General features: G+C 45.8%; 1 protein-coding gene across 5 annotated transcripts; it reads left to right on the top strand.

Moving 5' to 3' along the window:
• The first annotated feature begins 80,466 nt into the window (after window positions 1-80,466).
• On the top strand, window positions 80,467-125,906 carry DISP3 (dispatched RND transporter family member 3). 5 transcript variants are annotated; one of them, XM_033007610.2, is made up of 22 exons: window positions 80,467-80,527; window positions 80,602-80,677; window positions 103,173-104,109; window positions 105,367-105,586; window positions 107,143-107,279; window positions 107,713-107,847; window positions 108,072-108,232; window positions 108,620-108,759; window positions 109,543-109,688; window positions 111,307-111,468; window positions 111,855-112,016; window positions 112,449-112,571; window positions 113,176-113,312; window positions 113,998-114,179; window positions 114,631-114,761; window positions 114,869-115,044; window positions 116,094-116,220; window positions 117,375-117,520; window positions 117,882-118,041; window positions 118,422-118,535; window positions 119,536-119,702; window positions 120,410-125,906. In XM_033007610.2, exons 3-22 carry the CDS (start codon window positions 103,182-103,184, stop codon window positions 120,770-120,772), a joined length of 4,017 nt encoding a protein of 1,338 aa, XP_032863501.1. In that variant the 5' UTR covers window positions 80,467-80,527; window positions 80,602-80,677; window positions 103,173-103,181; the 3' UTR covers window positions 120,773-125,906. The 5 variants fall into 5 exon arrangements, with proteins under 5 accessions (XP_032863501.1, XP_032863503.1, XP_032863502.1 ...); XM_033007612.2 differs by lacking the exons at window positions 80,467-80,527; window positions 80,602-80,677 and adding an exon at window positions 82,883-83,170; XM_033007611.2 differs by lacking the exons at window positions 80,467-80,527; window positions 80,602-80,677 and adding an exon at window positions 95,518-95,679.
• Window positions 125,907-143,525: the final 17,619 nt, after the last annotated feature.

Here is a 143,525-nt window from a genome sequence, read left to right as displayed (position 1 = left end):
CCATTCTGCAACACCAGGAGTCCAGCCCATTCAGTGTGTGACTACTGAAAAGGCACTGCTAAAAAAAGGATTAGCTACTGAGAGCTGTAGTAGGAAACTGGGGTGGGAGATCTGTCCCATTGCAGAGAATTGCCAGGACCTGTCTGATAAATATAAAGGCAGTCTTCTTTGAAGCTACTGGGCTATGTTTCACCCCATTTTCCTCTAGCTTTCTACCTAGCTCCCCAGCTGACTGCACTGCCTGTGCTGCACAGCAACTCTTAGATGTTGATACACTGTAGTTACTGATGTCTTCAGAGAAATTCCAACAGGCAGAAAGGCTTTTTGTCCCAGTGCTGTTGAATCCCTGATCCCTTGTGTCAAGCACAAAATACCTTTTATGCAGTATCGAGATTGGCTGGACATAAGGCTTCAGTTACATCACTAGATGGAGCTCACAACGTAAGAAAGACTTGACTTAGAAGAGCCAAATGCCGTGTGTTGACTAAGCTGGCTGTTTTAGAAGAAGCTGGTGTGGGAGAGGTGGAAAACTAGGATGTGGGGGAAAGATGTAAGGTGAAGAGATTTAAATGGAGCATGTGCTAAAGGAAGAGGTGTACTAGAGAATGTGGAAGCATGAAGTTGAGAGCTGTTGCTTTGGGTTAAAGATTCAAGCTGCAGTTCAGTGAGACACATTAGTGTTTGAGGATCTGCTGCATCCCATATTTGTGGATAGTTTGTGCACCTGTCCTTAAGAGCGTTACTACAGGATGATGACATCTTATCAAGCACAGGTGCACGTGGGCACATTGTCTCTACAGACACATGCACATCACAGAATAAAAGGACAAATAGTCATCTGTTTGCATTAATTTGTTTCAGCCTTTCTCATACCGCAGGAGAGTTTTCTCACTGACGTCACTGGGAGGAACATACTTTCTGTATGAGCGAGGTGTCCAGATTGATTCCTTTCTGTTTACTTTCTATAACATTCATACCATCCAATCATACTAGGCAGGAGGGAAGGAAATTTGAAATTCCATTTCTGTCAACATCAGAATCAATCAAGGAACTCATCGTTTGTCGAGTCATGGAGCAAAAATAATTTGAAATTACAGCTGTAACTAAGCAACCTAGCCTGACTAGTGAGCGGTACAGAAAATGAAATTAGTGAAACATTTTGGTAACTGATTTCAAGTAACAAATCTGTTAGGTAAAAAAAAATCTCCCTCCAGAGACATTTTGCAAAAGAAGGAAGAAAAACTTTTTGAGAAAGTTATTTGTTGTGATTTACCTGGCTAGTAGGCAATTTGGGGCAAGTTCATCAGGGGTCTTTTTGTTCTGTGCTTATATAGCACCTAGCATACGGGGTACCCTCTACCACTTGTGGCCTATGCAAATAACTAAATTCAAACAAATAAATCTGGTAGACTACAACCAGATGAAAGTGCTGCATAAATAGGTCGTAAAGGCTCAACATGTGTCTAGTGTCTGATTTTTACATGTTAGGTGTTGCTATAAGGCACTTGCATCATGATAATTGTTTATCAAAATCTGCCAATCATTTATTAATGGATAGTTCTTTAGTGTTTGGTAACCACGTTATTAATGCAGTTCCAGTACACATGGTGATGAAATGTTGATAAGAGCAACACCAGGGCAGTTGTGCCAAAGCTCAGCATACTGATGGGACTCCTCATACAATCCAGCCCTTCCTTGGGGATACATGACTAGAGTTGTTTTCACACTTAAATGATATTGGCTTTCCTAGGTATAAATCAAGAGGGAAAACTTGTGGGCCAAAATAATTTCTGCCATGCTTGAACTGGCTCAAGCAGAATCGTACTAAGGATGAATTCTTTCTCTTCTGTTATCTCACAGAATCCCTGGAGCTTTAAAGCCAGCATGGGAGAGATGGTATCTCTTGCTGCCCTTATATTCCTTTGAAGTTGGAGCCCTTCTTAAGCCTTGGGCATTAACATACTCCTCCGCAGCCAACCAGTGACAGCAGCAGCATGTAGTGGCTGTAGTATCATTCTTTAGTTTCTTAATAGCACAGTATAATGACTAGCTCTGTTACCATATCACTGACACAGAGCATTACTAATTATGATGATTAATGGGTTTAATTTACTTAGAAAGAATAATGTGCAATAATTCCATTGTCAAAGCTGAAAATCTGGAGTTCTAGCTTTAGATCCTGTCAGCACTGTTGTTACAAACCCTTTTGTGTTGGAGAAAAGTCATTGAGAGATATTATTTCCCACATGTTTTAGAATACAAGCTGCCTTGGGAATTTTCCAATCCACTGATAAGGCTGCTTTGCCACCAAAAAAGCTATTAGGAGAAATTCTGCCTTATTTTTTCTTTCCTGTGCTTAAAATTTTCTTTAATGATGCTTTTATAAACAATAAGAAATATTTATTACCCATTCTGTGAAGGGTAAAGGGCTTTACGGTCTTTTTGTAGTGGTAGATGGGAGATAGCTCTTAGTGGTAAAGAGTATGAATGATATTATTTCATTTGTGACTGCTGGCTGGACAGGCCCTGTAGTGCTGTTTTCTAGCTCCCAGGCTAACTATCAGGTCTGCCTGTCTCCTGAGCTGAAAGGAGCAGTATTGGAAGGGATTGCCTAAATCAGGGTACTTTCATGCCTCAAAATGTGTAGTCTGAAAAAATCATTACAATTTTTTTGTAGTGTCAAAGACTCCAAAGATGACTGGGGCCTCGGTTGAGCTGACACAAAGGTGCTATAGTCCCTGCACACTCCATACCTCTCTAGGACAGCCTGGCTGCTTTTCTGATTTCTTCCCACTACCCAGGTTTGTCTGGCGATGACTTCCATTCACCAGACAGTTAAGTTTCCTAGATCAACAAGATCATTTCTGCACTCTATAAGCAAGGCAGAAAGAGGTCAGATACAGTACACCATTGTCTGTGATTCACAAATCTTTACTACTTTAATTGTTGATTTAATTATCTCTTCCTGTGAGCAAGAAATGTTCCCCAGAGGTAAAAAAGTAAAAAAAAATCCACATTTCCTCTCCCAGCTGTCCTTCTAGTTCTAGCAACTCTGTGTTCACAGCAGCTATAAATAAACTGTGCTTAAGCCCTAGTGACTATTCTGATTCTAGTGAGTCACCCAATTGACACAGCTTTAATCTGTGTATATCTGCCTCTTCCCATTACTTATCCAGTATCACATTTTGTTGTGATCTATGCTCATCTTAGTAATTTGCATCAGGGTCTGTGTCTGGCAAAGAAATAGCTCACATGCCGATAACACTGTCTGTTAAGCCTTAATGCTGCAGAACAAATTAATTGCTCTGTGACTGAGGGGAAACTGAGGCAGGGAAAGGTCACCGAAGGCTTCCCAACTGATTATTGACAGACAGGAATAGCAGGATGTAGCTATAGCCCCTTAGGCATTGGATGCTGCTTTCTAACTGAAATCTTGTATCATCTGTGCTGCACGTGGCATAGGTGTTCAACCTTTCTTCCAAAATCTCCTCTAAAGCTGCTGGACAGAGCAGTTGCCCTTTATTATTGATGCTCGTGAAGGTCACAGTTGCTTATTCATGATCCTTGATAGGAAGATGATATTTTTCCGGTACACTAGAGGAAGGAAATCTGAGTTATTTATAATATTTAGCAAGGAGTTGTCAGAAATCTGTGATTTTTCCAGCCAAACCCAAGTCTCATTGAAGTCTGTACTTAGATTTTTTCTGGTTCTGCCAGCCACTGGTTTGGCAAGGTGCTTCCTGCCCCTGTCAGTGGACCAGTATCAGAGGCTTATTGAGGTGAAGGCTGCATATCAGTAATGAGCAAGAAGGTGTCTGATGTACTCTGCAAGGCACCTGGAGAGTCAGTGCTTTTGGAGAAAAGCCCTTGTAGAAAGAAAGGATATTGCTTCAGTAGTGACTATACTAAGCATCATGACCTAGGCAGCTTGACTTGTCCTCGCTGAGCTGTTCAGAGCCAGCGCGTTGTGCTGCTGGGGCACCCCAGGAAGAGTGCTCCTTCTCTGCAGAGCCTTTGCGGCATGCTTCTAAACCAGCCTGCATTGCATGCTGCTGGGCTTACATACCCAGTGAACTGCCAGCTTGCCAGAAAGCTTGTTTAATTCTTCAGCTGCTTCTTAGGCTGCTGGCTTTAACCATAAAAAAAGGGAATCTGAAACCACCCACAGGCCATTGCAACAGGGAACTCTAGCAGTCTGTCTCTCACCTTATGCACTTTCCCTCTTTTCCTCTATTTTCTATCCTTGCTTTTGAGTGGGCTCTGCTACTAGTGTGTGCAGTGGAGGAGACAGTGCAAGATCCTCCCTGAACCTTCTGCTTAGCCCACAGATTTAGACTGTTTATTCCATCACTGCCCTTTCTCTCCCTCATAACTCTAAGTCAGATAAATCTGATAGGCAGCAAAGCCTGCCACCAACTACTGTTGTCTGCTTTCTGTCCATGAGTTTATCTGTCACAGTGCTCAGATGTGGCCTCCACTCCACCCTTGAGCTGGCAGAGCGTTGGATTAGACATTAGGAGAGTAGGGTTCTGTGCCCTTCAGGAAGTGACTGGTGAAACAGAGGGAAACTCTTGTGTCTCCACTTGTCATCTGCAAAATAGGACAAACCTCCTTTCCTCCCCATTTTTTCTCTGTTTTTAGAGAAAATCTCAGAGGTGTTGATATAGAACAAACACAGCGCAGAGGGGCCCTAATTTCATTTGAGATCTTTAAGAATGCTGTAATATCCAAGAGGATATATTGTGGCAGAAAAGAGGATGATGTTGAACTGTATGTGATTCCTTACTGGGTCAGCTTTTGTTCAAGTAACCATTAAATCTGTCTTCCTTCAAATGAAGCAGAATCTTCAGTATCCATTCCCTCTTGCTCCACTGAAACAGTTAATGGATAATGTTCTTGTTTGTAGTCCTGCCAGAAGTTTTTTAATTACCTGTATGGTTTTATTACATAATGGCAATGTTTGCTCCATTAAGCTATTGGCATCTTTGCAGGAAGCAAACAAACCTACTGGCATCCATCAAGTTGAGTAATTACAGAGAGTTTGTTTACTTTTTTTCAGTTTTCCTGATCAATACTGGCACTAGCTCTGCAGCTTGGGCTCTGAGCCTGGCTGCTCACACAGCCAGTGCTTATCCTGCTGCCTTAGCACTCACCTAGTTGGGAGATGATGAAGGCTTGATAGTCCTGACAGAACAGGAGAGTGACAGGGAAATACTATAGTATCATTCCCAAGAGCGTAGGCACAGGCAGTGGCCAGATTGTACCCTGATCTCTTCCTCTAGTATTTTACAGCTAATGGAATCTAGACTTTTGTACCATGGGCGGTTTTGAACAGGGAGGTGGGAAGTGCCTTTGCTGTCTGTATTTAGGCAGGCTGGGTATCTATTCTTTAGAACCTTTTGGGTTAAACATCTGTTCTATGTGCATTCTCCATTGTGGGAGGCTGGGTCCAATGACCCAGCTCCTGCCTTTCAGGCCTATGTTTAGAAGAAAAAAATAAAAAATAAGGGCCCAAGTGTATTCCCCTTCATATCCTCACCCTTATGTGCTCATCTATACTTGTCCAAATAAGGTATGAAATGCTACCTAGCAGAAGGGAATCTTTTTCCATTGTAGCTAGCAATAAGACAAGGTAGAAAGTGGGAACAGCCTAACCCAAGGCATAGATACATGTCACTCTCTCTATCTTTCAATCATTGCAGTGTACTGCTGGGGAATTGTGCCAACCAGCCATCTTAGCAGTGAAATACTTCAGTGACAGACCAAACACACCCTTAGTAGTGGAAGAGGTAGTTATCATCATGGTAGAAGTGACATCTCGTGTGTAAGCCCTCCTTTCATGGCTAGTTTATACAAATGCTCTGGAGTGGGTCACTGTTAGCTTGTGGAGACCAGGAAAGTCAGAAGACCCTATTCAGCAGAAAAGGGAAGAAGTTAAGGGACAGCGGGAGGTTCTGACTCCTCTTCTGGTGAGGGCAGAAGGGGGAAGAAAGGACCAGACATTGAACTAAGTGGTTTCCATCCTGAACAGGAACAACTTTTGTGTGCAGAGACAAAACCTGTTCTGTCTGTGTTAGAATTTAACTGTCAGGGCTTGGTAATGTGTAAGGATTGTGTGGCCTGACCCTCATCAAGTGCAATATCATTACTACTTGACCAGTGACATGTGGTATAGCCTAGTGCAAGGATTTCCTGAAGAGAAAGGAAGGTGCCACGAGCTCTGAGAGGAGGTGGGGAGACTGAGCAAGGATGGCAAAGGAGCAGGGTAATTCACATAAATGGCAGTGCTTTAACTCTTCTCTCCAAGGCATGATGAGTCTGAATGCCCTGGTACAGGGACATGTCTGTAGAGGTAACTACAAATGGGGCAGCCATAAAAGAGTAGAGGAAAAGCCACGTATTCCCTCACCAGTGTCTGTCACCGTTCCTCCCTACAATGAGAACCTATGGGAAGTAGAACAGGGCCTTATGCACTGGCATACTGTTGATCTGAAAATTGCTGTGTCTTGGAAAGTCAGAGCAAAGGTTCATAATTGAATCCAGCAGGCGCAGGAACCCGGCTTGGGGGATGATTGGTATTCAGCTCTGGTGCAAAGTGCTTAAGAAAAAACTTATTAATTTCCCCTTCCACAAAGAGCAGGAGTGCGACAGTAATCACAGTATCAAGTCATAGTAATAAAAAAAACTCCATTGAAAATAGCTGTTAAGACTCTGGAGGGTTCAGCAGGGGGAGATTGTATTAAGATAAAGTAGATTATAACACTGGTGGACATTAAAGGTTGTCATTGTATGGTAAATCACATCAGGAAGTCACAAAAGCTGCTCTTTACACAGTCAGGGATAGAATACTCTGATGTAGCACCTGATTTATTTTCTGCCCCTGTTACACCATCCCTGACAAACATGTAGGTAGAAAGAGGAGAGGAGGAAGGGGAAGACTTGCCTGGATTTCTGAGCTGTGGTTTTGGGGAAGATGGGTGGGACTGGGGTGGGGCCAGACACATTCATCCCTTCTCCTCTGCAGGGTGCTGGGGCTCTGCATACTTACTGCAATGCAGAGGCATGGATTGAAGCTTCTCCCCCAAACTCCTCTCTCTTGTGGAATAGCAGCAGTGATCTGAATAGGACGTGCATGGTTCTAGTGCTGTATGTCCCACAGAGAGCATCCTCCACTCCCCTTGATGATGGAGGTTACCAGCTGGGCCCCCCCACTATTCAGACTGTCTCATTGCCACCACAAAGGCAGCAGCCCACCAGCAGTCCTCAGTCCCCAATATGTGCATATCCAGCCTGGAACACATCCTCAACCCAATCCTTAGCATCCCAAAAGTGTCCAAAGCATACCTACCTACCTTTCAGCTGTCCAAACCTGTTGAAACCTGACCTCTCCCTTCTCTGCGCAAGCTAAATTGCCAAAATCTCTTTACTCCTTGCTTAACTGTTACAATCCAAGAACAATGCAAGAACACATTTAAACCCGCCAGACATTTCCTGATGAGACTTTACACATTACATAGCTTGAGCAAAGCCCCTTCACTGTTGGAAGTATGTATGCTGCTATGTGGGCAAGACAAAGTCTACCGGCTCCCTCCTCCCCAGCCAGTGCTGTGTGTGCACCTTCCCAGGAGTCTGACCCAATTCTGTCTCTGATATGGATTAAATCAGTGCCTAAAATCACCCCTTTCCCATTTTGCAGCTGAGTGCTTTCAAACTCCTGCCTATCGTAGTTCTGTGTCCTTGACAGATAGGCAGTTGAAAGTCACTTTGTATTCTGCCTCAGATCTAAAGGTAATGTTTCACCAGATAGCCATACCAGCAAGGGCTGTGAAATAAACCTGAATGGACAGGGCTCTGTGAAGTTCCCGTGATTTTCTTCTGTACGGATACTACTGACACCTGCAAAAGAGTTTTTTGTTAGTGCAGCTTGTGTTGATTTTGCAGGTGGTTTAACTGTATCTCAGCACTGAATTCCTTCCAGTGGTCGAGGCAAGTATTGTACCCTCAAGGATCCTTGGCAAAGGTTGGAGCGCTGTCATCTTCCTTGCACACTGAAGATGACCTGCTCTGTCACCATCAGAAGTGTCCTGGAGACCCAAGGTGTTGCTCTGTTAAACTCTGTGACTGACAGCAAGGTCTGTTAAAGTCTCCAGACTGGTCCTTGGGTACGGCCCAGCATGACAGACTTCACTTTTTTGGGGTGTAGTTATATTCAAAACTTTCCCCAAACCACCATTTTTTTCAACTTGCATTTTCAGATCAATTCATATTGTTTTCACAGTTCTCCCTGCAAACATTGTTTGGTGTAGAAAGCTATATGGAAATGTTCTCTCCACCTTTTCCTAGGGAAATGCGATAGTGCTGTCCGAGCCATTGAGAAGAGGGTGTACATAGAGGTCTTGCTAAACTTGCACAAATGTCTCTTGCGCAAATGTGCTTCTACAAATAAAATGTATGGTTTTTTCCTGTCTTTGACACCATTGTCTCTCTAGTTCCGGGTAGAGAGTCAGTATGCTGGTTTCGTTAATGCTTCTGAGTTTTATGATCCCAAGAGTTGAAGGAGAAGGCATATTAAGTATAATAGGCTTTTGCTGAGATGAATGTTAGCTTGCATATATTAACTTAGTAAGTTGTTTCACCACCTAATATGCACATTTAGGAGCAATTTTAGAGTGTGAAAACATTTAAAAGGAATGCTAATTTCAAGCTGAGGGAAGTATGTTTGTGTAGAGAATAAGAAACCCATGACTGGCCAGGCAAGAACCAAACTGAGTTAATTCTGATTCTTCTGGTTCAGCTGCATTGCTATGTTTGTTAATGTATTTCAGATCTTTTGCCCGTCATGCTGCTTTATGAGCTCTCATGAGGTGGAGTGAGAAATCGCCACATACCTAAAGGATATCAAGGAGAAAACATGTGAATAATAAAATGAAAGCTGTGGCAACAGCCAAAGAGCAGAAATGAGAATGGAATAGCAGGCTACATATTGCAAACAAGCACTATGATTAAACTGCATGATTTCAGCTAACTTGCTAATGCATGGTTTTCCAAAGAGCAGCCTGGATTCACCCAGGTGCTGAGCTCTGTTGAAAATAGGAAGCCTGTTGTGGGCACTGAGCCTGTTTGCTTGTTCTGCCAAAATCATTTTGCCCTTCCTGTTGGAAGCAGAAGGACGTTAGGGAAGCCTGACTCTTGGTTTGCCTCTGATACTTCTTTTCCCAAATATTTGAGTGGTACATTTTGCTGGTACAGAGTGTTTTAGAAGTAATTTGAATCTGCATGCACAGGCACTCAGAGGAGCCAACGTGAACATTTACACTTATGTGCTCTTCAATTGAAACTGTGCTATCTGACTTACCTGACCAACAGCAAAGGAAATGATGTTCAAGCCAGTGAATTTTTATCAAAATTTTATATCCAGTGCAGATAAACTCAGTGAACAGCTCTAAACAATGACTGTACTTCTGGAAATTCTGTTTTCCATCATGGTAGAATCACAACTTGTGTATATTTATCCTTATACAATTCTGTGAAGTGTGACAGTGCCAAGAAGTTGCATATGGTTTGTACAAACGAAGCTAAAGAGGTGACTTGATCAAAGTACAAGGAAAAGATTTCTGATAATAGAAGGTTCATTAATCTAGCAGACAGTGGCCATAGCGAGATCCAGTGCCTGGAAGCTGAATAGCTGTGTGTCTAGTCTGACTCACTTAGGCTGGAAATAAAATCTAAACAATGCAATAATTAGGTATTGGAACAGCTTGCCCAGAATTGTGGTGGATTGTCTGTTCGTAAAAGTCTTTGAATCGGACTGGGTGTCCTTAAAAAAGGTATACAATATCTTAGGTTGCAAGGCTTGTTGCAGAAATGAGATGGTCTGTTTTCTAGCTTGCACTAGGTAAGAGACTGAGTTATGCAGGTTAATGATCAAAATGTTTTATTTTGGCTAGAACAGCTAGGAGTCTTGCTCTTCCTTACACATTACATTGACCTTCTTATAGCATTATAGAGGGTGTACAGAGAGGCTGTGGATAAAGTCTCACAGCTCATTAAAATCAGTGGTGAGTTGGTCACCAACTTCAAAGGATACAGGATTTACTCCTTGTTGTTTTATTAGTGGCTTTGGTTCTTCCAGCTTTGTGTATGGCACGATGGTCCCACCAGGAGAGCTGTACCTTGTAGAACTTGTTCTGTTCTGCTGGCTGGTGCAGGGACTGGTCTTTCCCCATGTGAAAACCACCTCTAAGCTTGCAGCTAGTGAGACTCTTTCAGTGCTGCTGCAGAGTGTCCCTAACTGGACTCTGGCTGTCCTTTATGGCCCAGTTTCTCACTGGATGTTAGTATCTGAAGCAACAGAGAAGCCTAGGGCCAAGATCCTAGGGCAAGGAGAGAGAAGTTGTAATCTAGAATAGACCAGCCAGAAGTGGTTGTTCTGGAGTTTCCCTAACAAAACTGAGCTCTGTCTGCTTTCTTGACATTGGGGAGCCAAAGAAACTGTCTCATCTAGATCATCTCTGCCTGTTTCATGTAAACTATTTTCCAAGCACTTTTCTGAGCTCTCTCAAGGGGATTCCTACATGATTTTCCCAGGTTATTTCCCCTCTGGATCTTCTGCCAGACATGCATTCCTCACATGCTGGGAAGTATAACATACCCACCCTGAAACTGCACATACAAATAGACTTATGAGGCTGTATGTCTGAGGCCTTAGTTCCATCATCTCCTGTTGTCAGAAGCCTAATGAGCTGTGTTATTAAATGGCTTTACATTGTTACCCTGTGCTGCTGACGAACATGGCCAGTGGGCAAGGAGTTGCTAAGCTTCCCAATTGTATTGATTTCTCTAGTGCTCACAAATTCTGGATTGCATTGCTGACAGGGAGTTGGTTTAGCACTTCAGTGGCAGCCCAGAGCCTCATCCCACCTAGGGAAGGCAAATGTGACCCACAGAAGTTGCTACAAATGAAGCAAAGGAGGGAGCTCAGCAGAACCTCTGTCTCAGGATCCAATATACCTTGTGTAATTTGAATCCAGCCTAAGAACTCCCTAAGGTGGGGAGTTTCCCTGAAGATGGTTCCTTTGCTCTTGTTCTGCTAGGATTTGAGGCAGGGTTATCGCTATGATTTCTACTGTAACAGTACATGGAATCCCAAAGGGCAGGTTCCTGCTCTGTTAGATATTGAGAGACACTGTTCCTTCCCCAGAGAGCTTGTGGATGAGGCAGGTAAGATGCAGTGGACAAGTGGAGAAACAGAGGCATACACTGACTTATTTGTCCATTTTATCTCATATTTTGGTTGGCTAGAGGGTGGTTATTCCAGCTCAGTTGTTGCATTTTATATTGTTAAGCCCCAGTTCATTACTTGCTCATGTGTCTGAATGCCAGACTTGCCGTGAGGGACTGACTGGGAACCTGAGGCTGGTGATATGGTCATAGTAATACTCAAACATGTCTCTGTTTATTGCAGTCCTCCTGAGAAATAGCCATTGTCCCATGAAAAAGGTATGTCAGATCCTGTTCAGAGGGCAGAAGGTATGAGTCAGAACTTGGAAACAGAAAAACAAACTAGGAGAAAGTTTGCCTCATTACTGAGTAGCAAGTTGTTGATAACTCCCATTCCTGCTGGCTCAGGGAAGGAGGTAGTGTCCAAGTGTTTCTCTTTCCTAAGGGCAGTTTTGATTTAGGAGAAAGGAACAGAAAATAACAGTGGTGTGAGACACAGGTAGTGCAATTATGATGATATAGAACTAACAACAGGCACATCCTGAGTGACAGAACGAGGCTGAACTGTGTCTGGAGTATGGCAAAGCAGTGCCTAACTTTCCATCTGCCTCCCTTACCTCGTAGTGGGGTGTGCTGTAGGGAGCTGGAGCACCAGCAAGGGGGTGACAGGGCTGTGAAGGAAATAAATGTACCTGTACAGAGTGCTGCCCCCGGGAATGGCTTGCTATTAATAACAGTAATAACATATGCCAGGATGTGGAAGAAGCATCTTTTATAAAGTGCTGATCACTGCCACTATCCAGGGTAGAAACAAATTGAAAAAAATTGTTTCATTATTTTATAATGCACAGTAATGCCACTTTTGTATTTTTTATTATTTCTTTGTGTTTAATTTTTTTCTGTAGGAGAGCTGTTTGTTTTTAGTAGGCCATGCTGAAGACTGGCAGGTAAATTAGGGAGCTATATGAGGGAGGGTGCTCGGCAGCCCTGGACAGTCATAACTAGAGTAGCCAGAACCGAAAGGTCCCAGAAGCTAGCTGCTCTGGAGTCTTATCCACTGACACATGTTACGGTCAGTTTGTCCTCCCTCTGCCCCAGATCCATTGAAAATGGAACAATTTGGAATGCAGCCCAAATCCCACTGGAGCAATTGGGATGCAGATGGTGAGGAAAGCTGAAGGTGATTTCCTCCTCCCCTTCTGCCATACTAAATAGTGAAGGTACAAAGAGAAAAACCTTCCATATACAAAGGGAGAAAGGGCAGGGGAAGAGAGATTCATGGAATTCAGACAGTTCTTAGACCAAAGTCCCTGCTGAAAGTGAGCTGCCTTCAAGATCAAGGGATATCCTTTCATGGGATTAAAGCAAGTGTGGGTGAAGTACAGAGAATGTAAGCCTGTGCAGCAGTCAGGTAAGGAGAAAGAGATGACCCTGAGTAGAGATCGGAAGTTGTTCTGAAGGAGTTAACCTGGACAATATCTAAGTACTATAGCTTCAACAGCTTTTCTTTTATTAAGGAAAACATTTTTGTTATTCTCATAAAACAGGCTCAGCAAAGCCTCCTTATACTGAATCAGTCATTTTTGCACAGGGAAAGATGGCAGTGAGTGTAGGCTCATTATGGAGAGAGTTGCAATGTGCTTGCTTGCATTGATTGAACAACAGTGTTTCCTGCTGTTCCCTGATGCAGTGAGTTTCTCTAAAGGTGAGTAATCTCCAGTCCCTGAGGATGCTTCCTTCGGGCAGACAGTGCAGGATTCAGTCTGGCTTCCAGGGCCCCAGCCTCAGTGCACACTGGGCCAGAACTTCAGGCGGATGGTCAGAGCTGCAAGGATGCTTGTGCAGCTCTACTCATGCCATAGCTTACAAGAAATGTCAGTGCCTGGGCTTAGAAAAGTCACAGTACGATGCCAAAGTCATTTGTACTCGAGTTTCTGTGAATAGGGGGCTTCTGATCAGCCTGGGTATATAGAACAGTCCCCAGACAGAGAGCAGGCAGGGAGAGCAGCTGCCACATCAGCACAGCTAGCTGGTGAATTGCCTAATAATACTAAACATGTCACAGTGCCCTTTAGTGTGGCACTTTGGCTCTACTATGTGTGAATAGTGCCCCTAATAGCATATTACAAGTATGAGATGTCAAAGAAAATGCCTAGCAACTTCTTAAGGTTTCATCTCTCTGCTCTTTTCCCAGGCAGCAACTGAAGTAGTTCTGCTTTTTCCTACTGTGTTGGGCACCCAGGCAGAACTGAAAGGGTCTCCTTACCTGTGTTACCCATGTGGTCAGATGGAAGTAGCAGCAAAAGACAAATAAGAGGGATTTTTTCCTTTTTGCTGGGACTGAGACACAAGGTTCTGTGTGTGCTTTTCTCTTTTTTTACTCTCTTCTTTTTTTTTTTTTTTTTTTTTTTTTTTTAAATGAGATGCACAATGAAATGAGGAAAAGGAAATTTAATTATAAAGCTGTGTTTTCTTCCCCTCTCTGTCTTTCCGGACTGGGAAGTGCAATCATCTCCCCTTTGATGCAAGAATGAATTCAGCAGCATGCATTGTTAAATTATTATTTATTTAAAATAAAAGGAAATTACTTTCAGTTCAGTGCCAGTTTCTAGCCCAGTGAGAACGGCAAGGGGAGAAAATAAAGCAGCAGCACTTTAGGAGGCAACACCACACACAGGTATATGTGTATGTGCATAGCTGGTAAAGAAGATGGGGCAGCTACACTGAAGGGTTGCATGCTTCCCTGGACTTGTATTCCGTCTTGCTAGCACACAGCTGTTACAAAAGCAGAGAAAGCAGTGCCTTTTTTAACCCTCTAGAGCCCCCTTTACATGCTGAGTTGTACCATTATGGCACTTAGACCCTTTTAAATGATCCACTATACTGAACTGTAAGACTCCAATTTGCAAATGAGGAAAGAGAAGCAAAGACAAGTGAAGAAATATGCTCAAGGCCAGACTGTGGATCAGTGAAAGAGTCAGGAACAGAATTCAGTAGCCACAGCCCACCATAGTAATAGACTGCATGTGCCTCACATCTTTCAAACAAGCTGAGAACATTGGATCTGTTCTATGGGATGAGGGCAATCTTCTTGGTATATCTTTGCACTTCGTGTAGCACAGAGGAGTCTTGGATCACTGGCTAATGCTCCTGCCGCTACCACAGTGTGAATAGCAGTATTTCACCAAACCAGAATCATTCTTGTTTGTCAGAACCTCATATTTCAGAGCAAGCATGGGTCTGAGGGAAGGGTAAGTGTCAATGCTGCACTTCTCTTTACCCATCATTTAATTTTTTTTTGGTTATGAGCTATATGGATATTATCCCCTTGTCCTTGCAGTGTACTGTTAAGAGGAAGGACAAGGCCATCCAGATTTCAGTGCCTCTGTCTCATTCTATTTCTCCAAGCTGTGAGCAGCCTGGGACTTTGTGTAAGGCCTTAATAAGGCTCAAGCAAAGGTTGACTTAAAAAATAAAAAATTCTTTTATGATCTGTGCTGCAGATGGAGCAACAAATGGATAATAAAAGGACTGGAGACTGGAGGCAAATCCTCCCCTTAGATTAAGAGAAATTAAGTCCTTTGGGGGATGTGTAATGTATGAGGCTTCATTATTCTTCTTGGGAGAAGCAGCGTATGATCCCTTGGTCAGAGAGATAAAAGGATCATAAACTCAAATGGCTCCACATAGTCCGTGTGACTCAGACGGCACCAGAGAATCTGCTGGAGGTAAGCTAGATACAACTCAGCCTGCCTTGTACTGTAAAAGCAGTTCCTATGACACTGGAAATCATATTGTCCCCATACTTTCATGTCTTCTCAGGGCAGGTGGATACATACTGTCTGCATGGCTGTCTTAGCTGGGGAGAGGGTCTTCTGGAGGCAAGTAAAGGACCCCAGAAGAGACATGTATCAGGAATAAACCCAGGTCAGGAGGTCTCTAACCCCTTCACAGTCCTAGGTAGTCACTCTTCTCCTGTGCAGGCCTTCTGGCTGCTCCAGCTCATGCCCACCTCTGCTTTCTTCCCACGGAGGCTCTCCCAGAGCCCCACCACTATCTCTCTTGCACGTACCGAGTCTTATCCACCTTGTGATGACCAAATACATTTGTTGCCCAAACTCCCAGCTTCTGAATCCTTTTGTTCATTTGATTATTTTTTTCCAAATTTTCAGCTGCTTTATACTGTTCTGAGAGGTCCCAACACATCCTCCATCTTTCCTGACCTTTGGGAGCACATGCTTAACCTGTAATCTGCATGACTCAAAGCATCAGTGTCTGTCCCTGGAGCAAAAAGAAATAAGGTCTTTGTTCAGCTTCTCCCTATTCAAAGGTAAATTGCTTTTCTTTCCTCCAAGAGCAAATGCTAACTTCTTTTCTTTACATGTTTCCCTGGTGTTGAACACAGATTTAGGAGAAATCACGTTCTCTGGTTTTTTTATGGAGTTTGGGGATGGAGAGAAGTTGTGTTACTGGGGAACTTGACACATCTCTTATTATTGAGTTGTAGATCAAAGACAGACAATGTACGCTCTTGTGCTCATTGTGGAACTGCACCCGGGAATGTGTGTCTCTGTGCGTCTTTTGAGCTTGTCTTCTATATTCCTGCCATACTTGTAGATTCCAGACACACTTATACCTGTGTGTGTGTGCCCCTTTTCTTTGTGTTTACTAAGATGCTGTACATGTATTTTTCTGGACTTAGGTGTATATACAAGCCTTGGGTAAGTATCATGTGTGTTCCTGTGATTTGGTACATGCCTGTGTCCTTGTTGATCTGACGTGTATCTGTGTGCCTGCACTTTTCAGAGGAGCAGGTTGGCTCCTGCAGAGAAGTCAGCATTAGGTTAGAGTACAAACTCTAGTGCCATAGAGCAAAATGATGCAGCTTGCTTTGTATTTCTTCAAGTACAGGGCATCACCTTTCTCCTCTGTAGTGGAGTTGGGGTTGATTCCTTCTGCCAGTGGCAGCTCCCTAACAATAAAATGCATTTGCCATAAAAGACATCCAGTCATCATACCTAGAAGTGATTAATACCTACTACAAAGCTCTGTAGCTAACAAACGGGAAAACAATTTCTGATTGCTGCTGGTATGGCTGACACTAGAAAGCCCTGCTCAGCTCTGTGAAGCATTGTAATTTGTGGCTTTAAAGCAGGACAACCTGAATCACTACAAACACAAAAAAATATTTTTCCTGCCTGTCATCCTGTTTTACTTCTGTAGCTCTGAAGTTCTGAGAAATCCTGGGTGGATTTTCCACCTTTGGCTCACTCTCTCTGTCTCCATCTTTTTTCTTTGTTTCTCTTTCTTCATCTGCAAAGATGTCACCATGATGAAGCTCTTGATAGATTCCTGGGTGACTCTCACCCGGTGGTGATGGATTGCTGCTCTTTGCTGCACGCTCCAGCTGTCTCTGCAGTTCAGTCTGCTGGATTGACAGGGCCCATAAATCACTCTTGGAATGCGAAGGTGCTCTGAGAGCTCTGGCCCCATTTGTGATGTGCTGATGTGACATAGCCTCACATACACCATTTGCACATGGACAGTGGCAGATTGGGGGTAGATGTGGATCTCAGATCTGACTGCCAGGCTCTCATATGCCCTTCTCTGGGTTTGAGGAGGCTGGGCTGGGAGGGCTGGGAACATGCTGTTTCCTTTCTGTGCATACAGTGCTTCACAGAATTGCAAAAGGAAGGAGCTGTGATACGAAGAAATTGTAGAGAATTGGGGCAGTGGATGGTAAGGAGGCTGGGGTGATGCACCATATAGGCAGCTGCAGAGCCTTCTCACAGAAGATATGGATAGAAAGTAGGGGAAGGGAACAGTTTGGATAGTGCTGCTATCTTTTGGTTAGTCCTCCTTTTTTTTTTTTTTGGTGTAGAATAGAAGGAGCTGAAGGGTACAGTGAAGAAAGTACCTTGGGAGAAAAAAACAGGGAATCCCAGCAAGGCAAGGAGGCAAAGCTGCATGTTCGACTATCCCAGGATGCAAGAGACACTTGATCATTGCATGTGTCCAGGAATTTGACAAAGTTGTCCTTGGGAGCCTCTGCAGCAGTAGTACTTCATCCTCTTGAGGCACATGCCCCCTGTGCACCATGGATATAGCGCAGACACCATCAATCATTCCTGTAAAGCATCTGAACATCTTCCTTGCAAATCCTGCAATTCTTTAATGGAAATTCCCCAGTTTCTTTACCCCTTGATCTCATCAGGGTAATGACAGCCTCACAAATCTCTTTAGCCACGATACCAGTTGTAGCAGTGTGAACCTCGAGAGTGGTCCCCAACAGTTGGGGGTCACCATTTTCCACAGGGTGGCAGCAACATGCTTCCATTTTCCATGCTGAGTGATCCCACTTGGGTGCTTCTCTGTCAAGGTTCTGGCTAGGATTAAACCTGAAAACAGAAATGTTTCTAGGAGGGAGAGAGGGAATTTGCATGTACTCCATGCAGACAGCATATATCCCCAGATGAAGCCTCCTGACAATGTTAAGAGACAGCAGACAAAGCTATATGCAGGATGTTCCTGCGTCTTTCCAACGCAGCATGAACCTGCCTTTCAGATTAACCCTACTGTTTTGTTCTCCCACACACAGAAGGCCCTCAGGGTGGGAGGGAGATTCAGTTTCTGAGAGGTTGAAACTGTAAAATGACAGATGAAACTTTTATTACGATTATTTTTATTTTTGTGTCTGGGCTTGAAATGATGGTGAAAATTCTCAACAAAAATACCTCATGAATATTCAGTTGTAGTGCCAGCAACACTTTGCAGTCATGGATTATTTATATATGAAATAACCAAAGCTTCATAAATAATAAAATAGCAGCAATCTCTGTTGTGTTTTATGTTTCCCATAGCCAGCACGGGGGTGGGGAGCATGTGTCTTTGTAGCACATTTACATGTTATATCAGCCCCTTGCAGACTGGGAGTGGTGGGGAGGACAGAGGCAGCAGAGCAAAGTGTGCAGGTGAAGGCACTGAAGGTGCAGATGTGCACAGCACAATACGTGCACATGGAAATATTTCATTCGCACCAGTGCTTGTGGGTGCTTCTGGCTGTAGAGGACTTCTGGTGTAGCGTGAGGCATATGTGGTTTTGAGGGCAGAGGTGGGAGTAAATGCAGGGGGATTGCAGCAAGGGGAAAAAACTTTCAGCCAGGACATTTTGCTTGTGGGCAAGATGAAGCACTTGTCTGCCTTTGGCTTGATGTAGCTTGACAGCAGCTTCTATATGGCCATAAATATATAGGATATCCCCATAACTGACTGCAGTAATAGAAGAGCATTGAGTTGTTCAAGGAAAGGAAGGCCTCACTTCTCAGACTTGGTCCTAATTGATCCATGCTTGGTGGTTTCAGGTCATCCAAAAAGCCCCATGTTGGCAGAGCTAATGATCCCCTCTTGAGAAAGGCTCAGGTTTGCCTAAGTGGGCATACATAAAGGACAGGGCAGTGGGCTTTCCCTCTAGCCAGAGCAACACCCACTTGCAGTCCCTACTCCATTAAATAAACCTGTGCTTTAATTCCTAAGACAAATCTCTCACTCCCATTTCCCAGCTGAACAACTGGCATGTGCTATGCAGCTTGTTATACAAGAAAGAAGCATGATTCTGGGGAGTGTGTAACGGAGTTCCTCTCCTCCAACCTAACCCCACTGTTCAGTCAATAATAAAGCAGAATAAGACTTAATAGCTGCTTTCCTTATCACCAGACAGAAATGTGAGTACCTGGTCTTTGCAGACTCTAATGCTTTCAAGAGGACAGCTCTTCTACCCAGATGCTTTTGCTGGGTTTGCAGCAAGGAGTAATCCTATGGGGATGAACAGAGAGAACTAAGCCCCCCATTGCCCATGGTCTTCCCTCCTTTCCTGAAGGCTTATGCCGATGTCCCGCTTCCTACCACTCCCACTGGGAAGCACTAAATGCCAAAATAGTAAAAGTGTCATTGGTTGCTCTGAGGTATGATTCATCACTCCAGTTTGGTGGCAGCATATTTATCCCCCCACCAGCCCACCTGGCAAGAGAAAAGAGATAAATTGCTGTCGTCTCTTTTTATGGAACATGTAATCAGGTGGTAACATGGAGAGTCGCCTTGACTCAAAGTCATTCAGGATGAATTATTCATTCACTTAAAACGTCTTAAAAAGAAAGGAAAATTGTCTCCCTGATACAGTATCTCTTCCTGTCATTGCTGCAGTTGGGCATTGCTTGAAGAGTCCTGTTTTGATGCGTAGCATGAAGTATGGACAGTTCCCCACCAGGGTCCCAGGACCTTCTGCACCTCTCCGATGGCTGACATAGCACTTCTGCACCACTCCCAGGGAAGAAGAAGAATCTCCCTGTTCAAGGTTTGGGAACAGGCTCAAATGTTTCTCAGCATCCTACTGAGGGCTTCTCAAGGATACTCTGAGTACACCTAGGCCTTTCTGGGCTGGATCTTTGCGCTTGGGAGAATTTGAACTCCTCTCTAGTGTCCTCACTGAAGGCTTATTATTTTTATCCGCCTAGGAAGATCTGTCCCATGAAAGTTGTTCCCTCCACAAAGAAAACCTCCTCACACTGATTTTGAGAAGGCCATGGTTCTCAGAGAAAAAAGACTGAGGTGACCTCTTTTGAAAGAGCTTCAGAAGCAATCATCTAACCATGACTGTACCTCTGTCCTGCAGGAGCAGGGAATCCAGCTTTTTAGAGATTGACTTCTTGCTGCTTCCTAGTCTCTATATGAGGACAAGCTATAGTTTCTGATAGCTTAAATTCTAATGCCCTTGTTTTGTATTCCTCAGCTGGAACTGACGGAAGCTTTGACTGTTTTTTTCTTAAACCCTCTTATATAGTAAAAGGTTTCTTGAAGAAGGAAAAGTATATATAATAGTCCAGGAAGAACATCTAGCAGCTTAGAAGCATATCTGAGGCTGCTGAGTCACTGGAGTGAAATTAGACATCTTCCATGGAATAGTCTTTCTACTGAGGTTTACTCATCTTGCCAAAAGTCTCACCCAAGACTCTTTCTCGGTATTTTTACACACTGGAAAATGGCCTTTCATTAAAACTTTGCTGAAAACAGATGGTAATTGACAAATATGGACTTTTCATAATTCTGTAGTATTCTCCATTTGGTTATTTCGAATAATAATCAGCTTTTTCTATTTATCAAAACAGACCTTTTCAGGTTAAAACATGTTTTCGTGTATTGAAAAATATTGATCATGATTCTGTAAAAAGTTTTGAAAGAGCTGCAAGTCAGCTCTTCTATTTCTCATCTCAGCTAACAAGGAAGAAGAAATATCTCTTGATACAGAGAAAATTCCTCTATATCCACTTTCTCCACGTAACCAAATCGATGCTAATTTTTTTCCAGAGGAATAATATTGGGAAGAAGTTGCTGAGAAGGAGAAAGATTCTGTACCCATTACACTGGAGAAGGATGTGGAAAAGAACCTCTGTATATTCCAGACCAGAGGCTTTTAGGTAGGAGATACAACACATAGTACGTGGTTCTGGCTGGTTTGTTTTGTGCTATGCCATGCAGAAAATGTCAGTTGATTCCTTACTGCATCCTAATCTGTCTGTACAAAACCATTAGAAACACCCTTAAAACACTTAGAGCTACGGTTGCCTACCTGCCTTTCAAATCTGTCTCCTTAAGGCTCCTCTTACCATGTCCATTAATATGCACGCACAAAACCATGACAGAGGAGACTGTCAGAATTCAGAACTATGAGTGTATGTCCATACAATAATGATACTTGCAGGATTTCTAAAGGGTCCTTGGCATAGTCAGCTGACATGTTTAGTTCTGAGCAGTAAACTACTTAAACTTGGATCCATCAGGAAAACTTAGAAAGGTCTCCCATCTTTCTTGATGCTCTCTTTGGTCATTGTCAGAAAGCCATAATTGCTTGATGTATTTTATGTCACCTGTCAGAACAGTTGCAAGTGGTGTTTCTTAGCACAGAGAGAGCATATCTTTCAATAATGAGTACTTTCTGTTGCATGATCTCAATGTGTGTGAAGTAAATAAATCCTCTGTTGTGAGGGAATGATATGTTCTATCCCCGGTTTATGAATGGGGAAATGAAGGCAAGAAAAGCTACACAAGATACGTGTGAGAAATCCATGTACAGTTCCCTGACATCATAAATACTAAAGTCATCCTTCCCTGTCCACATTCTGGAGATCAAGGAATCAGTTATTAATGAAAACTCTTTGTTTTAATGGCCATTTCCTCTCTATTGCACTTTTGAGAAATGGGTCTTTTTTGTTTTCCACGCATTTATCCTCACTTTAAATCCAATAACAGAAAAAAATTAAATTACTTTCTGCTAAGAACAAGACCATGTGTCTGAGCTCCATTCTGTCCTGGAGAACTACAGCAGTTCCTCTTTGCCATATAGGTAATTCAATTTACAGGGAGTTTGTAAGATAATGCTGAATGAAGCATGAGCTTGTTATGTCCATGGAGAAATTAGTTCTCAAAAGAACACTGCTGAAAGAAGTAGGGAAGGAAAAATGAGCAAAACAAAATGAGAAAGGTTATAAACACATTAAGCTGGGCTTCCCTACTTCATTGTTTGGAGCTCTCTCTGCTATAAGTTGTATTGATTAAGAAACTTATTGGAGCTACCTGCTGCTATCAATTACTTTCCACTTATTGCTTTCTTTACCTGCTGGGCAGTCGATAGTCTGACAGAACTGAAGCCCCAGGTCTCCTTAACCTAGAGCACATGAGAGCTGGAAAATAAAAAACTAATTTCCACTGCTGCTGTTTCCTACTGGAAAGGGAATCAACCCACATTACTCATATGGGTGGGCTTTTTCTGGTGTCTGGAATTGGAATAGGAGAAGTCCATGACCCTGAGAAATGTGAGAAATCCCACAAAATGCTGTGAACTTATGTGAGAGGTAGTTCTCAGCATGTAGTGCCATGGTGGAGCTGCCAGTCCTGTCCTGTGCAGTGTGTCTGAAGCTGGATGCTGCCTCCAGAGCCTCACACTGCAGGGCAGACAAAGGTGTTGTCAGGTAATGAAATAATGATGTGAAAGGCATGGGATAGAAGATTCTTAGGACAGCATAATCCTCTGTTTCTTCCACCCAATGCTGCAGTGACTCTGGTAAGTAAGGGGAAATCTGTTCTAACCCTATTCATTTTATGGTAAAAAAGAGGGGAAAACAATAGAGCCACAAGGCCATGAATGTCAGGAGCTCTTCTGCTGTTCTGGAGTCTCTTTGTAACTCCCTTTTATACCCTGCAATGATTCCCTTGTAGCCTGCAATTCTTGACACTTCAGGCTTTCTGATAGTGAAGGAAATGATTGGCTGGTTTTGCCAATTCTTTATATAGATCTATATATATAAAAAAGATAAAAAAATAAAGCAACGTCTAGCTCCTCTTTTCCGAATTCAGACTTCCAAAATCAGAGCAGCCCACGGGATTTTCTTGGCAACAATCCAATAAAATAAATGGAAATGAACATCCAAGTTGTTGAAAAGGCTTTGAAAATCTCAGCCTAAGTCCTTAAAAGTCCATTTACTTTCCCACTGCTGTGACTTCAGGTCAGCTTGGGCTCTTGACTTCACTAACTGCTTTAAAACTACCTTGAAATTCTCATCTCTTTTATCCTATGGGATTTTTCTTTCCTTGACTTTTTTCTCTGACCCTTCATAAATCCTTTTTTTTCCGCTTCTTGCACAAAACCAGCCAGCCAGAGATGCGGGTCAGGGGCAATGTGAGGGCGTGCCTGGTTCAGAAATATGCCCCTGGCGTGCCCTGCAGCCAGATCACCTCAGGCTCTTGTCAATTCTTGCATGCGAAGCAAAATTGGTATGGATGACAGATGCTGAAAGAAACCTGGATTTTATAGGAGACAGTGTTGGGAACCTGTTGGCTTTGTCTGCATAAGGCCCTTCAGTGTGACACTGATTGGTTTAGTCCTAATGTTGCTATGTGGTATTGGGAATCAGTTGAACAACCATTTTGCTCAAATGTTACCCATTTCCATGGTATTTGCTGTGAACTTAGCATTATTTCATCTTTTTTCAACCCTGGAGATCCTAGAGGAACAACATGCTGCAAGATATTTTGTTGTGTTCAGAAGTCAATTCCAGTCTTTCACAGTTGCAGTGAAAAACTTGAGCGTTTGACCCAGGTGAGACCTAGAGATTCGGAAGCCAGAAAGCAAAAAAGAGTACTTATTTTTAAAAGTATCCCATTTGATAAGCCAATCTGATGAGTTATAAAGTGTCTGATTTAGATTTGAATTAAAGGGACTTAAAGAAGTTCTAAAAAATGCTGGCTGCCAGCAGCCCCCTTGCCCATGTGTATCTAGTGATCTTGGGTGCCCAGACACTGATACCATAAAGAGGAAGGGAGATCTGAGTACTTTATAGAATTGAATCCCTTGAAGGCATTTTTCGGTAGGATCCTGAATTGGTAGTCATGTTTGAAAAATCAGGCTTTATCCTGACTGTATGAATGCTAGCGCCAGTGGGATTTTGGAGGATGGTGTGTGGGCTAATACAAACTGAACTGGAAAATGTAGTGAAAATGAACTGAAGCAGTGCCCTAGCAGGCATCTGGAGCATACTGTTAGCAGGGCTGTGCAACTGCATTCTTGACCTGGAAGACAAGATACCTCAGAGCATTTTTACTTTTAGGGCACTGTTTATAATTTCTTGTGTTGTGACCATGGTTCAGTATGGTGCAGAGGCACTGTCTTCTACTGAAGAGACGGCTGCATTTTATTTATATGGACAAAAAGAGACTTTTAAGTGTACAAAGCTGAACATGACTATGTATTGCAAAGAGGTATTATTTAGCATGCAAAAAAAAGGCAGTCCCATTTTGGGGTGGCAGGAATTTGTTTTCACTTGCTATGTATGAACTCATTAACTTGATAGTGTATATATAAGTGCTATCTTTCTATTTAAAATTGTAACAAATTCACCCCCAGACATCTCACAGTTACTGCTCAGCTTCACATCTTTGCATCTTGAAAAGTCATTGCGACAAAGACTATTGAACTCAGATTTGCCTGGTCCAAAATTAATCACTCTTCATACATGTGCGAAAGGAATTTGCTGAGGTCCTTTATGAACAAGACACAGGTATTCGGCATCTCTGAATCTGCCCATCAGAGGGCAATGAAACACTCATGTGAGGAATACACTGGCACAGGGACATGTCTTCTGCCAGTTCATTTGCCTAGGGTGTGTATCTCTCAACAGCCACATTAAAATTGTAACATCTGTAACAGGTCCTGAAGTTACAGTCACAAGCCATATTCCTTTGACCTTCTCTGTATTCTGTTTGGATTCCCTCCTCTGCCGATTTAACCAGGCAGCCAGAAAGTAAATAAATGCTCCCCACCTGGCAGGTGCAGAAAGGTTAGATTTGCATAAAGTGGCCAGTGTAAATTTCTCCTGTTTGTTGTCACCTCTTCTGTCCAACTGGGAATTCCAAGGCAGAGATAAATGTCAGCTGGAAATAGCATTTCAGTGTCAGCAGTTAATCTCTTCCTGCTATTTTCCTGTAGCCACTTTGTGCTGATCTTTACCACATAGATCAGCCAATCACCTCTCATGTGAGCCTCTCATTACTGGGCTCTTCTGTTATTGCTTTGCTTAGTCTTGACTTTCCTTTTATGTTTTCTGTTTGTAAATTAAATTCTTCTCAACTGGTAAGTCACTGTGCTGAAATGGTTGTGTCAAACAACCTGTTACCAGTTTCATTCCCTGAATGGTTCAGTGTGTCTCTACCCCTCTGTTCCTGAGCCTAGAAGGATTAAGAATCACATAGATTCTCTTCTGCGTGTTCATCATATAGCAAGCAGATCATATGAGTCACTGTAAGTCTGTAAGGCTGAGAATTCAGTTCTGCAAAGCCTAAGATGTCCCTGAAGTTGCTGAATGCTGCTTGCTTGATGATGTTACTGAGAGTCCAAGAGAGTCAATTGGAGTTCTGCATCTTGGGCACTAAAATCTCAGCAGTGCTTCTCTGTAAATGCCTGTCTCTTACTCAGGAACTGTTGGCTAATGGGGATGCCACTGCTGAAAAGAAGAATGAGAGCCTCATGAGTGGGTCCAGTTTTTCAGGTCTTTGATTTGGACACTCATTCAAGGGCCTGCTGCTGGTGCACTGTGCTACATGTTACACTATAATGGTTGAAAAGACTTCACTCAATGAGAGCAGGGACTCCCTGCTCCTGCTTCCCCACTTACTCTGCTTTTAACTCTCTCTGGCTATTAGTGCCACTTAGGAGGCAGAGGACTCTTTAATCACCCTTTTCTCCAGTATCATCTTTTTCTGATTTTTTCATGTTTCCCTTGCTTATTCTGACTGTTCTGGGTGATCTGCTCCATCTCTGTTTTTTTTTTTTTTTTTCTTCTTCATCTTCTTCTCCTTCCTCTTTTTCTTTCACACACACACAAATGCACCTTCAGCCATTAGTCTACAGTAAAGTTCACAGCTCTGTGTTGCAGCTCAACTCAGATCAACCCTTGTCCTTGTTTTGAGTGGTAACCTCCATTGCTTCAGTTTGTACCAGAGATGTGTAAGTGTTCTTTGATGTAGCCTGAATCACAGACAGCTGCTCTTCTCACTGGTTCCAATGAGATTTAACCTAGCTCATAACAAGGAGGTCCATATTGCCATCTCCCTTCTGCTTTGCCCATGTGCCAGAGTGATCCTGTCTTCCAGGCAGCCACCTGCCCCCTGTTTTTTCCAGCTGTCTCTGTCTGTGCTCAGTAGAGTCCCCAGTTCCTTAAGAGCTGTTTCCTGGCTGATCCAAACAAGACTCATCTGTACCCTAGAAATACATTGTACTATTGTTTTGGCATTTCTTCAAGAACAGTTTGGCCCCTTCATGTTGGACTGTGGTGGAAGATGGCTTTCTGCTCTGTCTCCCCTTCTGTAATGTGTTCAAAATTGCACTGTTTTAGACAGCCTCTCCAGTGCTGCTATTGCTGCCTTCACTGAGAGGGAGGAGGTGCAAGAAGTAGATCAGTAATTTGATTCTAAATCACTTCCCTAACAAAGCCAGTGCTGAAGGTCACTTGTAATGAAACTGTCATATGGGTGAGGCCTCACAATCAGGGAGAAAAAGAGGAAGAGGAAAATGAGGCTAGAGATGAGTTCATGGTAATCTTGAAGCAATTTCATGGATATGCAGGTGCTTGTGTTGGAGTCTGGGATGCTAACAGGAAGGTCACGCGAGAGAAACTACTTGTGTGGGGTTTCTATGTTGTGGTAGGAGAGATTACATAGTCCTTTAGGGTTGCTTAGCCATAACTGTTTGAAAACCTATGAGCAGAGTCCCATGCTCCAAGATCCTTGGGGAAAGAAAATTATGAAATTAAACCATTGTGACCCTGCCTGCATGCCTCCAAAGTGACTAGGCATAGATTCACATCCTCTGAGAATTGCAGGAGGATTTGCATGGAGGTTCAAAGCCCTAGTTTGAAGACCCCAAATCGCTTCCCATAGCAGAGTGATAGTGTAGTGAAAAGTCCTGATTTGCAGAAAAAGGAGGAATTAGAATTTCTTAATCAAAAACTTTTATAAAATGTTGAAAATCCTTTTTTTTTTACATTTAAAATTTATGCTTTCAAACAATAAATTAATTTACTAAAAAAGTAAATGCATGCTTTAAAGGTTGACATAAAATGAATTCATTTAAAATTATTGCAAAGAAACCTATTGATTGACCCAATTTGAATTTTTTTTTAGACCGGGAGTTTAGGTTCAGGAAGATTTTTGTGGCATTTGATTTTCCATCTGTGTTCAGGAAGGAAATTATTGTTTGTCAGGACTGACATTCTCTGACTTCCATCTCAGGCTAGCACTGTGTCTGGTGTGGGGGTGTGGGCTGCCTGGGGCTTTGATGTCCTGTATGAATCCACTCCCTCTGCCGCAGTTCAGCTCAGACCAAAAGTCTTTGTTGGCACAAAAAACTTCCAAAGCTTGGGAGCTCAATTCACCCACCCAACAGCAGGCCCAGGACATTTAGAAAAATGCTGTGTGCACAGGGCTGAGATTTGCATGTGAATCCTAAGCGCTCCCCTTATCACTGCTTGTCCCTCAGCTCAGTGCCTCTGTTCTCATCTGCCCAAGTCTCATCCTGGCTCTCAGTGAAACAAACTGTTTATTGATGCACCTTTTGATTAAAATTCCTGCCTTTTTTCCAGAATTATTTGCCCTGGGATTTCCTAGAAAAGCACTGTAGCAGAGAGGAGTGAGGGTGAGGAAAGGAAGAGCAAGCAAGGCTCTCCCCAGTATACAGCCTTGAGAGCTACAGAGATGTTCCAGGGAGTGGGATGGGGTGATCTGTCTTTATGGTGACCCTGTAGGGTGCATCATAATAACCATTCATTGAAATCCGTGGGAGGGAGTGTGAAATTTAGTGTGAAAATATTTCCTGTTGATGTCTCTGGATCTAACTCCCTCCCTCTATCCTCCTCACCCACCATCACACATTTCTTGTGATCTCTGGAGAACTCAGATCCCCAGCCCAAAGAGAACATTATTTTAACTTGACACTTAGCCCCTAGAACTCAGGGTGATATTTATACTGGCAATGGTGGGAAGAGGAAAATAAATAGTGCACTCACTGGGTTTTACAGTGCCTGTCATGTTTATCATCATTGAAGTTCACTGGAAAAAGACTTCAGGAAAGACAAGCAGGAAGTAAATCTCTTTCTTCTCTGGGGAGACTGTTTGGATTGTGAGAGATTTCCATGGCTAGGTTCAGAAGAAACTTTATGAACTGCTAGGCAGGGGAATTTTATATCATAAACCATGGATTTCAGGGGGTATCCTCAACAAATAGTGGTGTATCTCTTGGGTGCAGTGCTTTTTGCTGAGAGCTTTAGGCCACTGATGATGAAAAGGTATCAGTCATCCTTTACATCAGTGTTTGACAGTTGCTTAATTATGGTGTAAGAAATTGCATGAGAAACCAGGCATGTTGAACTAGACTTCTAAGTGTCTTTCAGGGCTTCTGGAATGAAGCCTAAAAGGAAAAATCTTGAGGGTGTTTTGTCATGGGCTTTTGTTGGGGGAGGATCTCAAGTGTCTATGCTTTGGACATCACAAAGCCAGCATCCTTAGAGAGCTTATTTTTACAACACCTTGAACAACTGGCCACTCCCACAGGGCCTGCATGTACAATAATGGAATGAAGAACTGTTCAGTCTCAGGCTAGAGCTCTTTCACATCACACCCCCTGCCTCTTTGTACAGCTCTGGATGTGTGGCCTTCGTTTGGCTAATGAAGCTGTCTGGAGCTTTGAAACCCAAGCATGCTCCTAGTGCTCATTACCTGGCTGCTACAGCAGGAGCCTCCACCAGTAGCAGCCTTACCTGTTATTTCATAAGAACCAAGAGGATCAATGTAATTGGGAAAGTAAACTTGGAAATGCAGTCATTTCATGGGGAAAACAGTGCAGGTAAATAGAGTTGACAAAACTTTTTGGTAAGTGACAACACCTTGAAGGGAATGTAATCTCCTTTCATGAGCATCGTGCCTATACCCTGAGTAGTACCACATGTGCATATATAGACACAATGTCAGGCATACATGCATGTTTGTCTATGAGCACATGCCAGTGTATATGCAGTATAGACAGCTGATCCACAATATCATGAACTTGTGTATGTAAAGAAATATTCTTGGTCATAATACTGCATAATACTGCCCATATGTATCCAAGTGGTGATATGCACACATGACAGAAGCTTGGAAATGATAGAGAAATAGTTAATAACTTCCATGCTCTGCTTGCATTTTCTGCAGTTACAAAATGTGCTGTAGCCAAAAATGTGGGTTTGTTTGCTGGAATTTTCCATCAGCACTCCTCTGTCCTAGTGTTTGGTTTTATTGTAATTATTTATTTGCATGCCACACATATGACAACACTTTTGTCAACATCCAAAAAAAGCCTATCAAAGTAGTGGACAAATAAACAAGCCACCAAGACTAATTTATGCACGTTCAGATAAGCAGATCTCCCTAAATCATACTTTTGAGTGGTGTCACCTGGTATTGCCCTGTGGCATAGCAGTGAAAATGGATCTCTTCCAATATTTTTTTAAAAATCTGAAATTTCCCTGCAGAGTTTTTGTACTAGAAAATCGTGTCCTTAGTTGCAGGCTCATCTGTTAGACAATGTACCTTGACGTCATACATCCTGAGCCAAGCTGTGGTCCATCCTTTTCTGCTAGAACACATAATTGGGCTGGGTAGCAAAGAGCCATTGTGGGATACAAAACCAACTCTCCATGGGACTCTTTACAAAGATTTTTCACAGTGGGAGCTGGCCACATTCCCCTGAGCTGCACAGATGCTTGAAAAGGAGGCTTGAATTTCCATGGCAACAGTCTGCATTCTGCTGACTCTGGTAGTCTGTCACTCTCCGGATATGTCTGTCACCCCTGGTGCTCTGAGTTTCAAGGCCAACAATGTGTGATGGACAAAGATTGAAGTGGGGTTGTGCAAGGGGTCAGACATCCTGGTCAAGGGATTGTACTGCAAAAACACTGAGAGAGAGCCACTATGAAGTTAAGATGATACAGGCGAATCCTCCGGTCTGGCTCAGACATCAGTTACAACAGGATCTTGCGAGTTAAGCCATTGTCTGGTTACTAGGAAGCTCAAAGGCATCATGTCACAATATCATTGTGTGCTTGTCTAGCTCCTTTCATCTAAAGAGCTCAGTTTTTTATATATGTTAGATTACTAGGTCTCACAGTGTTTCTGTGAGGCAGTCACAGTGGGGAAACTGAGGCAGCCCTAGGCAGTAGCTAGATACACAGAAATTGCTAGTGCCAGAGCTAGGAGCAGGATCAAGAAGTTCTCATTTCCTCTCTTCCCCCACCTCACTGAGAAGTTATCACCTCTCATGGAACCTGTAAAGTAGGAGGATATTCCTGGTTATTTCTTGAATCACTCCTAAGAAGAAAAAACATGTAACATGCACATACTCAAAATAGTATGTGAAAATGTTATAAGGGAAGAGAGGACAGTAGCTATGGACAAATCTGCGGAAAGGAAATTGTGTGCTAAGGGGAGCATGGTGATGTAGTTTAACCCCAGCCAGCAAATAAGTACTGTGCAGCTGCTCGCTCTCTCCTCCCCGCCCCCCTGCCCCAGTGGGACTAGAAGGAGAACTGAAAACAAGTAAAACTCTTGGGCTGAGATAAGAACAATTTAATAATTGAAATAAAAATATAATAACAACAACAACAGTAATACTAGTAATGAAAAGGAAGATAACAAAAAGAGAGAAAAATAAAACCCAAGACAAGTGATACAATTGCTCACCACCTGCTGACAGATGCTCAGCCAGTCCTGGAGCAGCGATCTGCCCCTCCTGGCCAACTTCTCCCATTTTATATACTGGGTATGACATCATATGATATGCAATATTCCTTCGGCTAGTTTAGGTCGACTGTCCTGGCTGTGTCCCCTCCTAACTTCTTGTGTCCCTCCAGCCTTCTTGCTGACAGGACATGAGAAGCTGAAAAATCCTTGACTTAGTATAAACACAATTTAGCAACAACTGAAAACATCAGTGTATTATCAACATTATTCTCTAAATCCAAAACACAGCACTATACCAGCTACTAGGAAGAAAATTAACTCTATTCCAACCAAAACCAGGACAGATGGGCTGAGGTTTTATATTTCTGGGTGAGATTGAAGAGGAGGAGGGCAAGGTATATTAACAGCAGTGTGAGGCTGAGTGCAAACTCGGGGATAGGAAAGGTTCTGTCTGTCTTGAGTTCATCCTCAGTTCAGTGCAAGCTCAACAGCTGGCACAAATTTTGTTTCCCATGATCCATATATTTCCCGTGAGCTGCAGGAAAAATATGTGTTACAGCTTACAAGAGTGTTTACTGAAGGGGCTGTGCATTACTGGAACCAGAACATTGGACCTGGGGGAGAGGGCAGAGAGGCTCATAAAGGAGGTTGCTGTGATGATCTTTGAGATCTTTGCCAAGCTGCCTGGAAATGTCTTATTTTAGACATGTATATGAGGATCCTGGTTTTCTGTTGTCACAGGAAGCCACTCCAGCACAGAGGGACTACATGTGACATGCTGGGCTGAGAGGAGGAGCTGAGGGAGAGGGATGATGTGGTGTCCTATTCCATCATGTGGGAATGTACTGGTGTGGCTGTGCTACAAAATGGAGGTGGCTGGCAGGCAGAGCACTAGCCTCAACTAGCTATGCTAAGGGGAAAAAAACGTATCTTGGCCCCCTCCAGACACCACTCATATTGTGAAAGAGATATCCAATGAAGATATCATTTCTGTGTGCAAATGGGAGAGGAGTGGGATGAAGAGAGCTGCATTCCCTTTGAGAATTAGTTATCCTTAAGGAACTGGCATGCAGGGGAGGCTGAACATCTGTAGGGTGGCAGGCAGAATTTGCCTCCACTGAGCAAGTGTGTTTGTCTCTAGAGCTCTCAGAAGTGTTTATGGCTGAGGAAGGGTGTAAATCTCATTAGATTCAAGTCCTTGGTGGATAATTATTCTCTCCTTCTTCCACCCCCAGTCCCCATGCCTTCCTGCCCCAGATACAAGACACCGTTCACAGACTATAAATGGATGCAATGCTATGCTTAATGTGGAGAGACACCTTATGATCAGGTGAGGCACAGAGTGGGAGGTGAGGCACAGGGTGGGAGGCAGCTTGCCAATTCCTGCTCCTTCTCACATGTAGTCAGTCCCTGAGCCTTTCCCATGTGGGAAGCTCATTTCTTCCATTTCCCTTAAAATGACTTGTAGCCTATAAAGCCTGGAGCAGGGCAGATGTGTGCTTAGAATCCTAAGGTGCTGTCCCTAACAGGAGAAGGTGTCAGGGTGCAGGAAGAGAGGCCATGCCACTCTAATTCCACATCAAGACTGTGGTTTGGCTCTTGCAGCTTATGAGGATATCAGCGCATTTCACTTAATTACAGCCATAGCAATCAATCTTTCTTCCTGTTCACTATGCTTCCAGCCAGGGTTAGCAGTATTTTTATTCTTGAGGCCTCAAGAGAATTTTCAGCCATAAGAAATCACAGCCAGCCATAGTGACTGGCATAGGTTGTGTCTGTAGGAATGCATTCCTGCCCCATGGCTGGAGAAAAAGTGTGGGGCAGTAGAGCTTGGGACATCTGGCACTGCAAGATTTGGTTCTGTTTTGCACAATGAAGGTCCATTGAATGGTCCCTGTGCCTAGAGAGGCATACAGGACTTTGCATTAACTGGACACGACCAGCTGAGTTGCTAGAGCCTTTGCACAGTGGCGGTTAGTTGTTCCAAGGCATTATGACTGGGCTGAGCGTAACATATCAAGTCATTATGGCATTATCTCTTCATTACACACAAAGTGCTGTTGGAGCTCAGGGAGAAGCACAGGGACAAAGATGGAGAGGAGGGAAGTGGCTCATTAGCTGCCCAGAGGAATCAAGCTGAACATCTTTTTTTCTCAGGCAGAGGCTCTGTCATGACCTGCAAAGGACAACTCTATTAGACATTAGGGCTTGGGTCAAGGACATCTGTGTAAATTAGTATGTACATGTGCTAATACACAAGTAGAGCATGTCATCTACATCCACTCCTACCCCTGGACCAACAAACACACATACAATGCACATCTTGGATACTCCCATAATACAAGAACAAGCATCTTCCCTTCTATCACTGTCTGCTCAATTTAGAAACACATGTTCCAAAACATGCTCTTGCATCTACAGATGTGTTCATCTGCTTTATAGGGACTGCTTACAACCATGTCCAACGCAGTTACATCTAACAATCTCACATGAGCTTACCCTCCTACCAGAGAACATGTACAGCAACCGCACCAAGCCTGCTCCCTGTGGACAGGGAGTTGTGTCTCCCCTGTATTCATTCCTCTGTGCTCACTCTGTGCACTCCCATGCATTCTGTCCCTTTGTCACTGAAATCGGGAATGAAAACTCCTTAACGCCAGGTTTATCATTAACAAGCAGGCATTATTTTATTTGGCCAGGGACATGAAGAAATCATTCCACCTAACATGTCCACCGTATGTTACAACAATAGCCAAAGTTTCTATGACTCTGTTACATACATATTCATCAAATTTCCTTGAACTTATTATCATATATACATAGTTATTACACATGCAGCTTAGGTCTCTGGGCAGCTTCCATGGGGGTCATTGGTGGTCTCTAGCAGTCTCTGGTGGTCTTTGGAGAGAAGTCTTTCTTGAACTTTGTCTGCACTTTTGAATTGGTCTTTCTTTGGTTTATGTCTGCACTTTCTTATCTCCTGCCTAGCTTCAGGTAGTTCATTATTTTTCAGAGGGCCTTAATCTTCAAGGATAGGGGCTTCTGATTAGGAGTCTCTCTCAATTTACGCATTTTCCAGGTGGTGGTTATCACACTTGCCTAGCTCAAGGACCTTTGTGCAACAGACAACATGTTGCAGGTGCTCAACGGATTGCTTAATTTCTTATGCTACCCTAAACAATTTTTTTTTCCTTCACCCATTTTCCAACACCTTCAGTTGTGAAATCTGCTCCTATGCAGATGCATTCACCAGCACAAGTATGTTCTTGCTTTTCCCTTCCATCCAATTTTCTTTTATCCTTGTTTCCATGACTTCTGCTGGCATGCACTGGTGCTCCCGCAGCTTTCCCCACAATCTGCCCTGTCAGAACCAGCCAGAGCTCTTGCAGCAAACACAAGGACTGGCAGAGTGAGGCGGCACCATGGCCAGGTGAGCTGTCTGGTGTACGGCACCCTTTCATGGGGACCGGGAAGCATTGCAACTTGCGTGTTATTCTGGATGAAGTATGGGAAACAAACTCCCGGTGGTCTCTTAGCTCACCCACCAGCTGCTGGACGTTGTCTGCAGTAACTTTGCAGCACTCCTTATCCCTGCTGCTTTCCCTCTTCAGACATGGATCAGGAGGCCATTAACTTGTTTACTCCATGCTGGCCCCAGCCTCACAGACTTCTCGCTGGACAATATATCAACAAAAAGCATTTGGCAAGATTTATGGGGCTGTTGCTGCCAACTGTGGACTGTGGAAAGTAAAAAATGTCCTTTCTGAGGCAATAAAATATAAAACGGGACCCAATTTCTCTCCAGGGTAGGAATCATTATGTTTGACAATGCTGTAAAACACATGGTGCTACAGCACGGGGGTGAGAGCCAGAGTAAATGCTGTCTTCGGAAACCTCATTGCAAAGCTGAGATATGTGATTCATTGTGAAACAAGACAGGAAGGGTCTTGGGTGGAGACAGTCCCCTTCAGCCTTTCTCTTCTCTGAAAGAACCGGAAATCCCTCTGCAAGCATTGCACATTTTTTGAAACTGATTTTAAATTCATTCAGTTAAATGGGAGGGAGTACTCTGGGTATCTACAGCAAGACAGGTTTGCTCCTTTATTAAATCAGTTTAGCTTAACTGGCTCACAGAATGATGAAACTGATGGAGTTATATGAAGGAGTTTTCACTAGTTAAACTGTACCAATTAGGAATCAGGCCTGATAGACCTGAATCCTTCTCTTTGTGCCAGACACCCTGGGCTTTGTACAAAGACTTTGTACAAAGACTTTGTCTAGGAGAGAAAATAAGTAACAGCTCTCAGCTGATTCATTTCCACTTGTGTGTCTGCCTGTTTATCCTTCATTTTGTCTATACATATTATTGTGCTGGACTATATAGTGTGCATCTCTGGCAATGTTACTGTAGTGAAATGCTAGCTACACCATTTTGATTTAAGTTACACTATGCTAGGGAAGACCTATATTTCTAAAATCTATCTGAGGCGAGAGAAAGAGGAGGTGTTATGTCAGGCAGGAATAGAAAATGAAGAAGAGATGAGAGAGATGTAGCTGAAGGGCTCAGTTGTTCCCCTGGGTGTGGATGGGAAAGAGATGTTCACGCCAGAAATATAGTGCGAACTGCATTGTCTCATCCCCTATGCACCGTGCTCTGCAGAGCATGTGTGCTCAGCAAAGTTATGTCAGCCTAGTGGGAGAAGCATCTTCTCTGGGTCCTTTTAACTTCATGTCAACATTTCCAATTCTTAATAAAATCAGATTGCCTCAGGACTGAAAACTTGTGATGTTCAGTTCTAGGAGGGCAATAATGAAAAGAGAGCCCTTTGAGAGGACAAAAAAGTATACTGGGCAAGTCTGAGATTTCTGTCCTTTTCTCTAGGCTGACTTCTGGAAATACACCCTGTTCTTGCTTTGTGAGCACTAACCACTGGGCTCTGCACTAGTAGTGGTGTCCCAACAGTCTTGTGTTTGGCTGAGCTTGATGCTGGATGTCCTTTGGTAGACAGGCAATTATGTTATAAAGGGGGTTGGAGAAAACATAAGGTGATAATGAAGGACCTGCCCTTCATTCTATGTATCTCAGGAAATTCAGTGTAAATTCAAAAGGTAGTAAGACCACCTTAAGTCAAGACAGAGGGGGGTTTTGGTTTACCAAGAGCATACCTTGTAGGAGCAGGAGACAGAGTACTCCAATAAATGGATACTTTGACTGCATTTGTGGATGAAGACGTTTATCCGAGTTGGGGCACTGTAATCACTGACAGCTCCCAATAGCGCAGTAATAAAATTTTGAACAAATGCTGTTCTGGATTAATGACTTTAGTTACCACTGCTATCAGGCCAAGATTCCTTTGATCCTCTGCAGTGCACATTATTGTTTGCTTTTTCTTTCTCCAGTGGGTTCCTTCTTTGATGAATAAGTTTCTTTTCTGAAATATTCTTAGATTCTATTTATCTGGTGTCAAATGCTTTGTACCCAACTAGGGCATAATATAGTCCAGTACTGAACATACCATATAGCCTATAGTATGTGTCCCATTATATCCTAATAAATCTCTAGAATATGAACTATATGGGCTAAATTTTCACATTGTCACAAGCTAATGCCAGACTGTTTGAAAGAGATAAGCATTCCCTTGATGTCTCAAATGCTGAACTATTTGGGAATTCTGATCCACGTGGTGACAAACTACATCTCCCTGGGACAGCCTCCCCTTACTTCTCCCCAGCTCCTTCCACAGTCTGTCTTTTGTACCTAACAGCCACTTTGGTCAACATGCAAAAAGACCCGTCCCCACAGGCTCTAAAACACAGTAACATTTTCATGTAGCAACTGTTGCAGAACAGGTAAGTGTATTATAGAAGGCATTCTTAATGTGAGGCAAAGGCTGTGTGATTATGATATATGGAAGACAGAGCAAAGAATCCTTAAAAATAAAGGAAAAACAGGTGAAAAAAACACTGAGGGCAACAGTTTTTGTTTGGACAAAAACTGGTTTTAGTCAAGAACCCCTTTTGTATTTCCCCTGGTTCTCCTTATCATCTTCCAACACCGTATCTCCCTCTTCTATCAGGAACCTGCTTTGGGGTTTATTCTTTACTATGCAAGCTTGTCATGTCTGTGTTTAATGAAGTTTAATTATCTTCTGAGATTCAATGAATAATTATAAATCTCTTCAAGATGCAATCACAAGCACTTCATGGTTCATTAACAGTGGAAAATCAATTGTAATTCACGTAATCTCTCTCTCCTGACCAGCCATACGCTTGTCCCCGCTGTGCACCTTGTTGTTCCTCCCTCATTTCAGGACTGGGGAATACATTAATCTATTTTCCAATGAAACAAGTTAGAGTTTAGATTAGGGGCAAAGAATTGGAGAATGCAGTAAGTGGGAAATGGGACCCTAGATGGCGAAGTTAGATAAGCCTACAAGAGAAGTCTGTCTCATGCTGTGGGGTCATGACCTCCAGGCTGCCAGCTTCCTTGACTTGGAGACACTCACCTCCAAGAGTGCAGTGGTCTCCCTTTGGGAATTGACTTTGGCTGTATACATTTTGTCTTCTTGATCTGGACTTCAGTTTGAGCTCAAGTTACAATTTTGCCTGTCAAAAATCTCCTGAGATCTGTGAGTCTTTGCACTATTTGAAAAGTAAGGACTGAAAATTTATTTTTGTTGGGACTGAAAAAGCCGGAGGTGTCATCCCTGGTGCAGAAAGCTATTCAGTACTGTATTTAACTTTCTAAACGGCAGGCACCATGTGAATCCAGCTGCACAATGGTCCTGGAGTGACCTTTCTAATTGAAACTCTTTAACCTTTCTGCACAATTATAGCTACAAAATTTTACTAAATGCAAAAAAGATGGTTGTTTTTTATTTTTTTTTATAAAGGTTAAAAGATTGAAAAATAAAAGAGAAAGGGAGATAGAGAAAGAGGGATGGAAATTAATGCAGTTGAGTTGCAGTTTCCAGAAGCCCCAGGAGAGCTCTGCAATGAAGATGACATTTCCATACAATTGACATTTCCCGGCTGGAGCAGTCCCCTGATTTGCAGCTGCTTGTGTGTGAAGACCATAATGAAGAGGATCATTTAGTTTCTCATATTCATCAAATGGGATTTAATTTTCCCCCATCCCCACATACCCCATATCTCCTCTCCAGAACTGGCACAAGCTGCAAACTCTGCCTTTCCTTCACCTTTTGTAGGGGTGACCTTTGCCAGACCTCCTGCTTTTCCAGCTCTCTGTGGAGTCTTGCGGAAATGAGAACTTGCTTTTTACTGGAAATATGGACAGTATGGGAACAATGGCTCTCATGATTTCAGCTTCCGCTTTTGGAAGTGAGTTTCTGTGTATTTTTCCATTTGTTTGTATGTTTGCATGTTTGTTCGTACATCTCTTCTTGTCCAAACTTGCTGTAGGGCAGTCCAAGGACTCCTTGCAGAGCATAGCTTTGTGGCTTTCAGAGTCTGCAGGCTCATACGTAGACTTCCAGCATCTTACACACAAGTCTTTCATGGGTGCTGTGGGACAGAACAGCTTTTCTTCCAGATCATAGAAATTTTTCCAAAGTGCATGTATCAAACTGGAGATGTATGCTCCATGACACTACATCATTTTGAATCTGCTTAACTCAATTTAGATGAGGAGGATATGCATCTTCAGCTGAATTATTCCTCTTCAATAAATATGTTGCTACAGTAATCAATTGGCACATCATTAACAAACAATAACTATCTTATTAAATCTAAATGAAATGCAAATGCATTTCAGATTCAGTGATGAGTTCTTTTGCTTCCCCTTCAGCCATTGCTTCTCTTGAACAAGAGCTGCTGCCGTGGTTGTCACTAAATACAATAATTCGCACGCTGCCTTGTAGGGCAGTGTTGAACCAATGTTTCATGCATGCCTCGTGCTTGCACAGCAAGTCACCATGGGCAAAGCTGGATCAATTCAGGCAGCAGCTGTAGGCCACAAGGCACAGGGCTTTTATTAACCCTCTAATCCTGATGCTTTCCTGTAGGGGAATTTCAGACAGCACAGATATCAAGGCCAGCCTTTTCTTTTCACTCCTTGCCACCAGCGCTGTAGCTTCTGTCTTTGCCCCAAACCCTGGCTATTCTCAGCTTCTCCCACCGTCCCTCTAATCGGTGCTTTGCTACCTCTCAGCGCCTCGCTGGCATGCAGCTGCAGCACTTGCCAAGGCTGGAGCCGCAGCTGCTCTGTGTGCTCACTGAGTGCACTGTCGGTCCGCTGTCCCATACTGCATCTGCTCCCCTGCTGACCTCCCCAAACTGGGCTTTCTGAACATTGCTGCTCACTGAGCACAAGGGTGGATTAATGCAGGTCCTGGCTGGGAGCTGTTGAGTTGCTGGGAGCCCTGATGGATGGATGAGAGTAAACTAGAAACCCCAGCAACTTGGTAAAACAGGCTTTGTTAGCAATCAGATGATGTTATTGTCCTGATCAACTCTGAATTCAGGGGTTTACCAACTGTGTACCATGGGATAGGATTTTGAATTGGATGACACAAATTAGAGACAACATCTAAGTCACAGTTGTCCTAAATCGCCATGTAACATTGGTATGCAGTGCTCATAACACACAGTTTCAGCCGAGAAGTGGTTGTGTTCAATGGTGAATGAGCTAATCTTTACCTGGTGTCACCCAGGGCACTGAAGCAACACTTGAGGCACTTGAGTTTGTTTCTGGTTTGGCCAGTAATCTGCTCTAATACCTTAAGCAGGTCATTTAATCTCTCTGTGCTTTCATTTTCCTGTTTATAAAATTGCTATAATGATACACACTTTCTGCATAAAAAGCTTCAATATCTTTTGCTGAAAAGAGCTGTGCAAGACTAGATGTTTTCTTTAATATCCTCTAGTTTGATGTTTTGCTAAAATAAAAAACACTACAGATGAGATGATTAGATACAAGTTTGATAAGTGTTGACAGATTGTTATTAGCAGAAAGCCACTGGAAAGCATTCCTTGCAGATTTTGACCATCACAGGCAAATTCTTTCCTACAAATGTCCCTCCCAATCTTACTTGAGCGCAGGTTACCTTTTGACCCTGCTTACACCGAGAGAATTGATGACTGACAAAGAGCTTAATTATTTAGGAGAAGCTGAAGATAGGAATGGTATGCTGGTAGATAATTGTGCTTCAGTTACACAGAGTTACAGAAAGAGTTTGATGAGTGGTATTCCTGTTGTTTTAAATGTGTCTCCAAAGAAGGCTACTCGTGTAAAATTAAATTGCCTCTGAAATTCTTTCAGGGCAAAGATATAATGACAGAAATACTTCAGCATCTTTTAGAGAAGAAGTGCCAAGCAAAATGGAAACTTCTGCCTTAAAATTCCAGACTAGGATCTCTAGGCCATATTCACACAGCTTTTAATTAATTGATGGTTCAATTCCTGGCATCTTGCAGGTGCAAGGTAAGGTAGTCCAAGAGCGCATCTCAGATATTTCCCAATTCTTCATACTGATTTAGGCCTGATTCTCAACCCAGAGGAGCTGAATAGGAGTTTATTATTGGCTTTAATGGAGCAGGGGCAAGCCCTTTAGAGAAGGAGGCTTTGATTACTGTGCAGTGGTGGAAAGGGACACTTACAGGGCCAGAATGTTTCAATGGTGATGTCTCAGAAACTACTTTGTGTATGCTTCCGATGCAGAATACACAGAGCCTAGCACCTAGGATCTACCAGATCCATTGTACATAGGCTATGGGGGATATAAACTGGCAACGGGCCATTAATGTGCAGACTTACAGTTGCTGAGGATCTGGTCTAGGGTGATAAATTGAAAAAATACATACTTTTGTCCCTTATGAGATGGTCTATATTTGTAGAACATCTAGCAACTGCCTAAATTGAACTGTGGCTTTTAGGAGCTTCTATACAAAGTTGAAGGAGTGATTTCATACTCCGTCATAGTGTTCCAGGCTCATTACTGAGCAGAGGATCATCTACTGCATGCCAAGAATCTTGTTTACATATTTTTTTTAAGAAATTTTAATCTCAACAGTTTCATGCACTTGTAAGTCATATGTGAGATGAAACTAGGAGGAAGTCACAGGGGACTCTGATGGGAAAAGAACTCCTTATGCATTTCGAAATAGAATATTACTGCCAATGTAAAATGCAAGGGGCCAAATGCAGCATCTCCCCAAAAGCATTAGAACAATCCAGGGTTGTAAAAAGGTTATAAAACACATATCTGTTTTCCCCAGTCCTGCAGCTGTCTGACATGCTACTGAGTGGGAAACTGCTGAGGACATCTGTAATATGTGCTGGTTGCCATTTGAAGGTCTGTGTCCTTGCTTCTGGCCATGCCAAAAGTGGGTGTATTTTTGATGTATGTGAGTAGAAAGAGAGAGATCACCTTCCTTCCTCCCTTCCCTGTAATTTTGATGCTGACACTCTGAAATATATCCCGCCAAGGAGAGCAGCCCCTGGACCCGTTTCTTTATTGCTTTTTACCCACTTTCAGTATTTTTAGCATGGTGAGATAATGTGCAACACAGTCTCACTACCAGTGGTGACAGTTTGCAGCTGCTTTGCACTGATATAAACTGGGATACAAGAACAGGGTGAAGAACAGACAAGGCCAGTATCTGGTAGGATTTTGCCCTACATTCTGGCAGTTCCCTGTACTGCAGGCTCTTGCCCTGCTTTTCTTCAAGACGTCGGGGTGAGGGATCACTTGTGTTAAGTGAGGGAGGTGCTGTTTGGGAATCATCTCTACTACAGACCCATTAGATAGATGTTCCTGAAATAGCAGCAGATCAATTGATTCATAAGTAATTAATGCATTCCCCTCCCCTTGGGCAACTCAGAATCTATAGCTCAGGAATTAGATAACACAGCTCATCTCCGTTCAGCTGAGAAAACATTGGCAATTGTGTTCCTCACAGCCCTGCACATACTAGTGTGAGCACCATCTCTTCTACTGCATAGACCTTTCCTTCTTTTGTTAGGAGCCCTGGCAATTACCTTCTGTGTGAAATGGAGCATCTCCTTCTGTAGTTGCTGGAGAATTCTGGTTTTAGTTGTTTAAATGGATGAATCACCTGCATGCCCCCCAGTGCCGCAGCTGTCTCACCTTTTCCCCATTTGTCTGGTAATATCACTCAGAATTGTTGCCTGCAGCAGTCTGCAGAGTGAAGGGGCAAGAGATGCTTCTGATCAACACCAGTATCACTGAGATCAGAGCGAAATCTTTTGTGAAATCTTCAGCAACAGCTTTGCAGAAATTTAGAAAGGGAACAAAGTCTGGTGCATCCATCTGTGGAGACTGGTGCACAGTATCGGAGATGCACTTCAGTTCTGCATAGGGTTTTGTCTGTCCCTTAGTGGAGCACCAGGGCTCTGCAGCTGTGTACCCAGGAACAACTTTTCCTAGGCTATATCACTTCTGACTCCAGAGTAAGAAAAACAGGGCTTTCTTTTGATTCCTGATCAAAACCAACCTGTTCATGGCAGTGGTCCTTGTATGAGAACAGATGAGCAGCAAAAACCAGAGAACCTGCAGTGTGGCCAGCTGGGTGGCGTAGTTCTTGGGAATTCCAGTGGTGTTCTCTCTGCTGTTAGGAACAGTTAGATTAAATGGAAACAAAGACCTTCAAAAACTTAGGCTGAGTTACTATGGCTTTCTAATGTTCTAATATCCTGCAGATGCTCTGATTCAAACAGTCTGGGCATGCAGTAGGGAAGGAGCAGTGGGCATGCATTGGACAGAAAGGAACCAAGCTCCTAATATTTTTAGGGTTTACAGGAATATTATTATTTTTATTTATTATTTTCAGTCACTACAAACACTAATTAGCAGCCTCCCAGGGGAATCTGCTAGCTGTGCATCCTGCCAGGCTTGAAAGCTACTGAATTCATTTTGTGTTTAAGTTGATGTTTTAATTAAACTGCCCCCTAATTATATTAACTAGCTTTTAAATAATAACTTTGCACTGAACCATTCACATCAGCTGCTAATCGACTCCCTTCTGTTTACATAGATCTGTCTGGCTCAGACAAATGTGGCAATGGAGTGGCAGGTAGGTTTGGGAAGGGGCTACGCTCCCTGTCATACTCTGTGCTTCTGCTGTGTTTGCCTTCACGCTAATGAATCAGATCCCAGAGTGAAATGGAGATGGCTATGCTGGCAAGTGCTTCACCATTTATTCATGTGGTGTGTACGATGAGAGTATTATGTGCTCATGTTTCTGTAAGTTACTCCATCTTCAGGGCATCTGATCACTGGCCCAGTGGCAAATTATTCTGTTTCTGTATTCACCCAGTTTGGACTGATTCACAGTGCATAATTAATGGACCTTGACCCTGGCTAGGAGCAGGGTCAGTTCTTGGCACAGACAGTGGCATTAATAATGTATGCAGTGGCTGCTGCAAATTGTAGAGATCACGACACAAGCTCAATAGTTCATGGGCTTGCTGTGTCTTGTACTTTATAGGACTGGAAGGAGAAGCAGCCTATCCAGGACGCCAGGCACCCCTCAGCATGCTGATGTTCTGCCTCCCATGGGGCAGTATTTCCTGTGCTGGGAGAAGGCTACTCCTGCCCGACTCTCTCCCATTGCAGCCTTTCCCCTGCAACCCACTACAACCTTCTGAGTGATGCTCTGTGGTGACGGTCACACTCCTCCCCACCACTGACTCACACAACTGTGTTGGGAAGAGCCAGAAGCATGGACGTGACATCTGGTGCAGTGTTATAGCAAATGTGTCTTTGGTTGGTGGTGTGTGCTGGGGTCTGGGGGTGTCTGTGTGTTACTGGATTACTGCATGCAGGACTAGGTGCATATATGTGGGTTCACACACAGGAGTGTGCAGTGCCTTTACGTGCACTGCAGGCTAGACCTGTGTGCACATTTGCAAATGGCTGCATGTTTCTGCAGACTGTGGACATGCAGCCATACTGGTGAGCAAGTACACGACTGCACACTTGTTAGCCCATGAGGATCAGATTTAATTCAGAGCTCTGTAGTCAAGTATTATTTAAATGTTCTCTGCTGGATTGCATTCCCAAGGTTCTGATCTATATATTATATCTTGTGCAATTTGTCAGCCTGCTTCTTCCTTCTTGTTCTCCTGTGTTTGTTTAAAACCTCTACCACAAAACTAACAAAACATGGCGTGAAGAGAAGTGCCCCGGAGGTAGCAGGTGAATACATGTAATCCTTCACTACTTGTGTCACCAGTGCAGAACCATCCTATGTGCCATCAGCTCCCATATGGAGATGTGTGCTAATTAGACTTTTATTACAATGTGTATTTGAAAACAATTAGAATTACATTGCCAGCATGTGGCTAATTCAACCTCATGATGTTGATTCGGTTAAATCAGCAATTGGTGACTTAGTTTGATTGCCAGAGAGCATGTGTGTGTGCATAGCCTTTGATCAGGTGCCACTGCAGCCACCTGCTATCAGAGAGGGACACACATACTCTTCAGTGCTCCTTAGCATCATACAGGGTCCTGTCTAGCTTTTTGGGGTATAAATGTCCCAGGGACCTTGAACATTTATGTTGGGCCAGCAGAAGAAAGTATGCATGGTGAGTGACATGCCAGAATTGGGGGGGCTGGATACAGTCTATCTTTTACCTTACCATCAGTCAATATTTTCTTCTGAGAACAGTGGAGTTGCTATGTCAGTGTTTGCACCCATGTGCTCCAGTGCCAGGCTGTTGTAATGCAGAGATTATTCAGCTCAGATTGGAGCAGCACCGATCTGTTACATTTCTTTTGAGTCAAACTCCAGAAGTGGTTTTAGAAGGAACAGCCCTGGAATTACTGATGTGCACTTGTTTCTGTGGTTTTCTGTAGCTTTATGGAATGAGACAGGACCGAGACTACCAATTTAATGTGTCTGACCTGAGACCGTCAGCAAACCTGGGGGCAGTGATCACTGCTGGCCGATTAGAACCATTACCTGAAAGAGAAAGGCTTTCCCTTCATTGCTATTCCCCTGATTCGTCTGGCATTGCTCCAAAGATCTCTGTTGCCAGAGGATGCTGAGCAGAACATATTCTTGGAGATAAGTGATTCTTCCCCCTTGAGGAATTTGCATTCAGCAATACTCATCTTACTAATTTCCATGTCACAAGGCAAAATAAAGGCCTTCATCTTCTAAATTTCCAAACAGCAGAATTTTGCCTGCCTTATAAGAGAAGCCTCCTTTTGCCATCATCACCATCTGTTTCCAAATAGACTGTGAGGAAATCAGGTTTGGTTTAACAGAGAAGACTTGCTGTTTGTCAGTAAATCCTTTTCTCTTTGTAAAGGCAGCACTGTTCACACCATAATTGTGACAGGTTTAACCTCTGCAGCTGCACTTTCATGCTTTACATCCTGTATGTGGCTTTTCTAACCTGTGGCTGTTAAATCTGGAGCTCTGGAAAGTGGGGAGCAGGAAGAAAAAAGCCACATGTTTTGCAGGGAATGGCTACAACTTACGTGCATGGTCTCCCAAGCCTCCTTCTTTGAATGCATTGACAGGTGCCTTCTCTGGCAGCCTTTGTCTAGCTTTCAGTCTGCTCCTGGATTAATGCAGTGGTAACACAGGTTTTAAGCACCTTGCATGCACGTCAGTGGCTGTAATTGTCAGTTAAAATTGCTGCTATAATAAAATAAAGACCCTTGAAGGTATAAAAAACTAAAGCTGGAGATAAGGAGCTGTTTTATATTGACTTTCATTCCAGACGCTGGAAGAAGAACATAGGTTTTTGTCATCTGAGCAAAACCTTTATGCACCAAAAAGGACAGAGAAGCAGAGATACAGAGATTGATGGATGAACAGGAGGAGAGTGGGGAGGATACATAGAAGATAGAGTGGTGAAAGGGATGCTTTCCTGTGATTTCAGTTCTGTATTAACAGACATTAAGTTGCTTCCTCTAAGGGCACCTTCACAATTCCAGAGCTGTGGAGTTGTGAGCACAATGGCCCTTCAGCATTTTGCTGGCACCTAAGGGGAGCTTGTGGGGCTTATTTAACAACACACACAGATGTCTGATGAGAGAACCACCAATTTTTGCATGCAGGCAAGAAAATTAATGGGATGAGCTTTGTTTCCCCTTTGTGCATCTTCAACAGCATGGTGAGGCAGGTCTTTTTTGATGGGGTCTTTTTGTCAAGAATATTGGGAAACCTGAAGCTTTGATCTGCCCAGTGCTCACCTTGATGAGCTGTCTTTACTAATCTCAATACACAGAATATAGCCCAGAGTTAGCAGAGTCAAGAACTAGGGTAAATTCTTTTACTTTGAGTTAGTAAAGCAAGACTCAAGTAGATGTTTTCCACTGAAATTGCTGAACATTTTGGCACTAGATTCAATAGAATCAGGGTTTCACCTTAGCAGTCTCTCTGAAAGGCACACTTCAAGCTAACCACAGGCTCTTGGACTCTGTGCAGCAGTGTCTGGCTGAAATGCTACACGCTGTCCTATGCAGACTAGATTACTGCAGGACTTTTAGAGCTGATAGCATCTCAGAGTAGTCCAGAAGACCATACCCTCTTTCTTTTTATCAAAATGCAACCTCATTCTTTTCAGGTATTTGTGCCCGTGGATTTGAAAGTGCAATGTGAGTTACATTGCACCAGCAGTTGAGCCCCATGATTTATTTCCTTCCCTAAACTCACTGTACCTGTCTATTTTAACTCTTGTTATGGCTGGAAGCCACAACATGCTGAGCCTCATTCTTCTTAACTAAAACCTCCCATTTTCCCTCCTTTTTCAGGGAGGCCAAGAGAACTGAATTATATTGTTCGACTTCCTTACCTTTATTTAAGACAAACTGTGCGCATTTTCTTTGTTACTCAGTTCGAGATATTAACACCACAATACAGAAACAATGAGACTTTGTGCCTGGTCAGGAGTCAGATTAATAAGGACGCTGGAGCTATAACACAAATGAACTTTGCTGTGAACACATATGTGAGACCTCATATGAGTACCAGGTGTTATCTAGTGCTTTGCTATCCTGGAATGATGGAGGTACAGAAGGCTCGTTGGATTTTGCTGTAATGGAGATGGGTCTTTGGAGATAGTTTGATCCCTTTACACCTTTAATGTTAGCAGAATTTACCCATTTAGGCCTGTTACACCATTGTAAAACTGAGCTTCATTGTTAAAATGTTGTAACTGAAAAAAAAAAAGTGGAGAAAGGAAAAGATTAGATTTTCATGGTTACATAATTTTCTTTTAAAACAAACAGACCATTTTCCAGCTGACAGGATTTATGTGGGTACTTAATCTGGAGCCAATCATAATCTCTAAAAATGCAGCTTCCTAGTAGCTGGCTTGCTGTAATACCTAAAGTTTATAGAATTGATGCAGTCAATCTGAGACACTCAGAGAGTCATATCACCCCAGTTCCTTCTGCTGAGAGAAGCAGCTTGCTTCTTTTTATGATGTTCTCCCACCCTTTCAGCTTCCCTTGATTACTGTTTTCTTGAAATTAGCTCCTTAAAATTCTTATAGCCAATCTCCTAGACCTCCCAGCTGACATATATATCTTATGCTGCTGCTCTTCTCCTTCATAAGAATTCACACAGAGCATGTGAAGTACTTCACATTTTGTTTGCTAATAAAGACCATGGAGGGATGTTAAATGAATAGAAACCACCTTACAGGAAGATGAGTTGAAAAAGATTATGCTACCATATCCTTTCTTTGATTCATAAATTCAACTCAGTCTGGCAATGGTTTAAAGTTTGATGTTCCCAAGAAAAACAAGAAATAGAGGTGGAAATAAAAGGCACTGTGGTTTACTGGTGAATGTACTGGCTGCCAACACTGCTACCAGCTCAATTCTGTGTCTTCAAACCATGCAATGTCTTTAGGTGTTTTTATTTCCCTGTGTGTGAAAAAACAATGTCATACTGCTTTTTCCTTCCCTCTCTTGTGGTAATCTCCCCTCCATGATATTTGTGGTATTTTATTCAGTGCATTTTAGTAAATCTGCAGCAGGCAGGCCTGCTTTAAAACTTGAACTACTGTGGAGATGATTGGGTAATGCTTTGCAATTTGTTTATCTTTTATGTACGACTCCAGGGTGAAGCATCTGTATACCATTCCCTCTGTCATGCTCTTGTCTCTTCATTTGGTTTATTAATTAAATATTTCTTTCTTCATTATTTCAGATTTTTAGTTGCCTCTCACATCTAGAGGAACTGAGAGAAATATTTAATTCACTGACTCCTGCATATGCTGTTTCCTGGGGAATTCCTCCTGAAAGTGCTGGGCTGCTTTGGTGCTTTGTTGAGGTGCCATTTCCAAGGAGTTTTATATTTACTCAATTAGCCAAAGGTGATTATTTATTCAACCGGAAGAAAAAAAATCATAAGCAGCTGGGAAGCTTTATTTGTACTTGTGTTTTTCTTCCCAAATCTGCAGTTTGTTTAAACCCACTGTATGAGTGTTTAACAATCATTTTTTCCCTTATGCATGCCTATTTATGAGAGGAAAAATAGACACTGATTGCATGGTATAGCTGATTAGTTAAACAAATGCTCTGCAAGCCTCAGCCATACTGGAGCTTTCTGTATTGACCCCTTATACTATTTCTCTGCACATAACAAATACCAGAGTGGTCTATATTCACACTTGGCATAAATTGGCATAGAAAGAGCTGCTGATTTATGCCACCTAAAGACGTATTTACCCTTCTAGTAATGATGGATTTCATCAAAACTCCTGATGCCACTAGCAGAGTAGATTGTAATGAGAACAGGATGGGCTGGGATCAATAGCATTTTGATTTCCTTAGGTCTGCAGTCCTGTAGCAAGCACATTTTTTTCATTATGATTCTTTCAGAACCATGGCCGGCAGCCAGAATGGTTGCATACACTGCACTGAGCTCTCTGAGGTATTAAGTTGTGTCTCTTGGTTACTGACAACAGCATGCGAGTCTCTGGCAGGACTGTATAAATTCACTGCAGGTCTGAAAAATGGAGAAATGACTCCCCAAATACATTTTCCTAATCCAGAAATGCAGCAGAGACCGAAGCAACAAAAGAAAGCAGATTCTGCCTTATTCTAACAATGTTTTGCCTTCCACATATCTCTGGGGATCTAGTATTCTCGTTATCACTAACATGATGGTAGCAGTCACAGGTACAAAGTGACTGAATGCATAGGAGATACTCATTTATTCTTACAGATGAGACAAATATGGAGAGAGCAGGCAGGGGGGAGTTGTCAGGAAGATGCAACACTGCCATCCGCAACTGCTGCAGCTTGAAGACACATCTTCAGAAGATGTTTGCAAGGCATAATTAGGGAGGTAATTAGATAATCCTGTGAAAAAGTATATTGTAGACAAGGAGCTGAAGAAGTAGTATACTTCTGTCCATGGCAGGGAGTAGGCATAAAAACTATCTCTTCTCCTTTCTACCATTGCAACAATTTGTAAAGTCTAGTTTCCAATTCTGTAGAAGTCCAAACAGAACTAAACTAATGAGAAGTGTGTTGATCAAAGTGCAGTTCATCCTAAGGACTTTGGGCAGGATAGTGGGTTTGCCTAAACTGCAGTCTTGGATTGACATTATAACACAGTGAACCTAGCATTTTCATCTTTCATTTAGCATTTCTAGATAACAATAGCAGATGGGATGCAGTGGGGATGCAGTCACAGAAAGATGCAATGGGGTGGATGTGAGCGTAGGTGAGTCATACACACCCAGGACACCTGGAAAGCATGTGCAGCCCATACAGAAATTTATACTTCTGTTGCTACTACGTGCTTGTTTGAAGCTGGCTGAGATACACTGCAGGCAGACTCCAGTTGCTTGGCAGGTGAAGGTAACAGGATAAATCAGTTGCCAGAACTCTTTTTTACGGGATAAGGGAATGCAGAATTCCACAACAATCACATCCAATTGGAATAATGTCAAGGCATAGGCAGGACTGTTTAAATTTTCTGGGTTGCTTTTTCATCAGGGGACCTGAACACTCTGAATTGTGTAGCAATTACGGATGTAATAACTTGACAATGTTAAATATCATTAATGACTGATCTAAGGGAACTTGCAAATGACCATGTAGTTACACAGTGTTTGCAGCATAAAAACCAATTAACGTTGTAGCTGTAGCTGTTTGTACTTAGTAGATTATATCAGGGAATCCCACAGAGTGGGAAGGAGTGTCAAATGATGTAACATAGGAGAAAAGGGTGATAATATGAAACTAATAATTAAGGAAAATCTCGGTCTTCCCTATGATACATCTGCTAAAGCAATAAAGATGCGCAGGAGTCATATGCAGAAACCTGAAAAGCAGTATTTATGCGTCTATATATCCAACCATCTGTCCCTATCAAATTAGGCAAGGTAAATGAATTACTATGGCAGTTAGCTCCAAGAATTTTGCTTTAGGTTAAACAGCAGAGGCTGTATTCTTGGAGTAAAAGGCTTGGGACCCTGGATTTTGCTCTTAGTGATTTATACAGTAATTGTCTGCAGTATGCAGCACATACATTTATTTCAACAGAAAGCTGGAACGTGCTCCAGTGCAAAGATACTTCTGCACTCCCTCCAGAGCCCACGCTGAAGGCCAGTGAGTGTCTGTCACAGTCAGAAGCTGCAGTGCTCTGGGAGCAGCAGAATGATGTACCAGCTCATCATTTTCAGCAGGGTTTGTATCTCTGACTCATGCATCTACTAGAATGTTTGTCACTCTCATGAAAATGGGAGGAAGCTGCCAGTTAGCCAGGGTTTGCTTCACAAGGAAGCTTGGGAAGAAGAGTTTGTATTTCACTGTAGACAGAAATTGCTGATGCTGTTTCTTTCCCCTTCCCTTGGCTATAAATGAGACCTGGCAAGAGGGACAGAGAGAACAAGGAAAAAGAATTGATGAAATGATGTACTCATCTTTGGTCAATAAACCTATTTCTGATTAGGAACAACAACAGCAGGTATACAGTGTATGTTTTGCTGCATTACTCATCCTAATGGTAAAAACCAAATTTGAATAACATTTGCATCAGCATGAATGTGAAGTAATCCCAGTGAAATCATGGTGTTTATCCTGGATTTGCACCAGTTTCAAAGAAAGCAAAATCTATTCGATTTATATCAAGGGCCTTCTTTACTGTAATGACTAAACCAGCCCTGCATTGCAGCTTCCCTTTCTGCAGACTTAAGGATGCCCCTCTTTTCTTTAATACAGGGTTTGGGGATTTTATTTCTTGGCCCCGTGGTAAACACTTCTTCCCTTCAGAGACAGTGGCCACTTTCCTGATTGGAAAACTTGATTTTATGTTCGGACCTAGTATATGTAGGAGTAACTCCATCACAAGTGTTGGTGGCAACATCTTTTATGCCTAGCTTGGTATCCTTATTACCTGCTAAGGACAGTAGTAATCAGGCATTTATATTTGAAAGAAAGAAGTTGTAATAGGAATAAACAAGTGTAAATGTGGAGAGGGGGTTGCAACTTGTATGAAAGAGGCAGGAAGAAGAAGAGAGGAAAGATGCAGTGAAAAATTGAAGTGACAGGGATGAGGCATTAGGTGATGCAGATGGGCATCTGGAGTTCTTCCAAATCACATCAGAAGAGGCCTTGTCCCAGAACTCCCACCTCGATGACTGTTGCATTAAAAATCTGTCTAGCAAATCAATCTCAAGTGAAAACTGACAGCAAAAGGCATTTTGCAAGGTGAAGACCTGGATGGATAGATGTGAATATAAAATGCACATAAGAGTTGGCAAAAGGCTTCAAATGTGTTGACTAGGACATGAGCATGGGAGAGCAGTACAAGGGAGAGCAGCACAGGAAACACTGTACTCTCTAAATGTGTCAGTCTCTGAGAGGTGACAGCTGTCAAGGCAGATGACAGCCTGATGGATTGTCACCTGCACTGACAGACAAGTGAGCTCTGGTTATTATGGAAGATTTTGTTTTAATGTGCTTTTTTTTTCTCCTGTTTTCCAGAATCAGAGAGTTGGTCTAAATTCTGATCACTATTAGATGTTGTTAGTGGTTTCCACTGAAGTCAAAAAGCCTTTTACATCTCATCAGAAGCATGATTTGGCTCTAGCTCCATTGGTCTCACTGGAGTTGGTCTTCTCTGAGTAGTATCAGAAGGATTCTATAGGCACAAATGCATGCAAGACCAGGGGATGCTCACATAACCTGGAGACAGCACTCTTATGTGGCCTCAAGTTAGTGTAACCTAGCAGTTTGGAGAATCCAATAATTTTTTTGCCTCTCTTCTCCTTTCTCTTCCATGGAGTTGAGGAGAGGTTGAACTGCTATGCTAACCACTAATTCAGAAGACATTATCTACAACTCTGCTTCATTAAACCATTCAGTTCTGCACAAGGATTAAAAACTCTCCCTGCCAAAACATGCCTGTTCCACTCAGTGTGTTGGCTGACAGGCAAGAGCAAGCAGCCTTGGAAAAGCACTGTTCATCGTCAGGCAGGCCAGGCAGTGAGACACCTCCTATCCAAAGCAATTTCTGGAGCAGATTGTTGGGACATCAGCGTTTTGTTGTTGCTGTTGTGTCTTTTTCCCTGCCAGAGAAGTGATTGCAAGGAAGAGCCTGGTAATTGTTTAGTTCTTTCATAGCTAGGAAGGGAGCGGGGCCACATTTCATTCTTGTTTTATCATTATAAGCTCACTCAGTTTGTTCTTCCTGTATGTTTGTTTTGTGTGTGAAGTTAGCCCTCTAGAAGTATCCGCAAACATTTCTGCACACCTGCAGAGTCAGTTCACTGTGGATAGCTCCTTAACTAGGTCTTGGCTCTTGCCCTGGAAAGATGTTCTATAGCAGGAAGGACTCAAGGTTTATACCTGACCTGACATTCCGTATTCAGCCCCTGCCTTCTCTGCAAGCATCTCCAGATGCTCTCTGCAGCTGTGATTCCACAATCATTGTACAAGATCAATACCATCCCGATTCTTCTGGCAGGACAAATTTGATTTTTGCACTGTTACACATGGCTGCATTTCTGTTGGATTAGCCCATGCACGTAGCTCAGACCTTAAGCCAATTTCACTTTTATGTCAGCTTACCCACTGCCTGTGTGAGGAGAAGCAACACCTGATCCAGCATAAAGTTAGAGCAGGGCAGACAGATCATGTACACATTGCTTGGCAATGTAATGCTTTGTCCAGGACTGTCCTCCCAGCTGGGGAGACTACAGAGTTTGAACAGAAGGGACATGGTGGAAGATACCTGGAAAGGGAGAGGGAGACTGGCTAAATTGAGAAAAGAATGACAGAAGGAACTAGAGACAGAAAAGCAAACAGGACCGAATCCTGTATTGTACTGAGTTCCCTTCAAGAAGCATAAACTGCCCTCAACTCCCAGTGACTGCACCAAAGGTGGCTTTTACTGAGTATTTATATCACTTTTTTATTATTCTTACTTCACAGTTACAGACAGGATTAGGATGGAGGCAGGAAATGCTTAGGACCGTGCTGGATCTGACCCATGGTGAAAGATGGCAATAAGGGCACAGCTCAGGGATTGTGAAAGAGACAGGGACTGGAGACAGGCAGGAAATCTACTCTACCGTTTATCATTCCTGCTCCATGGCCCCTTACCAAACATCAGCAAAGATCCCTTTCACTCTCCAAAGAGCAGGAAGCCATTTTACAGGAAGGCAAACAGAAGCAGGGAGAGAGGAAGGCTCTGTTTTCCAAACGAGGCTATCCGTTTTGGATTACTCTGTTTCCTCCTAAAACATGCACCAGGTTTGTGTGAGATCCTGCATGTTGCCAGAAGAGAGACAGAAACAGAACCCAGGAGACCAGATTGTCTGAACAGGGTGTGCTGTGTCACATCCCAAAGCAGCTGAAGGTACAATCCCTCCATCAAAGACAGAGCGGAATCTGCAGCTGGGGTGCAAACTGAAATAGTTAATGGAAGAAAATATTCACCTAACACTTAATTATTTACAACCAGAGTTAATTTTGCAGTTCCTCTGGCAGGTTTCTCTGGTCATTAGGGCACTGGCAATGAGTCTTTCCCAGCAATCCCACTATCAATCAATCTCTCTGAAGGCTAATGTGTCAGAGATGGCTGTGTCTCAGGACAGAAGAGCAAGGCAGAATTTATCCATGCTCTTAAACTTTACTTTTCCTTCTTTCATCCCCCTCCTCTCAGAGAGATGATAAAAATAAAGACACATAAACTCAAAAAGAAAGAATAATGGCTTCATCCTGCTGAGGGACTGTATTTTGAGATTTTGGCTACCTTTCATCATAAATGATGCTGACTTGAAGAAATTCTTTTGATCATCTAAACCTTGGCTGGAGCAAATTGCCAAATCCCATTAGATTCCTTGGGATTTACAACAGATGCTGAATGAAAGATTTATCTGTAGCCCACCAGGCCTGCATGGCCATTCAGAGCTCTGCTGTCCCCAGAGGCATAGGGCAGCATTGGAGGAATCATCTTTAACCCCTCATCTATTGTGTAAAGGTCTGAAAAGGTGTAGGGATTACCTGATCCTACCCAGAGCAACAAGGAGAATTTCTAATGGAAGGAGGTCCTGAACAAAGACACTGCAGCTTCCCTGGGAGAGGGGATATCTTTTTGTGCGAACCTGGCCCTGGAGGGACAGAGTAGCAGCGTATAGGAAAAATAAATTAATTCTGGGCAACACTCTGCATGATTTGTTTGCATTAGCTCCCTACTTTCTTTCTTTCTTCTCCTGTCCACACTTTTAACATCACACAAAGGTTTGGGAGTAGTGGGAATAGCTTGTATGTTATTAATGCTTGTAACCAGTGGCCAGGCTAACTGAGCCATTACAAAGTCAGCTCCACTTCATGGCCTCTTACCACTTTCTCTGGCTTGACTTTTCTGTTCTATTTGTCTGAAGCGAACAAAGATGAAGTTAAATGACTTACAGCTTCTCCCTGTTTCATGCTCAAAACCTAGAGGGAGAATAGAGTGTTACTGTGCCTGGCTCACAATTAGTGGCTCTGCTGCATCACAGCCTTTCCCTACCAAGTGCTAGCATGCGCAGAATCCTTCTCTCCCATTCAAATCCTAATTTGCATGCACCACCCCCTACCTTTCTGCTCTTACTATCTCTATGCTTTGTACACTTTTCTTCCACGGGCTCAAATTTGCCAGATGTTGAATGTTCCCTAAGAATTTCAGCAGTGCACAAGACTACACAGGGGGTCCAGATGTGATAAGTGAACTAATACTTATGTGCTTCCTCACTCAAACCCAGTGGGATCTTGGGGACTCAACAGAATCCTTGCACAGACTCCAGGGAATAAGCGAAGAGGCTACAAGGAGAAAACGACTGTGGCATTCAATCTGATGAGGCTTTTTCCTCTGGGACCCAGCTGTAGCTTGCATTGCAATTGTAAGGTAGACACACAACATCCATGACCCCCACTGGGATGAGATTTTGCTGCTGTTGAGGCTTCTGCATTGCCATGCTGTGTGAAGAAGTTGCCTGGAGTCAGCCAGCAGTGGGAAGCCACCGCACACTGGGGTTGCATGAAGAACACCCACCAAGCATGTCTCCTTGTGCTCTTTGCTGGTTGAGAAATTGTTCTGGCTCTAAGTTTTAATCCTTTCCATATAGAAGTTTCCAACTGGTACAGCTCACTCTTCCTGCTTAGCTAAATGTGTTTTCAAACACTAGCCTGAAACTTAGCGGATGGTAATTACACTTTGACATTAATATTTAAACCACAAACACAGTTAGAACTCTAATACCATCCCCAAAGGCTACTGCTCATTTAAGTTTCATCCTTATGAGACTTAATTATTGTCAGGGATGAATCCTAAAAGGCAAGAAATATTACAGCTCAAAGAATAAACATTCCCTTGATTATTAGAGCTACAGGATTTGGGCATGGAGTATGGAAAGGACCTTGGCTATGGTGGTAACACTTATACTGCTACTAAAATCCCATGAGTTTTTAAATCCTAAAGCCTGATTTTAAATGGCTGCTGAGATTTCTTTGTACTTACAGTTATACAGAGATCACAGTGTTCAGTTAGTTTAGCCAAAGAATAGCTTTGCAAAACTTAGATGTCATTACCTGTTGTACAGATGGAGAAACAGCAGTGTTTTGAGGGCCTTACCCAAGGCAGCATCAGGACTCTGTAGTCTTAGTCTTCCCCTCTCTGGAATAAGTAGCTGAGGTGGTGAGAGTAGCAAGTGTCTGATGTCTCAAGCCTGCTGCTTAACTATTCTTCAAGCTATTTTTCCAATGTAACCTCTTTATAGACCTTGTATAAGAAAGAACCCTGGGATCACACATTTTCAAATCAGTTTGTGCAGCTGCAGTTAAGTTCCCAGGATATGAAGAGCTAGCCAGCCATTTTGGATGCTTTTCGGCATTGTGAAACACACTTTATTGTTTGCAATACAATAGGGCAATCTGTTACAGAAACACCAGTAAAAAGTCAGATTTTCTGCTGGTGTAACTCCAGAAGCATCAAGAGACTGTGCCGTGAAGGGAGTTTGGCTAATCACCACTGACGTGATCCTCAGTCAAAACTGAGTCTGTTGGGTGTCTCATGTCTCTGAGATGACAGCTGCACGCTGGGTAGGAGGAGAACAGTGAGCTGGAGCAGGGAGGAAGAATTCCTCATGTGTCCCTACATCAACAGGCATCCCCAATAGATACCACCCAGAAATAGGATGCCAGCTGTTCTTGAGGAAACAAGCTGCTGTTGATAAAAGCTCAAGCTCCAAGGTTGTCATGGGGGATGTATGAACTCAACCAAGTTCTGCTCTGAAAATCAGATCATGCCAGAGGATTTTCTCAATCAACAGTCTTAAGATTTGTTGTCCTTAGCAGGCTTCAGATGAAGGCTTGAATCAGAGCCAAATCAGGTGCAGGTTATGGATTTATAACATATTATAATAACAATTTTGCAGTTGTTAATAACCGTTTGCTGTTGTGCTGCATTAAAGGAGGAGCCAGTGTGGTTAGACCAGTTCATGGCTGGAGTGTATCAGGTTCAGGGCACATTTACAGAGGTGATTCTCCTTCAATCCTCCTCCAGCTGCACTTTGCTGAGGATCTCCCAATTTTTGAGTGCCAACAGATAATTAGCTGAAATCACCAGTTCCACCTGGCTTAGCAACAGCAGTTGTAAAATGGCTTGTTTCCAGTCTTCTGAAGGAAAATCATGAATTCCCAGAGGTCTGATCAGAACTGAAGCCAGGTTTAAATTTGCCATCTTCTGTTTGGAATTGGATCTTGGATGATGTTGCACTGAACCCAAGCTTACTCCAAAATTTTGCAACTCTTGGCAAGCCTCTGGCTCAGCCTGGGATGAATTTCAAACCTGAGGCTGTACCTCAAAGTATGTGAGCTTTCCTATTTTGAGATGTCATCATTTACATTTTGCATGGTTCTAATAAAAAACATAACCAGGAAGCTGAATTTTGTTTTTCCTCCTGCCTCCCTCCTTCTTTCTCTCAGCTTCTATGCTGTGCCGGCTGCTTAGTGATATTGTATGTAGTGGGAAATCCAGACCTCATTGAAGGAAAGAAACCTTTTGACATGTATCTGTAGATTAATTACTATTTTTTCAACAGTCTCAAAGCTTTTAATGAAGGGTGGTGCAGACTCAACCACCTGTGTCCAAGGAAAGGCAAGTCTGCTGCCATCTGCTCCCTGAGCCTGAAACTAATGAGTGCATTAACTTCCAGAGATAGATTCATAAACTTCCACTGCCTGAGGATGCTCTGAGTTGCTGGTGTTTAAAGAGTAGCCTCCAAAGATGGCTTAGCCAACTGTGCTCCATTTTAGAGAAATCCCTCAGAAGGCTCCCATTAGTCACAAAAAGGTGTGTGATTTTTCTGGGGGTGATAGCTGTGTTATAGAAGATTAAACCCATCATTTACATTGCTCAGGAAGCAGGGCTAGTAAACTCACTCCTACCACTCTGGGAGATGATTTAAAAAATAACAAATACAGGCACAGTGGATCTGAAGTCTGTGTCCCCCTGCACAAAGGCATGATGTGTGTAGGATGCTGGAGCACCAGGGTGGCTATTTGTATACTGATGTAAATGACGACCCAAGGAGCAGTGAAACCAGGAGGGTGTAAAGGACTCATACAAGGAAGCGAGCATCAGGAGCGGTAACAGAAGTCACAGGTCCTATTCTGCTTCCACTTTAACCAGTGTGAAAGGCTTTTTTCCACACTGCCACAGCACTGCATTAATTTTCTCCATATCCTTCTAGTCAAATTAGATTTGTCCTCCCTTTGAGTGTCTAATTAGTCTCTATTTAACATGCAAGCACAATGTTTTAAATGAGAAGCCTTGATTTGTGGAAAGAGGCATTGACGTTCAATCTATATTTAAATTCATGGGCAAACAGCCTGTGGACTGAGATACAAGCTGACAGAGTCATTGAAGTCCCAATGGAGGCTGACACTGAGAGCCTGAATCACTGGTGTGTTTACCCCCATAAATTGATGGTATAAATGCAGATTAATACAGGGGTGACTCACATACTTTGACTTTAACCCATCTTGTTTGTCTGGCATAGAGGTGGGGTGCACACTAATGTGCCTGCTTTGAAATGCCGACCTGACCCATTTCATGTACATTTTTCTCATTTTTAAATACCAAGCCTCAAAATTTTCCAAGTAGCTCTTTGGGGCTTTAGCCATGTGACTCCCATTAAAGACAACAGCAGTCACGTACTACATTCTCATGTGCAAATTTATCCGGAAGCATCCTGGGATGCAGCTATCGGGAACCATTCTGCTTTTTGGCAGCTGCCAATCAGGGAAGGGTGGTGAATGTCCCTGTTGTGTTGTCTGGTGAAATGTTATGCTGTGTGAAGTTGTTGAGCACCTGCTTCTTCACAAAGGGAGAAGGTTGAAACTGCTCCCTGATGCCCTGTAAACGTTGCTAAAAAGATAAGGAGGGAGTTGGGGTCAGATGGGTAATTGCTAAAATGAGCCATGTGCTAAGTGCTCATGCTTTTTAGCATTGGAGCTTTGTGGACAGTGAATTTAATGAAATTTAAAACTGAGAGAAAGCAAGTTTTTGTTGTTGCCATTGCTGGAGCTGACATTCTCCAAGAGGGTGTAATGTTAAGCCCTAATGCAAAAAACGCACAGCAGAGGCCATTTGCTCTACACAGTCTTTATTGTGTGTAATACACAACTTTCCGAGTACAGTCTACTGGTCCCTTATTTGTTATCCAGCTGCATGTAAGCAGATGTCTGGGTAGCATTTTGGTAATATTTGAGATGCTAGTGACCCAGTGGTGACTGGTACAGGAGTTTGGACAGTGACACAGCCTATAAAAATGAAAATGATACAGCGCAGTTTTAAATCTCATTTTGTAAGAGACATGCCACCATTTCTGAGGTGCAAAGGTTACTTTTTTACCTCGGATGAATGTGCCTAGTGCTTTAAAGAGAATATTGAAAATTTTCAAAGACCCACTTCTTCTATACATGGGTGAGAGGTGCCCTGGGAATACTGATGATCAGACCAACTCAATGAAGGGCCCGATTCTCTCTTAGCACCTGACTCTATTTAAGCAGTTGGATTTGTTGTGACATAAAATGCTATTGATGACTCTGAGAGAGACTTGCCAAGAGATAATAAAGAATAAAAGTGGAAGAGTGTTCATCTGCAATTACCTTAGCTGCTTTTAGTAACAAAAGAATGAACAATTTTGCATGCAAGTGAAGCTACACAGAGATTAATTTGGCCTACAGCTTTATTTTTTTGTGAGTTCTCTGTACATTTTTCTTTTCAAAGTCTATTTTTCTGCCCACTGTTTGCAAAGAGACATTGGCTATGACTCAGAATGAGCACATGGTAGTTTTAGGAGTAGCCTGACATGGCCTGTTTATCCTTTGATTTCAAAGGCACACCAAATAGAACTATCTGTCTAGTCCTCCCTCTAAATTCCCTCATTTTCTTGCTTTTTTTCCCCTTCGTGAAAATTATAATAGTAGAATTTCACGAGGGCTGAGGTCCGCTTGGCCAAATTGTAGCACAGGAGTAAGCTTTCTGTGCCAAGACATGAAAAAGAAAACCTCATAGAAAAGGATATAGGGAGTTAAGATGGAAGTGCTGATACGACCTTAACTGTAGTGTCATCCACAGCAATGCTTTAATTTATTCAATCAATTCCAGGGCCCTTAGGCTGGGAAAGGATAACGCTAGGATATTAAATCTGTCCCTCTCTCCAATCTGTCACTGGTGTGTCAGAACACATTGATTCTTCTAGTCCTGCTTTTATTAACTGTCTCCTCAATGTGGCCTCTCAGTCTATCACACACTAACCCGCAATTGCCTGCTGAGTGCAAGGCCCCTGGAAAACCTCTGGATTCTCTGCTGACCCCATTTTTTAGCACTGTCAGTGCAGATGTGATGACCTGCTATTACTGTATGCCATTCATCCCCATATACCTGGGAATTGCCATGGAAGACTAGACTGAAAGTCTATTTTATCTTCTACTTTCTCACAGACTAGTGATAGGTGCATCCAAAAAGATGTACTGTACCTAACTAACTGTGTTGTAAATCCCACGACATGAGGAAGGGTGGCCTGAGGGATGTTCCTCCCAGATCCCTGTTGATGATGGTGTGTAGCCTGAAGAGTGGGAGCTGATCATCCTTGTATTTTGTCTGCAGCTTGGTTGGTTTAATTGCACATGCCATTCCTGCAGATGGCATTTCCAGCTCAGAGCTGTATTGGGCCCTGGGGCAATCTCTGTCAGGCAAATGGCTGCCTGGGGCAGTAAAAGGTTTAGTAGTTGCTCACTGTGCAAATCCCTCAGAGCTGAAGGGAAGGCATTTGCCAGTTTGACTAAAGTGTCAAAGCACCTAAGGTTGGCCTGACTGTCCCTAAATTAAGAGTACTTAAGAGTACTACAAAAAGGGCTAAACTCATCCCTACTATAGCTTGCTTAGTATGGATTCAAGTTGTTTTTAAAGGCTAAGTCTACTTGTAAGCATCCTGTGGATTAGCTTCCAAATGTACTAGTGGTTGGTGTCACTAGTTTTTTGGATGCCCACCTTAGCGGCCAAAGCTGGTATACATTTATTCCTCTGCACAGCTTTGCCTCAGTGATTACTGATGCCCAATAGCACAGTGAAGCTCACAGTCCTGAACACTAAAGCTGGAAGCAACATTTTGATCACCCAATGTGGCCTTCTGCCTGATGAAAGCTAAGGACTCCTACGCAGGCTGCCTGTCTCCTCAGTTTGGACTGACTCTTATTAATTTTGGGTTTATAAACTGTCAGAGCTGGAAAATCTTCAAGGCGTCTTTTGTACAAGTTGAAACGGATCAGATTAATCAGAGAAGTAAATTGCCCAGGGAGCTCAGCAGAGTAAGGGAGCCACATGTGCAGCATAACCCATCATGAGTGAGAGCCTGAAAAAGTCCTACCTAACAAACATTGTCACAATGGCTTCATCTAGCCCTGTTACTCCTGAAAAATTTGGAAGGAGGTTGTTTAAGGTTTTGCATAATTACCTCCCAGCTGCAGCATCCAAATCCACTTGCAGTTTTGAAAATGTCAGCCTTTTGGCTATTTCCTGATTACATTATCCACAGCCCCAGAGTGCTTTAGAGATGGTCCCAGTATTTTAAACACTGCAAAACTGGGCACTGGCAGTGGGCTGCTTTGAAAAGCTACGAATTTTTACCAGTACTGAAAAATCTCTGCTGTAAAGAGAGGTATTTTTCCCCTCTGTAGTCTATGTAATTGAGACACCTCTCTTTCTTGATTTATTTGCCCATAAAATTCCAGGTGTTTTTGGCACTGTTTCTTCCCCCTGCAGCATGAGCAAATATTTAGCAGCAAATCCTCACCTTAATTTCATTAATTATCTGCTAGGGCTGGAAGCCTCTGAAATAATGTTGGATTTTGAGAGATCTCACAAGCAAAATAAGCTCCCAGTGCTTCCACTTCTTTCAAATGTCTTTTTCTCCTTTTACTTTGAATCTGGTTTTAATTCCCTCTCCTTCACCATCCAAGGACTTTCAGGTTTCTTTGGTATCATCTGAGATGGAGAAGAATAGGTAATTGTGTTTCGTTACCGTGTGCAATACAGTCTGATCCAGGGTAAGTTTCACACTCCCACAAAAAAATAAATAAAGTCCCTAATTTATCCAAGAAGTGATTTTTCTTTTTAGGGTATGCATGCATAACTATTCACTGTGCCTGTCTGTGAAGATCAGGTTGGAAAGAAAGAAGCCATCTTGCTTTACTGTACACATCCTAGCATGAATAATATACAGAGTGAGGAAAAGAAGTGGAGGAAAAACAGCTGACTAAAGTCTTCCCGGAATGATCCTATTCAAGATGCAGACTCTTATTAGCTGAAGTTCTGGCCAGAGACCCTAAAGCAGCTGAGAAATCAAGATTTTTTTCCTAGACAAGTCCCTGCTGCCTGGGATTCTTATGAAGTTGAATCTCACTTTGATAATCTGTGATAGTCCTGATGTATTCTGCTGCCCATTACTTCCCTCCTGCTGCTGCAGCAGCACTGGGACTGAGAGGAAATTAGCAAAATAAAGAGACTCCCAATTGTTTAATTAAAAAATAAATATTCGTGGTGATAGAGGATGGTGCTGAGTGTCCAAATCCCCACTAGTGTACTGACAGAAATACCTGTGTAATCACTTTGAAAGCAGAGTTGCCTAGGAAAAATACCAGAACAGCCAAATAGATGAAGGCCGGCTTAGGGCAGTCTCTGCTGGTTGACAGTGCCTTGAGGGAAACCATCGCAGGCTATGGATTTCTCTCATTATTTTGTAGTTGGTAGGGGAGAATTCCAGATCACTGAAAAGGCCATTTCTCTTCTGATAGAATTAGACCATCACCTTTCCCTTCTCAGTCCTCCCTTCTGCAGTCATTCAGCCAGGGCCTACAGTGATGGGCTTTGGGAATAATCTTGGTCTGCGAAAACAACCATGTCTTTGTCCTGGGGTCTGTCCAGGCCTAAAGTTGGCCAACTTGCATTCCAAGTATTGTACTGTGTGCTTTGGGGGACCCAAAGACCTCCACATTTCTCACAGAGTAAGGAGCATCCACAGTTTTACACTGGCACCACTGCCTCTTAATTTAGAGATTGCATTCTCTGGGTATGCTGGTTGCAGCCTCTTGCAGCCAAGAAGCAAGACTGAAGTCTGATTGTCCTTTTGGTTGCAGGCAGGCTATCCTGAACAGTGATCACATCAGCCTTCAAAAGCTAAGCAGGGTCACTTGTTAGATGAAAGCTCTCCATGGCATCTCATGGAAATAATGTATTTATTTTAATAGATCAAAGGCTGATCCATAGCTCCAGGCATGGAGGCGACTCAGTAGTACTCCTCCATCCAAGCAATTTGAAATTAAAGCCCAGCATGACATTTGGAGAATGCACATGTGCAGGATACGCACCCTCTCTATCATGACCAGCTGTTGAAAAGTTGTAGTATTGTTTTTCATCAGTTGCAGAGATTTGTCCAACTGCAGTGTATGTAATTACATCCTGCCTGTCCATGCTTTCCTGTTCTTTCCATTGCATTCCTGGATATTACAGTCGGGGGCCTGGCAGAGCTCCTCTCTTCTCAGTGGCAAAACTTTGTCTCGCTTCAGCAGAGCAGGGACAGACACACACAGTCCAGACGTCATTGCGTGTCACATCGTTATGCGCAGTGTAAGCAGCAGCTGTGTTCCTCCCCAGACGTGCCTGTACTGCAGGGAGCGGAGCACTTCTATTGGCACGCACAGAACAACACTCGCAGAAGTCAGGGGAAACCTCCACTCTCCACAGTGATGCTTTTCAGGCAGCCCGGTACTGCCTTGCTCCAGCAGCATCGCTGACAACCCCTGTGTGATTCCCTCACTCTGGGCAGATTCAAGACTTGTAGCATCTTAAAGTAGCAAGAATCTTCATTTTTCAAAACTTGACTTGCAGTTTTTAGAAAGCAGGAACGGGTTACTGTTACTCTATTTGTGCCTCTCCTCTTGTCCATCCTTGTCCCTTTTGAGAAACATCCAGTCCCTCAGCATTTAGCCCAGAGGAAAACCCTGTCCTGCTCTACCCAACTAACAGGCACAGAGGTGAGCTGGGTTTTCTGCTGGTTTACTCCCCAGGGTGAGGAATAGTGCTCCGTATTTACGGGCATCTTTTAGGTAGGAATCGGTGACTGTTCAGGGCACTGCTGAGTTTCCAGATAGGGAAGTTTGTGGCTATCATAGCAAATCAATCTCTTGCACATAAAATATCACTATAAACAGGGAACACATTTCTCATCTAGTCACTCTTTCTCCTGGGACAAATCGGCAGATCTGAAGTTCCAGGAAAATGAAATACATCTTGCAGAGGATAGATCGATGTGCTCGTTTATGGGGAAGAGCAGCGAGCAGACTGTATGCAGGTGTAAAGGGGTGACAGCTGCTATCAGGTGCTTTCCAAATCCTATTAAAAATGTTGCATGGAAGAGTTTGTGGGGGAGAAGGCTCTGTGAGAAGAGGGATGAGGGAGCCAGAGAAAGGGAGGAATGTAGGTTTCATTGAGCAAGTTTTCTTATTATCACTCCTGAGAGCAGTGTCTGATATGTATGAAGATGTGGTAGATTGGTGTGTTAGTGAATTTTAAGTGGGAAAAATCACTTCTGTAGGAAATGCTTTAAGACAGGATTACAATCACTGTGAGCATGGAGAGCACAGTCATTTGCAGAGTGCTTGTAACTAGTTAAATATGCGGAGGAAGGACAGTTGATCAGTCAGGACAGTAATACCAGAACTGGGAGAACTCACTTCAAAAGTACCATGGTAAAATAATTTAGAAAATCCCCCAGAATAATTAGGTGCTGTCTCTTACCTTCACTCCTAAATATATTTGTTGATTTGTCTCTTTTTTTTAATCAAGATCTCATCTTCCCATACATGTAATAGGGAATATTATCAGAGAGCCTTTGGGGACTAAATACACCAGCCATTAACAGAGTACACAAACATCCTGGCAGGAAGGACTGACAGCAGTGGGTGGACAAATAGATAAGTAGGTAGTGGTTGGTAGATAGGTAGATAGAGACAAGCAGACAGGCAAACAACTTGCTATGTGCTGTATGGTTTGCTTCTACAGTTTATCTAAGACTCAATGTTGCAAGTCACTTCCTGAATTTCTGCTCTCATCAGGATCATTTCCTGATGTGGTTTGGGGCCCAGTGGTGGGCACACTGACATTTAAAGGCTTCAGTGAAACCAGGTATTTGTCTGGTTTTGTGCCTGTGCAAATTCCTTCCTAACTTGGTGACTCCATCAAGTTAAGTGGAGAATTGCAGCAGTTGTTGCAATCAACTAATAGTAACATAGGTTTCTGAAAGAGTACCTTTACCTGGGGGAATAGCACACCTCAGGTGGAAAAATAAGGGCTGACATCTGTTTCCAGGCCATGATGCAAGATCAAAATATATGGGATGGAAGAGAAGGGTATAATTCCCATAAATAACTTTGCAGGCACTGACTAGCATACATGCACAGTCTAGAACATGTTCTTCCTAATTGTCCCTCATCTGAACAGTTGCAGCCTCAAATAGAATTGCCTAGTTAGGTCATCTCTGCGTCTCCTAATCATGTGTGACATTAAACACTTATTCAATGAAACTCTTTTCTCCAGCACTAATTATTAAGCTTGAAAAGTTGATATTGAGCGAGGCCATTGAGCCAAGACAATTCAATAACTAGCAGGGTGGAGAGATTATTTCAATAAAATAAGTTTGCTTGAGCCAGATGGAGTTCCCAGGATGCACTGGGACAGTATAACACATGAAATTGTCCTCTGGCTTGTGTTGACAACTCTAACTGTGCTATTAAAAAGTCATCAAAGAACCGGAGTGAGGAGTTGCAAGAAAGGACACAATGAGGGAGAAATTGAAGTCATTTTAGACAAAATATAGGTAAGTGGTGAATATAAAATGCAGCAAGACATGGCTGGGAGACTCCAAATTCCTCTGTGATCCTCAGTGACATCAATCAAAGAAAACTGCTGTATTTCTACAGGATTAACAGGCAGCCGTTATGTGACCTGCCCCTGCACAATGCAACAGACTTGTCTACCCAGTGAATTTCTAGCTAAAAGACCTCTGCAGCCCACCCTCCAATTTAAGAAGGATATGCTTTGTGTTTGTGCTGGGAAAAACCTCCAAATAAATCAGTCCCCCTTTTAGATGTGGAGGCTGTTCCCCAAAGCTGTAGTTGGAAAACCAGTGCCAGTATCCACCATGTGAGACCTACACACAAGTCCCATTGGGTCTGTAGAGAGACACTTGGAGATGTTTGTGCACTGAAAGACACTTTCAGAAAAACAGAAAGGACATTTTGAAACCAAGTTCCTTCTGCTGCCTTCTCCTTCTCCTTTTCTCTCCTTTTTTAGATTTGCTACCTTCCCTTTCATTTTCTTCATCTCTTTCTTGTTCCATACACTTTGCCTTGTCCTGTTTTTCACCCTTTCCATTACTAATGTGATCCTGAGAGGTCCAGTTTGTAGCCAGGACTGCTCAGAGCCAACACCTCTGTGTCCTTATTTTTTTCTCCATACTTCATGGGACCTATGCCTTGTGTTCTCTGTCCTGGGATGCTGCTAACAGCCTCTTTAGGGAAGGAAATGCCATCCTATAACAAGTCGGGTGGTATATGACATCCAATTATCCAAACAGAATATAATGTAATTTCACCCATGGGCAGCGCTGAAAGGAATGAATTTCCTCTGAGTGTGATGTATGAAGCCGCCTCTGCTATCTCTGTTTGCTGAGCCTCTTGCTTCATTCCTAGCTCCCCGGCAAATCTCTAAAGCTCAGAAGACGCTGGAGCACAGCACGTTTCACAGCTGAGGAACCAAGATAAACCAGAGACATAGCAGCTTGTTGTTTAAATCCCAGAGCAAACAGAGGCAAATTAATGGGTCTATCTATATCCCTCCCTTTCACTCTTCTGTTTGTCTTTTCCTTTCTTGTTTTCTCTCCTCTTTCCTTTTTCCTTTGTTCTCTTCCCTCTTTGTTTCTTGTTATGATAAACATGATTCATGCCACAGTGGCATTCAGCCTTAGAGGCTTTGCTTTACTTCAGGGGAATGGCTAGGACAAGACAGGACAGTTCAGGGGATTTAGCAACTTGTACTTACCCTGCCTTTCTCAGGGATGAGGTGCTGGTCGGGAAGGAGAATGCAGGTGAGCTGAGATGGGTTAGTTTAATCCTGAAGGGAAGGGCCAGCAAAGGTGCTGGGCTTTTTCCAGTCTTATGTCTCACAGACACAATACTCTTAAATAACTTAATACCTACCCTCCAGTGAGGAAGTCTATAGCATTCCTGACTGACTGGTTTGGGACAAAAGTTCAAAGGTATGGAGGCATCTACAGAAAGAGAAACACATCTAGCAAAATGTTCAAAGCACCTCATCAGTTTGGGTGTCTGTGAATAGAAAGGGGTCACTCAAGCTCTTTAGATGTTTATTGGGCTCTTGCTGCATGAGTGCATAGGTGCCAACAGCCCACGGTAACTCCAGCCTTGTCTTTTATCTCTCACTGGTGAATGCCGGAGCCTATTGTGCCACCTCTGAGGACTTGCACCATGTGCCTGCCTGCACTAAGCACCACATTGCTGCTCCTGAGTTAGAAACACAGAGCAAACCATATTCCTGAATGTACAGTGCCTCAGGTAGCTTTGGGAGGGGTAAACAGAGACCTGGATGTTATTAATGTTCTACCCTGAGCACTTAAAAGTTCCTCTTAGCAGAAAACTGTTCAGGTGTGAATGACAGATTATGCCATGATTAATGAATCACAGATGTAAGAAAAGAGAAGGAAGAATGGAGAGAGGAGTTGCTGTGAAGGAACCTGTTGGGTGTTTGTCTGATCCCTGCTCCCAGCTCTGCTCCCTGACCAGCTAGATGCTGCCCCAAGGGCTGCTGTGTGATTCCTCAGGCCAAAATTGGGCCCGGAGCTTCTGCGCTTCTTGATGCAATGTCTTGTTGCATAATGGAACTAATGGGGCTAAGGGCTGATTTTAGTCCTTTTGATGCCCTGTGCTCTAGGTTAGGCTTTAGATGACTTCTTTCTGGGCTGTCACCACCTCTGTGAGCTGGAGGTGATGTCATTCATGCCACTACGAAGTTAGAGCCACTCAAATCCAAGCAGAGGAGTTGCTTCAAATGTGTATTAGTCTAGCTGAGATTAGCTGTGGGATTACCAGAACGTAAGAGAGTGATGGTTTGTCTAATCCAGGACTATGTCACTGGAAAAGGACAATAATTCATACTTCAGAGGAAAACATAAAATGTGTACACTGCACAGCATTCATCGTATACAGGCATGCAAGTGGAACACTGAGGACGGTTTGCAGGACACTCTCAATGTGAAATTGCTTTGGCTAACGCATCATGCCTGTGTCTCCTCTCAGGCATTCCCTTGATTGGCACTGGCTCTGTGCATGCCACTAACTAGTGGATAAAGAGGCCAGGGTACCTCTCTGCCCTGCAGCAGGTTATTGGTCGATTCTTCCCTTCTCAAGGTTTGGAAGGGGGTGAGAGGAGAGTCACTTCTTTGCAGCACTGGTGGGAGATTTAGGAAAGGCTGTGCAGGAGTGAAAGGAGCAGCCTGGCACTGCCCAGCACAGTCAGGAAACATGAAAGCAAAAATTGTGTTAATCCTTCTGGGCTGCACTGTGATGCAGCCTTTAATTGTAGGATCACACACAATCTCCTGCATCTTGCAACACATCAAACGGCATGCTCTGCAAACTCCAGCTGTATTCTCCTAAGATGCTGCCTTCATGTTTATTTAAAAGAGCTGACTGTGAAGCTTGTTTAAAAGTACATCCAATGGAAAATGACAGCAAATGGTGCTGAGAGCAATTGTGCAGATCCCAAAGGGCTGAATGTGAGGGAAAACCCTTTCCTATGGGAACAGCACAGGGAGAATTCAGGAAAGCCAGTCCTGCCAGCCCTTTTTATGTTTCTCTTCTACCCTCCCTCTGCCTTTCTCCTTGCTGTTTAAGGTAAATACCAACCAGTTGCTTGAGGCATCTTTAGCCCTCTGAAGTGGTGGTGCCTATTTGATCTGCCATTTGAAAGGACGTTGTAGCGGTTTGGCATGTGTACATCTTTTCTGCTTCCTTGCTGTGTCTTTGTCAGGGGTATAATGTAGGACTAATTAGTTCTCAGCTCTCAGGCCTCACAAAGGAGCATCAGCACCTGGTGGACTCTATTTGCTAAAGCCTTTATGAAACGGGAACATATTGCTCTTTCATCTTATTGTACAAATAATTAGAATAACTTAGCCAAAGTCCCCTGGGATGCAGTTTGTGCTTAAAACACTTCCCTTCAGTGACTGGCTACTTTGGCAGCCAGAGTACAGAAGAGCTGGAGGGGCCGAGACCTCTTTCCTGTAGATGCTGCCAGCCTTTCGTCTGTATCCCCGTGGTCTCCACTCCTTTCTAAGAAGCTCTATTTCAGACTTGTGCCTCTCCTAGAGAGCAGCTGAAAAGGCTTGGAAGAGACGGGATGGATGACTGATTGTGTATGTGAATGCAGTAGATCTTCTAATGACTCTTCTAGCTTTGTGGTCAGATACACAGTGCGTGCCCTGTTCTGGGGGGGAGTAGGGGCCTGTTGCCTTTCTGTCGAACCCTTCAATGCTGTGTGGTTCTGGGTCACCCCATCAGCTCTGTGCAACAGAGAAGCGCATGCATATATGCTCAGTGGCACTATCTTTGGCTCTGGAGTGCCTTAGCATCTTTGAGGCCAGTGGAGTTCAACAATAAAGGTAACACCACCTCAGTCAAGTGGTTCTGCATGTTGCAAGGCTGAATCCCATTTATGTCCATAAAGATCAAGATCTCCAAAATCTTCTTTTTTTTTGGTGTGACATCTTGTCACAGACAGACCTGAAATGTTTCACATTTCTGGGATTTCAACCTTTCACAGTCCTTCCACTGTCAGTAACATAATCCCCTCACACATATTCAATTGCTGCCTTGGGTGATAATTTCCCTGCTTTTAATGTATGTGCACATTGAGGTTGAGTTACAGTTGCTGTGGGAACCATAACTTTGAGGTTTATGATTCAAAAAGAAGAAAAAGAGTGTATTTATATACTTTCTTTATTTTGCTTATGAATCAACATGTTAATATTGATGCAGTGGAAGAAGGAAGAGAAACAAACTTCTAAACAGAAAGCACAACATCAAATACTGATCTGTTTAGTTTTCCTTCTGCAAATTCCCCTAACAGGCAGGTTATCCCCACAATAAAAAGGGAAAAATTATGAACTAGAAAGCAGACAGAGAGGAAGAAAGAAAGCAGCAGATAGCTGAGAGGCTAAATTAAGTTGTTGAGAGATAAAATGTTTGCATTTACCAGTCACAGATAGCAACATGCTAGGAACTTTTGTATAAAACCAGCCAATAGCTTGAGAAACTGAGATCGTCAGAGTCCAGAACTTATTGTGGGCAATTTGAATCATACTGCTGTTGTCGTTCAGCAGAGTATGTAGGGAAACAAAACAGACACTGAAAAGCACATGGGGGAGAGCTAAAATCTGTTTATGTTGTCTCTCCCACTGCCCTGGGGGAGCTCACAGGTTTGTGAATTTAAAGCAGAAAGGTTTGTTCCTCACAAACTCAGAGGAAAGGGAAAATATTTGTAGGAGGCTTGAGCAGAAAACTGCATTACACTCTCTTTTTCTGTTTCTCAAAATGAGGAATCTAGTTTTGATCTCATACTGGTGTATGAAGGAACTTTCTTCAAGTTAATAGTGTTAGATGGCATAAATCAGGAGTAATGGGGGAGAACCAGGCTGTGCAGTGTACTACACAGGTGTTTCACTTCTCAGCAGCGGCCAATACTGTGTCCTAGTCACAAGCTAATATGATGTAGGATGCTAAAGTACATTCTGTGTATACCAGTACCTTTCTAAAATGGCTACTTCTGATGAAGCCACAAAGCTATCTTTTTTCAATTTCTCTCTAATTTAAAAAAATACAAACCCTTTCCTTCTCACAGTCCACAGCCACTCTTTCACTGGTGACACTGCCTACTGTGATTTAATTTGTTATTGATTTTTACTGAAGTGGTGTCCGTAACGGAAGTGAAGCAGCCCAAATCACAAGTCACTTCTATAAATTGTGACCAGCCCCTTACCAGCCTCCAAAGAGGATGATTAAAAATGACTGGAAAGGCAAAATCAATCAGGCCCCTTCAGAAAGTTGTTTGGGTGCACAAAACCAAAAAGCAAATATTAGCAATATTAAAATCAGATTCTTTCAAAAGCTTCAGCTGGTCTCCTATGTGACAGAAATAGCTTTGTTTCGTAAACACAGAGTAGGGATTTATTTCCACGGCAAACAGTGATGGCTGAGGAGGAGTCACTCTAGTGTGTCAGATAAATAACGTGTGTTTCTAACATGATTTTGCACTCCAAAGATCACAGAAGTCGTAACAGCCTTCAGGACGATAAATCTAGAGAGTGGGCTATGGATTTAACGTTTTAGCTCCTGGATAGCTGCTGTGAGAGAGATATTAAATGGGCATTGTGGTGGATCAATGGATTCTCGAGACACATGTGTCCCTGCCTGCTTAGGCTCTGACCCCACTGTGGTGAAGGCACTCAGAAGACTCCCGTGGAGCTCACTTGCAGCCCCATGCATTCATCCCAGGACCAGCTCCAACTCCTACTGGGGTCAAGCATAGTTGCAGTGATGTATTCACAGGGTTGCTATTTTCCTAGGAGCACAGCACGTGGATATTTATAGATGTAACCTCAGAGAAACCTTGGGAAGAAGTGAAGCATTAGCACACCTATGGGAATCAGCCACATGCAGGCGTGAAGTGACTTTCCTGGTGTAGCCCAATGTCTCACTCAGCACTTACTGTCAAGGTCCTCAGTGCGTATAAACTGGTCTAAATCTATCAGATTCACTGGCAATACAGTGACCACACTGATCTACACCGTGAGAGCTGGTGATTGTGGTCTCAGATGGAGTTGAGGTGGTTGCTGACTATGAGAAACACCTCTCATCAAGCTTGGCTGGATGATGTACTGTGGTATGTTGATAAAGCGGGTGCCTGCAGGAAGATCTCTGCATCTCCTCTTGTAAGGCGCGAGCAAGGTTTGGCCAGGCCATTTCTGTTCTTGCCTGTCAAATGTGCTAGCTCTGCACTTCCATTACATCAGTTATGGCCACAGCAAATATTTGATTTCAGTGAAACGTGAAAGGAAAGGAAACTACTTCTCTTTCCTGGCTCATGGTGGGCTGGATGTGAGTTGGAGTAAAGGAGATGGGGAGAAGTCTGGGGAAGCAGCTCTCACAGTTTGTGGATAAAATGACATGAATATATACGAGACTGTAATTGACTCACACACGTAGCCAAGGTGCCTGAAGGCCCAGGCATCCTGGCTAATTGTTGTAGACAATTAATAACTTAGATTCTACTAATTCCATATCATGCTGTGCAACTCATTACAGGAGCAGAGAGTGAGATTCTCTGCAAAAGCTGCTTGGAGATAGGGAGTGTTTGGGGATCCAGGCTCAGGGGCAGAGAAGGTCACAACTGGGCTGGCACCATTCTTGGCTTAAACAACATTGAAGAGTCATTGTAAATCACAGCCACAGCAGGAGATAGTGACACTCAGTCTGTTCATCAGCCTTTGCCTGAGTTCTGGAGTCCCAGTGCTCTCACCCTCTTGCTCCTCCCTGGAAATAGGAGCTGGATAATGAGTCTGTGGATTTAGCAAAGCACAGAGCAGATCAAGCCACATCCTTGTCCTGTGACCTGGTTTACACATAGACCTTTCCTGTGATGATCTGAACCCATAAGTCAACAACATAATTAGACTCCATTGTGTCCCACTCACAGGGATCTCCTGCAAACTGGATGACTAGCGGTGGTATGTGACTTCCTGAAGCCCACCTGAGGCTTTTATGATAACCTCCCACTAAAACCAAGTCTCCTTGATAGGAATCAGCAGCAATTGTAAGAAGAGGATGTGGCAGCTCCCCAGTTTGCTCTCTGTTGCAGGGCCTGGAATAGATGCGGATGGTGTATGTGGGAGGATTCATGCTGGCATAAGCAATGCCTCCCTGCATGCCCTGGGGAAAGCTGGTATCACTCTCAAGCCAGACTGTTTTATAAGTAGTCTGAGCAGTGATGGACCCTGGTTTTCAGAATCTAATAAAGCTTACTTTTCCTGAGTTTAATGCACTTGTCACAGCAGCATTCATCAAAAACAAACAGCACCTGAGAGAGTGCAGCTCCCTGGTGCTTGAGCACCCAGGAAATGGATGGTGCTCTGAGCTGAGATTTTGCAGGCAGCATAGAGCATAATACATCTGGAAGCAACTGATTTTTTTTATGGTGTTCCAACAAGCTCCTCCATTAGCTACCTCTCTTTTCTCCTCTCTCCAGCATTCATGTACTTAGGCTTGCTGGGGTTTTAACTGCACAGCTTCAGTGACTTCCTGTCTCCAATTTCTATTTTAACTGTCTCCTTTTTATTAAAATTTTTCCTGGAGTTTCATGCTAGACATAAGCAAGTTTCTCCTCTGCAACTTTTCTATCCATCTCACACAAAGTGTGTGGCAGTGATTATAGGTACCAGTCCTATGCTGTACTTTTCCTCTCCTGTTGTACCATTTTTAATCCCTTCATCTGTCTCCATCACTCTTTTTCTCTTTTGTCGATTCTCCTTCCTGTGCCCACATATTCCCCTGATGTTTTGCTTTCCTTCCTGCTCTTTTGGACTCCTTGACCATAGCAGAGAAGGTTCTGCAAGGCCACAGTCCTATTTCTGTGGACTGAAAGGGGCTCAGCGTCCCACAGATTGATGCCTGAGTTTGGATTACAAGGGGGGATCCTGGGAGGGATCCTGGATGCCCTGTTTTGGGGGCATCATCATTTGAGAGCTACATTAGATAGTTATAGAGATCCAAATAACTACAATTCTGAGATGTAACTGCAGGGAAAAATGGGAAATAATTATAAATGAATGAATGCAACAGACTGCTGATGGGCACTGGTGGAACTTTAATCTCTGGGCCTTATTAAAGTAAACACATCCATGCCACCCACCAGCTCTGGCCATTCTCACTGCTTTGCCATCTGTTGCAGGATGGCTGGATGGACAAAATTACCATAATTTGCAGAATGTCCTCATGCGAAGCACAGTAGGAAGGCTGCTGATAGTTTCAGGTCTTCTGGCTCTGTGGAGACAAAGCTGGGCTTTCACTGTAGGGAGGAGATCCAGACTACTTTACATGTAACTCTTTCTCTTTTGAGTTTCAGAACTTGCAGAACTTTTTCAGAATTTTATGAAACTCTCCTCATTTTTCCCCAGGGACAATGAATTTCCAAAACATGCCATGGACTGCAAATTCAACAAAACAATTCACTGCCAGCACCTGAGGCAGTCAAAGAAGCAAAATAAACAAGTAAAACCCAAGCCACACACAGCACTTGAGCTTAATGCAAATAAATCACAGAAGTATTAAGTTCAGTTCTAAATCTCTCTCTCCATCTTCCTGTCTTTCATGCTGTCTGTTTCTTGCCTAAGAATATTTTATCACTCTGCCAATCTGGGTTTATGTACAGTTTAGCTTTTCCAATGACTATGTTTTGTCTGTCTGCTTCCCTGTTTATACTTCTCACTTTACCTTTACACTAATAACATTGTGTTGGTAAATAAGGGCATGCCACAAAAGCAACCAAAAGCAAAAGATATTTTGCCAGCCCCTCTTCCCAAGGGACACTTTTCTCCATTTTGAGTCCAGGGGCTCTTTTATAGCGGTGGTTCTATAGCTACAGCCTCTGCTGGAGGTCACCACTTCCACACTGGAGGCAGCACAGCTGGATCTGGCAGCACAGCTGGATCTGTCCCCACACTGCCATGGCTGCAGTTCACAGCCTTCCATATGGACACAAACCCACTGCCAGTGGGATGAAGGGCTCTGGTGAATGATGTGGAGCCACCACAACAGGCAGAGCTGGCCTGGAACAGCCTGAAGCCACCTTCTTTGGAAAAAGGCAATCCACATCTCCTGCCTGCTTGGGCTACAGTGCTCAAACATACACGCGACCCCTTTTCTTGCTCTCTCAGAGAGAACCAGGCCAGTTGTTAGCTTCCTCACCCACGGAGTAGAACAGCCTTTCTCCCACATCAGCAGTTTAAGCAGGCTGATGTTCAGATGGAAATGTCTGCACAAAGCAAAATACAAAGCTTCACTGAGAATAGGTGGAGGGTTTCAATTGCACTCCCTGTTTGCTCGGGGTATGAAAAGAGCACAAGCTTTTATTCTGTTTCATCATCTAAAGCAGGATGCTTTTCTTGGCTAGGTGGAAGGACCCAGAGATGAAAGGAACACTTAGCTGCTTAGCTTCCTAATATATAAATAGCTGTTGCTGAGATAACTCTGTGTGCACTATTTTAGAGGGGGGACAAAAGATTTATTTGCCAAGCGGATACCATATATCACTCCCTACTACTGGGTGTTTGAATAGACAGGTAATGAGTCATATGCTCCATTGCTAGGAACTGGTCTACCGTTCTGAGATCAAAATGGAATGGATTTATAGCAGCTATGAATTCGGTCTGTGTTGCCCCCCCACAGTTAATTTTGTTCCACAGTGGTAACATGAACATTAACAGGAAAAATACCTGATACAGATGTGTGGAATTTGAATGACATCTTCTCTTCTATTAATCATTAGGCTAGAATGTGCCCTGCGTTTGTTACGTGCACACCAGAACATTTCCCACATATTTTTCATGGCAATTTACACCAGGAGAGGGAGGTTTGATTTTGAGCAATCCTTTTGCTTGCTAGGAATTTCTGACCTGGAATCTTCCTAGGAATTCTCTGATTTACAGGAATTTTCTGCTTTCTGGTAATTTTCTGACCCATAATCACTTCTGCAATCTCTCCTGGTTCTCCAGTAGCTGAAGAGATTGGTAACATTTCCTGGTGTTTCCAATGCAGTAGTGAGTATGCACCCTTGCTTCAGAATGTGAATGGGTTAGTTTGATTGCTTGTCTTCCTCCTTTTTTTCTGATTTTTATTCTGTTCTGGATTCCTGGAGCAGGCATTTTTTCCCACCTTATTCTCAGAAGCACTTTTCTACTGCCACTGCCAATTTGCAAAACCTTCTGATTGTTCCCACTGCATAGCTGGTGGGGTAGGAGTAAGAAAGGATGCTTTGCTTAAGAATATTTTATTTTTATTACTTCTAAAAGGAAGATCTGAAACCCCAAATATTTCAACTTAAACTAATATATTTTGGTTCCAGACAGTGCCTCTTAAAGATTTGTGTTTCCAGTGAGGAGCTGAAATTTTCTGCTGATACAATAGGGCATTTTGGTAGAAGCTCTTTATTCCTGTTTATGTGTTTGGAAACAAACGGCCAGGTTTGAAAAGCTTTGAGCACTCACAAATTCTGTTACAGTTAGGGAAGCTTCAGGTCTGATGATTAGGGGTTTAAATACAGATTTGACTGTCTTTTGGCATCTAAATTTGAACATCTTGGCTTTTTATTATTGAAATGCCCTGACTTTTCCCCTGTGTGACTGCTTCTCCTTGTGGTGTATTACTCCTTTGGGATCTTGCCTTCATCAGAGAGATAATTTCTGAAATGCATCAGGACACAGAAGGCTCAGAGTGATTCCTGTCTGTGACACACAGCAGCTGAGAGGACCTGAGACTTCTGCTACATGAAGGTCAGGCAGCTGGTAGGGCATTTCTGTCAGTGAAAATGCAGTTGAAGAGCTCAGTTAACAGCTCTCCCTCCATGGTGTCGGGGGGGCTCAGGGGACTGGTAATGGAATATGGCACTCTTTGCCTCTGCTTTACCAGTTAATACTCTCTCTGGTGAGTAATAAGTGAAGGCTAGTGCCAGCTGACTGTGATTTTTGGCCTCTTCGATGTGACCTTGTGGAGTGAACTTAGTTTCTAAATGCCAGATTTAGCAGCCTTCCTTCAGTGCTGTAAATGGGAGAGAGCAATGCTGGATGCGGTGGGAGGAGGTATGTGCAGGCTGCGGGTGGCAGAGTACAGCTTTGAAGGGGCAAGCTTAGATATCACCAATTTACCCTTCTGAGTTCATTAACACTGGGGTCTGAGTGTGGTGAAGGCAGCTGATAAGAAGAGGCAACAATGGACAAATAAGTGGCACCCCAAACCCCTCCCTCCACCAGGTTGTACAGAAGGGAACAGGAGGAGAGGATAACCAGAGTGACTTATTCAAGATTCCAGAGTGGATCCTGGGGGTCCTGGCATAGAGGGGTCATCTGGACTGTGATGTGCCTCAGACCATTCCCCTTCTTTATAGATTGTTATTGTCTATACTATTAATAATTTGAAGCTATCTATAGTAAAAGTTCACTTATTATGTCGCCCCTTCTGTGTTCAACTCCTACTGCGATCTGTATGGTAGAGTCTCTTTAGGGACAGCCTTTAACTAGAGGGCAGGTAAAATGGTATTAGGTGCTCTACAGGTAGACATGAAAAAGAAGAGTTGAACAGTTGCAGCAGGGTTTCTACAGACTTTGGGACTCAAGGAGAGGAGCAGCTCCATAGAAAAACACAAGGGAGACACAAGGCCAAAGATGAACTATGGAATAGGAATAGAAATAGCAACAGAATAGGAATAGGAAAAGGGGTAGGAAAGGTTGAGCAGCATCTGCCAGAGGAAGGCCATTAAGAACAGGGCAACATTATCCCAGTTCATTGGTCCCTGCGGGGAGACAGCTGCTACATTTGCTCTGCTGACTTCCACCTCAGAGTGGCCTGTAATGTATAACTTCACCAGGAGGCACAGAAATGGCCTCATCTCTCTCCTCTCCCCTATGTCCTCTGATAAGAACACTGAAATACAAGAAAGGATGTCTTGTTCAAGGTCACATAGTGAGTCAGTGGCAGAGCTAGCCGGGGACAAGCCTCAGGGCTCCTTCAGTCCCTGGCCTGCATCATCCACTGTGCATTCACTGGCTCGAAGCAGCTCTGCAAATCCCGCATTCATTACAATACAATAAAGCTTTCCTGTATGGGTCTTTTTTTTTTTTTTTTTTTTTTACAATGTCTCTCAAAAACCCGAGACTGATTTGCATTTTAAAACCACCAGTTACAGCTCAGGAAAATGCTATTCAGTAGTTCCCGGAGCTCAGGAGTAAAGATTCTCTCTCAGTTGTTCTCTCCCTGTTCTTTTGCCTAAAATATATTTTTGTCCAAATTGCACAATACTTATTGCTAGTGTTTACATCATGAATATTCATGACATCCTGGGGCTTCAAGACTCCAGTGGAAAGGCAAGCAGAGGAGGCACGGCAGCCCTGATACTCCTACACTCCATACATATAGGGTAGAGACGGCAGGGCAAGAAGGCTTGTTTGGTTAGGATGTGAGCTGTGGGATACTAATGCAGCCTGGAAGCCTTTGGGGACTGCTGGTGGAACTCAATTAAACAGTGCAGTGAAGGCCTTTTGAACAAACAACTTCCATAAAAACATTACCTTCACTTAATTGCAAGGGAAAGGCCCCACATGCAGCAGGGGTTTAAAATACACTCTTGTCTCTCTTTACATCTCTTTCTTTTTCTCAGGCAATCTGCAGATGGGCCTCCCTCTCCCAGAGAGCTTGAGCACTGACGAAACTCTTCCCGCCCTCAAAAGTGTAGGATTGTACCTGTCAGCAGTGGTGATTTAGGTTTCCACATGCAAATTTACGCTCTTGCTTGAGTGCAAAAAAGCCGTGCCGTGCCGTGCCGTGCCGCGCACCGGTGCCCGCGCAGAGGCAGCTGCGTGCGGGCAGCGTGGGCTGGCAGCTGCACGCTGCCTGCGCCAGAGCGGGCTCCAGCGCCGAGCTGCTGTGTGCCCGCGGCTGGGTCACGCTTCCCTTTCGCTGATGTGGCTCAAGGCTTTCAGGCTCACTGCTGTTCAGATGGTGCCATCTGGCTCTCGTGAAATATATGAGAAATGTTATCCAATAAAAGAGGGGCTGGCTGGCTGTGTGCCTTCACCTCTGTGCTCTTTGAGGAAGGGATTGTTTCCGCATCTGGGAAATGTTTAACATAATTTTTGAGTACCAGTGTTGCCTGAGTAAGAAGTAATAGGCTGGCAGTTTGAATTCAGGCCTGACTCAGTGGTAACTAGAAGCAATTTTGTTTGATCAGGTCAGGGCTGAGGTTTATAAATACACAGCACAGAAATAGCTTGTGATGTGGTTTTGTTAGTTTTGTGGACAGATGGGAAATATCCTTTTCCTTGATGTTCCGTCAAGCAGGATGTTTGAGTTAGGAAAGACGAGGAGAAAAGGTCTGAGTTCTCTGACAGAAAGACACTAGGAAACAAAGAGCATTTCAGAAAGGCTGAGGGATGTTTCTAAACAGAGCATTTTGTCCCTCTCTCCTCTTTCTTTTCCTCTGAAAATATGCTTTGTCTGCGGCTCAGCATCCTTTAGGGGTTGCCCCCAGAAGCTGAGGAGTGTTGGATGTACCTGCACATCCTCCAGGGACACTTAGCTGGCAGCTGATGAAACAGAACTTCTCTGACTTTGGGGGTTATTGCCCTTCCTGTGTTTCTCTGATATTTTCTCTCCACTTCATCAAGCTTCGTGGTGTATTCAAAGCCTTCCTTTGAGCCCTGGCTAACAGCAAGCACTTGGAGCAAGCCGCTCAACTACGAAAAGTCTGAACTCCCGGGATCTCATTCTGTTCTCAGCTGTGTCACCATAAACCCCACTGACTCCTAAGCACTTTCTCTGCAGTGACATTCGTGTAGCTGAGATCAGGCACAGCGACAGGAGCGCACTCCTTTTCCGTGCACCCACAATCCTGCACTCACTCATGCACAGCATCACCCTTCGATCCAGACGTTTCTCTCTAACAGCCAAGCACACACATTCATTTACGCAAACACTGGGAGCCTCGTGTGTACTCCAGGGACATGCTGGCAGACTCTGCATGCAGTCATGCATACGTGCTCACACATATGCATTTCACCTTCCCCAGCCTGGCTCCCCAGCCAGCCATGGTGTTTAACAGAAGTTCAGTGCTCAGTTGTTACCCAGCCCTCGCTGCTGTATGGCTTGCTGTCTGGTACAAACTTGAAAGCCTTTCAGGCAATCAGGCAGTAATAGACCTTGCGGAAGCTGAAAGTCCCCCAGATAAAATTTACAAGGCCTAAGAGAGCCTGCCTGGCATTATTTAATGCTGTAGTAATGAGCACCTGAACAGGAAAGATTGCTTGGGTAGTTTTATTCTGCATAGATGAGCAGTCAGAATTTCAAAGAGGGGCCATAAATATAAGCAAGCGGAATGGCCGATGATGCCTGATTTGGGTGTGGAAAGCAGTTGTGCTGAGGATGTGAGAAGGTTAGAGAGCATGAATAGAGAGGAAGATGTCTTCCTTCAGCTTCCCAACTTCAAAAGGCATCCTTTAGCCAGGAATGGCTTTAGGTGCAGTAGCAATCATTTTCCTGCCTGCTTGAGACTGTGTGCCTCTGTGCATGTAGCCAGGCATCTGTGAATAACACCGCTTGCTAACGAAGACTGCAGTACAGCACTAGTGTCTCTTGGTGTCACGCGTGTGTTTGTATACCTGTGTGGGTAATGAGGACAACAGCAGTGTGCACCACCTCACTCTGTGTGCTGTTTGCCTGTGCACATGTGGGGTTAATAAAATCCACAAATAATGCTAATTCTTTGTAGATGCATTTGTATTAGTAGTGGAGTCTGAATAAAGCACTGAAACGTTTGTGTATGGGTATGTGCAAGTAATGTAGGTACAGTTTGATGTGGTTTATCTGCATGGATAATGCTGTTTATGTACACAGTTCTAACCTGTGTCTGAGTAAAACATGTTCAGTGTTGCTTATTTAAACTAGTAATGAACTATTTATTCATTTTGACAACAGATGATGTTTTGTTGAACACTTCTGTGAGGCCTGAAGGAGGGAAATGATACTCAGAGACTGATGCTTTCTGCACAGAGGGGTATGGAAGGAAAGCCAGGTTAAGCCAGGTATGAAGATTTTCACTGTGCACCATCCTGACCTTCCCATCCCCAAATATTTGAATTATTTCCTTCCAACACAGAATGAAAAGAGACTGAAATCACAGAAGTTGCCACAGAGCAGGACTGTCAGCCCCCCAGTCACCCCTTCCCATCCAGGTGAGTATTCTATTATGGGGCTTTCTGAGTGTTGTGCAGACCCCTGTGTGTTCATGGCGTGACATTTAAGAGATGAGAGTGGCAGTCTGAGTGTCTCTGTACTGACAACAAAAGGCATGTTCTTCATGTATACACAGTAGGTACTAACATAGCAGGAGAAACTTCTAGCTCAGCTAAGGGCTAGCGTAGCTCTGTGGCATGTGTGTGGCAAAGGAAGGAGCCATGTGTTTATGCTGTCGAAAACCCATGTACAAGTGTTGAAAGCTAAAGCTGACAAGTTGATGTACTGTGTGTGGAGAGGAGAAGGGTACAGTTCATCCCTGAGCAGGTGTGGCAGCATCACTGTGTGACTCTTTGCCCGCGTGTGCGTCTCAGGACCTGGTGCACTGCCTGCTTGTGTGGAGGGGAGCAGAGGGCTGACGATGGGCTCACACGTGTGTGCCTGTCTGTGCCCGGAGGGCTGTCGGAAACGCTGCCGAGAATTGTGCTACTGCCTGAGCGCTCGTACGCAGCGCTGACTGATAACTCCCTGCAGTTTGCTGGGCTCTGCTGTGTGATTGATTGAGCGCTGTCCCTCACGTCAGCGTGGGCTCCTCTCGCACCACCAGCAAAGTTCGAAAAAGCAATTTTTCTCTTTGCTGTACACTTGCAGTTTTCAACAAAATTTCTAACCCCCTCACCATCACCTTCTCTTCAGAAACCTCCATCACTGGCAGAAATGTGCAAAGCTGGTAAAATGCAATTTTACTTCAGGATCCTCATTAAATTTGCATTCCTTGGAGCCCCACAAGGAAGATGATGGTCTGGCTTTGTCTGCCTGGCTTCCTATTCGCTTTGGGTGATGCGTCGGGAAGAGTGCAATGCCTCTGATACAGCCGCCTGCCTGGAGACAGACTCAGGTGATGGGTCTATTTTACTGTGCTGCTCTCTGTTATTGACTTGACAATTCTATCTAAAAATTGGAGTGAGGGATATTTTTCCTAGGCACCATCAATGCTCAAATAAGCGAGAATATTGGGCAAAACGTGCTTAGGTTGCCTCTGTAATGCAGCCTGATTAAAAGCCATTCCCATCAGGTAGTCAGCAATTTACTGACATAATCCTGCTCTCGCAGGAGTCCACATTGTAGTAACAGGTCACACCAGTAAACAGGCCAAGGATGAGGGGAACGTTGTTCTCTCCCTGCCTCCAAAACCAGAGTGAGTCGCAGAAGAGCATACAATGAATAAATCCAAGACTGCTGTATCCAGCAGAGTCATTAGAGACCTTCTGTCAACACTAAGCAAAGCCCCTGTACTCAGGGATGTCTTTATCATAAACAGAACTCCAGAAAGCCAAAGCAAGGGTCTGTGGTCAGGTTAGATGACCAGCTGCACAGGATGCTTATCTGCATAAAGGGCAAGCATGAATATAAAAAAGATTTTCTCCAGCACCCGAGTTAATAAGCCTTGCCACCTCCCATTTCATGACTTCAGCTTAATTCAGGGACTGTTACTGCATACCTCTGCCACTGAATGCATATAGATGTCTCCTATATGGAGCATTTATCTAGCAGTGAGAGTGCCAGCAAGGAAACCGGGTGAGTCCGTCCCAGAGCCCTGGCTCCCAACACGGGGCAGACCTGCAGCACTGCCTAGTTGCTGCAAAAGTTTCTGGCAGTTCCTGTTCCAAGAGCCGCCTGGCACCAGGGTGATGGTCGTGCCCACCCCGGCAGGGCCGGATGACCACCTACCTACAACCCTTACAACCCCTTCGGTCTTCAGCCGGTACCCGGCTCCCTCTGAGGGTGCGCAGGGCAATCGCGGGCTGGGCCCGTATCCCCGGAGGAGTCCCAGGGCACCCTAAACTCTCCTCTTACCTCCCCTTCTCCGACGAGTTGCACGGGGAGGGCGCGCCCGGGGGGGGGGGGGGGGGAGACCCTTCCCCAGCGCCGCTCCCCCCCGCCCAGCACAGGCGGCTGCGCTTCCACTCGGGGCCGGGCCCCGCGGCGGGGCTGCCTTCCCGGGGGGGAGGGACGACGCTGCTTTTTCCCGGGGTGGGGGGCTGCTTTTTCCCGGGGGGGACACGCTGCTTTTTCCCGGCGGAGCTGCCTTCCCGGCGCCGCCGCCCCGGGGGCCGGCGCGGGCGGGGGCCGCGCACCGGGCAGGGTTTATAGCGCGGCCGCAGCGCTGCCCGCAGCCCGGCGGGGCGGTGGCGGCGGGCAGCGGCCGCGCCCGGAGCTCCGCACCCGCTCCGCGGCGGGGGGCTGCCGGCTGCCCGCCCCCTCCGCCCCCCGGGGGCCGGCGGGCCGGGCTAGGAGTCGGCCGCGGTGCACGGCGGAGCGGCATTAAAAGGCGGAGGCGGCGGGGCCGGGCTGCGGGGAGCGGGGCCGGTACACACACATATACACACACAGACGACGCGGAGCTGCGGGGTGAGCACCCCAAAACCGCGGTATCCGGCTCTGCTGCGAGCCCACGGCGGCTGCTGCTGCTGCCGCCCGCCCGGGCGGAGGTGAGTGCTGCGTTCCCCGGGAGCGAGGATGGGGGGGTTTGGGGCACAGCCATCTCCCGTTGGACCGGCCCCGCCGCCAGCCCCCCGCGCTCGGCTCTGCCGGGGAGGGTCGCCCGGGGGGGTAGGTCGGGCTCCCGGGTCCCGCTCTGGAAGGCGATGGTAAGAGGAGAGCACAGCTTGCAATTGCTCCTCTTCCTCTCGCATCTCAGTTTACTTTTTTTTTTTTTTTCATTTTTAAGCCCTTCGCATCCCTCCCCCCCCCCCTTTTTTTTTTTTTTTTTTTTTTTTTTTGCTGCGAATACAACAGATAAATCCCTCAGTTGTGTGTTTAGCCAACTCTCCCTGGAAGCTCCGGAGAGTTCATGAATATGTACAGAGGAGAGCGTTTCCCGGGGAGGCTGCCTCTATAATAGGCTGATTGAGCTGTGCCTGCAGCAGAGCTGCTCTCCTGGGGGAAAAGTTGGGCGCCAGAACTGAGCAGCTTTGTGTCCCTGACTTCACGGAGGGCTGGCCTGCCTCCCTGAGGAGGAGGAGAGCCAGCAGAAGCGTTCTCCATGTTCAGGGATGTTAGCAGGTCCAGCCAGGCAGGATCCTCATCTCTGACAGCAGCTGGTGTCAGATCTTTATCTAGAAGATGTAGAGAGAATCATGGACCTGGCACATGTAAGGTAACCTTCCTGTTTTATACTGGCATGTGTAGACATTGACTTTTCCTGCCTAAAAACCCTGGGTCACTTAGTAAGGGCATTACATCGCTTAGCAACAGTCCCAATTACAGCCCAGTCCTGGGCCTTTACTATTGCAGGTGGTCTCCAAAGACATGCCAGCAAAACAGCCTGTGTCCTGGAGAAAATTAACTCTTTCATGTTCTTTCCTGTTTGGTGATGTGATGACTGAACCAAAAGAGTGGGGCTGGTTGCCACTGCCCAGGTGTTTGAAGGCACTTGAGAAGGAGGGAGCTGCTGGGAGCTGAGTATAACTGAAAACCTCTGGCACAGATGCAGTAAGATGAAAGTGGCGGGTCCCTCAGGCATGTGTAGGACCTTGCATCTGCCTTGCTGCTGCATCCTGTGTTACTTGCACTTTTGTTTTGTGTACAGGCATAGCAGTGTGCTGGTTAGCAACCTTAGCTTATGCAATTATTAGGATAGTTATTTTGACAGCTGCACTGAGTCTGTTAGGATTTTACGTAATGTGCAAGCAAATAAATTCCTTTAAAACAAAGCCGATGCATGCCCTCTTCTGTGGCTGCAAGACATGACTCAAGTTAAGTGGGATGAGGACTTGTGTATTGGAAGAGAAGTACTTTTATAATTCAAATGACTTTTTGCTCACAAAGCCACATGCTGATGCACATAAAATCTGCTACCCTAAACTCTCATTTTTTTAAAAACAATTTTCCCATGAAAATTTGGGCGAGCTTTTGAAACTAGCTTTCTATTCTCACCAGTAAAACTTTGCTCAGGGACAATATTTTTCCCTCTTCCTCCCCAACAACCTTGTGAAGTGTTGATAAAGATATTATCTACAGCATCAGCTTCCTTTGATTGCTCTTTTAGTCTGTGTGTCTAGATGGAAACCTAGCAACACAGTAACTGTAGTGAAGGGAGATGTTTCAATAGCTACACTTCTTTTATCACACTGGATGCATCTTCAGAGGTTAGACTCATCAAGCCAGTCTCTTTACCCCTTTGGAGCCTTATAGTTCGATTCCCTAAGCCTGGAATAAAACAGACCTGAGCTAGTGAAAGAGACAACAAAGACGGAATGGAAATGCTTAATATGATAAAAGATCCATTCCTCCTTTCTTCCTGCTGCCCCTGTGAATATCTGCTGTATTCCTATGGGGAAAACACTCCACTGCAGAGGAAGGATGCTTGTCTAATAGAAAAATGATCCATGGGGAAACTGGCCATCGGCATTTGTGACCGTTTCACCTAGACACACATGGGGAAAAACTAAGGGACAAATGGCCCAGAGCAATATGTTACAGTATAATATGTGAGAACCAGACTGGCATTTGGCAAGTAGCATCAGCATCATTCCCATCACCCACTGTGGTAAAGATTGGGATTCAGTTTCTGCGACATGCAGGGCCAAATTCATCCTCAGGGGTGGGGAAAAAAAATAAAACAAACCAAAACCAAACCACCACCTGAAGTCACTGACACTATCTACATTTACCTCACTGACTATCTTATAGTGTTCTTGGCTATATTGGTAAATAAAACCCTTGTTGTGTATGCTGTCTCTTTATGACAGTGGAGTATATAGGCACTTATAGGGAGCCAAGGTGACAATATCTGACTGGCTCTGTGTCATTCAGGGGCTCAGAAATGAGGGATTTCACTCTGATGAAGTCTCCGTTAGTCTTCAGGTGTTTGGGGAGAATGCTTTTGCTAGGTGCTAAAAATTGTCTCAATACCTTGCCCATACCTCCCAAGATCTTGTATTTTTTCAGCATTAATGAATTAAAAATCACAAATGCCTTTGTCAGGCCATTAGAAAAAGTGGTTAAGTTACGGGAGAACTGTGACCACTTCCGTATCTGTCATTTCTGAACTGTCAGAAATGTTTTTAGCAGGCTGCATTGTGCAGGAGTTTATGGGGGTAGCTGTGATCTGTGTGTATGTATAGCATGAGAGTGATAGGATGTGTGCATTTCAGTATGGCACTGGGGGAGGGTATGAATACGGTGTTAACATTTTGCATCCAAAAATCACAGCACATCTGAAATCCTCTTGTGATGCCAGTGCTCTGAGATAAGTGCTGCTTATACAAAGACTTGCCTGTTGGGTACAAGTACTTAATAAGTAAGCTTGACTGAAACTGGAGAAGGATAGGAGTTCATACCCTGATGGCATATGGAGGATGTGGATAAGCTGTGATTTTTATTTCTGAAACCTGAACAGGTCCTCCTGTGAGTCCCAGGGTCTCTGGGTGATGCTGCCATGGTCTCTATGCATGCCAACATGCAGTAAATCCTGGCAAGGCTCTCTTTAGCGGAAGCATTTAGCATACAGTTGGTTTAATCCTCTAATCTTATCAAGCAGTGACATAAATGAGAATTGAACAGATTAATTCATTCTAAAAAATCAAACCCCATTATATTTCTCCATGTAGTGCACAAGATTTCTCCTTTCACTTACCTGACTGACTTATTTTTTTTATCCATTGTTTGTTTATAAGTATCAGACTACAGATTTGGCTCAGTGATGAAGGTACTGTGTAATCCGCTCTCCTGTGATGTGAGTTTATCTGCTGTTTAAGTAGCCTCAGGGGATTTCAGGATCGGAGCCAGTAACGTGGTCTGGGAGGCTTGGTTACTGGAATGCTAGGTTGGCAGAGGAAGGAGTTGCTGCTAAGTGTTGGTACTTGTAACCTCCTTGGTGACGAGCAGTCCTGTTTACTTTTTGTTGCTTCTGTGCCAGTGAAGAGGAGTGGAATATGTCCTTTGCCTTCTTTCCACACACCTCCCTGTTTCCTTCTATATGGAGAGATAAAACAGTCCTCATGAGGTACTTGTGCAAGCGGCCATTTGGCTCTGTGAATGTGTGGCCAGGGGCAGGGGAATGTGTTTCCAGACCTTGTGATAAAGTTGAACAATGAAATATTAGTTTTTAGCATTCCGTTATGTCTCCCCTGTGATACCACAGAACAGGCTATCTCTTTAAATGATTGATTTCACACAGATTTACTTGAGTTCATTCATCTTGATGCAGCTTTACCAGGGTGAATTTTCTCTGAGGTCTAGACTTACTGATGTCTTTTCTAAGGGCTGGATCCTGCCTCCTTTCCTCTTCCAGGGGAGTGCCTTATTTCATGAATAGCTCTGCTGCATTCAGTGAGACTCTTTAAAGAATAAGATGTTGTGGTGCCTGTGACTCAGACTAATGCAAGTCAATTTAAAGGACAGATTAAGTGCAGTATGAGTATGGATTGCAGTGTCTGGCCCTTAATGAATAATTCAGGAACATGGCGAAGACAATGTAAGAGTTAAGCGCTTAATCCGGCTCTAGGTGAAGTCATCGAGAGACTTTCCATTGACCCCAGTCTAGAATGTTTCAGCATTGGTTTAACTGTGGGTTTGTAAATTGTCCCATTGATGGCAGTGTGCTTCAGGCATGAGCTACAACAACTGCCTGAATTAGCACCCAGTAGAGGATTATTTACAACCCTCTTGCCTGTCATACTGTCATTAACCGTCCTCTGCAGCACCTCGAGAGAAGTTTTCTGAAGTCTCAGCACTGCTATTAAGTCATGCTTTTATAGTATTGAAAACCAGAAAAGATTAATAACTGGAGTGCCACACCATTAACAGGAGAAAATACAGACACAAAAAGTTTGGCAAAACAAGCTTCAGAGGTTTAATTTTGGTTGCTTAGAGCTGGGGATGATGCCCTCCTTTTGCAGGAACAAGGCATCTGCGTGTCATATGGATTTCACCAGAACTGGACACTCAGCACCTCACAGCTCAGGAGTCCAGTTGTGTCTATTCCTGCCAGTGGCTGACTGTGATCCACCTTCATGGGGGTGAATTGAACCCCCCGGCACCAGAACTGCTCCTGGGAGACCCGTTGTGGTGGGGATGGCAGAGCAGCTATCTTCTTCTGATGTGAAGCAGAGGATGCTCTGCAGCTGCAGCTCTTGTTCTATGCCGTGGGTCTGCATTAACTGTGGGAATCCTGTCCTTCCAGCTGCCCCAGAGGGATTTCCTTTTCCATAAAGATACAGTTCGGGACTAGTCATAAGCAGTGCTGATTTTTTGATGATAGCAGCATCACTGAGTCAGAGGAACAGAGTATCTCCTCTTTCTTGTTGTAACTCTCGAAAATACAAAACTTCCAGTGAAACCTGTGCCCTTGCTCTCAGTCTGTGGATCCAGGCAGTGCAGCAGGATTTACTTGTCCGTGGGGAGACAAGCATGCATGTTGTAGAACAGGGCACCCCAGACGTAGACTGTCTCCTGCACTGAAATTGGGGCTTTACAGATACCTAACCTTTTTCTCCTGGTTTGAGTTATCTCTGCTGGGAGAAGAGGTTTGGGGAACAAGGCTGGGCTACTTTCCCTGCCATCTGCCTTAAGGCAGCAGGCTTGAAACTTGGCACAATTAATTCCTGATCTTTGCCAAGCTCTGTTAATAGTGAGCATCTCCTCTTGAATAGGAGACAGTTCCTGTTACGTAAATAGTGGAGAAGGGGGAGAGGCCAATGTCTTTGCAGGGGGTGAAAGACATACTGGCAGTCATCTGGTTCTTAAACTGCTGCTGGCCTTGACTCTCTGCTTCTTTATTGGGGGAGAATCAGAGGTGAGAATCATTTTTCTGCCTGGCCTTCAGGCTGTGGATGCTATTGCTTCTGGGGCCTGGTTCCACAGCTGCGATCTCACTCTGTGTAAATGCAGTCACGTCTGTGAAGTCACTTTGGATTTGTCACTGGGAATGTAAGCCCAGGATCTACCTGCTAAGATGACTACATGGACAAGCTTGTATGGGCTTCAGGGCATCCTATCTGATGCTGCTACAGATTTTCTTCCCATCTTACTTCTGAAAAGCAAGAATTTCTTTGACTTGAACACAGAGTAGGGTTCTGGGATATCTTGTCTTACTCTGAGCTCACTTGGCTGTCTGATGTTAGGCTATCAAGTCACAGAGCCTTTGCTTCTTCACCTATATGTGGTGATACATATTTAATAAATAATAATAATGCCCTGCATTAAATTGGCACTTTTAATTTCCAGGATCATTTGGCTCAATACATTGTTTATTTCACAGTCCATCTACAAAAACGTGTCATAGGAGCCCTGTTTCCCCCGCCTTCCTATGTTCTTAAGCAGAGAAGAAAATTAATGTGTTAGCATCACAGGCCTCTGCTGGGTATTAACTTCTTTACGATAATTAAGCATGAGAGGAACTGGGCTATCTGGTAAAGCAGAGGATTAGGAGGACTTGGGTCCTATTGTTGCTCTGCCGCAAATCTTGGGATTTTGAGCAGATCCAGAAGGTTGCTGTAGCAGACAGCTGGCTTTTGGATGCCTCCATTTCTGGGCACCCACTTTGTGTCGCTGTTAACTGGAGTTGTAAGTACCACTGCTGCTCCCCGAATGGCAACTAAAACTTAACAATGTTAGTTGTAACTTGTCTGGTCTGTTAAAGCTTCTGTTGAAGTCAGCAAAAGTAATGGCTGAATTCCAGCAGATCTGGAGCTAGACTGTGGAGCCTTGCTTAATTCATTTGTAAATTTGCATATAATCCAACCTATTTCCCTAGAGGAATAAGGGAATTGGATCTGATAGGTGTTTGCAAAGGGTTTATGCAGTTGCTGATAGAAGCTGATATGATGCACAAATGCAAAGTGCTCTTTGCTCCTAGGGGGATGTGCTATATGTTGACTTGTTTCTTGGCTCTGTTTTACACCCAGGAGCTGAGAATGAATTGCTTTTGAGTGCTGTATTAAGGTCTGTGGAGACAATTTGGGAAGAAACAAAACAACACCTAATCCCTTCTACTGCTTGGGGTACTACTGAACATGCAGCACACTCGATTCCCTGAATCAAATAATTTGTCTTTTTGTTCCTCCTTTTAACAAGGCAAAAAAATTCCTGAAGAAGATGGGGTTGCAAACTCAGATTTGAACTAGAGTGCAGTGTGGCATTTTAAATGAGTCTGAAAAAAGCCCAAAGCAACCCTGGTTCCTGCTTATAAATCAAGCCTGGCCAAATCCTCTGTCTTCGTATTTCCTCTGCCACCTCTTTCCCTCCACCTTCTCTCGCGCACACCCTCCCACTTGTTCTCCAGCCAACAATTCATGCACCAAGTTTAATCTCCAAACCAATTTTTATGGCTGAGTTGAAGTAGAAAGGTGGATGGGCCCACAGGAGCATGGAAGTGACTCAATAAACAATGGGCTCTATTTAAAGTGGAGCCTATGAGCCTGGACAATATAGACAACAGCTTGTTTTGAAAGCTAAATCTATTTTGCTGGAAAGCTTAGGCTAGTTCTTGAACCATGCGGAAAGCTGCTCCTTCTGGTGCTTCCTGCCAACAGCTGCAATTTCTAAACTCCAGCATTGCAAGCTGTGGTTTTTCAGAACCCACCGAGCACTTGTCAGTGCCTTGCACTCACCCGAGTGTCAAATCTATGGGCATGCTTTTAAATGGAGTGTCTCAGAATCTGATGTATATGCTTCGAGCCATTATTTTTTTTCCACATCCAAACTGAATTTTGCTTCCAAGGCCACCCCTTCCCTTTCTCCCAGTCCTAACCCCTGCATCTCAGCTCTGTCACCTCACATGGCTCTTTGAGACAGGCAGCAAGTGGGCAACTGAGCTGTGGTCTTTCGTGTTCTTTGGTCCGTTTCACTTTTGTCACAGATGTCAATATGCTTGTGCACAGAGCATGGTAGAAACACTGCAGCATTGTAGGGGGCTATAAAACGCCAGCCTATGACAACTGGAAACAAGATATATCAGCAGGTAAATGTTTCATCCCCTGTGGCACTGCTTAAACTGAAGTAAAGAAGCTTCATTGCTGTAGATCTGCTACATGGAACCAATTCATTGGTGAAAGTTACCTTGCACTAACCGCAGAGTTCATAGACTAGGTTTCTGTGTAAGTGGTACAGTAAAGCATTTGACCTTATCTAGATTCCAATAACAAAAAGCTATACTGTAAGTAGCGGTGACAAGTTAAGACAGTGATGACATTTCCTTTACAAACCTCTTGCTGTTTCTTGTATTTCTGATGTGTTGTGGGGGAGATCATTCCTGCTGGATCCAAATCTTGGCACACATGCGGCTACATTCATTCCTGCGTGTGCACCACCTGCCTACATGCCCATCTATTCGGTTATGTTGCAGATCCTGGTACTGTTTGCATTTCTATTCCTTTGACTGATTTGGGGAGTGCCTGCAGTGAGTGTGCTCCCTTACTCAGCCAGCTGGGCCTGATTTCCAGAGGGCCAGACACAGTTCCACTTCAGCATAGGTCAGTGGAGTGAGTCCCTTTGAAAATCAGATTACAAATGTCTGTGCAAGAATAGCCTGTGTTTGCCTGTGGAGGGAGATCCCAGGAAGCTTTGGGACAAGGCATGTTGCAAAAGGGTGGAGGATGGGATCTCAGACTCCAGAATATGAGAGCGGTTCAGAAGCAAATGATGTGATTTGTCCCAGGAAATCAGAGCCACAAATATTTCCGTTGGTTTTGTGTCCTGCAGTTAGCACAAGAGCATCTCAGCCTGTGAATGCCTGGCTGAGAAGTGTGGGATGCAGTAAGGAACCAGGAACAATTACCTGAAACACTCTGATCCTTTGCCAGATGGCAGTCCCTCGGTATCCCCTGGGTTGGATGATTGCCATTCCTGAGCTTGTGCAGCTTGCATGGCCGTTACTCTCCAAATCTTTGGTGGTAGAAGGGGAATAGGGACAAAAGTGGTGTTTTCCTCTTTCTGAATTGGTCTTGTGCCAGACTTAGATCATGCTCCTCCAGGTCTGTGCTGGGAGGGAGGAGGAGAGGGGAGAGGGAAGGGACATCGCTGCTATCTCAGCTCAGTCCTGATGGCCTCAATCAGTATCCTGTAGACATGGCTTCACTGGCAGCTTCTGGGAGCTGCTGCCAGCAACATTTCCTTCCCTTGCACAGGGACTAACAGGAACCAGCTCTTACTGTCTCTTGTCTGTATTAGGAACCATCCTGGACTCTCCCTGAGATTAATGTGTCATTAAAGCCCGTTTGCTTATTCTGAGACCCTGCCTCCTCCTCTGCTAACGGTCTGCGGGACTGTGCTCATTGAGCTGTGGTAACATTTAATGTGAGTTTCTGCATGGTTGGTGCAGCTGGCAGTAAGCTTTAAGTCTTTGTACTGGCAGGGGACCTGCTGGCATGCTGTTCAGGCACTGAGGCATCTTGTCTTGTCTCCACATCCTCCCCTTCCCCTCAGGAAGTTTTCCTTCTGTTCTGAAAAACCCTGTGTTCACCCAGGTCCTGCTCTGGAGCAGTCAGCTGTGGCACTAGAGGCTCTCCAGCCTCTGGGTTTTACACCTCTGCTTCCAGATTTCTCACTGATCCTGGGAAGATGAAAAAGCAGTGCTAATTAATCTAACTGCAGAAGCACCAGGTTTTCATGGGAGGAGAGCAGATAGCTGCATATGTTTCAGAGAGACAAGTGTGGGAGGTAAGAAAGCCATACCTGCTCAGATCCCACTGTATAGGCTGCTGAGAGCCAGCTAGCTACAAGCTACTTTGTGAGTCCCTCCTGATCCAGTAGTAAGTTTTCCATGGGTGACAGCAGAGCATGGTTTGCCGTAGTTATTCCTGCTCAGCTGTAGTGACTGTGTCAGGATGAATTCTGCCCAAAATTCAGGTCCTCGCATCCACAGAAATAAGAGGCCATGTCTATACCACAGATGAGCTCAGCTCAGTGCATGGAGCTGGAATGGTACATGAATGACCTTGGGTATGTTTTCTGCTCCCTCATTTGAGGGCTACTGTATCGCCCATTCCTCTTTCATGCAGGTATGTGGAAAGTCCTGCTGAAGAACTGGATATGACTGAAATGCCATGGCAGCTGTATCCCCAGCATAGATTGCAGTCCTTACAACCTTCCTGTTGTGAATCTGGCGTTTTCTGATATCAGTAAATTATAGCAGCAAAAAGGCAAGACCTTTAGATCCATCCGAGTGAGGCTAGGTGGCATCTGGAGTGAGATGCTCTGACCCATTTGACTCCAACACATCTGCAGATGGGACTTGCTATCTGTACCTCCTTTTCCTGGAAGGTCAGAGCATGATGAGCAGAGCTGGCTCAATACAGACACTTCAGGTGAAGGGAAGTATTTGCAACATTTTCTTTTAACCTTAATTGTACTTTTTATGTTGGAGTGGCAAGAAGTGGAGATGGAATAGCTACCTGTGCTGTGGTTGGCAAGAAGGACTGTTGGCATAGGTTGGTATTCCTGCATTACTGCCCACAGAACCACAACCAGCAAAATCCCCTCAGCACAGACTGCCGCTTAGGCTGCTGGCGAGAAAGCAGCTCACATGCACGGTGGGCAAGAAATTACCCTTCTCAGTAATGAACTCTTAGCTTATGGGGAGGCTCTGGAGAGGAGCCTTTAGGAGAGGGTGTTTTGATTAGTCCCAGAAGTACAGTGTGCACACAAGCAGGCTATTGCTGGGGAGCTGCAGATGGAGGAGAGAGTACAGCCAAGCCCTTGTCTTCATACTTCCTCTCGCTGCAGGGAGCAGGTGTGGGGAGCAGGGTCAGAGCTGGGAATCATGCAGCTGAGCATAGAGTGGTATCAGTGCCCATGGTGATGTGAACTGGGGATCCTGAGCACCGGAGGGGGGAATAATAAATGACTGGCAGGCACTGACAGCAGGACTTGGCTTTACTTTTCAGGGTGACAGTGGTGTGGGAAGCTTGAGTTTATAAAAGAGCAGCACACAAGCTTTGGGGATGGCAGTTTATTCTTGGGGCTTGAGAACTGGTGAATCCTCTGTGTGGTCTGAGATTCCTTCCTGGAATGAGTGACACTTCTTGGGATAATAATACAAGGCCCTGGTTTGTGGTAACCGTCTGCATTTAATGATCTGTAAAGTCTTTGCTATGAACACAGGTGCTCAGGGGAAGACACTGGAGTGTGGATATCCACATACCTTTAACAAGCTTGTTATCTTGGGCACCTGGTTGGTGGGATCCAGGGTGCTTTTGAAGTCTGTGTCAAGGCACCCAAAGGCACACAAGATCCAGAAGCCAACCCTCTTCTTAGCATCGGCAAGTGGCTGGGGCTCAGACAAAATTGAAGTAATTTTTGTAATGGTTAGGTAAGTAATTTCTGAAGCATATCAGAATCTCAGCTTGCTTGGTGTCTGCGTGCAGAAACCTGTAAGTGCCACATGCTTGAGTGACAGCGGGGCCTTATCATTAACAAAAGCAAGTAACTCAAGTGGTAAACATGGCACAAGGCTGCAAGGCATGTTTCGTGAGATTAATAACCAAGAATCTGTCTTCCAACACCTACAATCATTAGTTACAATAACCAGGAGCAAATTATTTTATCAGGAAGCTAATTTTCTTTGGCAATCACACACGTTAGCAAAGTTCTTGTGTAGCTTTACCTCTGTGGCAATGGCAGGGCACTGAACATGCATGGTTTGATGTCAGCAAATCCTGGTGACCTTTTATCTTTGAAAGGTACCCATTTCAGTACTTTGAAGCAAGTATTTTGGGGAAATTTACTGTATGCTTTTGGATTTTTTAAAAAATCTGTCAGGGTACATATTCTTCCTGGAGTTGCATAGGAAGTAGCACCCTAGGACAGACCTCACAGCTGCTACCTGCTAGAGCTGTGGAGGGCCTGCCTCAGTTTCCCAAACTAGTGCCATGTGAAGGTCTCCCCCTGATCCAAGGCTGTGGGATCACTCTTCTCCCTAATTAAGGAAACATTCAGAAGGAGTGTGGTGTTAAAACAGGGAACTTGGATGGCTGATCTAGTTCTTATTTGCAGGCATCTTACTCTTAGCAAAACACAGTAGAGCTGCTTTTGCTCTACTTTTTGCTTTTGTGTACATCCTGGTGCGGATCACAGCTGTAAGGTTACCTAGTTCTTCTCAATGCTTTCTTCTTCGTCTGTTCTGTGTGCAGGTTGCAGCTTCTCACATAGCAAAGCAAACGCCTTTTAAAACCGTCTCTCTCCCTATTCCCCATATACTGATCTTTCAGTCCCTTTCTCCACCCTGTTCCTGGTCCACATGGCCAGAGTAGAAGTAAAGAGAGATGAGGGTACTGATGGTCCTTGTGCTCTCTGTCACCATTAAGCCTTTCTGAGGTGCCCCAGGTACTGGTGTGCATATTGCTGGTTAGCACAGATGATGTGAAATTGGCTCTCACTGTGGAGGTTGGATGTCCCTCACCAGCACAGATTATGTTGCACAAGGATGGTTACGCTTGATGTTACAGCTCAAATTATGCTCGCAGAACAAAGCGGAGTTTGCAGTTTGTTGCACACAGCCCCCATCTGTGCCGTTCTGTGCACTTGTAAGAAATTAGGTATCTTGTGTGTCAAACTAGGCACCCAAAATAAGTGTCTTTTTTTTTTTCCTTCTGATCTCCTGAGCTCCTGCATCTGTCAGATGCGGACTACACCACCCCCTCCTTTTCAGAGATGCTGGGAGAAGATTCAGTTCAGTCCTGTTTGTTCAGCCCTCAGACTCTGTCGTGACAGGCAGTGTTGAAAGGCTCATGAGGAAATTAATAATTCTGCCTCTGAGCCAGGCATGAGCAGCGTGCAGGAAATGAGGCGTGAGACCACATGCTGAACAATGAGGAGAGAACAAGGTAGCAAATAGCTACTGGGTTCGGAGAGCATCATCCATCGCACTCACTGGTGAAAGCCAGAGTCCCTGCCTTTGGACACCGGGCTTGGAAGAAAAACTGCACTGCAAAGCATTTACAGAAGGGGGGCAAATTAAGGATGCTGTGTCAGCCCTGAATTTGGCATTTCCTGACTGGTGAGTGCTTGACTTTGCAGCTAATCTTTCCACACTGTTTTTGGCATGTAATTATGAGTAGATCTAATCAGTGCTTGACAAGCACCTGGAAAGCGGGCAGCTGCAGGCAGGAGATCCTCGATGTCATAGGCTAAGTGCTCCAACTAGCCTTTGTCCATTCTGAAAGCAGGTCGATGGATGATAGAATCATTTAGGTCAGGAAAGCCCTTTAAGATCATCCCGTCTGACTGGTTCCTTCAGTTTCCAGCTGCCCTTAGCCAGGGTGTAAAATGCCTGTAAGGAAAGAAGAGTAGGACAGTCAGCAGTGAAAGGGAACATTTTAGGTGTGAGTGTGCATGCATGTGCTTGATTTCATAAAGTTTGGCAGATCAGACAATCTTCCATCCTGTATACAGCCCTATCCATTGTCTTGGCTCCTGCGGGCAAGTGAAATTGCAGATGGTAGAGCTTGAAATATTTATTTTTTTTTTAAATCATTTTGTTAAACTTTTATTTTCCCAACAAACACATATTTACATCATTGTGCTGCAATTCCAACAGCACTGTGCTGCTGGAACATTTTGATGTTATTCTGATCTGCAGAGTGCCTCGGGTCTGGCAATGTTTTTGTGCATCTTACCAAAGGATTTAAAGCAAGTGGGAAGGGAAATGCAAAGGGTCCAGAGAGAAAATAGATTAAAGCCTCGTTGCTGCATTGTGCTATGCAGCTGGAAAAGCAGACCTGCTTGATTAATAATCATGGAGCCAACCCAGCAAGCGGTTTAAACCAGTGCCTTTAAGCAGCATGTACATCTCTGGGCTTGTATCCCATTGAAATGGGTTCTGGGTTGTATCCTCAGGCACAGGTTGAATTAAGCCAGTGTTTTCAGAAGTATTTCAGGAGATTCAGGGTTAGGTGCCCAGTCTGAAGTGTCCTAGGCCTGCATTGCTTTTCCAGGAGTACAACACCTCTGAAAGTCAGACCTTCAATTAAAGGCCCAGAAATTGCATCTAATTCTTCCTTGCTGTTTCATTTTTTCCCCACTCATGAAGGGTAGTCTGCACTGGCAAAGGGCAGCACACAGCTGACTCCATGCTCTCAGTTACAGCTGTGTTGGTAAAGGAAGAGCAGCGACCTGAGAAAGCCCTTGGTTTTTTAAAATGATACTTCTAGACTAGTCTTAGTGATCTAAGTACGGAGCAAAAGCCTGGTCCTGAGTCTCAGTGTCACTGTGGAGCCCTGCTTTTAGAGTGGGTATACATTAATGTTGCCTTCCGGTTGTTTTACACAGCCAGATCTGTGTACAGCATTCTTCAGCTTACCAGCCTGGAAGGCACTGTGTCCATCCCTGCTATCAGCTGTGCATGGTTATAGAGAGGTGGCTTTTTGCAGGAGTTAGATGCTCTTAGGATGATTTTGCAAGCACAAAGGCCATCTCTCTCCCTCTCAGAGGAAGTTTATATGGCTACTAAAGGGGCCTAGAGCTGCCTGTGGTAGAAATTCCAAGAGTTTTTAGGGCTACAAAACTGCTAGCTCTTCTCTGAAAGCTTTGCCCATGGGAGAAACGAATGTGAAGTTTAATTATTTTGTTGATAGGAATCTCCCATATTACAAAAATTGTCTTTCCCTCCCCTTTTAGCCTTGTGCTTTCTTTCCTTTTTTCTTTCTAGCTTGCTGATGCACAAGGTTTTATTTTTCCTGTAAGAAGGAACAACCAAGTAATTGAAATGGAACACTAGTGAAGATTTTTTTAATCTGAAAGTCAGCATTAATTAGTCAGGTTGGGTGTAATTAGCTTCCTCATCTGTCACTGCCTCTCCCCAACTTGTCAATGACTTTCTTCTATCCTAGATTTCACTGAAAAAGAACTCTGTCATGTGGGAACTGCATGGGTGTTTTTCCTTGTTGGGGTTTGAGTGAGTGACAATCCCTGCAGGGCTGTTGGGGTCTGAGCTGGTTCCCACCTGCTGCAGTCAAGGGCAAAGCTCTTGCTGATCTTAAGGTCTCCCAGGTTTGGCTTTATCCCTCCTTTTCTGCTGTGTGTCAGGCTCACAGGAGTCATAATTATTTCTACTCTGTGCTCCATAGTCCTGCAGCGCTTTAAATGCTTCATTTGTTACTCCGATCAGACTGGCAAGTTGCAGCAAGACGTGGAGGATGCTCAGGTTAAACTGCTGAACAGGGCTGCAGATAGCAAAGTGCTTGGAGGCCCAGTCTGCCAGTCACTGGTTCACCAGTGACAGTCATCCAGCGAAGAAGGGGTGAGCCTCTTCCATTGGGCTCTGGTAGCATTCATGGCCGTGGTGCTGAGGTTCAGCTGCAGGTTATCTGGTGTGCAGGGCTGGGAGGGTGGCTCAGATCTGATGTAAGATAGCCTCTGTGCTCCTCTGGACAAAAGTGCCCAATGGCACTGAAGAAATAGTCTTGGCAAGGAGACCTTCCTTGTTTTCCTCCTAGTCATGTTTCCACACCACTGCTGTGACTGTGAAGAGGCAAACCAGATCATCAGCTGGATCCTGGCATTATTCATACCTTCCATAAAGCTCGTGTGTCTTTGTTACCAGTACAGGGTTGGAAGAGGTGAATCACTTCATGGCTATATGTCTCTTCATTGTGATGGATTTTCTGAACTCACGTCTTCAGATCAGGAAGGGTTTTCACCCTGGAAGGATGCTGAAACTGCCCATCAGTTTGAAGGCTGAATGATAAGGGAGGAGGTTTTTTTTTATGTACTGTACTACAGACTCCCTCCTACCCTCCTTTTTCAGCTCAGTTTTCTACAAGGTCCCTCCAAGCTCAGCTGTGCTGCCAAATCAGCAGCTCACTTGCCTCTTCCCCCCTTCCCCAGCCCCAAATGGTTCTTGGCTGGCTGAAGGAGCAAGGCAGCACAGGTGAAAATGTGCCGACACCAGGACAGGAGGTGGGTGAGCTGAACAGGAACTGTGCAGGCCCAGCTTTGCCAGAGGAACGCAGGGTCTGTGGTTTCGATGCAGCTGTTAGGCAAAAGGTTTGAGATTTGTCCCCCCTTTCGCAGCATACTGTCTGTAGGCAGCTCTGCAGAGCAGAGCTATGCAGCAGAGCTCTGCAGTTCTGCAACCCAGCTGTAGAACTTTGTCCATACCGTGGTAGTGTGGGGAAGGGAAGAGGCCCCACATCTTCCCCATACCAGGTAACCTGTGGAGACCTGCCCCTTTGCTTTGCCCCTGTCTTGCTCTCTGAGCTGGCTGTCAGATGTGTGCAGTCTGCCTTTGCACGGCTGCGCAGAAAGCAGGAGCTGCTGCAGGCTGTGTGGGTAGGCTTGAGGAGCTCTTTGCTCAGGCAGCTGGTTCAGGGCCTGTCCTTCGCTGGGCGTGCAGTGGCAGCCTAGGACCTTCCTACTACACATCTATACAATGCTTGTATGTTCCTGGTGGAAAAACCTGAAAGCATTGGGACAGTGGGATGAGGTCCCTGACGTGGGGCACCCCACAGGTGATTGCAGCTGTGGCTCTTGCTTCCTGTTTGCAGTCTGGAGCAGGGCTGTCTGTAATGTGGCATTGTAGGTTCCTGCAAGATCTGGCTTAATGTGGCCAAGCATGAGACTCGGGATTTACCTTTCTGTGACTTAATGGAAATTATGCCTGTAGCACCACCCTAAATCTGAGCCAGGAATCTTCTTTACAGGAGGTTCTGCCACCGTATAGAGTGCTGACTGGTTTTGAATCAGGAGAAAGCCTATTTGCTTTGGAAGGGGCAGAGGGAGGCCCAAGAAATCTGAATGCCTACTCCAACCAGCTGAATCAGTACCTCTTCTCTAAAGAAGCAGATCCAGGACTCCTGGGAGTGCTCCTACCCTCTGTTCCTTCCAACCTGGAGCAGGTTAAGTTTGCACAGAAGTGAGGCAGCTTTGATGAGGGCTGCAGGATTAGGTCCACTGTGCACATCCTGGAATTGGAAAATGTAACTGGGCCATGCTTCGGTGCTGGAAGTCTGTGGGTAGTACAGAAGTGTTGGAGGGAAAACAGGCCAGGCCCCAAGTAGAATTCAAGCAGATAAAATGCATTTCACTTCCCTTCTGGCTGATTTCAGGGTTTATCTCCCCCGCCGATTCAGTTTGCAGTGTTTTGGGTTGGATAAGCTTTCATCCTGACCCAGGCAGGATCTGACTAAGGCAGTAAAGCCAGACGAGTCCCAGGGGCAATGCTAAGTGAGCCGTGTCTGGCTTTGCAGCTGAATCATGTGGTTAACTCTCTTCTGAAGGGAGTTCAGAGCTGTGGTGGAACTAGGGCAGGATGCTCGCACGTGCATACCCCACATGCAGAGGGAGGCTGTCGCCCTCAGGGACAGCACAGCCAAAGTGCCTCCCCCCCGCCTTGATCCTTCCCTGACTTGGCTCTCATGTGAGTGTGTATTATCTTGGGGCTTCTCCAGTGTTTGCTGCGCTGGGATTTACACCAGCGTCAGAATTTGTACCAGTCTTTAACTAGAGGGTAGAATGCCTTGGCCTTCATACGTTATGGGTACCCATCTGTTGTAAGATGGGGTTTGCAGTCACCATGAGAGTGGGTAGGAGAGCCAGAGGGAGATGCCTGAGGTCTGATCCCTTCCTTCAGTTGTGGATTTAGCTCTTAGTTAAAAAAGATGGTATGATCCTTTTTCTGCTGGCTTATTACTATCTCAGTCTCTCATTTCACTTTCTTGTCACGTGCAGGCTCTTCTGTTCAGGATTAGAATCTTATCCCTCCTTCTCCTCAGTAGCTCAATAAATGGGAAATTATTATGGCTCTTTACCTCTCTTTTTAAAGAGAGAATATATATGCTTGATCAGGTCTTGAAGTAACTCCATTCAGTTAAAGGACAGTCCAGGATGGATGGGAGAAAGGGCAGCTGGGTGGAGTGGAGGTAACTGCATGTACACACCAACTTTCCCAGATGCTATGAGTGAGGTTTGCACCTGCATTTATGCAGCACCGATCTGAACTGATAGCGTGAGCTGAAGTTGTAGCTTGGTGGCCTCTTAGAGGCAGAAGTGTGCTAGTACTTGCCAGCCCAGTGATGGATGGAGTTGCACACTGGCCAAGGGCTCGCATGTGCTGAGGATGCCTGGATGCAAAGGTGAGCAGCGTGGGGCGACCTGTGAGCTGGGGCTGGCACTGTGCTGTGTTTGGGGGGGCTGGTGTGACAGCAGGTTTGGATGCGGAGGAGCATGTCGCTGCCCTCCACTGCTTTGTCAGCATTGATGGGATTACGGCTGCTCTGTGGGAAGAGTTTGGGAGTGTAGAGAGTGGGAGAGAAGGCAGGACTGCAGCAAGGAGCATCTGGGAGAGGATTTATATGCAGATTCAGGGATTTGGGAAAGCCTCCTCCCTGACATTACACAAGTAAGGCTCTCTGTAAGCAACAACAGAAAAGCACATGGGTGTGCATGCCCTTGAAGTTGAGGCAGAGAAGCACCTGCGGGCCAGTAGCTGTTGAGCATTGTTCATATGCTCTTAGCTTTGCCCTAGTGCCCAATGCTCACGCAGTGATGTGTGGCTGTTCAGGGAAACTCTCAGGTACTCCCTGGCTGTTTAGGATTATGCATCCTGAATATTAAAGAAGTTTTAATAGAGCCTAAAACCAGCTAGATTTTTTGTAACCTTTCCAGAGACTTGAAAATACCCCCCACTTTGCATTCTTATTTCTTTCTAACCGCCCTACATGTGAAGGGGGAAACAGCAGAATTTTGTGAGCCGCCTTCTCCTTGCCCTGTTTCTTAGCCTCCTGAGGATTGGAGGTCTGGCAGAAGAGGGACTGTGGCCATCTGCCATCAGCAATGCCCATCTGTTTTTGTACTGTGAGATGGCAGAGCAGGAGGCAGATTCGAATAGCACAGGCTTACACGTGCCCTCCTGCACAGCTCTCTGCAGCTTGGCTGAGGTGGGTGAGCCAGCTGCATGAGCCTAACCACGGCAAGGGGGTGGGAGAGCACCTGCTCTCGCACTGACAGGAAGGGTGGGATGTTTTGAGACAATATCAGTTGCAGATTAAAGCCACTGATCAACGTTTGTGCTTTCCTTGGGGTGGGCAGGAGCAGGGAGGCTGGAGCTCAGAGGTTCCCTGTTCTCCACAGGCTCCACAACGCTGGGAGTGCTCTGCCCTCCTTGCCAGCACGGATGCTGGCCGGACTGGAGTGAATCCCCTGGGAGCTGCTGTAGTTCCCGAAGCTCCCTGTGAGCAAAGCCACAGGCATCACCCAAGCTGTCCAGAGCCGGGGAGATTGCTGTGACCCTTGCTCCTTTGCACATCCCTCTTCTGCCAGGGAGCATTTCTGCCCCGTTGCTTTTCCACTTTGTTCAGGCAGCTCCCAGGTCTTCTAGGGACCTAGAGTTAAGGGGTGCTGGCAATTCATCTTCCTGCTGATATAAAATAGAAACAATGGTTAGGAGCAAAACTGGTAAATTGCTTCTGGCCTGTGTGTAAATTGGTTGCAACTATCAGGGTCAAGTAACAAGCTGAATTGGTTCACTGGTTCAGAGAGCAGGGGCTGCTGGCTTTGCTGCTGGGAGCCAGGAAAGGGAGTGACACTTAGAGAGTCTGAGCTTTGCTCTCAGGGACCACTGCCTGTGGCTTCCTGGCTTGGGAGGCTTCGATGCAACACCCAGGAGGGGCACAGGGGGAAAGTGTAAGAACCTGGGTGTGCTGGCAGTCCCCTGCAAAGGAGAGCACCTCCCAGGGAGTCTCCCTTTCCTTCCTGCACAAGTGTGGGCTCATCAGGGAGTTTCCTTCTTCTCATTCCATGGGGACAGTAATTGGTTTTGCTTCCTGGTTGTTCCATAGGAACCAGAAAAACTCACTCCATAAACAATAGCCCACAAGGGTAGAAGGAAAGTCCTTTTCCTTCCCACACTGGTGGTGGATAGTCCTTCAGGGAGTAGAGCGGGGTCACAGTGAGGTTTTCTGTGGGGGTTGGTGTGTGCAAGTGCATGCATACGTGTGTGTCTGCAGGTATGGGTGCATGTGCTTCTGGTTCTGTGTGCACACACGTGCACACTTTGTGGGAAAGAAATACAGCTATAAATAAATGGGGGGAAATCTACTGTCAGTTTTAAGGAGAGGAAGATAGGGTCCCTGGCATTTTTCATCTGGTAGCATGAACTTTTCCTGGGCATGAGAACCAGGTTAGCTAATAGAATGTTCCTGCTGCTGCAACCTGAGCAGCATACTGTGAATTCCTTGCCATCTCCATGCCTGGTATTCTGGGGCCATGCAGAGCCCTCTTCTGACAGAGCACTTGGCTCTGGGATTGTAGTTTGAACTTCTCCCCTCTGTGGTTCCCCTGCCAGGCAGGGTGTGGAATACCCCATGGTGAGCCTGTTCTTTCCGTGGCTGTGGGGTTTGAAAGAAGTCATGCTTTGCTGCTGAGGGTGCTGGGCTGGGAGCTGGACTGTGCCTCCCTCCCCAGCTCTGCTGCTGAGAGCCTTGGGCAACTGCTCTGCCTGGTGGCACCCATTGCTGGCCCTTGCTGACTGCTTTTCTCTACTCCTTTGTGCAGGCGCTGGACATGGACACAGAGGATGACCCCTTGTTACAGGACGCCTGGCTAGACGAGGAAGATGAAGAGGTAGCCTTCAGCTCCCGGAAGAGGCAAGAGAGTGCCCTGTTGTGTGGGAAAAGCCCATGCAGAGTCAGGCCCCTGCGTGTCACTCTGCCGGTGTCTGGCTTCTGGAATATTGTTGGCTGGGTATTTACCAACCCGTACTGTGCTGGCTTCATCCTCTTCCTGGGCTGTGCCATCCCTGCTGTGCTTGCTGTTGTCATGTTCCTCCATTACCCAGCCCTGGATATTGACATCTCCTACAATGCTTTTGAGATCCGCAACCACGAGTCCTCTCAGCGCTTCGATGCACTTGCCTTGGCCCTCAAGTCCCAGTTTGGGTCATGGGGGAGGAACCGCCGGGACCTGGCTGACTTCACCTCTGAAACCCTGCAGAGGCTCATCTTTGAGCAGCTCCAGCAGCTTCACCTCAACGCTTCCCATCTTGGGGTCAGTGCGCGGGTCAAGCGGAGCACCCCAGAGGGCAGGATGAGCTCCCCTGAGCCCCAAGCCCACCTGAACCCAGGAAACCGGACTTCCCGAATCGGGAGGGGTGCCCCACGCTGGGACTACTCCAGCACTTACATCAGCACCAACACACAGACACATGCCCACTGGCGCATCGAGCTCATTTTCCTGGCTCGGGGGGACTCTGAAAACAATATCTTCACCACTGAGCGCCTGGTTACCATCCATGAGGTCGAGCGCAAGATCATGGACCATCCTCGCTTCCGGGAGTTCTGCTGGAAGCCCCATGAGGTCTTGAAGGACCTGCCCCTGGGCTCCTACTCCTACTGCTCCCCTCCTAGCTCCCTCATGACCTACTTCTTCCCCACTGAGAGAGGAGGGAAGATTTACTACGATGGCATGGGACAAGACCTTGCTGACATCCAAGGTGAGCTGAGGGCTGTGGGCAAGGGCTAGCATGTTTAAGGCATGCATCTCCTGCAAGTTCAGGCAGTCACTTACTGCTGTGCAGCTAAGAGGTCTGACTGCCTTGTGCAGAGGAAAATACTGCCATGTTGTGCCTTGAGGAATAGTCTTTTCTGTGCTAGGGCCCCTTTTCAACCCTTTCAGCAAAGCCCCTACAACTCCAGTCATGGGTTACACAGGCCCCAACAGGTGAGTGGGAGGGGCAAAGCAGGAGGAGTCTTGCATTGTACAGATGTCCTCTACTGACACTTGTCCCCTGTAAATGACTGTGGTTAACTAGAAGAATGTCAGGTCTTGGACAGACAATAGGGATGAGCTTCCCTGCACCATAGAGCAGATGAAAGAGGTCTGTGGGCTGCTCTGGAGCTTGAAAGGCAGCTTGTGAGTCACCAGCTGGAAAGGCTTCTATAAGGAGAGGAAGATGAAGGCCCTGCCTCCTCCTCCCAGCTCTGTACCCTGTACTGTACCCCTCTAGTAGAACAGAGGCTCTGGATGGTGAAAAAGAGGTGAATCATGAGGAGTCCGTGGGTGTGATGTGGCTGTGGGATGAAGCCTCCATCTGTTTCCCAAGCGCAGGCTGCAGATGATAGCTGTCCAGGAGCCATACAGGGAGCAGGCAGAGAATTAACTCCATCTGCTCCAGTGTGAGTAACAGTTCTGCTGCCAAAACAGGAAAGAGCATAGTTTCTGTGTCTTTCTGGTGTGAACTCAAGGGAACCTGGATTTTGGGGGTAGACAGGCAGTGTCTCTTACTCAGAACTAGCTGAGTGCCTCCATCTCTGCATCCCTCACACCATCAAATGACAGAGGTACCAGGTCACAGCAGAGTCAGGACTATTCATCTTCCATGGGCGTTGTTTTGCTCTTGTGCTTCCCAGTGTACTAGAACTAAGTGCATCCAGCAGTGGGAGTGTTGATGGGATGTTGTGTGCGTTGCTGCCTGGGGGAGCTGTGGTTCAGATTAGTCAGGTGGAAGATGCATCCCTGATGGGGAACTGCTTGTTGGCGACATCACAAGCAGAGTCACAAAGCAGAAGTGAAACATGAATCTTCGCAATCCAGCTTTCCCCAGCTCTCTTTTCTTTCTGCAAGGCAGCAGCAGTCAGCATCACTTTGAAAGACAGGATCGTTCTCAGTTTCCCTTTGTCAAGTTAGACCCTGTACCTTGCCAAGTCAACTAAGCAGGACCTAATAAAAGTGGCGCTGCTTTCTCCCACAGGGTCCCTGGAGCTGGCCATGACCCACCCCGAATTCTACTGGTACGTGGATGAGGGCTTGTCTGCTGAGAACATGAAGAGCTCCCTGCTGCGGAGCGAAATCCTCTTTGGGGCACCACTGCCCAACTACTACTCGGTGGAGGACCGGTGGGAGGAGCAGCGCCGCAAGTTCCAGAACTTTGTCATCACCTACGTGGCCATGCTGGCCAAGCAGTCCACAAGGTGAGGAGGGTGTGTGCAGACAGGGCAGATGCCTTGCTGGGAATGGGTGAGAGCAGGAAAAGGCAAAGGTTGAAGAGGATGGATGCAGCAGGCCCTTCAGGGTGTAAAAGTTCTGTCTTAAAGTTTACGCAGGGTAGACGTGCCTGCTCCACTCCGATGGCCGTGCAGCATTCAGTGTCACCTGGAAGGCACTAGGCACAGAGGACTTGGCATGCCAGCTCAGACTGCTGGTCAGTCTGGAACGGTGGCCATAGCATAATGCTCCAGACAAAGGAGAAAAAGCATCTCCTTTGAAGTTGGGCTCAGGCACAGTGCTGTGAATGAGGGTGGGGAGCATATGGCAGAAAACCACTCATATGCTTCTCTTTAATGCCACTTCCTACTGCAGCAACATGCCAGAGACATCAACAGAGACAATAAAAGGGAGCCAAAGACTGAATCCAGTGCCTGTCTTTTCACTCAGCCCCTGTCTGGAATTGGATCGGTTTGCTTCCATCTCACAAGTCCAATTCCACTGCCTCCAACAGAGCTGCTTCTCTGCCTTCCTAGTCTGAATTTGGCCCCAGCTGGTCTGATGCAGGGGATGAAATGGTCCTTACTCAAGACATCAACCTGTAGATCCAATTCTTCTTTTGCTCATGCCAGTGTAATTTCTTCCAGAAGCGTTTGTTCTTTGTACAGAGAGATGGGGAGGGGAGTTCAGGTCGGGGTAAGTTTCAGGAAATGTAGGCTTTTTTCACCACCAGGTCTGTATGACTTTGGTTGGATAGAGATTTGCTCAGTGCTTGTGAGGGGGAGATGGCAAAATAGAGCTAAAAGGGTAGCCCAGTATCCAGACAGCTGAGGGAAGGTGGTGAGTCCCAGTGTCAGTGCACTTTCTCAGTCTCCAGAACTCTACTGCTCTGAATGTCAAAAGCAGAGTGAAATGCAGCCAGCCCATGTCAGCCCTGAAAGTGAGCAGCCACAGAGTGTTCTCAGCAATGGGCTGGCAGAGTGGGTTGCAGTTATGAGAAGCCGAGAGGGAATCGGGGCCAAGACTTGGTCCTAAAGCTCAGGTTCCTGATAGCCTCCTATGGTGCAGTGTTATTGTACACCTGGTTAAATTACTTCAGATTGCTTCTGCTTAGAACCTGCTTCCAGAAGCAGAAGCTGGTGAGTCATATGGTTTCTGATAAGCTCTCACTCTGCCTCCATCCACTGGTTATTACCTGTGTGCTTAATATAATAAGGAATGAGTAGGATTCCAGATGGAATTGGCTTTGGAGGCTTCAGGAGCTCTCTGTCAGTGCCAACAACCCACCATGCACTGGAGGAACTTTAAAAATATTAGACCTGCTCTTCTATTTTTCTCCCTCCTTGTGTGAACTTCACCTCCAGCAGCAATCTTGTTCAACCTACTCTCACTACTCTGAGCTGTTTCCTCAGAGAACTGCTAAGTTTATTAGAGCAGTGATCTCCTTCGGCTCTGGGGGAGACATTGTGCTTTAAATCCTCTGGCTCTGCTCCCTTTACACTGAAATCTACCTACTCCCTTTCTTTTTTTCTTCCCACCCTAGCAAAGTCCAGGTGCTGTATGGAGGAACAGATTTGTTTGACTATGAAGTGAGGAGGACTTTCAACAATGACATGTTGCTGGCCTTCATCAGCAGTAGCTGCATAGCTGTCTTGGTCTACATCCTTACCTCGTGCTCAGGTAGGTTGTAGTCAACGGCTGTGCTGCTCTCACAGAAATCCAGATGTGCCATGAGTCCCTGTGTCTGTGCAAGCCCCAGCAGAGGCTCTGATGCCCTGACACCAGCCTGGCTTTGTGGCACAGCAGCGTGCAGAAGGTCATGCAAGTCTGAGTCTCCAGAGCAAAGATTTGTGGGCACAGTGCAGGGAAGACTCACAGGAGAACAGGAATAAGATGCAAATTCCATTTTACTAATGCTAGTGTAAAGCTGATGTAATTTCATGGATGGGCCTTATGGGAAGGGGTCTGCAAGCAGTGCTCTTGCATTCCTGAGCTATTCTGTCATACACACGTTCCTGGGAACCAGTATCCCCACAGGGCGGGTGTGAGGTGTCTCTTCTCCCAGGGAGTGGCCGGGGCTAGCTATTTTTACCATGTTCCTTTTCTCCTATAGTGTTCCTGTCATTCTTTGGCATTGCCAGTATTGGGCTAAGCTGCCTGGTGGCTCTCTTCCTGTACCACGTTGTATTTGGGATCCAGTACCTTGGTATACTCAATGGTGTGGCTGCCTTTGTCATTGTGGGGATTGGTAAGTATGCCCTTACTCAAAACCTACCTGTGCTGCCTTGCTATAACTCCTGCCTGCAGGGGAGAGAAAGGAGATGGTGGCAAATGCAGATTGAATTTTCCAGGTCTTTCCCTCCATTACCTGTAAGTGAACTATTTGCAGATCAGATGTTGAGGGGAAATTAGATTTTTAGCGTGTGTCCTTACTGTGAGCAAAGTATCAAAATCTGCCCCCTCTTTTCCCAGGGGTTGATGATGTCTTTGTTTTCATCAACACCTACCGCCAAGCCACGCACCTCAAGGACCTGCGACTGCGCATGATCCACACTATCCAGACAGCAGGGAAGGCCACCTTCTTCACCTCCCTGACCACAGCTGCAGCATACGCTGCCAACATCTTCTCTCAGGTACACTGCAGCTTTGGGATTTGGGGCTTTCTGCCAGAGGGCCTAACAGAGAGGGAAACTGCCAGCACCATCTTTCTGTCCGCTCCCCCAGCACAGGGGCACGCTGGGCTGGCTTGCCCTAGAGGGCTGCCCCTTACCTGCTCTAAGGCAGTGGACACTCTCCCTGTATCAGCACCCAAGACAGTATTTCCCATGCCACTGATCAAACAGGTTCCAGTGGCTGTCAGACTCCAGCTCAGCTCCTTACCTAACACATTTGCTGACTACCATGACTGAGGTCAGCGCGTGCTATTCTTGGGTTCCTCCAGGTATCTCTTTCTAGCTGCGTGTCCCTCCAGGTCTCCTGCCCCAGTTGATCCCAGCTCCATGTTCTCTCTCTTCACGTAGATCCCAGCCGTGCATGATTTTGGACTCTTCATGTCGCTGATTGTGTCCTGCTGCTGGGTAGCTGTGCTCTTCACCATGCCAGCTGCTCTGGGAATATGGACCCTTTATGTGTCCCCACTAGAGAGCTCCTGCCAAGCCAGGTGAGTCCTGGAACCTCTTTGTGTGGGTGGGAAGTTGTTGTGGAACTCATGGCCAAGGCAGTGTGCAAATCCCTGCTCTATCCTCTCAGTTATCCTTATCCCCCTCAGGCAGCTTGGCTTCGCTATTCCCGGTTAGTCTCTAATAGAAGGAAAATTTAACTTCTGCCATTCCAGAGTGGAGCAAAATGGAAGGGCCAGGTCCCAGTCCCCTTCCCCCTGGTGTACGCACAGGTGCCTCCCAGGAGCCAGACTCTGCAATGCCAGTCGTACCTCTTTGTTGAATCCCATGGAGTATTGGAGCCATTTGTGTCCTCAGAGCGCTTACTGCACAGCTAAATCCTCGAGCTGTGGAGACACAAGCCCTGCAAAGCAGACAGATCAACACTGCTCCTGCCTGTGAGCACAAGCAGGGCATGCAGATTTGTATTTGAAAGCACATTTCCCTTTCCCCTGCTCTTTAGCAGTGCAGATGACCTGGCCTGATTTAATTCATTAGCAGGGAGATGAACTGCTGAAACTCCCGTCACTCAGCACCCAGTGTTCATGGCTCAGCCCTGTTCTGTGTATCCAGCCCAGCCTGCTGCTGCTTTGCTGTAGCAGCTCAGCCCCTGACCTCTCAGCACTTAGCAATGGAAATTGCTCATGGCAGTGCCTGTTGTCTTTCCAAGTAATTGGAGCAGGCTGTTGCTGCTCTCCTTGTCACTGAAGGAGCCCACTGGTAACTCTTTGCAGAGTATGTGGCTTAAAACTCATGCCTTTGTCTCCTTCCCTGCTCCAATCTAGCTGTAGTCAGAAGTGCACCAAAAAGAGTGCCTTGCACCTGGCTGAAGATCTCTTCATTGCCTCGGAGGCCACCTCCAGAGCAGGCAGAGACACGCTTCCCTATCTTGATGATGACATCCCACTGCTCAGTGTGGAGGAGGAGCCTGGTATGTGCCTGCTGTGTAGTGCCTTCAGGGGGCCGACCCTGCCCTGTTCATCTTGCAGTTGTCCCTGCCACTGATCCATGCCTCAGTTTCCCTACTTTAAAGTTGGAGATGGTGCTTGTTTGGAGATGCTGGTTGTAGGAGTCTGAACTCACTAATAGTTGTAAGTTGCTTTGAGATCTTCAGTGGGTGTCAATACATGCTTTCTAACTACTTTGCTAATCTTCTTGGGTCTAATGTGGATGGTACTTTCTGGCTGGAGTCACTGATTGTGATGTGGATGTAGCCATGAAACATCTAATCTATAGCATCAGGACAGCTCACCTTTGAGTAGAGTTTTCCCCTCTTCCCTGCTATTCAGAGCACTGCACTTGGGAAGCAGGTGAGAGAACACTTTGTTACTCTCCAGCATCACGTCCTCAGAGCATCACCTCCGCTGTGGCGAGCAGAGGGCAGTGACTTGCCTGAAACCACATAAGCAATCTAGAAAAAGAGCCCAGAAATTCCCTGTCTGTTGTTAGCAGGAGATTATCCTTCTAGCCCTGATTGAAGATAAGGGTGCTTACAGGGTCATGCTCTGTTGTACTTGGCTTTTAAAACTTGCTGGGATCTCTTCCTTTTAAAACCCCCAATGGAAGTGGTCTGGGCAGTGAGAAGCTAGCAAGCCTAGCAGCAAACTGGAACTGGAGGCAAATGGATCAATGGCTGAGAACCCATCAATCCCACAGCAGTGTGCAGACCCCCTCCCTGCAGAGTAGGCTCTGAGCTGCCTTTGATAAGCAGACGACTAGGCTTTGGCACTGTGCTGCAAGAGCTGTCTCCTTAGTATGCCAGAACCACATGCAATGGTAATGTATGGAAATAACCCCTTCCCTTGAGCAGAGTAAACAGCAGGATGCTTTTCTCCAGGGGCTCCTGGGCATCAGGTAACTTGTGAAGAAGCAAAGCAGCTTGTTCCAGTTTGTGACCAAGCATGGTTTGTGGGTCAGCTGTACAGCATGCCAGGCACACTTGGACACCACTACAGCAAGTGCCTACTTCTCACCCGTGGAGAGGAGGGCAGTTCCTTGGGCATCCCTGAGCTGGAATGGAGAGATCGGATAGTAGCCAGGCTGCAGTCAGAAAGAAGTCAGCTGTGTGTAGTTAACTGTTAGACACACTTCGTGGGACAGGGACAAATTTTCATAGAATGGTTTGGGTTGGAAGGGACCTTAAAGATCACCAGTTCCAACCCCCCTGCCATGGGCAGGAACACCTTCCGCTAGACCACATTGCTCAAAGCCCCATCCAACCTGGCCTTGAATTTTGCTTGGCCAGAGAAGCATGCAGTGTCCCTGTGACCTTATGGACAGTGTTAGTGGGATCTGGCAGAGGAAGACTAGCCTGAAGCATAGGCTTTGGACTGAACTATGGATTTAGAAGTGTAGCTGTCACATGGCAGTGACTTGACAAAGATGCTTCCTATGACATCCTGGGAAGTCACTGCCTCTGCCTGAGTCTCACTCCATCTCTTTAGCTTGAGTTGTACAGCACCTTGCAGAAGATTTTGTAAAGGAGAGCAGAAAGCTGAGGGACACTCATGACGCTGAGCACTGAGACTGCCTTTGATTTCTCTTTCTAGTCTCCCTGGAAATGGGGGATGTCCCCTTGGTATCTGTGATGCCAGAAAATCTGCAGCTCCCTGCGGAGAAGAGCAACCGGGGTCACTTGATAACTCGTCTGCAGGAGCTGCTGGAACACTGGGTGCTGTGGTCTGCAGTGAAGAGCAGATGGGTGATTGTGGGTAAGGAAGAAGGAGGTTATTCTATCTGCATGGATTTTAGAGGATTTGTCAGTCCCTAAGCCTTGATTATTAGTAAGAAGACTGAGAAAAGGGACATAGTAGTGTGGCTTCTACCTCTGTGGAAGAGTGTCCCCAGAGCAGTCAGTCCCTAAGGGGATTGAGGAACTCTGAGACTTCTCCATCCCTCTCCTTTCATTCAGATCTCAAATTACAAATCCTCATGGGGTTTTCCAGGCCTGGGGCTCAATACAAGGATGCCCAGTGTGCTTTAGGGGCTGTTCCTTTTTCCTGTTGAAAATACCATCTTTCTGCCACACCCCTGCTGTCTGAGTATGTCCTGAGTGCAAGATGCATGTACACACACTTACTTGACCTTCTCCTTGCAGGGCTCTTTCTTCTTGTTTTGCTCCTGTCCATATTCTTTGCTAGCCGCCTCCATCCAGCTAGCCGTGCTCCAGTCTTGTTCCGGCCAGACACTAACATCCAGGTGCTCCTAGATCTGAAATACAACCTGAGTGCTGAAGGCATCTCCTGCATTACCTGTTCAGGTGAGAGTGCTGGTCCCCAGACCATGGTGGATAGAGCCTGGCCTAAGCCCTGGGCTGGAGGAGCTGAAACATGAGGTAGAGGCCTATGTTGTTCAAATATCTCACTGGACATTGGATGGACCCCACTGAAGGGAGACGCAGGTTGGGAGTGGATCTAGTTGAGTTGCCTGTAGGAGTGGAGTTAGAGAACTATTTCCTGCTTTAGCTAAGAACTGCCTGAGTGTTTCCGCTGGAGCAATTCCTTTATCATCCATGAAAAGTGACTACTTTTACTCATAAGTGCTGATCCCATGCCAGTGACCAGCTGGGGGTCCATGACTGTTCCCTTTGTAGGGTTTGGTGTTCAGTAGCAGAGTCTGAGGTGTGTGCAGGGCTGATAGGTCTCTTGTCGTGCCGCTCACTCTCTCCTCCCTGACTAACCTTGTGGGACAGGTTTGTTTCAGGAAAAGCCCCACAGTTTGCAGAACAACATCCGAACCTCCTTGGAAAAAAAGAAGAGGGGCTCAGGGTCACCTTGGGGAAGCAAAGGGAGCATAAGTGATACAGGGCAGCAAGGTAAGTGGGACATGATGACTCTGACCACATTTGGGTCCAGGGCCCAAGGGTCCACTCAGGTAAAAACTAAATGATGTGATCTCTGGATAGCTGATGGGGAATAATTCTCTTCAGACCCTGCCCCACTGAGACCTAGCTTGGTGCTGGATGTCAGGGACATTAGAGTCTCCCTTCCCCTGAATGCCTATTGTTCTCTAGGACATGGTCCTATAACCCAGGTGGCAGTACAGTCTAATAACAAATCCCTCTGAGTACCGGGCTAGGAGCTCAGAGCTTTTGCATCCCAGTCCTGTGTCACAACCTTGTTGGCAGGCTGTGAGGAAAGTAAATTTAGCCTGCTTTGCAGGGGATTTTGTGGATAAAAGAATTATTGGGCCAAGTCCTGAGATTACATGAATCAATAAGCCAATCAGGAATTACTGCTGCTCAGCATATATTTGTGAAAATCTTTGAAAGGTGTGCTGTGCTGCTGGAAGGCAGAGGCTGTGCCTGCTGCCTCAGAGGAGACAGCAGACCAGAAGGACCCACCTTTGCTGCTGCCCATGTCTGTAGGATTTGCTGACCAATAGGTACCACTATCCCTCATGCCCTCTGTTTTCTTCAGATCTCCAGGGGACTGTGTATATCTCCAAGTCCAGAAGCAAGGGCAGGCCAGCCATCTACAGATTCTCACTCAATGCCAGTGTCCCTGCCCCCTGGCAGATGGTGTCACCGGGAGACGGGGAGGTGCCTTCGTTCCAGGTGAGTCAGTCCTGGGTTGCTGGACCCCTCTATCAAGAGTGCAGCACTCAACAGGTGAGCACAATAGCCTCCTCCTGTCTCTCCACGGGATCCTAGGTAGCTCAGGGTGAAATTTGTAGGGCATTGCAGTAAGGTAGCTAACACGGAGGACATTGTGCCTGGCATCGTTAAAGCTTGTGCCTTATAGTGCCACAATACTTATCTGTTGCTGCTGCGATGTGACTGTCAGCAACAGGAGCAGAAGTGTGGGTGTCTGTGAAGATCAGATGAGGCCTGGCATCACTGGCTGAGCTCATTCTGGTAGTAACTGCTACTGAGGCAGCTGGATTCCCACTGCCTCCTCCTGTCCATCCACAGACACAGGCGAGCAGGCAGCACTGCTTGTGCACAGGTCATATGGGACACGCACGCCCTCAGAACGATTGGCTTTGAGATGTTCCTCACCCTGGAGAGAGCAGCCACTGTTCAGCCTAGGCCACAGAGAGTCGGGGTGGTGAGGGGCCCCATCACACACTGGCCAACCCTGGGAAGGAGGCAGGCAGGGAGCTGGCTGGGTTCGTGCCTTCAGTGCTCATTCTGTGTGGCTGTGCCAGTGCTCAGGGAGGAGGGGAGTGTGTGATGCTAATGTGCAACAGGCTGCAACCCTGTGGAGTTAAGTGTCTGTTTTCATTAATCCATTGCTTAGGTGTATAGAGTGCCTTTCGGTAACTTCACCAGGAAGCTGACAGCTTGTGTGTCCACAGTAGGGCTGCTTAAGCAGACGAGCCCCAGGAAGTGGATGATGACCACCTTGTCCTGTGACACCAAGAGAGGCTGGAAGTTTGACTTCAGTTTCTACGTGGCCGCCAAGGAGCAGCAGCGAACACGGTAACCTTCCAAATAGCACCCAGGGCCAGGCAGCAAAGCCAGCACAGCTGGGTGGCTGCTATGGGGTGCCTCATGTTCAGGGCCAGTCCTTCCCTCAGTTGGTGACATCCATGGCCCTAGGACTAGCTTTGCTGCAAATGTGCCCCATCTTTGCAAAGTTATTTTGCAGGCCCATAGCATCATTAATATGCCAAAGGCTTGACAGATGCAGGACTGTGACTGGGGGCTGCTTTGGGTGGCAAAAAGACATTGCTGATCTTGGATCCTTACCCACCTGAACTCTTGGGCTGAACAGGCAGCACAGAATATGCAATGGCTAGGGATCTAGGTCTGGAGTTGCTTACCTTTTCCTTTGCTTCTGCCCCTGAGAACATCTCTTTCCATGTAATGTTTTGGACACACCATCTTTACTACCTCTGTTCACTCATAACAAACTTTCTTTGCTGCACAGGAAACTCTATTTTGCCCAGTCGCACAAGCCCCCTTACCATGGCCGAGTGTGCGTAGCACCTCCTGGCTGTCTTCTCAGCTCTAGCCCAGATGGACCCACCAAAGGCATCCTTTATGTTCCCAGTGAAAAAGGTAAGCTGATAAGGACCTGTTCAGCCATGTCTGGCTGTCAGGTCCAGAGAGTCAGACCTTTTTTGCCTGCCTTCTGATATAACCAACTTTTCTTCTGTATTTGACAGCAGCACCCAAAGCAAAGCTGTCGGCCACTTCTGGATTTAATCCTTGCATGAACACGGGCTGCGGGAAGCCAGCAGTGCGGCCGCTGGTAGACACAGGAGCCATGGTGTTTGTGGTGTTTGGTATCAGAGGTGTTAATCGCACAAGGCGCCCAGACAACCACGTCATTGGAGACATGGTACACACATTCTGGCATGCTGGAGAAGCATGCTCGGGCCTGATGAGTGAAGGACAGTCTCCCTGGATGGTGTTTAGATAATCCCCACAGCCCAGGCAGCATGGTCCAGCAGTCTAGACAGATGGAACAGCAGAGATGGTAGCATTGTGATGAGCCAAAAGTACATTTCTGTTCTATCAAATTCACAAATAATGGAGATTGGGAAGCCCTTACTGAAATCACTTCAGACTTTTCAGAAAATCCCTTTCTGAGTGCAATATCTAACCTTTTAATTTTGAGTCTAAGTCTGGATTTCCTGAGGATTTTAGAAGCAAACACATCTTGAGCTCGGTATGAAATTCTCACTACAAATTCAAGATCCAGGGAACTGATATTTTTCTATAATTGTTTATTTTGTTACAAGATATTAACATGAAAAAATACAAATCAATCACTCTGGGGAAGGGTTACTAAATGTGACTTTTCCAGGAACAGCTTATCTCTCAGATCTGATACCTTGACACGTTCACAGCCTTTCCCCAGAAAAATTATGCTTGGCTCTGGTCACTTGGCAGATGCGCTTCAGCTTTCTGCTGTTCTTGCCGTCTGATCTGGGGACACTGTGCAGAATCAGTCTTTGCCTGTTTCCTCTGGAGGGGACAATAAGAAATACAGGCAGTGGAGTAGGCAGAAAGCTGGAGTTTCATGCTGGGCACTGCTAGGGATTCAGAGCTGCTCCTTAGGCAGACCCTAATGGTTTTGGGCACAGCATGGTGGCTATTCATTTATCAGTGCTTCTGCCATACTGCCTGATCGTTTCTCCTTTTTCTTCTTTTTTTTCTTCTTTTTTTTTTTTTTTTTTTTTTAATTTATTTGAGCGAGGGGCTGGAGTGGGGCATGTAGTTTCTTCCTGGGATGTCTGGTGGGTTTTTCCACCATATAACCTGTGGTCTGTGTAAGCTAGTCCCAGGCTTATAGCCAGGAGAGGACTCGGGTTCTGCCGCCGTGTGCCAGTTGCTGTGTGTGTGCCTCACGTGTGGTGCTCTTATTGTTGTGTCTCCTTGTGAAAGGGCAGCGTTATCTATGATGACAGCTTCGACCTCTTCAAAGAGATTGGCAACCTGTGCCGCCTCTGCAAAGCCATTGCCAGCAACACTGAGCTGGTGAAGCCAGGAGGGGCTCAGTGCCTGCCCTCTGGTAGGTGGGACTAACACCAGCCACAGAGTCCTTGGGGAGATCCTGGGTCCCTGGGTAGAGACTGGTTCTCACCCTCCAGTCTGAGGAGTGTGGCTGCTAAGGGCTTTTCAGCTTTCAGATCCCTGCTTGAGGAAGCAGGGAAAGGAAAGGGAGGTACCAGTCAATGATAAGTGCAGGGAGGAAAGGTGTTTTCTCAGCAGTCAGCTCTCCTGGCCTGGCTGCAGCACAGCTCTGCCTGTTTCCACCTGGCTTAAGTCACAGCTCCCATCTCCATGGGCCATTCACCTCATGCTTCTGTGTGTTGTGCCAACTGTTTTGGGGATGAGAAATACCCAGCGAGTGGGACAAGAAAAGCAGACTCCTGTTCTGCAACTCTGCTTGCGGCAGTGTTTGTTTGAGCTGAGTTCCTCCATAGCAATCCAGAAAGGGTGGCTGCTTCTTCCTCCCCAAGGCAGCTTTGTGCTTCTAGAGCATGCCTCTGGTCATGTTTTCTGGGAGATTAGGAAGAGAAATGGTCTCTTAACTCCAAAGACACTGGGCATATTCTTCAGGATTTGATCCAGTGAAGATAAGAGTGGAATTTCATCAGTTCTTTCCAGTCATGGGTGATACACTTGTGATACACTTCCAATCTTTTGGATGAGGAAATACATTTTCAGTAGCTCCTGAATAACCAGCAAATCACACCCGATCTCGTCGTGCTGAGGCTACTCATTGCCCCAGTGGCTTCACATACCTAACCTGTGACTGTCTGTTCCAACTTCAGAGGTCATAAGGTTGTGGAGCTGAGTCTAGGATGTGTATATAGACTTCAGGCCAAAAACCAATCTCATGCCTGGAGAAAATCCCTGCCAGGCCAGGCAGGACAGCTCCTCAGCACTTGCTGTTTGTACTGCTCCCTGACAGCTGGGGACAAACAGCAGTGGTAATGTCCTGTCCAGTGCTGATGGCACAGAGTGCCCTTTCTGGCTAGCAGCAGCTGAGGACTCTGGTGCTGAGACCTCAAGGGATTTGGCCAGTCAGAGTTGCAAGGGGAAGCAGCTGCTGACAAATGGAGCCTGCAACTTTCTCTTCCCCCCTCCACTCCTCCCTTGCTCCAATGTGCTACCTTTCCCTGTCCTATCCTCCATCCCTTGCTCTTTCTGTCTTTCCAGGTTACAGCATCTCCTCCTTTCTGCAGATGTTGCACCCTGAGTGCAAGAACATCCCTGAGCCAAACCTGCTGCCCGGACAGCTCTCTCATGGGGCAGTGGGGGTGAAGGATGGAAAGGTGCAGTGGATCTCCATGGCGTTTGAATCGGTGAGCACATGGCATTGCCATCTATCCTTGTGACAGTTTCTTCTTGTGACTTCTGGGGGTTTAGCTCTGCTCTTTCCGCACTGGCCGCTTTCGTGTACAGCCATCATTCAGTGTCTGCTAGTGTTTGTGCCTTGTTGCAGAGAGATGCTTGCACTCACAGGTTGCTAGAAGTAGCTGCTTATGCCACAATTCAGTCTTACCATGAGAGCTAGGGCAAAGAGCTGGTGGCAGATTTACCCATCTGCCACTGCCACTTCTGCCTGGTGCTGCAACTCCAGCTGGCTTTTCTACCTCTTCCCTTGCCGTACATACCCTGCCCCAAAGAGCAGGGCACAAGAATAACATATTCATCTTGTTACAGACAACCTACAAAGGGAAATCTTCCTTCCAGACATACGCTGACTACCTGAAATGGGAGACGTTCCTGCAGCAGCAACTCCAGCTCTTCCCAGAGGGCTCTGCTCTCCGGCACGGTTTCCAGACCTGTGAGCACTGGAAGCAGATCTTCATGGAGATTATAGGCAAGTGACTACCAGGTTTCTCTCCCTGAGGAGTTCACGGTCTGATACATCTTCACAGCACACTCAGTCCCATCTGATGGGCACATGTTATATCTTCAGTCCCTAACCATTGCTGTGCAAAATCCTAAAGCTGTTTCTGCCCCAAGCAGCGTATACTGTAAAAATCATAGGCAGAGCCCAGGGAAATAGAGAAGGGAAGGGACTCTGCCCTGCTGATGGGAGAGCCAAGAAGTTGATCACCCGTTTTCCACTTTCATCTTCCCCTTCCCATCTCCCCCACTGTGAGTCCTTGCCTGCCATGTTGCCAGAAGGGACACGGTGCCTTTCTCATCCCAGCTGTCACCTTCTAGGAGTCAAATTAGCTGGATCTTTTCTTCCAGGAGTGCAAAGTGCCCTGTACGGTCTCGTCCTCTCGCTGGTTATTTGTGTGGCTGCAGTGGCGGTGTTTACCACTCACATCCTCCTCCTGCTGCCAGTGCTGCTCAGCATTTTAGGTAAAAACGCCGATTCCAATGTGTTAGGCTCTCCCTTTGTCTGAAATTGGTGGGTTGTGGCAGTGCTGAGTCTCTGGTGATTTGAATTGAATTGCTCTTACTCTGTGTAAACCCTTTTGGCTCTCCAGGAGCCAGTCCTAATATACGTAGGTGAATGGGAGAAACTCTCAACAAATGCACAGGAACCTCATTGGGAAAGTAGATTTGTGTGTCTAATTCCCAGTGTGTTTTATCTACACAATCCCTTCTATTTGTTTAAATAAGGGTTTTAGCTACACAAATGCCATCCCTGCCTGTTATGTATAATAATGTGATTAAGTCCCACATGCTCTGAATAACAATTGCACTACTTCCTAAGGATCTGCACCATGGCTGCTGTTTCCAAGCAGAGGGAGATTTTGAAAGCTGAATATTTTAGTGGTTTTGTTAGTATTTGAAGCAGATTTGTAAATAGTTCCCTCTCCCTGGCTGATGATTTGACGATATTGTGGTCTAAGTGTGTTGCTAAACTTCTCAGCTGAAAAATAAAATCTATCATTTTAAAACCACTTAGTCTCCCACACATGACTCACAAACAAACATCACTCTTGCCTTTAAGAAAAACCTGTGCATGTTTGCAGCCTGTGTGTAACTCCAGCAAGCAAACCAAAGGGCCCTCTTACCTGTAGTGCATGTGTGCACACATGCACACTTGCCTGGGCTTGGATTCATTTATCAAGCATTAGCTAGATTGGCATCAGTCTGTCAATTTGCCTAATACTTAACTAGTTGCTTCAGTATCCCCAGCAGGTCTTATTACCTTATTGAATGGTCCCTGTGGCAAGGGAGGGTGAGGAAAGTGTTTGCCTCTGTGGGCAGGATGGAGTGTATATGAGATTCAGACTGGCTGGCATGCAGACCTGCAGGGGTATGATCCCAGACTCCCCAGTGAGTGACTTCTATCAGTAAGCCTGGGCAGCAGAGTCCTTTAAATTTGCCTAACATGACCTTCTTCACACAGGAGTGGTCTGCTTGGTGGTGACCATCATGTACTGGTCTGGCTGGGAAATGGGAGCTGTGGAAGCTATTTCCCTCTCCATCCTTGTTGGCTCCTCTGTTGATTACTGCGTGCACTTGGTGGAGGGCTACCTGCTGGCAGGGGAAAACCTGCCACTACACCAGGCAGAGGTGAGCTGTTTTCTTCCTATAGCCTTGCATCCATTCCCCTCATGTCCTCCATGCCACTCGGCTGTGATGCAGGACCTAAGGCGTGACGGGCAAGGGAGGATGTGTCTTGCCATCCTCACAGCATGCCTGGGATGCTTGTTGCTTGTCAGGGACTGGTGTGAGCTTGTGTACAGGAAACCCAGCTGAGGGTCCAACCCATATGGTTGTCCATTTCTCAATGGCCACAGCTGTGTCCAGAGCAACCCCTTCTCATGTCCCATCGAAGACAGTCTTGTGCTGGAATGGCCCTACGCTCATTCTGCAACCTCTGCAAATTGCTATGCTGTGCTGGACCTCCAGGTCTTCTCTGGCCTTGTTAACATCTTTTCCTTCCTTGAGAAGAAGGGAGACCACAAAAGCTGGGGGATCTCTGATCCCAGGTGTAGTGTCTGCATGCAGTGCCTCTGTTGTGTAGGCCCAGAGCAGTCAGTCTGATGTGGCTGAAAGGAGGCACAAAATCCAGCAGATTTTTCCTCTGCTGGGTTTTAACCTCATGGCTGTTTGCCCAGTGTGCTCAGAGACTGCATGGACTGTCCAATCTGTGCTCACGCAGCATCTTTGTCCTGCACCAGGACCCCATGAGCTCAGCCACCATCTCACAGGCTAAAACATTAGTGTAGTTCCATGTGCTTGTCCCCACTCCTTAACACTGCTGTCCCTTCTGCCAGGACCCCACAGCGTGTCGCCAGTGGAGGACGATTGAAGCAGTCCGTCATGTGGGTGTGGCCATTGTCTCGAGCGCCGTCACCACAGTGATTGCCACCGTCCCGCTGTTCTTCTGCATCATTGCCCCTTTCGCTAAGTTTGGGAAGATTGTGGCCCTCAACACAGGAGTCTCCATCCTGTACACATTAACTGTGAGCACGGCCCTGCTGAGCATCATGGGGCCGGGCACCTTCATCCGCAGCAGGACTTCCTGCCTCAAGGCTGTGGTGGGGGTGCTTCTTGCTGGCCTGCTGGGTCTATGCATCTGCCTCGCCCTGCTGAAGAGCGGATTTAAGATCCCTCTCGCTAATGGGACAGCCATGTAGACCCTATGCCAAGAGCCACACACTCTGTCCTCTTGTTCCCTTTCTTTTTTCTTTTTTTTTTAAAGGATATTTTTTGTAAGAAAAGAGAAGAGGAAAAAAATGCCCTTTTTCCAGAAGTTTTTCAACTCCAGATGCACTTTATTTTCTAATGGGTTTTGCTCTAAACTTGTATTTATTTTGGGTAGTGATGGATGGATGACGGACAGTGAGGGCTGCCCAGGGAATACCTCAGCCCGTGAGTAGGAGGGGAGGAGGTCTCCTTCTCTCAATCTTTCTTCTGCTTTTCTTTTATTTTCTTTTTTTCTTTTCTTTGTCTTTTTTTCTTTTTTAATGAACAGAGCTTTCTGGAACCGCAAAGCTAAAAGGCAAGAAATTGGGAAGGCCACCTGATCCCTTTCAAAACACTTCCCTCTGTCCCTCCCTTCAGCCAGGGTCAGCACTGCAACGCTGACTCTTGAGGTGATGTCCTACCCCCACGCCAAGCCTGTGCCTCATTACCTGAGCCTTCAAAAACAGCAGAGAGCTGTTGGACAGGCCTGGGAAATAACGTTGTCTGGGCCCCTGGGCCGTGCCCTGTACCCAAGCTAGACCAGCAGTGCACAGGAGCTCTCACGGGCATCATTCTGGGATCCAAACTAGAGATGTGGGGTGGCACCACCTGCCGTGGCCTGCGTTCATCATTCGTGGAGGGCAGCAGGATGCATGGCTTTCCCTTTTCTTTCTGAAGGGACAGCACACCTTTCACGGGGATCTCTTGGGTCTGTGAACAGCCATCAGGAACGCATCAGGGCAGCCTGCCCGCCTCTCGCTCATCTCAGTGGTGAGGCCAAGGCACTGTCGTTGCCCAGTCCCACCTTCTGCTCTGTGTCACCTCACCAGACCCTGCATCTGCTCTTCATGGCAGAGAGAAAACAGCCTTGAGGTCCCTGCAGAGCCCTTTGGGCATGGCAGTCAGCTCTTAGCCTGAGGACAAGCTAACCACTGGGGCCAGGTAGAGCCCTTAGCTGGGGGCACGTGCGGATACACGGGGGTGCATCCGCTGTGGCAGCTGAGACACCCTCGGCTGGGGAGACAGGAGGGCAGCGGAGAGTCAGCCTGCGGCTGCTGCCTGCTCAGAGCAGATGGTTTATATTAAAGTAAAATGAAACCGCAAACTGGTGCCATTAACAACTACATTTTAAGCATCACTGATTCTATCATACTTTTAAAATTGAAATAGCTAAATGTGTGCATTGATATGCAGCACATCTGGTCCTCAGCAGAAGGGGAGGGGTTGGGCCCATGGGGAGATGCATTAAACATTATTTACAGGGATGTCAGTAGAGGGGGGGTGGCCCAAAAGCAGCCTGAATCCAGTTGTTTGCAGATACCATGTCTGTGGTGGCTTTGTGTTCCCTGTCTGGACTGACCCCATTTTAAGATGGAAATTCCAGGAAGCCCATCACCATTGCCAGACAAGTTCTGGGGACTGTGCTGCTGAGACAGACCAGCAGCTGCTTCTGCTTGGCTCAGTATATCCCTGCTCTGACCCATGCCAGTCTTACACCTTCACATCATGTCATCCCTGTGAAACTGGATCAAATGTTTGTTCCTAAAGTAGGTTCCCCAAGGTATCAGCTGGAGGGGGGAGTACTAGGATAGGACTCTCATTGATACTGGGGGAAATCCAGAGCAATCCTGCTGCAGGCACTGAGGGTGGTGAGAGAATGAGCAGAACATATGTGGTTTCTTCCTCGCCATCCCAGGGTGCAGCTGAGTTACCTCTTTCTGCAAAATGTTAAATGTTCCTTGGCACTTACCTCTGATCTGCGCCAGTTCCTTCATAATGAACCCTGTGCCCATGAATAAATGGTTCTGGAAAGGCTTTTTGACTATCCTTAAGCTGTGCTGCTTTGATGGCTGCTGTGCACAGTTCAGCCTCAACACTGATCTGTAAGCCATGCTTTTCCCTATGTCTGTTCTCTAAATTTAATTACTAGTGGTGCCCTGAGCACTCCTAAGTGGCAGCGAGCATAGAGGGCAGTGTGCTGATGATATACAGCCCCATGAGACCCATATGGGTGCTGCAGGGGAGAGCAAGGTATCCCTCGTGATGCTGCCAAGGATGCTCTGGCTGGTGGCTTGACCTGATTTTAACTAATGCTTCAACCTCCTTGGGGTGATTAAAGCTGATGGGTATTTCCAGGTCACCAGACAAGAGAATAAGGTGCTGAGTGCAACCTTAGAGGAAGTTTCTCCTTCTGTGAGCATGAAGAAACCTTGAAAGGTCTCAAAGACAAGGCCTAGATGTGCTTTGAATCCTGCAAAGTTTAAAGTTCATTTAAGTTCATTTAAGCCCCTGGTGTCCTATGTTTGTGCTCACTATAAAGAGGCTACATAACCCACCATGTCCACAGTGATTCTGGACACACCATGCTGGGACCATTCATTCAGCCACTCTTGGAAGGCAAAGATTAATTTCAAAGTGGTGGAAAACCTTTTATGTCTCTTGGGTCTGATCTGACAGTATCTGATCTGCAGACAAAAATAACAGAGTTCTTGGCACCTGAGAGGATCTGCCCTGTTTTCTGGGGAAAGGACGAGCTATCACCTTCTGTCCTATCAGGCCAGCCCAGGCTCACTCAGTGCAGAGGGGCTGGCTGGCACTAGCAGGAGCAGGGCATCACCTTGCCCTTGTTTGTCCTGCGTGGTACTAGGAGAGTGATGGCTGGAGTGATTCAGAAAGGAAAAGGAGAGACTGAGATATGTGCAGAGCTGTAGCAGATTATTCACAAAGGCATAGTGAGGAGATTGTGCCGCTCTAGCACGGAGAGGAGAAGGAACTTACTCCAGATTGTAGTAGGATGGTAGAAGAGCCAGGAGATGATCCTAGGTGATGCTTTTCACTGCAAGGGCTCACTGGATGATGGTAACCTGACACTTGTCTTAAGATCTAACTAGACATTTGCCCCATCACCGTTTCACTCTGCACAGCTCTGTGGTCAGGGTGGCTGATGCTTTCTCCATGTGCTATGGAATGGAAGAGGCTTAGAGGTGGGGCCCAGCCTTCCCCAGAATGCTTACAACACCCTGATCTCCCCAAGAGTCTGTGGAGACGATAAATCAGTAGCAGATGTGTACATCCATCTCTATGTGGGCAGCATCCTCATTGGGATTAGAAAATATTCATAAAATTATAGAGGTAAGAAAACGGATGGGTTTATCTGAGCAAATGCAGAGGTGGGGCTGACAGCCCTGCTGGGACTCCGTGCTCTGAGGCAGATGCTCATAGCAATAAAAAGCAAGGCCTCACCTGTCTGGCACTGTTCTGGGAGCAGATGCTCACCCTAAATTAATTCATCCCACATCTCTGCCTATCGTCTTCCTCTGATGACTCCTCTGTGGCCTCGACCATATCTTGGGCCCTGTCAGCTTGCTGAGCCAGGTTCAGCTGTTTATGCCTAAAGTGTTCACAGACTCTGGACTAAAAGTGACTGGAGATTGTCTCAGGGAGAATTTCTCAGGCAGGGGAAGCTAGGGAGTTAAAATGCTTCATACGAAGCTGTCAGTTTTGATGTTTTTAAACAGTAAATCACAGCAGACCAGCCTTACTTGGAAGAGAATGCTCCGATTTTCCATTTCAAAGCAATCTTGCTGCAATTAAAAAGAAATGTACACGAGTTCTCAGTTACAGCACGCTGCAATGGAATATTTCTGTTAACTTCCCACCTGAGGGTTACATTCTGAAAAGTTGATGTTAATGTTTCAGGATGGGGATCATTCAAAAAGTCTCCTACAAAATGGAGCAGGTCCTGTCCTGACCAGAAGCTCTCTCCCTGCCAGCCCAGGGCAGTCGCAGGAGCTCACTGCTCGACAGTGTTGAAGCACTCTGATAAATGCACAGAGCTGGTGTTGCTGCTCTTTGCCTTCAGTGGAGCTGCTGAGTGAGCTCCAGGCTCGCCACAGCAGTGGACACACAGGGAGAGAGGCTCTGCTCACACCAGCCCTGTCGAAATAAGCTTTGGAGCGAGGAGAAACAGAGCTGGAGTGATTTGCAAAGATTGGTGTCAGAGGAAGGAATAGATCCAGGCCTTCTCACACTGCTTCCTTATGTTGTGGTGCCTCTTGAGGTGCAGGGTTCATGTGAGGTCTGTACAGGCAACTGGGGCATCAGGTTTGGCCACTGACCTCAGCAATTACAAAGGCTGCAGGTACTGAAAGATTCAGATCAGTGGCTGAGCTGGACTGTGTTGCTGGGTCTGAAACTATGCCAGAGCAACAGCAGCCAAAGAATCATCCCCAAGGAGAAGGATGCGTGACATGCTTACAGAGTTACTGGGACCACTGATACGGTAGTCTGGATGCAGTGGTCTCCGGAGAGCCCTGGCTTTGTCTCCACTGAAGTAAACTGGGATGTTGTTTTATGTCATGACATCTAATTCTTTTAGCTTGTCCTGCACTGAATTTTCTTAGCAGATCAGCCTGCCGTCCTGGAAGGCTATAAAAGGCTTTTTATTTAACCCTGTGACATGTATAAATCCTCCTACACTGTCCACCAAGGAAGCTGTGCCGATTGATTTGCAGCCAGGCAGGACAAATTCACAGTCTCTTGGTTAGTTCTTCCAAAATCACTCCTCACCCCAGATAGCATGCAAGCCATAGTTCACAGGTTTTTCAAAGGCCTCTGCTAACGGCTCTGCCCTGGCTTAGTGCCCGGGATCCTGGAGCTAAAAGTCTTTTGAGGCCTGTCTCCATCCTGAAGACACAGTTGTTCAGCTGTTTGGCTTTCTCCCCTCTACTCCTCCTCTGGGCAGTTGCTGGAGAGGACAGGGGGGTAATGGCCAGGACCAGGGGCAGAGCAACAGGCAGATGAGCAGAGAGGTTTGTAGGAGGAAGCAGAAGAGAACAAAGAGGGGGAGGATGGTTCAAAAGCCAAGGGGAAGAGGTGTGAGCACCCCAAGAACAGATGGAGAGAGGGCACTGCCGTTTCACCACGTCGTGTGCAGACCTTAGAGTGTCGGTTCTCAGAGTGATGTAGCACAATTCCTGATGTAACGTATGCGTGTTACTTTTGTAAGTCGTCTCCTACCCTCACTATTTTCAGTGTTCCTTGGTTTTTGGAGACTGTTGTAAATAAAAGATTTTGACATTCGCACGTTTGGATCCCTCACTCATCACCATGTCACTGTTGCATGTAAACGTAGTGCTGGCCAGAGTGGCACTGGCAAGTTATGTGCTGTGTGTTTATGTGATGCACTGGGGGTGAGGCCACAGCACCAGTTCTCAATGTGCACAAGATTGTCTGCACCTGCTGCTGAAATCAGGCCCCTTGAAGCCAATTTACCACATCCAGAAAAGCTGACAGTCTGGAAAAGCCAGCTTGGGATCCCACGCAAGTCTGCAAGAGGGCTGGTTCTAGTGAGAACTTTAGCCAAGTTTTGTAGAGGCCTTTTACTCCTCCATTCCATACAGTGCTTCTTCCAGTGCATGAAGATTGCACTTTGGCACTGGCTCCACAAGAAGGGGATTCATCTGTGGCTCCTGCGGCACTGCACTTTCTCACAACACACAATGCCTGGCACGAACTTTGGGTGAAGGTTTTGTTTCAGTGTCCTGTGTTGCAGCAGCAAAGTGGTTCTCTGCACCTCCCAGGACCATGCTGAACTGATGAATGCAGAGGCCAGCAGCAGGATAGGAGGACCCGGCCATTAACCTCTCTTTGCAGCGGTGCTGAGTGAGGTTTGCTCCCTGCACCCTCTCATTTGGGTGTACTCACACTGCACCCATCTACGACGCTGCAGGGAAGGACAGCACCAATAGCACATTGCAGCAAAAACCTCACACATGAGGCCAAAGTTACTGGTGAAATTCCTGTTGTAATAAATACCAGGAAGGCTCAGGGTCACAGTTTGATAAGAAAAAAAACACGTTATCCACAGGAAGAAGGAATGTGGTCCCTTTAATGAGAAGTTGGGGATTGCAGGTATGGGAGGGTTTATGCTTAAGCCTGCTGCTGGGAAATTGCCAAACCAGGCTGGAAGGGGGTTGGTTTTGGCTACGAATTCAGCCCCTTGCCCCAAGAGCAGGCACCACAGGCACTCTCTCGCATACTGGCAAGGAGCTGTGTGCAGATTGTGGACCAGGGAGGTGGCACGCATTTCCCTTGCAGGACCGTGGGACCACCTGGCAGTGGTGAGTGCCCGGGGCTGCCAAATGTGGGAATGGGGGCACAGGAAAGGGGTGCCCTGCGGTACGGCAGCTGCAGGCACAGGCGGAGATGTGCAGGGTTTCCATAGCTTTTCAGAAAATGGCTGCTGGGCTGGGGACAGGGGAAAGCACTCGGAGGATGGATTACACGCCATGATGGTTGCTCACTGTTCATTTCAAGCTGGCAGAGGCGGGAAGGAATTGTGTTTCTGTCTGCAGGAGCCTGCTCATGCAGGGCTGCTGGCTCAGCCCCTGTGCTAACAGTGATGGTCCGTGCTCTGAAACCTGCTGCCTGTGATTTGGCAGAGCCCCATCTCTTCTTCCAGGTGAGCGAGTCTGGTGTGTAGTCTTTATTGCCCACAGCAAATTCCCCCCTGCGCTTCTGTCAAGCTGTGGCAATTCCAAGATCTCCACTGCCTGCCCGACACCCCACCAGCATTCAGGGGCTCTGCCTGTGCGCCCTGGGGTGCTGCAGCAGGTGCACCCAGCGCCCCTTCTCCCACAGGCTCCTTCCCACCCCGAAACTGAACGCCCAACAGCGATTCTGTGGCTTTGAAAGGGAAAAACCACCTTCTTTCTGAAAAACTGCGTGTTAGAATCTGCCCTTGTCGCTTTATGCAGGGCACCGTCGTTGCCCCCTTGCCCCTGCACCCATCCCCCGGGAGAGTTTTTGGGCAGCTGGAGAGATGGGGCTGGGCTCGTTAGCACCCCTTATTTCGGGGAGGGGGGGGGAAGACACTAAAATGGCTGAAGGTGCCGGCGGGGGGTGCACGGGGGCGGGGTGACCCTCCCGCCTTTGCAGGAGCCGCCGGTTCGGGCGGGCCCAGGTGCAGCCGTTCCCTCATCAGGGCGCCGGTATTACGCAGCTCCGGTGAGGGGGGCCAGAAGGGAGACGGGCTGCTTGGGACACGGAGCCGTCCCGGGTGAGTGGTTCCCCCGTGGGGGGAGGCAAGGGGGGCTCTGTCACCTCGGGGCCCCAGCGCCTTCAGCCCCTCATGGCGGCCGCAGCCCGGGGCGGGCGGTGCAGCCCAGCTCTTCCCGCCTCAGGGCGGTCCCGCTCCCGCCGCTCTCTCGCAGCCGCCGTCCCTCCTCCCCTTTGCTGCTCACCACGCAGACAGGGAGCTTTTAAACCTCGCCCTCGTCTGACTCAGCCATGATGATGGAAACAAGGGTCTTCAGGGGTTTTTAAATTATTTATTTATTTTCCCCACACACAGGCTTGAGCACGGATTTTGCTCCCTGCTGCTTTCCTCCCCTCATACCGTGCTTGCTCTCTCCCGCCCTCTCCAAGCACCCCGCCCCGCAAACAGTGCCTGTGGGGCCATTGTCCCGGCCCACGGCTGGTTTGTGTGCAGCCCCACGTAGCTCGTTACCCATTTCTGAGTAGCTCGGGAACAGGCTTCTCCCTCCGATGATTGACACAAAGGTCAGTCAAAGAGGATGACTCACTCTCTTCCCTTCCCTGGTAATTTGTCACCCTGCAGATGACACATCTTGTGTGGCTCCTCAAGCGGTGAACAGAGCTGTGGCAGACCTGCAGGGAGCTGTGCCTCTGGGATGCTCTTTTTTTATCCTTGTGTCTGTTTATTCAGCTATCATGTGCTTCCTTAAGACCCGAGGATGGTGATGAGCAAAAGCTGGAGAAGCTGGGTGCCAGGCTTTCCTTTGCTGTAAGCCAGCACAGGAGTTGAAGTGAGCCCAAAACAGTGGGAACTTGGAAGGTTTGTGGCTCATGTTTCTCTGAGTGTTGGTCTAAGATGCCTATTTCTGGTCACTTTTTTTTTTTTTCTCTCAAGTTAGAGCAAATTTATTGCCACAAGAGCTCAGCATCAAAACATATTTCAGATTACTGCACGCAACAAGCAGTTGGAAGGGCCAGAGAGATTGGTAGCACCTTGATGAGTATTTTGGCAAGGAGAAAATCACTGAAGGAGCCTGGACGGGAATAAAGCCTGAAGTGCATTGGTCTGGGGTGAGGAAAGTTGCCAGAAATTTGGGTTCAAACCCAGATTTGAGGCAGAGAAGCTGTTTTGCCAGGTGGGGTTGTGCATGTGTCAGTCTAGGGGAATGGGTTTAATCTGCCAGCAAAGTGCAGCCATGGCTGGGCTGAAAGGCAGCAGCTGGTAAACAGCACTGGAAATAACTGCTTGTGATGCAGAGTAGAGGTGGGTGGGTTAAATTACAGATAGCTTGTGGTTTAGGCAGGCAGTAGAAATGTCCTCCATCTTAAACATGGAAGGCTTGTGGAAAAGGAGGTTGTGAGGCAACAATAAGGGGTGAGGAAGGGCAGAGAGGAGGGATGGGTAACTCCTGTGTATGGACTAGCCAAGAGGGGGGTGTCTGAGAGGATGGGTGGTAGTGCTGCTTTGGGCATCTGATCTTATCTGATTAGCACATGGCCGGCAGGGAGGCTGGGTCATGTCCTCTTCCAGTTGAAGATACGGCAATCTCAGAGTTCCCTGAATGAGAGTGAGTGTGAGGACATCAGTTGCTGAAGCATTGAGCTGAAATGTGGCACTGAGAGCATTGTGGCTCAGCTGGATTTGGCAGGAAGACAAGCAGCTCTTGCTACCTCATGACAGGTTTAATGTTTCTTAGCTTATGTTCTGTGTTAGGCTCATCATAGCTACAGGTGTGGGCACTGATGTCTGATTCCCCATCACCAAAGAGCTCTGCAGCCTTGTTAGAGCACTGCAGGTGATGGGTGTTGGGTAATTAAGAAGTTCCCACATGAAGTAAGGTGAGCTGAGATTATTTCACCAACCAGACTGAAGCAAGAAAGTACAGATGCAGAAAGGATGTGATGATTTGCAGTTTGTGGCCCGGCAAACTCGGGGTGAGCTTTTAAAACAGCTGTGTGGAGGTGCCTTTTTTTTTTTTTTTTTTTTCTTAAACTTTAATGACCTTTTCAGTTTAATCTCTTGGTGTTAAGTGAGAAACATGAAGTGACTGCAAGGAAAGGTTGCATGTCTGCAATAGGATTTTTGATCATTTCTAGCTGGTGGTCTCTGTCCTGCCGGGCTTCCTAGGGCTGTGCTGTGTTGGATAGAGGCATACAGAGCGGCAATGGGGACTTTGGGTGTTCTCTCTTGAACCCATTCCCAAACCCATGGGCGGCTCGCTTGTGCAGGATCCTGGGAACCTTTCCCCAGATGTAATGGCCTGGGCTTCCCCTGAGCTTTTTGCAGACTAACAAAGGAGTTGGGGAAGCTAGCAAGCGAGTTGATCATGTAGTCAGTGCATAAGGTAATTCCCCACAAATGGCTGGCAGAGTCTGGACCGGAGTTTGTTGTCTCAGCGTTGAGCACTGCCTGTCAGAACAGCCCCATACTATGGGGAGTGATGAGAGCTGTCCTTTGGCGGCATTCAAGAGCATGATGAGTTTGCTGCTGCCTCCCACAGCTGCTCTGCTATGCTTCAGGGAGTTTGTGGTTGGGCAATATAGTTTTGTCACTAGACGGTGAGCAGTGGCTGCTCATCTCCTTGAGCATCACCTGGGCTTGTGGTGGTTTCCTGAATGAGATGCAGCCCAAGAGCACTGAAGGATCAGCTGCCTGGGGGATTTGTTTTTCCAGCCCTTTCTTTGGAGAGGGGGATGTTTCTGGCAAGAGAAACTCCTTAAGCTGCAAGGCTGCTCCAGGGAAGGTAGTGGTGAGTGCTGCTTTGGCCATGTTTGCTGCCTGCGAACAGCTGAAATGGTTTGGGGATCTGACTGAATTCTCTGAAAACTAAACCAGCTTTTTATTTTTCCTGTAAGTGCTATTGAGCTAGCTCTGGATGGTGCACAGTGCTCCCCCTGTATGCTCTTTGACGGTAAACTGCTCCTGATGACAGATTCTCAGGCTGGCTGCAGAGGGTGGTGGGCTTATTTTTAATTGGTTTGCCTTTTTTTAAAAAAAACAAAAACAAACAAACAAAAACAAAAAAACAACCCAAAACAGAACCTTGCAGTCTTCCTGAGGGTTCTAGTTTGTTAGAGACATAGTTGTGAATGAGCAGGAGACCTGTCCCCAGCCCCTGGTATTCATGTACCTTGCAAAGGAGCTCCTTTAAAGGAGACAAAAGGGTAAACCCAGGCTGTTGTGAATGCTAGTGCCAGGAATGACAGTGATGATAAATCATGAAATCTTGCCGGTGCTTTGTATGTACATCTTTAAGCTTTATTTTTCCTGATGTAAAAATTGAAGTGACATCTGTGTCTAATGTATGAGGCTGTGACCTCAGTGCAATCCACTGATGGATGCTGCTACAAGGCTCTTATGCATCATCTAAGGCTGCTCTGCAGAGGCTCTGCCTTTGAGCCAGCTGTTGTGCAGGCACCCTTGCCATGTCCCGGGGTTCTTGCTGCTAGCTGGGAATACAGGAAGGCTGCTCTTTCCTTGGGGCCTGGCTTACACTGGCTACAGTGGAGCTTATGTGGGGAGAGAAATCATGCTCTGAACTGCCTCAGTGTGTATTAGTTGGCTTGTCTGTGACCCCCCAGGATGCAGTTATCTTCTAGCTGCTGCCAGGGGCTCAGTTTTGCTGGGCCTTTGTTGCTTTGGAGCTTTAGGGCTGAGCAGTCTGTGCAGCTGGTAATAAACCTGAGATAAAAGCATGCCTCTAACCCTGGAAAGCACCCTGGGCACCTGGTCAGAGACCCCCAACTTAGCGTTAATTCTGTCCTCCTCAGGTTATCGTCGTGTGCTACCAGAGAAGTCCACCAGTGCACTCCAGAAAGCATTCTCCCTGCTGTCTGATCTGCTGAGACCACTTCTAATAAAGGTAGCTACAGACAAGCAGATTCAGCTCCTTCCTGATGCCTGGAGACAAGTAAGTTTTTCCTCCAGCACTGCTGCTCTGACCTCATTCCTGCTGAGCAGAGAAAGTTGCTTTAACCTGCCAGGTCTGATAACAGACCCTCCTTGCCTACCAAGCAGCTGGCTTTTCAGGGCACTCTGCAACTGTAGCTGTGCTGGGGCAGCTCCCAGCAGGGTTAACTGGGTGCCGGGGTGGGGGGATGTGATGTGTGGGACAGAGCTGGGACAGCTCTGCAGGCAGAGCCACGCTCCCTGTGCTGTGTTTGAAGGGGGTCAGTGGTTGGCAGCTCTGGACCGGAGCTGCTCGAGGAGCCTGCCTGGGGAAGGCTGGTGGTGACCAGCTGCTAACCTCACGTGTGCTCAGCAGCCTGCAATCCCATTTATTAACACTTAAAATTTGCTGTCTCTGCTCCAAATGGAGTGTTTACAGCATTGACATGAACAGCTGTCCCAGTCAGACAGATCAAAACAAATGGGAGCTCTGGCTGGAGTGTTATTTTGCTGCAAGGGGGCAATACATCTTATTACTAAACAATGAAGCTTGTGATGGATGGTGACGAGTCTCTTTGCTGTCTTGCTTGATGATCACACTGAAAAATAAACATAAAACAGAAGATGTTCTCAGTGATCTGGGCAAGGCCTTGCATTGAACCTGGGAAGAGGCAGCCTTGAGGTTCTCTGGTCCTTTAACTGCAAGAGCTTTTGCATCAGGCTATCAGTTATACTGCCTTCTCTCTGGGAGGGATGAGCTGGGAGGGATGTGGCAGTTGGGGGAGAAAATTTGGAGAGAGAGGAGGAGGTGCTGGTCAAAAACATGGTGTGTAGCAAGAGCTGAAGACATCTGGTCTCTTCTCTGGGAACACTGAAGAGCTCTTGTCCTTGGTAACATTGCTTGTCATCTGACTATAAGGCTGTGTGGGTCAAACTGGGTTGTTTTGATCTAGCCTGAAGCAGGGCTATGTTACTGGGGGGGTTTATGGCTTGAAACTGGGGGTAGGGGGCAGTTGGGGGACAAGGTTCTCCAGAGGGCCATGGAGGAAAATGACAGTTACTGGGGGCACAAGGCCCTTTTGAGGGCCAAGCACATCATCCTGCTAATTCAAGTGACTTGTGTGGAGTACTGTAAGCCACAGCCCCTCTGAGCAGAGAGCTGGAACAAATTATATGCTCATTTAATGCCAGCACAAAATTGAAGGAATCATGTTCAATGGAGAGGAAGTGAGCTAGTCTGATCAGCCACCTCTGCTTCTGTGCAGCTGCAGCAGCAATGCTCAATGCCATGCAGGTACGTTACCTACAGCTCAGTCACTGTGGAGATACCGATGGACTTGTGGCCCAAGATCTATGGAGGAGTGCTAGCTGGATAAAGATGGTGATTTACTGATCTGGCACACGTACCCTCACTCACACACCCTTCCCCTTGTGCTGGTTTTGAGAGCAGCCAGCACAAGGACTGCTGGATTTTCTTATCTGTTCTCCCCCACACTAAGGGTGTTTTCATTTAAATGGGAACTCAGAAATTATCAGAGCAGGTGGTGTTGTGATTTTACACCAGAATAAATATATTCAGAGCACAAGTGGGGCAAGTGGAGCAGCCCCCTGGGAACCAGCGTCCCCTCTCTTTGGGCTGTACGGGTGGCAATGCAGGGTGCAGATGCTGCACAACAGGGCTGGCAGCAGAGAGGATTGGCACAGGCTGTGCAAGTGACACAGGTAGTGTTGGGAAACCAATTAAAGCTCATTTAAAATATTAGCATATCAGTGGGCAGGAGTTCTTCCGACTGGATTGGTTTCACTAGGGGATCAGGGAATAGGGCCAGCATTCATCTGGCAGCTTTTCTTTGAGCATGCTTGCATTTATCGCCTGACCTGGTGGGGCACTGCTGGGATCTGCAAGAGGAGAGCAGTGGAGGGGCTCGGCATATCCCTGGGGAAGGGTATTCCCAGCACTGCACACCCACAGCAGGAGCTGTGGCGATGAATGGGTGGTGGAGGGATGAGCTCTTAGCTGGGAGCCATGAAAGCAAGCAACAAAGCAGCTCTGTTTTGGTGTGTGTGTCTGTGGAGTAGATGAAGGAGGGGGAAGCTTTTATAAATCCCAGTCCTCTCTTTCCCAACAAGTTCTCCCCAGTATATATTTATATTTAGTATCTATTTAGCAGAGAAGAGGGGAGGGCTGTCTGGGAAGGGGGTTTGAGAGGGGGTGGGTTTGTAATCCAGACAGATTCAAAACCAGATTTAAATAGAGCATTAATGGAAGAGGGAAGCTTTGAGATTTCAGCTTTCTATTTTGGCAAAAAAACAAGCTTTCTGTGTGTGCAGGCTGCCACTCAAACACAGGGGTGGCTGGTCCCTGCACGGAGGAGCTTTCATTTATGTGCACACAAGCACTCCTGAGAGTCCTCATGCTGGCTGGAGGAAATTTTTGGATCAGGACCTAAAAAGATCAGAAAAAGAAGAGAGGGAGACGAGCTGGCTTAGCCCGTGCCTTGTGTGTGCATGCCACTGTGAAACAAGCAGCATTGCTGCCAGCTTTGAGGCTCACTTACCTTTCTCCAGACGTAGTGGAAAGCGGCCTGGCCTGGCGATCTGCAAGTTGCTGTTGGACACTTGATCTGGGAAAGACCTTGTGGCCTTTTTCCTCAGGTGACAACTGGGGCTTTGAAGCACTGCTGAGCAGTGCCTGTCCCTGCTGCCTGGCTGTCCCCTGGGCTGGCTCTGCTGAGCTCCCATTACCTCTCTCCTGTGCTGTCTTTTCCCTTAAAATTGTACTGAAATGGGAGAAACCGGTGCTGAAACATTAGCTGGACATCAGACAAAATCATTGCGCTCCCTTTTCAATTCCTGCCAAGGCCATGGTGCGCTTTTGGAGATTTTTATTTCTGACTGTTCAGTGAAGGTGAGTGCTGGGACCAAGGAACTCGGCTGCGATACATCTGTGCCCAGTGTCTGGGAGCAGGCTGTAGTTTCCTCAGGTGCATTTCCTCTCTGGGTCAGCCAAACCCTGATTTCTTGACACTTGTATTTTTGTTGGTAGATATCAATGTTTGAAAATTACAGTCAAGTTGCTTAGTTCCTATGGGGTAGAGAAACTGCATGGACTTGATTCCTGTGGATGGGTGTGCAAGCAATTCCCAAGCAGCTGCATGCAGTAGGAGGAAAATTCAGGACCTGGAGTATTGTATGAGAGAGAAAGAATACAGATCCAACTGGAGTGAAAGACTGAAATAGGAGTTTTTTGACTATATACTTAACTTTTGTGGATCTGGGTATATGATATTACAAGAAAATAGTCTGAAGAAGCTCACTGCACTCCTGCACTAGAATTAGATAGGAAAAATTTGTCTCTAATACCTCCATATCAGCAAAGAAATCACAACCTGGTCCCAGGACAAAGACTTTGACAATCATTTCATGCTAATGCTTTGACCAGCATGTCTGTCACTCAAATATTTGCTGAGAAACAAGGTTCTTAGCTCAGCCTGTGCCTGGCTGAGTCCTTGCCAAGGAGGCACAAGGATGATGGGAGAGGTGACCTGGGCTGGTTTTGGTTTCTGCACTCAGAGGAATTTTGCTTCTGAAAAATGCAAATGTGGTTGGAACCAATTTTGTTCAAGAACGTGAACAGACACTCAAAGGACCTTTTTTTTCCCCTCTCCTCATGACTTCTCCTTCTCTAATTGCCAGGATGAATGCATAAACCCTTATACTGAAGTGTTCACAAGAGTGGGTTTACTCATTTTACCCTTTTTCTTGGCAGAAAATGCGTTTTATTAAGCAGGTTTTAATGTTTGCTCACCAAGAGACATGGATTATAAAGCTTAGAAATAACTTGCATCTGGAAAAGCCAATTAATAAAACAAAAATTCTGATGTCATTTTCTCATAAATTAACAATTTATAGATAATTTACAGTGCTCATGTCATTAGGCAAATGGACTTTAAATTGATTTCAAATTAGTAGGTTAATGATTTCCCACAGGTATCATTTCAATGGGCAGCATATGCACGGTGTTTTTTCAATAAAGGGGTAGGTGTGCAGGAGCAAACTCATGCCTCTATAAGTGAGGCAATAATTGGAGTGGTGGTCACATTCAAGTGCAGTATTGATCTGAAAAAAAAGTGCTGACTGTCTCCATTGCTGTGGCAAAGGGGGTAGGAAAGGACTCTGGGAAAGACTGCAGTCTTTGCATATTTCTTGTATAATAACTTTGGTTTGGTGCACCTTAACTCCATGTGGTATACAAAGGTAGCTGATTGATTTGGTATTGCTAAATAACCTTGCAGTTCATAGTACTGGAAAAAATATTCAGCTAAGTTCTAATTATAGTTGTAAGGGAACAATATGTCCCCAAATTGATTAAAAGTGGGGTGATGATTGTGTGGAGTCTGAGACCAACCCAAGGTGGGGAGAGGTGAAGTGCTCTCATTGCTGTTGCGGTGGCCGGGCTGCGTGCTGCAAGCCTGCCCCGGGAGCCAGTCTCCAGCCTTGTCACCACCCTGATGCCAGCTTCTACCTCTGTGTGACTTTCCTCCCCCTTGTTTTTCTGTTTCTGTCATCTTGTCCAACCTGAAAAAGTTGTAAATACTTTAGGGGATGGCCTGCCTGGTTCATGTATATTAGAGCAGGGAGCTAAGGTTGGAGCCCTGAGTAGCACCTCAGAAGGTCAGCAACTAATATCTCAGCTTGGTTGACTGTTAGTTGCCAGGAGTTCCAGGCTAGTGACATGTTGGAGCAAATCTGGAGCAACTCCACTGACTTGGTTAGCATTTCTGTAGGTTTGCACTGGCTTTAATAAATGAATGATCTGGGCTTTTTGTGTCTCACCACCCTAATGCAAGAAGCATAAGAAGAGCTAATGAATTCCTCCTCTGGGAGATGAGTAGCTATCACCCCTACCCCACGCTGAATAACTGGGACAGGGAGAGATGCCTGCCCGAGGTGGTGAAAGGGAAGAAGGGGCTTCCCTGCTGTTGATGTACTGCAGCTTTCTGCAAGCCCCGTGTCATGCTGGTGTGTTCCACAGCGTGAGGCTACCGAGGCAGGACCGCGCTGTACGGAGATTATGGTCTAAATTGGAAACACCCTGAGTAGTGCCCTGGGCATTGTTGTTCAGTGCCACGGAGAGGGAGGCCAAGGGCCATGGAGGATTACGTTTTGAGCACAACGGACGGTAACTCATGAATTAAATGGCTGTGGAAATGGATTTTGCTGGCAGTACATATTTGTGGAGTGCAGTTTCTCTGTGGCTGGCTGTTTACACAAACTCTATTGCTTCCAAGCTTTGTATTGCAAAATTAAATTCCTCCTGCATTAAAAATTTATGTTGGATGAAAAGATCAGTATATTGAAACTTGGTGAGAATATCCCCCTCCATGCACATACATACCTCATTTAGATGTACCTTTCCTATGAATGCCAGCTGATGATCCAAATCATGCAAGATAAGGTTTATAATTACCTTCTATCAACGCTCTTTAGGAAGTGGAAAGGTGCCCTTAAATAGGAGGTGATCCCTATAAAGATGAAATTTATACCAACTGAGAAGTTATTGCATCCCTTAGCATTGCCTGTACTTCCAGAGGTGTTGAAAAATAACCTACAGAGATAGATTTATAGGAAGGTGTATTTTCACAATATGTTATTTTTGGATTCAAGGACACTGAAATTCTGTCGTTTATTGCACAGAGCTACTTGTGTCAGTACACAATTCAGCTTGTAATTATAGCTTTTCATCTTATTAGCATATGTAAGAGTTTATATAAGTTTTATCCAAACATATTTTAATTCATTAGGTGTTCTCCTTGTATCTGCTGTGCCCTGGGGCTAAGAAACACTCTGCACTTGTTTTTTTATTTAAATTAGACCTTAAAGACACACATAACTGGTAGAAGCATGTCTACAGATTTAAAAATGATGCCTTAAGATGTGTACAATGAAAGGAATAAGGAATTAAAGCCCCATCTTGGTAGAGCACACTTAATTTTGTACATATTTTGTGGGAGAGCAGATCTAGCAGCCCATCTTGAGAGGAGTTTGGGGAGGGAAGGTGGAATGAGGGGTATGAAATGAAAGGGGAGGCAGGCTGCTGGTGATAGTAAAGGTGCACAGCAGCTTGAGGTAGAGACCCAAAACAGGGCAGGGATGGGAGGGTGTCAGGAGAAGGCTGGAAAGACCTCAGGGTGAGGTATACAGCATCGCAGCAAACGTGGTCTCCCGGATATGACCGCCCACGAGTGCTGCACGCCTTGTGTGGGGCAGGAGGGGCACAAGACTCTAAGCACAGGCTCAGTGCTGCTGCTGGGGGAGCCCGTTCCAAGCAAGGAGCGATGATGCCGCCCTCGTGGCGTGGAGGGAGCCCCGACCCTCCTTGCAGAAGCACACGCTGGTGCTGGCTGGCTGTAGCGGTGCTCCATAACTTGTTGGCGTTTCTTCTGACCAGATGGGGCTTGGCCTCTTCTGCCTGAAATTCCTTTTTCCCATTAAATCGCATGCTATTTATTTCTGCCTTCTTGGCTTTGACTACACGCTATGAGTCTGGAGGAGCCATGACCTGAAAGGACCATCCTCTTCTGTGGGTGCAGCCTGCTGGCATGCAGGAGGGATGGCAGGGGCCAGGGAGGAGGGCTTCAGCTCCCATAAACTGCCGTTCCCCATGCTTCCGTGCTGCCTTGGTACTTTGAAAGGGGGGGGAAAAAAACAAAAAATGACCAAAAAAAATCAACAAAAAAATGAAAACCAGCACAACAACAAAACCCCTCCCATTACTCAGGGCAGCTGTAGTGGAATCAGAGTGATGGTTCCTCCCCGCAGATGGAGGCTGGGAAGAGCGCCTTGTTCCCTCCCCGCGTTGGCAGCCCTCCCTTGGTCGCGGCAGCGACCTGGCAGGCAGCGTCGTTCTCTTCCAGCAGCTGCAGGGCCGTTTGCTGGTGCAGCAGACTGCGCTTGTGGGGACCCAGGGGACGGACCTGGGAGCACCCGCCTTCAGAAGGGCTCTGTCTGGTCACAGGGCTGATTTCTAGTGGTCAGAGCCTTGGTCATCATCTTTGGAGACCCACGGAAAGGCTTTGGGTTTAGACCTATAAAGGCGCTTAGGATCCCAAATGGAGTTTGCTTTTGTTGCTGGCAGCCTGTGAATGAAAGCCCCTGCCCCGCGGTGCTATCTGTAAGTATCTGTCACTCCATGCTTAGTGAGAGTGGGAGATACAACCTCTGATTAATGCCCCCAGGGAGTTTCTGCAATATTGTTTTGCAAGCAATTGTCATTTAACATTAAGGTAAATACCTTGCAGCTATGAGCTAGAAAGCCTTTTTTCTATTCCTTTTGAAAACAGCCTCTTGGCCTCACAAGCTCTCTGGCTAATGTTAAAACTGCCTCTTTCATCTGCCGGTGCTCCAGCCAACCTGCTGGTAGCCCGGAGCTGGCCCTGAGCAGCAAGCGGTTGCCTGCACCAGATCGGGTCATGGGTAGAGCAGCTCACTGCTGCGATGGCTGGGAGACCTTAGAGGGGAGAGGAAAAAAATGGAAACTTGGTGCTTCTGCCCTTTTTACCTCTTGTAGGAAGAGATTGCTGGGTAGTTGGCACAGCTAGTGCTGAGTGGTTGGATATGTAAATGAGTTCACTTTCATTAGAGATCTTGGCCATGTGAAAACACCATTAACTCCATCAAGGCTCATCTCTTTTAATACCGGTGTTTCCTCTGGAGACATCTAAGTTTCTAAGCTAATAATTTCTTATCAGACTCTAGTGACTTTTACTTAAGAAAGTAGCTTGATGGGGGAGATATCACTCCTAATGTTTCTCCTTCATTTCTAAATCATGTGAAGCCTTTTCATTACTGTTGCTTCTCTGAAATGTTTAGCTTCCACCTTTGCTTGGTCCTTGTTGCCTCATCTGGTTCCTGCTGATGTAACCCAAGCTGGTTAATGAAGCCAAAACCCACAACAAAATCCTTCCCACCACGCTGTGTGTTGGAAATCAAATCAAATGGTTTTGGGGTGGTCACTGCATCATTGTAGGCAATAATGGTTCCAGTGCATGCCTCGTGCCCCTGTGAAGATGGTGGAAGTTTTATCCTATGAAGGACAACAGTCTTTTTCCAGCAACTCCCCAAAAAGCCAGCAGCGTGCCTTGTTCTGGCTCCTTCACAGCAATGCAAACAATTACCGTTGCGTGAAAGCCAAGGCTGCCCATGCTTTAACAGCATTGCAAATTGCACTCATAAATTCAGAGTGCAGCTAATTGTTGTTTTATGGAGTAGATGTTCTTTAGGAAAAAAAAAAAAATTAATCTGTAAACACTCTGATGCCCTGCTGAGCAGAGGGCTGTTTATCTTGGATGACGAATAGCCTTCCAGGGCAATGTAAGTGCAAGGTGGATCACAGACTTTTCAAGGGCACTCGCATTCCCCTGGTGTGATTCTGGGCAAGTGGGATCTGCAAGAGGTTTTTTTTAATGTGGGGTTTCACCTGCTGCTAGAGCAGTATGCCTTGTGATTACAGTGTTATGACTTGTTCTAGAAACCTGTCTGGCCTGGCAGAGATCGGGGCTCACCTGTGCTGCCCGCTGCCTTTGTGAAAGGGAAGGATGCAGTTAGTTTGAAGGATTACACTCAAAGTGGATGCGACTGGAAGGGGACAGAGGTATAAACCTCACTGCTCAGGGGAAGCAAGATGCTAGGCAGATTCTCCTTTGTTAATTAGCCAAGGTACTGTTGTGTGGTATCTGTCCCCTAAGGAGTTGCCATGAGAAGGTTTCTGCCCTACATCTGTCTTGAGCCTGTCCTGAGGATTGATGGGAGAGCCAGGAATGAGCTACTCTGGAGTTTTGACCCAGATCCCTGACCTGGGGTCGCCTCATCCTGCACCCAGGGAAATCAGAGGTGAAGCAACCCCCCGTTTGCTTGGGAGGTGTCCAGCCTTCTGCCATGGAATGACCCTAGCTAGGCTTCAGCTCCCCATCTCCAGACCCTGGCACTTGTAGTTCACCCAAAACCTGCTGCTTTCCATGGTGACACTCCTGCCCTCAGAGTCTGATCCCCCGTCCTGCTGGTGCCATGCTCTGTGTGCAAATGTAGCCCTTTAAAAGGCCACTTTGCTTCCCTGAGTGCTATCATTCTTCTAAGCCTTTCTCTCTTTATTCCTAATTGAATCCTCTGTACTCAATTGTCTTCATCTGTGGAAATGTTACGAGGGTGAGGTTTCAGCACTTTTCTTAGGGTAATTTATTGTATTTTAATTCTGGTTTCAATGTGCAGTGACTTGGCAGGATATGTGGTTTGCAGGGAGGCAGAGTGTGTGAGGCTTTATAAATAAAAAACCTGCGTCTGTTCCATCTCCCTTCATGACCAGGGGATGATTTTCATTACACCAGGCTAAACCTGGGAAGCTTTCCACTAAAACTTAGGGTGGCACCAGCATGGTGCTGGTGTAGCAGAGATGAGAATCTGACTGAATGTGAATTGTCAAGGCTGTAGCTTTCAGAGCTCTAAAGAGACAATATGTGTGTGTGTGTTTTAATAACCGCAACCTTCACAGCAACCGCAGTTTCTGCTGAATGGGCAGAATGTAAACCTGCATTATAATAGTTGGAAAGGTTGGTTGTGGGAGATCTTGATATATTGCTTGGACTGGGCTTTGCTTTGCTCCAGGGGGCTCTAGCAAGGCTTTGGATTGGAATGATGTGCTAATTGAGAATTCAGCAAATAACACCTTTTGAAAGGTCCTTGTCTAGTAAGGTAAGAGACACCTCTAAAAACACACTTTCACTGGTTAGAAGTATGTAGGAGAGTGTCCTTATGGGCTGAACAGGACACTTTAATTACAGGTAATAATGCTTTGAGCTTCGCAAATGCTCTGTATAATCAAAATGCTTTTGGCCTTTCCTTGTAGTGCTGAGGTAAAGCAGGTAAGGGCAGGGAAGCTTGTTCTGTGGTTTTCCCCTTCAGTGCATGAGGAAGACTGGTGGGAGCTGTGCTGAAAGCACTGTCTCTTGCCCCAGTCCAGCTCCTGAAAAGAACTTGGATGCTCTGAGGAGCTTTAGTGTAAATGCCAAGGTTGGCACATGTCTAGAGCTACAGTGAGCATTGCTGGACAGCCAGTCTGAGATCTGATACTGTGCGAAGTGGGGCCTGGTGGGAATCAGACCTTTAAGCACATAGCCTGCTTTATTGAGCTCTGTTTCAGCTGGGTGACTCCTATTGTAACACTACTCTTTTAAAGGGGGAAAACTTTGTAGCCTGTTGAAAGTGAGGAAGAGCATTTGAAAAGTAAGGTTGAGCCCCGCTTTCATGTAAACAATGCGCCTTTTCCCTCCAGTAGCGTGTGTGGAGGCTTGAATGGAGTGCGCCCTTGGCTGACAGCCCTGTAATTGCTAATGGTGACCTCTTCTAGAAAGGGGAGAGGAAAGGTCTCCCCGGGAGGTGTAGTGCTGTCGTGCTGCTGCTGCTGGAGTCTGATCCTGCTTCAAGAGGAACAGACGCGAAAAGGGGCGAGAACAATAGCAGGGCAGAGGAGCGGCTCGCTCTGAGTGCGGCGTTGGCTGGCGGCTCTGCTGCTGCCCGACCTGGGGCTGACCTCCCGCCTGAGCAGAGATGGAGCACCTCAGCTCTGCTGCGGAATGGATCAAGGGTGGCTCTGCTGCAGGGTGAAGGAGGCAAAGGCTTCAGTCAGCACTCTGCTGTAGTCACCAGGCTGGAGCATGTGTGCCTGTTACTGTGAAAATTCAATGTATGGAGAGGCCAGGTGGGAGCAGGTTCCCCCAGTAACGCTGGCTCTTGGCAGTTGATCAGAATGACTTGAAGGGGAGAAAAATCTTCATCTGTCCCCTCCAACTCCAGATGTGATTTAAAGGAATCAGTCTTTACTTCTGGATGGAATGTGAGCTTACTCTAAATATTGAGTGTTACTGTGAGTATGCTCAGCTATATTTGTGTGTGGTCCCTCTTACTGCTGTGCTTCTGCGGCTTGAAATATATCAGCTCTAACCTATTTAGCTTTCCTAGCAAAAGTTTTCAAGTAGAGCTCGAGGCTTTGCAGGCAGTGCGTGGGTGAATGTGAGCAAAGCCAGCAAGGTGTTCAAATTCAAGTACGTTAAAAGTGGGAAAAAGAATACACGTCTTGGTGTTCCCTGTGAAATTCTAAGTGATTTTGTTCCAAATGAAAGCCAAACAATCTTTTTTTTTTTTTTTTTTTTAATGCAAGTTTTCTGGAACTGAACCTAAAAAATAAATCCCTTCCACCCCGAAAATAATCAAACCTTCAGTTTAATCAAAACATTGACTTTTGATTAAACTGAAGTAGATTGGGTGGGAGCTGTTCCAAACTGGTGCAATTTAAGCTCACTTCTAAGTTGAAATACACATGATTCAGCAGAGCATTTGAAAGTTACTCACTTTTAATATGCATTTCAGTCCTGTTACCCTCAATGACTGGCATGAATGCAAGTCAGTCATTTTAAAAACAAATGCAGTGCCATGACCTTGATAATGGTGCAGCCAACCTTTCCATCAGCATTCATCTCTGTGCCACGTTGCTTTCAAATACATGCCCTCGGGCACACGGTTCAGGTGCTTTCTGAGTTGGGGCCCAGTGTAAAAAGCCCTTCCTGAAGTTTATCTGTGGGAACAAAAGACTCTTACTCCACAGTCACTGCAGTTGCTGAGTGGGAGTGTTACAGTGGTGCGGGGGGAGGAGGGGGAAATGTGCTTCTGTGAGATCACAAAATTGGAAATCATTCTGTGTATTAATGTAGCAAGTGTCATTTTCT

Source organism: Tyto alba, unplaced genomic scaffold (assembly GCF_018691265.1).
Source record: "Tyto alba isolate M040663 unplaced genomic scaffold, T.alba_DEE_v4.0 Super-Scaffold_20000042, whole genome shotgun sequence".
Classification (NCBI taxonomy): domain Eukaryota; kingdom Metazoa; phylum Chordata; class Aves; order Strigiformes; family Tytonidae; genus Tyto; species Tyto alba.
This window is presented reverse-complemented; position numbering and strand designations above follow the sequence as displayed.

Excerpts from the sequence above, each read along its gene's own strand:
- DISP3 (XM_033007609.2), top strand. Across the intron at positions 105,587-107,142 it reads CTGGCCAAGCAGTCCACAAG|CAAAGTCCAGGTGCTGTATG; the intron begins GTGAGGAGGGTG and ends TTCCCACCCTAG. Across the intron at positions 107,280-107,712 it reads CATCCTTACCTCGTGCTCAG|TGTTCCTGTCATTCTTTGGC; the intron begins GTAGGTTGTAGT and ends TTTCTCCTATAG.